At 37.2% G+C, this 144,179-nt stretch overlaps 3 protein-coding genes across 5 annotated transcripts; 2 read left to right on the top strand and 1 right to left on the bottom strand.

Annotated features, from left to right (window-relative positions):
* Positions 1–5,529: 5,529 nt before the first annotated feature.
* Positions 5,530–46,845, top strand: SNW1 (SNW domain containing 1). The gene is made up of 14 exons (XM_074235627.1): positions 5,530–5,656; positions 11,196–11,349; positions 16,361–16,522; positions 27,303–27,398; positions 27,862–27,968; positions 30,760–30,864; positions 30,977–31,046; positions 32,181–32,246; positions 34,232–34,348; positions 36,140–36,281; positions 37,518–37,614; positions 44,044–44,161; positions 45,828–45,991; positions 46,074–46,845. The coding sequence occupies exons 1-14, from the start codon at positions 5,643–5,645 to the stop codon at positions 46,270–46,272; spliced, it is 1,611 nt and encodes a 536-aa protein (XP_074091728.1). The 5' UTR covers positions 5,530–5,642; the 3' UTR covers positions 46,273–46,845.
* Positions 46,824–51,444, bottom strand: SLIRP (SRA stem-loop interacting RNA binding protein). Of its 3 annotated transcripts, none has more exons than XM_074235629.1 (4): positions 50,951–51,444; positions 48,601–48,659; positions 47,380–47,487; positions 46,824–46,944 (listed from the first exon to the last, which is right to left on the bottom strand). In XM_074235629.1, exons 1-4 carry the CDS (start codon positions 51,036–51,038, stop codon positions 46,900–46,902), a joined length of 300 nt encoding a protein of 99 aa, XP_074091730.1. In that variant the 5' UTR covers positions 51,039–51,444; the 3' UTR covers positions 46,824–46,899. The 3 variants fall into 3 exon arrangements, 1 of the variants encoding a protein (XP_074091730.1); XR_012478192.1 differs by lacking the exons at positions 46,824–46,944; positions 50,951–51,444 and adding exons at positions 49,723–49,945; positions 50,529–50,937 and having other exon boundaries at positions 47,474–47,487; XR_012478191.1 differs by lacking the exons at positions 46,824–46,944; positions 47,380–47,487; positions 50,951–51,444 and adding exons at positions 49,723–49,945; positions 50,529–50,937 and having other exon boundaries at positions 48,600–48,659.
* Positions 51,033–110,115, top strand: LOC141522295 (nucleic acid dioxygenase ALKBH1-like). Its single transcript, XM_074235628.1, has 6 exons — positions 51,033–51,328; positions 65,034–65,142; positions 71,704–71,866; positions 101,098–101,188; positions 107,904–108,097; positions 109,058–110,115. The coding sequence occupies exons 1-6, from the start codon at positions 51,167–51,169 to the stop codon at positions 109,470–109,472; spliced, it is 1,134 nt and encodes a 377-aa protein (XP_074091729.1). The 5' UTR covers positions 51,033–51,166; the 3' UTR covers positions 109,473–110,115.
* The last annotated feature ends 34,064 nt before the right edge of the window (positions 110,116–144,179 follow it).

Genomic DNA, 144,179 nt, shown 5'->3' on the forward strand with positions numbered 1-144,179 from the left:
CACACAGACACAACTCTTTTGTATCAAATTTACCATGGTGAGATTGATACCCTCAACATGTACCAGATCTCAGAATATAGAAACATTTTCCCACCTCTCCAGGCCAGTAGAGAGATGTGAAAATGTCCCATTGATGTTTAAATACACATGTACACACATATACTTATATTTTTTTAATGTATCAATTAAGAACAGTTAAAAATTACTTTTAGAATCAATCAGAATTTCTTTTTTTTCTTTTTCTTTTTTCTTTTTTTAGTTTTTGCTAGGCAATAGGGTTAAGTGGCTTGCCCAAGGCCACACAGCTAGGTAATTATTAAGTGTCTGAGGCCAAATTTGAACTCAGGTACTCCTGGGTCGGTGCTCTATCCACTGCACCATCTAGCCATTCGCCAATCAGAATTTCTTGAGAAACCTCATGTAGTCATTAAGATTTTGAAATAGCCAACCAATAGTTAAAAATTGAATGCATTCTTAAGTAACTTTATAAAGTTCAAATCCAGTTACTCTATTACAGAGATATTATTTATTAGAACAGCCTTAAAATGAAAAGATGAAGTCTGAATTTCCTAGTCCCACCTTTTTTTTCCCTCTCAACTAATTGACCAGGAGGCTTCCCAATAAATCTGCCCATTTCCCTTCCCCCTCCCAAGGTGGGACATCAGCCCAGCTATTGTATTTAGGGAATGGGACTTGGAAGTGAAAACATGGTCATTGCCCATTCCCCCCCCCCCCCCCCAACCAGGAAGAAGGCATGGGGATCCCTGTTTTCTAAAAAAAGTTTTTTTGGAGGGTCTTACCCTTTCTGCAGAAAAGCATGCATTCTATCTGAGACATTGGTTTGAGTATGTTCTAAAAAGGAAGATTTTCCTTCTCCCTCTCCCCTCCCACTGCAGAGGGTAGGGGCCACAGAGAATGAGAGAGAGCATTTGAAAGAGAAAGAGAAAAAAAAGAGTACCACCCAAAGATAATTTCCAGGAGCTCAACTGTTTTTCTTTTGTCAAATCCATTTCCTTCCAAGGGGTAAGCACACAGCTTGGGGAGGAGTGTTGGTACCATATTTTCCTCCATATTTTAATTCTCCATCAAATTATAGGTAGGTAAATATGTCAATTGGACGTATGCCAAACATCCTTCTTAACAACTCTCATTCCACAGTGGGATATAAACCAAACAGGCCTCAGAACTGCCATTTCTCCAGTCAGTCTGAAAACAGGGTAGGTCCACACTAGGCCCACTGAGAATACCATATGGGATCAGCTTAGCTGGCTCCCCACAAAACTCAACCTTTTTCCATTTTTCCTGAAAAAGGGAAACACAGAAAGAGGGCTAAAGTTCCAATAATTTTCCTACTTTCCTAAAAATCTAGGATCTAAGAAAAAAGGGGGCTCTTGCTTCTCACCTATGGATCTTGATCCAATTTCCCAGTCTGGGCAGAGTCTCCTAGCAGACTTGCTATTTATGTAGCCGCTTACTACTTGAGTTCAGTTCTGACTATGAGGAAGCATTATTCAGACTTGGGAAAGCAAGGGTGGAAATAAAACAAAAAATTATTAAAAAGATTACAAGAGATAGGAAAGAAAGGGAGAGGGGGAGGGGAATAGAAAGATAAAAAGAACAGCCAAGCAGTGGAACACAGGTTAGTAGAAAAGACTGGCCCTGAGCTCTGGTCCAACCCAGGGTTTATGTCTTGCCTCTCATCCAGAGGACAAAAGGTGAACTCCCTTCCCCTCTATTGGACCCGGAATTAGGTAGAGGGCAAAGCCTAAGGAGATAAGGATACAAATTTTACATTAAACAATGAATCAATGGTACATCAAGAATGGAGATCTCCACCCAATTTGAGCAGCCTTTAAGATTACAAATTGTTTCTGTTACAATCATAATTTTCTACTTCTAGTCAAGTTACATCTCAAGAGTAGGTCATTGTCAATTTACATCTCCATCCAGTTTTCTGTTACATTCACAATTCTCCTCATCTTTCCCCTGCGTCAAAATAGCAGAGGAAAAAAAGTAGTTCTAAAAACATATCCCAATAACCCAAGGCTCACTCTTCCACAAGTACACACAGCTTTCATAGGAAAAGTATTCTTAACCTCGAAGAGAAACCTGGGTATGGGAGGGATGAGATCAGTTGGAGACAAACTTTGTAAACCTTTTTTTTTTTGTTTAGATTTTTGCAAGGCAAAAGGGGTTAAGTGGCTTGCCCAAGGCCACACAGTTATTAAGTGTCTTGAGACCAGATTTGAAACCAGGTACTCCTGACTCCAAAGCCGGTGCTTTTTCCACTATGCCACCTAGCTGCCCCTAATCTTTTGTTTTCATTGTAAAGGGAATCTTCCTTCTTCCTTTATCATCTACTTTAGGCCACATCTGAGGGCCTTACCTTCAACCTTATTTTGATTGCATTGTTTTCTGGTGGGGCAGCCAAGGAACACAGGCCCTGGAAACATCCAAGACCCAAAACAGACCTCTCCCCCAAAGGAAAAAAAATCTCCAATGAGGGAGTTGGGTCATTCCCAGGTCACAACCCCCTTCCATGGACTTTAGGAGAGAATTTAAGGAGATCCAAGGGGGGACGCTGGTCCGTTTTATTTTCCAGTCCCCTCCTGAACCCTGGATAGCTAGCCTGGCCAATTCAATCAGCAATTCATGTTGTCTTCTCTTTAAACTCTTTTTTTTAGCTTTTCTATCACTTTCTTAATATGCTGTAACTTCCTTTAATACATCTCTATTTTCTTTCCAAAACATGCATTCCTGAGTCTGAGTCACGACTCATTGCAGGGCAGAACCAAACCCAAGAAACAAATCAGCAGCAACAGTAATGCATATTTGCTAAATACATGATTGGCTAACTCACAACTCCTCATACTTCAGGGTCTAGAATTTCTTCCCCTCTCTCATACCTCATGCAGGTAATCCTGCAGTTCACAACTGGGTGTGGCATCTATACAGAATGGGTTACTTCTCTAAGAGGTCACCCTCTCTGATGTAAAAACTTTCCCTGCCATCAACTGCTACCATTATGATGAATGTTCCTGCCAGCACACCCAAACTTCTAGACCCTTCAAAGCTTCCCCAAGATCACCTCCAAGACTGGGGTACATCTTGAGTTGTTTCAGAATCATCTACTCAGGAAAGAAAACAAGGGGAAAAGGTAGCCAGAAAACCCAAGCACTAGTTATTTGAATCCCCCTGCATTAACTGGCCTTTGGGCATCATTTTCATGATGTTGGCCTGAAGAAAGGACTGTCCATTCCCAGTCTTCACTGGAAGTTTTGAAGTACATGATACCACCTGAAGAGTCCAAAAAAAAAAAAAGTGGAGCCTTTTCTTTTAATTACTTTAATGTTTTACCTCCCATGCCACTGTCACAGTGGGAGGACTATGGAATCACTCAGGACTTATTACATTGTACTCAAACACCAAGTTCTCCCAGAAATGGGCTACTCTGTGGATGGAGGCAAGTCCCAAAGTTTCCAAATGATTCAAAAGAATCAGAAAGGGCAAATTTGAGCATGTTCCTTCAATACACTATTCAATCCAAAAGGGAACTCATTATTTTTTGAACCAAGACCAAAACGTTTTTTAATATCATAGTTTCTGTTGAGGGTTCACTATCCTCTTTAAGTCACTCAGACTTGTGACTTACCCTAAACTTGGAAGCATCTTTGACACTTGATTATCTCTCACTCTGCTACCTCAAGCCAATAATTGGGTTTTCAAGTCTTGCTGATTCTGCCTCCATTATACATTCTCTGTCTTCAGTCAGCACCAGAGTTAAGTTCCTCATTAACTCTTGTCTGGACTCAATACTATCCTCCTAATTGGTCTCTCTCCTAATCTTTCCCCTAGCCAATACAAATTTTATAGGGTTGTCAACTCAATTGCTTGAGAAGCTCCAGTGCTTCCCTATTGTCTCTGGGATCAAATGCAAATTCTTCTGTTTGGCATTTAAAGTCCTTCTAGGTTTGGCTTCATTCAATATATCCAGTTTGATTTCATCTCAATATCCTGGCAGTAAAGTGGACCAATCAGCAGGAGTCTGGACCTGGAAGTAGGAAAAGCTGAGTTCAAATGCTGCCTCAGATACTTATATGTTGAATTACTCTGGGAAAGTCACTTAACCTGAGTTTTCTTATCTGAAAAATGTATGGATAGTAAGTACTTCCTTCATAGGGTTGTGGTAAGGATCAAATGAGTGATAATTGTAAAGTACTTTGTATACCTTGAAGTACTATAGAAATGTGTCTTTTGTGAATTTGTATAAACTGGCACCCATGCCTAGCTTATCTTTTCTTCTCATATACTCATATACTTCTCATATACTTCTTCTCATATACTTTTATACTCCATATACTCCATATACTTTTCCCCCTCTAGCAGAATGTACATTCCTTGAAGGCTTAGACTATTTCAGTTTAGCTTAGCATTTAGTACAGTTGATTTTTGTCTTTAATCTATTGATATTAATAGGTCTTTCTTGAAAACTCTAGCCCCATGTTGATCCCTTGCTACTGTGAACTCTCATTTAATAGATATTATTATTAGAAAAAAACACAAGTTGACTCTTCCTGGTTACCACTATTAGTGTAAAGTCCTTATAGTCAGGAGCAAAAGTTCATTAGGGCCCAGAGAGTTCCTTGATAACAAGGAATTGGTTCTTTTCTGTCTGAAGTGAGCAATTTCTGCCACAGTGGGTTCTGAATAAATAAATGCTCATTGACTTATGGTTTTACTATAGATATGGTACTGTCCTGGGAGCTGAAGTATGTTATTTTTGAAGGGTATCTAACAGTTCCACCTGTATGAAAATATCTCCCAAGACCTGTAATAGCTCCTTCAATTGTATTATGAAAGATAAATATTTCAGGGTGGCTAAGTGGATAGAGCACCCGCCTTGGAGTCAGGAGGACCTGAGCTCAAATGCGGCCTCAGACACTCAATAATTACCTAGCTGTGTGGCCTTGGGCAAGCCACTTAACCCCCATTGCCTTGCAAAAACTTTAAAAAAAAAAGATAAATATTTCTTTCATTCAAAAAAGTAGCATTTTTATAGCCCTTTAAGGTTCATAAAGCTTTTTATAAATATTATTACATTTCTCACAATAAGCTTGAAGTGTAGATGCTATAATTACTTCCCCTGTACAGATGAGGAAATTGAGGCAGAAAGGAGTTAACTGACTTGCCCAAGATCACAAAGCTCGTGTGGGCGTCCAGAGGACGAATCTGAACTTGCATCTCTCCTGATGCCAGGTCCAATAAGGAGTCACCCATATTCCTCTAAAACAAATTCCACCAGCAGACCAAAATTCTTGTCAAAGGTTGCCAAGAAGTATTCAAAAACCAAAGTGCTCAGCCTGGTTGAGGGCAGGCCGGTGACGTCACACGGGGTGAGTGACATCATGGCCTACGCTCAACGGAAGCGTTAATGAGAAAGGCGTCAGCTCCGGCTCCATTCGCCCGCGGTTTCTCTCCGGCTCCGCCCCCGCCCCGCCCTGCGGTCCAGGAGCACTACAAATCCCAGGAAACCCTGCGCCGACGGCGCCTGCGCGCGACTCTCTTTTCGCTCCACCCTTTTCAGTTGCCTAAGAAGCCCCGCCCAGGCCGGCTGCCGGGAGCGCTGGAAGCGGCGGAAGAAGATGGCGCTGACCAGGTGGGTTGTGGGCCGGGGGGTCGAGGCTGAGTGGGGCGACGCTGCTTTGCTACGGAAGAGGTTCAGCTCGCTTTTGCTTTTTCCGTGGCTCGGCTCCCACGCCGCGGGAGGGTCCCGGGCTGGGGGCGTAGCGACACTCCCGCACAGAGCTGTGGGCCGGCACTTCCCGTTAGAGGCGGAGACGACCAGGCCGCCCCGAAGCCGGGGCCTTTCCTGAACAGCTGCCCCAAGTCGTCGCTGTCGAGAGCCGCGTGCCTCGCCCGTCCCCGCCCCGAAGCCGGCCCTGGACTCTTTCTAGGCTCCGGGGAAGAGGCGGTGAAGGGCCTTGGAGGGGGAAGATGGGGAGGAAGGGAGCCTCGGAGCCCCGGACGGCTTTACTTGGTCGAACTGGGGGAGGTGAATGTGGCTTCTCGGGGGGCCAGTTCCCCCCTCCCCCCCGTAAACTCTTATTCTCCCTCCCCGTTGTCTTGGAAACTAGTATGGAGGCGGCCCTGGGTTTCCAGTGAAGGATCTCTAGAGCATACAACAAAGTAAACATAATTTAATTCTTCCCTGAATTCCCGTCCCTCCTGGTTTCTAATAGAACAATAGTGTTCCATGACATACATATACCAAAGTTTACTAAGCCATTCCCCAACTGAAGGACATTCACTTAATTTTCCAATCCTTTGCCATCACAAACAGGGCTGCTATGAATATTTAAATATTTAAATACCTGTTCCTGGAACAGGTATTTAAGTGGGGGAAAAACTTTGATTAAAAAAAATAACAAAAACAAGAAAAGTGGCAACTATATTAGTGACCGGAAAGTCAGTCAAATAATAAATTATTAATCACTTACTCTGTGCCAGGCACATGAAAATACAAATAGAAGCGGTGTACAGATGAGGAAATTGGGGCAGAAGTTAAATGACTTGTCCATGATTACAAAGCTTGTGTGGGAGTCCGAGGACGAATTTGAATCTTAAAATTTAATGTCATTATTATCTTTCAATTATTCCCTTTTTCTACTTTTCTTACTTAGCTCATTTAGGAATTTGTCCTTCTGGGGAGATCATAGCAATGAATCTTGGAAAAAACAAGAATTGAGCAAGTATTATTACATGCTTAGTTTAGCACCATGGTGTGTGGTATATACAGAAGGGAGATTGAGAAACTCTGGCCAACAAACATCAATCTATTGTCAACATGCAGACATATAAAGCAACTAAAACTGGTTTGTAATGCTGACTTTTTGTAGGGTGGGAGTGAGAAAGTCAAAGGAGTTAAAAACTGAAAAGTTACGTAAGGAAAGGCTTCACTGAGAAACGGCTTGAGCTAGATCTTGTGGGAAGGGTAGTTTATATAAATACATAAACATAGGCATACACACTCATATACATACATACAATGGACTGGTAGTAATAGCAACGCTAGCTTAAAGATAGGCTGGTGAGTCTTCTGTTTTCATTAAATTAGATCTTGCTAACTTTATGAAGGCTGTAAAGTTTAAATCTTTAAAGTCAAAAATAATTTTCCTGTATATATTGGTTTGTTTCTTTCTTCCATCTTTTAAGCATTCTTCTTCTGGACCATTTCCTTGTTCATTGGCACTTTCCAAAGGGTGAAACATTCACCACCCCCATAGAACTTCTTTTTGATAGCTTCATTAGAAACTTTTTTCTTTTTTTTTAAAGATTTTATTTTGAGTTTTATAGTTTTCCCTCCCCCCTAGTTTTTTTTCTTTATAAAGATTTTATCAATTTTGAGTTTCACAATTTTTCCCCCATTCTTGCCCCCCCCAAGGCAGTCAGTTAGTCTTTACGTTGTTTGCATGGTATACATTGATCTCAGTTAAATGTGATAAGAGAGAACTCATATCCTTAAGGAAGAAAAATAAAGTATAAGAGATAGCAAGATTACATAATAAGATAACTTTTTTTTCCTAAATTGAAGGTAAAAGTCTTTGGTCTTTGTTCAGACTCTACAGTTCTTTCTTTGGATACAGATGGTATTCTCCATTGCAGACAGACCCCAATTTTTTTTTTTAATTTTTAAAGATTTTATTTGAGTTTTACAGTTTTTCTCCCAATCTTACTTCCCTCCCCCCCACAGAAAGCAGTCTGTCAGTCTTATTTTGTTTCCATGTTGTACATTGATCCAAATTGAGTGTGATGAGAGAGGAATCACATCCTTAAGGAAGAAACAAAAAGTATAAGAGATAACAAGATCAGATAATAAGATATGTTTTTTTTTCCCTAAATTAAAGGAAATAATCCTTGAACTTCGTTCAAACTCCACAGCTCCTTATCTGGATACAGATGGTATTCTCTATTGCAGACAGCCCCAAATTGTCCCTGGTTGTTGCACTGATGGAACGAGCAAGTCCATCAGGGTTGAACATCATTCCCATGCTGCTGTTAGGGTGTACAATGTTCTCTTGGTTCTGCTCATCTCACTCAGCATCAGTTTACACAAATCCCTCCAGTCTTCCCTGAATTCCCATTCCCTCCTGGTTTTTAATAGAACAGTGGTGTTCCATGGCATACATATACCACAGTTTGCTAAGCCATTCCCCAATTGAAGAACATTTACTTGATTTCCAATTCTTTGCCACCACAAACAGGGCTGCTATGAACATTTTTGTACAGGTGATGTTTTTACCCTTTTTCATCTCTTCAGGGTACAGTAGTGGTATTGTTGAATCAAAGGGTATGCACATTTTTGTTGCCCTTTGGGCATAGTTCCAAATAGCTCTCCAGAAAAGTTGAATGAGTTCACAGCTCCACCAACAGTGTAATAGTGTCCCAGATTTCCCCACAACCCATCCAACAATGATCATTGTCCTTTCTGGTCATATTGGCCAGATTTGATTTGCATTTCTCTAATAATTAATGATTTAGAGCAATTTTTCATATGGCTATGGATTGCTTTGATCTCATCTGTAAATTGCCTTTGCATATCATTTGACCATTTGTCATTTGGGGAATGGCTTTTTTTTTAAATGTGACCCATTTCTCTGTATATTTTAGAAATGAGTCCTTTGTCAGAAATACTAGTTGTAAAAATTGTTTTCCAATTTACTACATTTCCTTTTTTTTTTTTGCAAGGCAAACGGGGTTAAGTGGCTTGCCCAAGGCCACATATCTAGGTAATTATTAAGTTTCTGAGACCAGATTTGAACCCAGGTACTCCTGACTCCAGGGCCGGTGCTTTATCCACTATGCCACCTAGCCCCCCCCCCCCCACTACATTTCTTTTGATCTTGGTTATAGTGGTATTATCTGTGCAAAAACTTTTTTAATTTTTTTCTCTTCTTTTATAAAGATTTTATTTATTTTGAGTTTTACAATTTTTCCTCTAATCTTACTTCCCTCCCTCCACTCCCCAGAGAAGGCAGTTTGCCAGTCTTTACATTGTTTCCATGGTATACGTTGATCCAAATTGAATGTGATGAGAGATAAATCATATTCTTAAGGAAGAAATAAGAGATAACAAGATTAGACAATAAGATATCAGGTTTTTTTTCCCTAAATTAAAGGTAACAGTCCTTGGTCTTTGTTCAAACTCCACAGTTCTTTCTCTGTATACAGATGGTATTCTCCACTGTAGACAGTGCCAAGTTGACCCTGATTGTTGCACTGATGGAATGAGCGAGTCCATCAAGGTTGATCATCACCCCCATGTTGCTGTTAGTGTGTACAGTGTTTTTCTGGTTCTACTCATCTCACTCAGCATCAGTTCATACAAATCCCTCCAGGCTTCTCTGAATTCCCATCCCTCCTGGTTTCTAATAGAACAGTAGTGGTCCGTGACATACATATACCACAGTTTGCTAAGCCATTCCCCAATTGAAGGACATTTACTTGATTTCCAGTTCTTTGCCACCACAAACAGGGCTGTTATGAACATTTTTGTCCAAGTGATGTTTTTACCTTTTTTCCTCATCTCTTCAGAGTATAGACCCAGTAGTGGTATTGCTGGATCAAAGGGTATGCACATTTTTGTTGCCCTTTGGGCATAGTTCCAAATAGCTCTCCAGAAAAGTTGAATGAGTTCACAGCTCCACCAACAGTGTAATAGTGTCCCAGATTTCCCCACAACCCATCCAACAATGATCATTGGCCTTTCTGGTCATATTGGCCAGTCTGAGAGGTGTGAGTGATACCTCAGAGAAGCTTTAATTTGCATTTCTCTAATAGGTAATGATTTAGAGCAATTTTTCATATGACTATGAATTGAAAAGCTTTTAATTTAATCAAAATTATCTAGTTTGTTTTTAATGATGTTCTCCATCTTTTTCTTGGTCTTAAGCTGCTTCCCTTTCCATAGATCTGACAGGTAAACTATTCCTTGATCTTCAAATTTGCTTATAATATTTTTTAATGTCTTAATTCTGTATCCATTTTGATCTTATCTTGGTATGTAGGGTGTGAGGTGTTGGTCTAATCTAAGTTTCTTCTATGCTAACTTCCAATTTTCCCAACAGTTTTTATTGGAGAGTTTTTTTTCTCCCACTAGCTGGACTCTTTGGGTTTATCAAACAGCAAATTACTATAATCATTTCCTGCTATTTCACCTAATCTATTCCACTGATCTACCACTATTTCATTAGAAATTTTTTGAGGAAGATTGACAAGTTCTTTTTGTCAAAGATAGAATTGCTTTTCTGATTCTAGTAGTGTGCTTAATTCTGTGATTAGCTTATCTTTTTATTCTTATTTGACCATTATATTGACTCTTTGTAATTAACCCTTTTGTATAGTGAATTTCGAAGATTCCAGTCTAGTGGCCTTTTTTTGCTTAGTAATTTCACATTTGCTATGATTGATACATTCAAAGATAGTCAAGAGAGAAAATTCAGGTTGACTTTACTTTTATTTCTTAAAAGTTAATAACTTCAGAATATCAGCCTTTTTGTTATTACTTAAGATTATATATGTTAATCTTGATTTGTTCAGTAGAAGAAAAGGATTCTTAAAAGTACATGCCCACTTTCTATCCCTTTCATTCCTTTAGGAATGAACTCTTCTGGTGGCTAGGTGGTGCAGTGGCCCTGGAGTCAGGAATACCTGGGTTCAAATCCGGTCTCAGACACTTAGCCATGTGGCCTTGGCCAAGCCACTTAATCTCATTTGCCTTGCAAAAAAAAAAAAAGGAATGAACTCTTCCACTTTTGACTTATCCTTTAGTAATGGTATGATTAAAAAAAAAGGGAACAAAAAGAAAGATCAGTAGTCTGGGGGCACTCATTTTCTGAATGATTGAGGGTTTTACACTCAGGTTACAAGAGTTTCAAAAACATAGTATTTTAGTAATTGTAGGGTATACAGTGACTATCCTTGTTCTAGAATTCATCTCATTTACTTTAGTCAAATATTCTTGATCCCATGAATGAGTCCATTATTACCTAGAATAAAGTGATGGTACTGGCTCTTTAGATCAGTGTAAACTCCCTTTTTTCATGAAATTAACAAGAAAAAATTTATTCTCAATATTGATTTGAATGGCGGTATTTTTATTTGTATTCTAACTTTTCTCCTTATCCTTGATTTTGTAGCTTTTTGCCTGCTCCAACTCAGCTTTCTCAGGACCAGCTTGAAGCTGAAGAAAGAGCAAGATCACAGAGATCCAGGCAGACTGCACTGGTCTCATCGAGAAGAGAACCTCCCCCTTATGGATATCGTAAAGGTTGGATACCTCGTTTGTTAGAGGTGAATATTAGTATTCATTTTGAATTTTTAAATTGCTTTACAATTTTTTTTTAAAGTACATCTAATTCTTCAGTATCTACTTCAATTCTATTTCTCAATGTAGTTCTCTAAAGTCTAATAGTAAACTATTAGTGTTTTATCCTTTGGGAAGGGCAAATAAACCGAAATTACTAAGAAGTAGAGTACTAAATACTAGAGAAAACAAACCAAATGAACAATTCCTAGAGAAATAATAGTGCTTTATACAAAAGTTATGAGCTTAATTCATAGAAGGTATCAATTCCATCACAGTTCCACAAATCTTTCTACATGCAAAAAATTTTTTAAAATTTGGGTAAGGTAAAAAAAGTAGTTCTGGAAGACAGCTGCAAGAAAAACTGGAGTTAGATTGTAAACTATTTCAGAGAGATAGGACATTAGAGCTAATCTAGTCCAATTTTTCTTGTAAAGATAAATTGGCGTACAGAGGGCATTGTCTAATGGAAGCATAGTCTGAGGTTCAGTTTTCTCTTCTGTAAATTGGGGGTGATAATATTTACACTATTTTATTATATGGAGAATACCATGTAAATTTTATAGTATTATTATTATTATATTGTCATTCAAGAATCTTTGACACGTCATTTCAAAAAGTTGAGTCCTTCCAGTGGAGTCAACCCCTTAAGGGCAACATTGTTTTTTATTTTGACTTTGTATATCACTAGTGCTTGGCAAAATTTCTTCAACATGGTAGGCACTTGATATATGCTTGCTGATCTGAGCTTCAGTTTTCTTATCTGTAAAATGTAGGTGATAATGTTTATACTTTTTTAATTATTAGATTGTGTGCTGAACACATAAATCTTAGTGTAAACATGAATTGTTATTCAGAAATCTCTGACATGTCATTCCAATGGAATATGCCCCTTAAGGGCAACATTGTTTTTTATTTTGTCTTTGTATCACTAGTACTTAATACAATATGCTTGTTGAAATGTTGCTGTCAATAACTCCCCATATTGTGCAGATTGCCTCCTCTTTCTGATTCAGTCTTTGAAAGCTAATTAATTTTCATTCAGAACACCTTGTGACCACTTTCTGGTGAAACTCTGATTGTCAGGTGATAGACTATTCTCAATTACTTTATCAATGCTTGAAGTTTTTCAGTTTTTTGCCATTAAAAAAAGAGCTGCTATAGATATTTTTGTATAGGTGGATTCTTTTATTCTTTGTTTGATCTCTTAGGAGTATAGACCTAGTAGTATAATCACTGTCAAAGGATATGTCTTGCTTAATTAATTTTGAGAAATAGTTCCAGATGATCTTTGCCCAATGAGTGAATCATTTCCAACTGTGCTCAATATATTTGTGTTTCCACAACTCCTCTAGTATGTCTTTTTCCATTTTTTGTCAGCTTTGCTAGTCCGATGTGTAGAATGAGTGTGGAGCTTCATACTTTAATTTGTATTCTGTAATTATAAATGTTCTGGAACCTTATATGGCGATTAATTAAAAGAAATGATTTTTTTCCCTCTGAAAACTGCCTGTTAATATCATTTGACCATTTAATTGGACCCCTTATTCTTATAAACTTGAAGTGGTTCCTTATATAACTTAGAAATGAAATATTTACCCCACTCCCACTACTTCTCTTCACTAATTTTAGCAACATTAGTCTGTTTTTTTTTTAAAAAAAACTTTTTAAAAATCATGTATAATAAGAATTTTCCATATTTGGTCCCTTGTTTGTTCATGAGTTCTTTTCCTATCCATAAATGTAAATAGTAATACTTGCTCTTGATTTGTTTATGATGTCAGTCTTTATTTCTAAATCATTTACCCATCTGGGGCATATCTTAGTTTTGGTGTGAGATCTTGCTGTGAGATACATACTTAGTATCTGCCAGACTGCTTTCTAGTTTCCCCAGGAGTTTTTGTTGAATAGTGAATTCTTAGCTTAGCCGGGTCTTTAGGTTTATCTAGCACTGGACTTCTTTAGCAAGTCCCATGTTATATAAAATCAGTGCAGCTTTCTTGCATTTCAGACTTTTTGAAGTAAAAAAACTTTTATTTAGTTTGAATTTTACAATTTTCTCCCTAATCTTGCTCCCTGCCCCCCAGGCAGTCTGTTAGTCTTTACATTGTTTCCAACGTATGCATTGATCTAAATTAAATGTGTTGAGAGGGAAATCATATCCTTAAGAAGAAAAAAAAATAAAATATAAGAGATAGCAAGATTACATAATAAGATAACTTTTTTTAAAATTAAAGATAATAGTCTTTGGTCTTTGTTCAAGCTCCACAATTCTTTCTCTGGGTACAGATGGTATTCTCCATCGCAGATACCTCAAAATTGTGCCTGATTGTTGCACTGATGGAATGAATTTTTAAAAATCTTATTTTAACAACCAAGATTTCATAAAGTTAGGTACAACAGAATAGGTTTTGAAAAGTCAAATTAAATTGGCCTTTTACCCGAAAATGCCATGGGCACTTTTCCACAATGATGAATGTTTGGGGAAAAAAATCTGGTTCTAGTTTTCAAAATAAAAGCTGTGATTATCTGGCAGGTTTAATGACCATATAATTCCACAGTCATAGTCCTGAATGTTGATTATAGTGAAAAAACACTTCTGAGTATTTGTCAAATTGTCAGCAAGAGTACAAGCAGTAGCTTTCTTGGGTATATTTTTAACTATTTTTGTCAAATTCAGGATGAAGTAGGTATTTCTTTTAGCATTCCTCAGTGTTTTCAAAATGTTAAAATTCTCTGTGGGAGTATTAGCATATAATTTAGAGAAGTCACTTATTCTGCATTTAAGTAAATTCTTTAAAAAAAAATTTATTGATGTTTCATGTTTTTACTTTTCCCAATTTATACTTCCTCTTTCCTCTTGAGAGTCATCCCTTATAATAGATAATACAATGAGAGAAAAAGTTTAGCAAAATTGACTGAAACATATCAACTAAGTTAGACATTATTGTTTGTCTATATAAGACTATACCCATAGTTTTAACTCTGCAAAGAAGGGAATAAATTATTTTATTCCCTCTTCAGAGCCAAGCTTGATTGTTTTTACAGCAATTTGTTTTATTGTTTTTGTTGTTTTTATTTTCTTTTCTGAAGTCATTTTATAAATTTTTCTTGCTTCTGCTTTGCTCTGCTTCATAAAAGATGTGCTTTTGAAAATTCATCATTATTCATTTTTGCATTCAACAGGTTTTTTTTAGTCTATTACCCAAAAGTAATTAGGAGGGAAAGAATGTAACATAGGTGAATTTATTAAGCACTTGATATGTGCTGGGCTGTGTTAAGAACTTTACAAATATCTCATTTAATCCCTCAACTCTGGGGAGTAGATGCTATTAATATCCCAATTTTACAGATGAGAAAACTAAGGCAGGCAGGGATTAACTGACTTGTTAGGAATCACACAGCTAGTAAGTATCTGATGCTAGATTTGAACTCAGTTCTTGGAGACTGTAGAATCAAATCACTTTAATCCACTACTCTAGGTGTTAGTTATCTTAAATTCAACATTTATTATATCCCTATCATGTTGTTGCTTTATAAATGTAGAAAAAACAATGGTGCCTCTTAAGGAGTTCACAATTTGGATTTAATAGGGGAAGATAGAGTGTATAAAATTAGAATATGGTGCTTTGAATAAAGTGGTGGTCAGTAATGATCTTGTTCTTAAAGACTTAAAAGCAAGTAATTCTAAATGGAAAAATTTTTAAGAATGAGCACAGTGTGGGACAGCTGAGTGGTGCAGTGGATAGAGCACTGACCCTGGAGTCAGGAGTTTTTGAGTTCAAATTCGGCCTAAGACAATAACTGAGTGACCTTGGGCAAGTCACTTAGCCCCATTGCCTTAAATTAAAAAAAAAGAATGAGCACAGTGACCAGTTAGAAATGTGACAGTCACAGCTTCTTCAGATTTAGGGAAATTTAACTGGGTTGGCTACAAGGTGATATTCTTTTTTGGCCATAGCAAATCTCAAATTTCCTGCGTTAAGAAGTAGTAAAGTTATAATCTATATAGTGAAAACAGTATGCAGATTGGTTAAATTACAGCCCCTTTAGGTATTGGAAGAAGAAGAATATGGTAAATGTGTAGGAGAAGTCAGAATAGCAAGAGAGATTTTAAGAAGGGAAGGATCAGGGGCAGCTAGGTGGTGCAGTGGATAAAGCACCAGCCCTGGAGTCAGGAGTACCTGGGTTCAAATCCAGTCTCAGACACTTAATAATGGCCTAGCTGTGTGGCCTTGGGCAAGCCACTTAACCCCATTTGACTTGCAAAAACCTAAGGAAAAAAGGGGGGGGGGGGAAGGATCCCTGAGTAAATCAGGGAAAATTTCATAGACCTTGAAGGACAGGAAGGATTTAAACAGGATGTGATACCATTTAGGGTGAGTAAGTTACTTCAGTCCAGAAGCAAATTCATAGAATCGGGTCAGTGCAGGACAAGATCTGGGAATAATGGGTAGTCTACTCTGGATGGAATATAAAATGTGGAGAAGGGGGGGTAGTATAAAATAAAATTGGAAAGATATTAAGAAATTTTTGCCTTTGTCATGGCCTTGGAGCAATTCATAGTAATTGCTCATTTTTGGCTTTTCAGTCATTTTAACCATTACTGTGTTGTTTCTTAGACTAAAAATGCTGTCTGTCCTTTAAAATTAAAGTGCTCGATGTATAAGACTATTTACTTAATGATATACTGTTACATTTTAATCTATAAAAGGATCCTTAAATCTTCATTGGAAAGCTTCATTTATCTTGTTTTTGCTTTTGTCTCTTTTTTTTTTTAACAGCTTTTCTGGAATATTATAATTTAGCAAGTGATATTATTTTCACATGGCAGCTGATTTGTGGCAAATTTATTATGGAAAATACTGTGTACCTTGGTCTCCCAGCATTGTTCTGAAAACCTGCTAAGTTTCTTAGCTCTCCACATTTATCCTAAATTTGGGAATCATAATGAATATTCTTGTTTTTCCCCCCCCTACCTTTTTTTTTGCTGTACAGGATTTTGGAGATGGAGGTGCCTTTCCAGAAATACATGTGGCCCAATATCCATTGGATATGGGAAGAAAAAAGAAAATGTCCAATGCATTGGCCATTCAGGTGGATGCAGAGGGAAAAATTAAATATGATGCCATTGCTCGACAGGGACAGTCAAAGGACAAGGTAATCCAGTATTTTCATAAATAATCTTACACAATCTCAGAGTTGGACATGACCATAGAGTCCAATTGATGTTTGAACAAGAATCTAACAAGTAACCCTGCAGTCTCCATGAATAACCTCAAGTGATGATGGTAGGAGGGGTTTGGAAAATGAGAAAATATTAACTAGACATGCTCTTGCCATATGATTTTTTTAATCTATGATTTTTTTTAAAAGCAGAAATGTAACATGTTACTTTCATCCCATTTATACAGTTTGGAGGCAATTGAAGAAAGATCAATTTGTAGCAATCTTTTTTGTATTGAAGTTCAATGATAAAAATGAAGAAAAGTTTTGGGTTAATTTTTTTTAGGTTTTTTTTTTTTTAGCAAGGCAAATGGAATTAAGTGACTTGCCCAAGGCCACACAACTAGGTAATTATTAAGTGTCTGAGGCCAGATTTGAATTCAGGTACTCCTGACTCCAGGTCTGGCGCTCTATCCACTGTGCCACCTAGCTGTCTCCTTGGGTTAGCTTTTTGATATATTAATAATTCAGATTTCCAGGACAGACATATCAAGTTGTCCTTCGCTAGTTCATTTGGGTAGAGTTATTAAAGCTTCCAGGCATTTGCCATGGAATCATGGAATCAGGAAAGAAGACCTATTGCAAAAATTAATCACTCCCAGTTTAGCTGATAAATTCAATTTTAAGCCTAATCTAACCTTTTCCATGTATGCAGATGAGAAATGATTGCTTAAAAGCTGTAAGTCATGGCAGAATAACTTAACACCTTCTTAATTGTTGAATGTAGTATTGGCATCAGTTAGAGAAGTAACTCTCTGCCATAAACTTGACCTGTTTTTCAAAATAACAGGCATCTTTCTCTTCCTGCACACTTGCCACAATATCTCTATTGCTCCTTCTGTGCAGTTGCATACTTTAAGATTTAATGTTGCTGTTGCTACCCTGAGTTGAGGATAAGTAGCTCCAGCTTCAAGTATCACTCCCACTCTTGAGATGGTAATTGTGCTGCCATATCCTTTTTCTAGTGGGGAGAAACAGCAAATTGGGCAATAAAATATAATAATTTTGGTTGAACTGTTAGTAGACTTTTATTCTATTAAGGTTAAGGTTATTCTATTAAGGTTAAAATATAAATACTTGAATTTCTAGAGACTATTTCAAAACTGTATTCTAACTATTTCTTAGGTTAGTGATCCTTTTTGTTTTTAAAATAGAATTGTTGTGAAACATCCTTATTTCTTGGATTTTAATAATGTAGACCAAATCATGAGCTGTAATTAAATTATGATAACAAGATTCACATGGCAGTATCAAAGACTTTGGTCAGATCTACAAATGTTGTATACAGTCTTCTGTTCTGTTCCTGGCATTTTTCCTGGAGTTGTTGGGCAGGAAACAAACATAATATCAACAATTCCTGGATCCTTTCTGAAATCGCAGTGGCCCTCAGGGAGGTGATCATCTTTTAGGTGAAGGATCAGCCTATTGAGAAGGATCTGGCAAGAATCTTAGCAGCAGTGACTAAAAGAAATACCCTGTGACTGTCTCAGGACAATCTATTCCCTTTATTGTTATAGAGGTGGACAGTAGAAGTATCCTTGAATACTTGGGGGATTACCTCTTGGGGGATTACCTGGAAAATTTCATTCAACTTTTGAATGAGCCATGGACCCCCCCACTTCCCACCTTGTATAGAGCTCAGCTTAAAAGGAATCAGCACCAAGTGCTTTGCCCCCCTTGAAAGGAACCTAATGGCATTCAAGACCTTTTCTTCAGTTAGAACTTCAGCTAGGGACTGATTGTTGGTGGAAGAGTTTGTTGGGGCATGCATGATCTTCAATAATGGATAAGAACTAGCCAAAAGATTCACATGCTTAAACTTTAAGTCAAGTTTTAATTTTGGCTACATTGCCACTCATTTAAAGAAGTGTCACATAACTTATTACAGCTCATAATTGTTTAGAGCAAATGGAGTAATAGTAAAGAATGCTGGAGTAAAATCTGCTACTTTATTAAATTTGCTTAATCTTGGAAGAGATTACAATTAGACTACCACGAATATAAAAGATAATAAAACTTTATAATTATCAGTCTCAAGATATAAAACATATCATTTTATGTGGATAAATATGTCACTAAAAGGTTTTTCCCTTTAAGCTTTAATAAAACTTTATCATCTCTGATCTAAGAAACCCAAGGAAATCCTTTGAGAGAGTAGTGATTTATTCATAATGGTTAATTAACCTCTGAGTATTGTAGTACTTAAAGCTACTTTATGTGTATGTATGTGTGTGTGTATACATCATAACTATTAACAAATTTGAAAGAATTAGAATATAGTAAAATACATTAAAATATACAAAATCTAATACTTTATTCAGGATTTTTTGATACCTTGGGACCATCATTTTGAAAATCATTTTTTGTAAAATAGGAATAATAATAAAGTAAATAAGGTGAATTTTTATTTTTTAAACTTTTCTGGTTATATGGATTATGGGTAGATGGAAGATTACTGTGCATAGATACTAAGGAGTCTCATTGTGTTGTTTAGAACACTAGTTATTCTCCCTATTCTAGACACTACAAATCAAGGCACTATAGAGGGTACTGATTTAGAAGTACTCGATAATTTTCAGTGAAATATAAAGTATGAAAGAATAAGAATAGAAGATGTTAATACTCCAGTCTTAGATTGAAGTTTTATTCCAGATGAAATTTAAGCCTGCTGGTGAGTGAGTGCCTCCCTCAAGTTTCTCTCCACTCCTGTGTAATTGTGCTGCCCCTCCTCCATTCAGTAAACTCCAATAGATTTTTATTGCCTCCAGGACCAAATAGAAAATGCTCTGTTTGGTAGTATTCAAAGCCCTTCATAACCTAGTCTTGTTCTATTTCCTAGCATGTACTTCTTGATCCAGTGATGCTGATCTTCTAATTCCATGAATGAGATATTCCATTTCTTAGTTCTGAGCATTTTCTCTGTCTTCTCTGTTCTGATTACTCACTTCCCTGACTTTCTTTAAGTTCCCTTCTATGGGAAACCTTCATTCTAGTGCCTTCCCTCTTGATTTTTTCCCTATTTTTTTCTGTATATAACTTTATGTAGGTTTGTTTTCATGTTGTCTCCTCCATTTGATCCTTGAAGGCAAGTACTGTCTTTTTGTCTCTTTTTGTATCCCTAGTCTTTAGCACAGGATCTGACACATGGTAGGTGCTTTAATAAATGTTGATCGATTACTTCAATCTGCAGTCCCTTCCAAAAGGAGAATGCCAGAAACATTAAGAAGAATGTCTCTTCATATGGTATAAATGATCATTCATATAATTTCCTTGTTGTTATATACAGAATCCAGAAAGAAAAACTTACTGGTGCAAATCATTTTAGAACTTTTAACAGTTTTGCTTCAGTGATGAATCTCAAAATGAAATTCTTTTGTGTTTTTTCTTCTGAAATTATCAAAGCCTAGGAAATGTGATATCTTTTAGTAACTGATTGTACAGTATTCCAGAAAACAGTGCAATGTATTTCCAGAGAAAATATTTGTCTTATCTGAAGTGACCCTGAGTAAATGTTTATGTCATTACTTTTTTGTTGTTTAATCTAACAAACTTGATGTCCAGTTAAACTTGAAGATGTAGTTTTACCCCATTTGTGATAAAATACTAGATTTAATCACTGTTGACATCTGATCCTTTGCCAGTTTTCACATAATAAATATCTGTTTAGCAATAATGAGTTATGGATTTATCTTCTTCTCAGAGCTCATTTGTACCCTTGGCATCTTATAAGGGTATATTGTATTGTTCAGATACCTCCCTGGCTCTCTGTCTTCTGGATTTTCTGAGCTCTCTAGCACATTTGATACTTTAAAAGTAAAATTTTGAGTTTTTCTGCCATAATAGAATTCTATTCTACAACCACTTTCACTTAGCTTTGTAAGAATCTTATTGATGCTTGCTTAAGGGATTATTGACTTTAGAAATACCAGAATAAGAGTTATAAATGACTTTTGTATGCTAAATTAGTATAGAGGCTTCAGTTAAATTTGGGGTTAGACACAGTTACTAAGAGCCCTTAGAATTTTTTCCCTTCAGTGATTGCTGCTTAAAAATACTAAACTCTAAATGGTTCTTAATGTTTTCTAGGTGGGTGTTATATGTATACTATTTGGTGATAAAGTACTTTCTTGCTTAACAGGATAGTCAAGCAGCTAGGTTTTTGGGGGTGTTTTTTTAGTTTCTTTTTTTTTTTTGCAAGGCAATGGGGTTAAGTGGCTTGCCCAAGGCCACGCAGCTAGGTAATTATTAAGTGTTTGAAGCTAGATTTGAACTCAGGTACTCCTGACTCCATGGCTGGTGCTCTATCTACTGTGCCACCTAGCCACCCCTGAATTCTGAGTTTTTACAATAGTAGTTTGGGTTATACCATTCTTCCCACCTTAAATTGGTCCTTTTGTCATTGGGGAAATGAAGAACTAGAAATAAGGTCTGACCATGAAACAGTAGGAAACTGATTTGTTTAGGGATTCTTTGCCTCATACCATATTCCAACTAAGTTAACCTGTCTAGATTTCAAATTATTTCATCTGTCATTTATATAGTGTACATATACATAATATTGTCATTTATACAGTGTTTGTATACATAATTTTGTATAACCTAAAGGTGCCTTAAGGGCAGTAACTTTGACTTTCTATTTATATATTCCCAGTGTGTTTTCCTCATAGTAAGAGCTTAATAAATGTGTTTCCATTCCTTCATATTTTCCTTTAGCATGGATCAGCTATATATAAAACAGTAAATTCATGTAGGTCTGGTATTTGATATAGCATCAGTTAATGTCTACAAGTCAGTCTTTATCCTGTAGTAAGCCTAGGTAATTAAAAAATTGTGTTATAAAAGCAACACTAAATTAGAAGAATAAAACTGAAACTGTGGTATGCAATTAAGACAACTTGAGTTTGATTTAACTAAACAGATGGATGCCAAATGGAAAATGACTAGATGAACAGATATCAGTACTGACTGTCACTAGTTCCGAAGAAAATTCATCCAGTGGAAATCATTCATTATAGCAAAGAAACCAAGAAAGCCTGAAAGTTCCCTTATTCAACATATACCTCATCATCTTAAATGGAGGGAGATGTTAGTTAATGAAAGCGCTGGTTTGTCAGGTAAATTCATCTATATTATCTTACTGGAAAACATTGTAGAAAATCATGAGCCAGTATCACTTCAAAACAAGAAGAAGCAGTGGAGGGGGAACAATTGAATAGAAGAAAACTTTGCAAGAAACCCAGTTCAGCAGAAAGTCATCCAGAGAACATCAAAGTATGAGACTGGAAGGAAGATTTTAAAAACTTCAAACTGAAAAAATCTGTAAAAGATTTTTTTACTTTAATTTTGATTTTTCTAATTGCACGTAAAGATAGTTTTCAGCATTTATCTTTTTGTAAGCCTCTGAGTTCACTTTTTTCTACCACTCTCCCTTCCCCCTCCTCTATCACAGGGAGTAATCTGATAAAAGGTTGTACACGTACTTTTCATTTTTAACATATTTCCATATTAGTTATGCTCGGAAAGAGGAATTAAAACTAAAGGTGAAAAACACTTGAAAAAGAGAAGAAACAAAATAAGTTTTAAAAAGTGAAGATAGTATGCATTGCTTTACATTCAGAACTCCGTAGTTTTTTCCTCTGGATGTGAATGGCATTTTTCTTTTTTCTTTTTTTTAACATCAGACAAATGATTTATTTACCAAGGCTCTCAATAGCCAAAGACCCAGAACCTTGGTTTCTCCAAAGCTAATATACAATGGAGGGAATAAAAAAAGCAGGATTATAGGGATTGAGAAACCTGTTTTCTTTTTTTTTTTTTTTTTGGCAGTAAACTAAGTTTATTTTTATTTATTTTTTTAATTAAAGATTTTATTTATTTTGAGTTTTACAATTTTCCCCCCAATCTTACTTCCCTCTTCCCCCACAGAAAGCAATTTGTCAGTCTTTACATTGTTTCCATGTTGTACATCCAAATTAAGTGTGATGAGAGAGAAATCATATCCTTAAGGAAGAAACATAAAGTATAAGAGATAACAAGATCAGACAATAAGATAGCAGGGTTTTTTTCCTAAATTAAAGGGAATAGTCCTTGAACTTTGTTCAAATTCCATGGTTCTTTATCTGGATACAGATGGTATTCTCCATTGCAGACAGCCCCAAATTGTCCCTGATTGTTGCACTGATGAAGTGAGCAAGTGAATGGCATTTTTCATCACAGGTTTTTTAGTATTTTCCTTGATCCCTGAGCTGCTGAGAAAAGCTAAATCTATCATAGCTGATCATCTCAAAATGTTGCTATTAATGTGTACAGTGTTCTCCTGGTTCTGCTCACTTCACTTATCATTAGTTCATACAAGTTTTGCCAGGCTTTTCTGAAGTCCCAACTGCTCATGATTTCTTAATTTGTAAAGATTTTTACACCAAATTCTTCTACTTCAGTGACAGTGGAACCATATTTTTCAGTCCTGTCTATGCTATATAAGGAAGTAGGAAATTGTCCTGAAGGAATCCAAGTAAGGGAGTTGCACTAGCCCCAAGTGTATGTAAAGGGAGGTATGTGCTAGAGTAAGAGACTTAACCTCAGGAAGGTATCAAAACCTTGCAAAAAAATTGAGACTTTATTATTATTTAATATCAGTATTTCTGACATGCCAATTTTCTTACATCTACAACACCCTTATGAGAATAATTTCTACATGCATCAAGGGCATCCTTAGGAATGCTTGAGAAACAAACACAACTCAGCCTTTTGCAAATGAAATCTAAGACACTACATCTTTTTTAATTTTAATACATTTCTCAATTACATAAAGAAATTTTAACATTTATATTTTAACATTTTGAATTCCAAATTTTCTCCCATCCTTCCTCCTATCTCCTATCATTGAGAAGGAAAGCAATTTGGTAAAGATTATCTTTGCATGGTATCAGTTCATGTAGTCTTTCCAGCTTTTCTAAAAAAAATACTGCTCATCATTTCTTATAGCTCAATAGTATACTATCACAGTCATATTCTACAATTTGTTTGGCCATTCTCCAGTGAGCATACCCTCAGTTTTCAATTCTTTGCCAACCCAAATAGAGCTGCTGTACATATTTTTGTACATGTTGATCTGTTTTCTTTTCTCCTCTTTTTTTTAGTTTGATTTTTTTTTGCAAGTGGGGTTAAGTGACTTGTCCAAGACCACACAGGTGATTATTAAGTGTCTGAGGTCAGATTTGAACTCAGGTACTTCTGACTCCAGGGCCAGTGCTCTATCCATTGTGCCACCTAGCCACCCTTGTTTTTGCTTTTTTAAAGAATCTTTTTGAGATAAGGACCTAGTAGTGGTCTTAATGTGTTAAATGCAGTTTTTTTTAGCTCTTTGGGTATAGTTCCATATTGCTCTCCAGAATAATTAGATCTGTTTATGTTGTAGTGTCCCGATTTTCCTACATTCCCTGACATTTGTCATTTTTCTTTTCTGTCATAATAGTCCATTTGATAGATGAGGTTCAGAGTTGTTTTAATTTACATTTCTCTGATCAATCGTTTTAGAGCATTTTTTCCCCCTATAACGATAGGTAGCTTTGATTTCTTCATCTGAAAACTACCTGTTCATATCCTTTGACCGTTTATCAGTTGGGAAATGCCTTGGATTATTATAAATATGACTCAGTTCTCTATGTATTTGAGAGATACTGCCTTTGTCAAAGAAACTTGATATAATAAATTTCCCCCAGTTTTCTGCTTTCTTTCTAGTTGACTTTATTTTATACAAAATATTGCTTATTTAATATTATCAAAATTATCCATTTTAAATCCCATAATGCTGTTTCTTGTTTGGTAATAAATTCTTCCCTTATCCATAGGATCTGCCAGGTAAACTATTCTATGTTCTTGTAATTGGCTTATAGTATACCCTCCGTGTCTAAATCATATACTTATTTTGAGCTTATCTTTATAAGAGACCATATCTTTAGATTCATACAATTGACTTCCCTTCTCTGGACCTTAGCTTATCTTTGAAATGACAGATTTGGACTCAATGATCTCAAAAGGTCCCCTCTAGATCTAAAACTATTAAGTCACTGAAAATAGAATATTAATGGATTCAGAACATTGTTCTTATTGTGAAACTAAACAGATAAATATAGTATTCTAGTGAGGGCAGCTAGGTGTACAATGTTTAGAACACTGAACTTAAAAAAAGAAAGAATCATTTTCCTGAGTTCAAATCTAGCCTCAGATATTTACTAGCTGTGTAACCCTGGGCAATCCTGTTAACTTGTTCTTCATTTGTAAAATGAGATAGAGAAGGAAATGGCAAATCTCTCCAGTATCTTTGCTGAGAAAACCTTAAGAAGGAGCCATGAAGAGTCAGACATGATTGAAAAATGACTCAACAATGTGTTTGATGTTTTACCTGCACCGGGTATATAAATACAGACAAGCAAGACAATACCTGCCCCTTAAGATCCTTACATTTGAATGGAGGAAGACTATAAATTCAAAGTAGCTTGTGAGGAGGAAGAAAAAATCCAGAGGGGTATTTGCCATGAAGTGTAAAATAATATTCCTGGAGGATCCTACCTGAGTTATTCTGGGCAGAAAAAAATTTTAAAAGCATTGAATTTGACTCTCCTTCAAAAAGAAGTTTTCCAGGCATTTGTCAATCTTACATGAATCTTTGAATGACAAAGACATATTACGTTGCATATGAAGTAACTTTATGCAAGTTACTCATTCTTAATCTCAAGAAAGACAAAAAAGACATTCTCACCAATAGTGTTCACTGGAGAATATTGACTGCAGAGTCCAAATGGAAGGATTCCTTTTAGGTGATTTTTAGGCATCCATTTGTTCCTGTTGAAGATAGCCTTAAATCCTGGAGTATTAGAGGCTCCTAAATAATATCCTTACTTATTCAAAAGAGTTGGAGTCTTACTTTACATAGAGGAAAAAGCAGTGTAGGTTGAATGAAGGAAGCTTATTGAGGTTATGATATACAATTGGATAAAAAATATATGGAAGGGTGAGTAGCTAGGTGTTACAGTGAATAAAGCACGGACTTGGAGTCAGGAGAACCTCAGTTCAAATCCAATTTCAGACACTTGATAATTACTTGTTGTGTGACCTTGGGCAAGTCACCTAACCCCATTGTTCCCAAAAAACAATACTTAGAACTAATTCTGATGAAGGTAGGGTATGTCTTTGTGGTTGTACAATGAACTGGGCCCTCAGTAGAACAGAAGGAAGAAAGGGAATGGATTTCTTTAGGACCTATGTTCTTCTAATCACTCCAAGACTCATCTATATAACAAATATCTATGAGTTATGGAATACTGCTCCAAAGAATTAATGTTGATGATTAACAAAAGAAAACAAGACATAGTGGGTGTAAGTATGTTGCAGCCAGTGAAGAATTGCAAAGAAGCAACATAACAGATATCAAAGAGACTCATGAGTGCGAAAATGTGACTTATTTACAGAGGATGGAGAAAACTAATGGACAGTCCCCATGTTTGGGAAAAGGCATTTTGAGTTTGTTAGTAGAGCTTTTAAGATTTACAAAGACATGGGCACAGGATGAATTCTACATAGATGAATTATGGTCTCCATTTTTGGAAAGAAGGATATTGTCTTTAAACATTCTTAAGGAATTTCAAAAATTAATATTTTGATTAATAATAGAATATTAGTACAAATGCTTCATCTCAATATCATGGGTGTACATTTTCTTTATCATTTTCAAGCAGTTTCTGTAAAGTCATTTGGCCTACTATATTTGCTTTTTAAAAAGTGGTTGATGGATCCCTTACTTGTCAAAGCCTTGCATAATCCAGGCTAGGTTGAGACCTGATCAGTTGAGCTCAACTGACTGCAAACTTTGACATGAACTTTTTATGGCTTAAAACCATTCAAAACTCAGAAGATCACAAACAAGTCAGTTCCATCTATAGTGCTCCTTCAACTAAATCAGGAAATAATGTACATAAAAACAACAGCAGAGCCATATGCTTATGGTTTCACGTTGACCTAGATAGGGAGAAAAGACTTCCAGTGCAACTTCCATATCTCCCAGCTGTAGCCTGTATGCTCCAGGTTTCATGCCAGCTTTAGGTGAGAGAAGCTTCCCTCCCTGTGCCTTCATTCAGGTGCAGGGTGGCTGCTGATAGGAGACAAGAAAACAGGCAAAATTCTTTCTGCAATGAAATTTTGATAACTTCTAATAGTTAATACTTCATTTGTGATTTTCATTCCAAAGAAGATTCTTCTCTTTTTATATATGTAGAAAAGAAGTTACTTTAGAACTTCTTTATTTTGTCTTGGAGGGAATTGAATTTTGAAAATTATTTGCTGACTTGACTTAATATCTACTGAGCTTTATGATGAGTAATTATTGCTAAATGACCTGTTGGTTGTTACTAACAAAGGCAAGTGACATGTAAGGGGTTTCTTGACATTATTTATTTTGTAATCAACTTAAGTGATCTTGAAGAACTTCAATGCATGGAGTCAAGGGAAAGCTTCTAATTTTATTATCAGAAAGTAGTTTATAAAAATATTTTAAAATTTTCCTGTATATATATTTTTTTAAATCTTAGAAGCTGAATGAGTGTCCTGAATTTGCCTTTATACCAAAGATGACACATTCACTTCTAAAGTAATTTAATGAAGTTGCCTTCTTTGTTCTTTACTCTTTCTCACTCTGGTTATGTTTAACCCATTTTAGGTCATTTATAGCAAGTATACTGACCTGGTTCCTAAGGAAGTTATGAATGCAGATGATCCAGATCTGCAAAGACCTGATGAAGAAGCCATTAAAGAGGTACAAATTTATGTACATACTTATTATTATTGTTATTGTTATTATTTTAGAAAGATTTTATTTATTTTGAATTTTGCAATTTTCCCCCTAATCTTGCTTTCCCTCTCCCCACTCTCCACAGAAGGCAGTCTGTTAGTCTTTACATTATTTCCATGGTATTCATTGATCTAAGTTGAATGTGATGAGAGAGAAATCATATCCTTAAGGATGAAGCATAAAGTATAAGAGATAGCAAAATTGCATAATAAGATAATGGGTCTTTTTTTAAATTAAAGGTAATAGTCTTTGGTCTTTGTTCAAATTCCACAATTCTTTCTCTGGATGCAGATGGCATTCTCCATCGCAGATACCCCCAAATTGTGCCTGATTGTTGCACTGATGTAATGAGGCACATGCTTATTATTAAAAAGTTTTTAGACCTTGTTGATTTTCAAGCCATCTAAAACCATGGTTTTGATTTCAGATTACGGAAAAGACACGGGTAGCCCTAGAGAAATCTGTATCTCAGAAGGTTGCTGCTGCTATGCCAGTTCGAGCTGCAGATAAACTAGCTCCAGCTCAGTATATCAGGTATGAATCAAACTAATGATCTTCTCTCTTTAAATTTCAACATCATCCTCAGCATTATGAGTGATTTTATTTAGGATTTCTCTCAAGGAACTAGGTGTACTACTTAAGTCCAAAATGGAAAAAAAATTATTTGTGGTTAAGTGTCTTAAAGTTATTGACTCTTTTTGAATGCCATTTTAAAGTGATAGTAACTGCTATTTATTTGATAACATGTAGGATACTTTTCAAACTTTTTTTTGTTTAAGAACTTTATCTTGTGATATGGAAGTCGATCCAGATTTGTTATGTAGAAATTTTCTCTTGTTAAGTGTTGTGCTTAACCAGGTTTTTTTCTTGGCAGGATCAGAAATATAGATAACTTGAAAGAAAATTTAGAGTTAGCAAGAATACTGTTATTTAGTTTCTGAAAAGCTGAAGACTAATAATTGAATCTTTTTACTGGGAATCTTGTAGGATTTTTCCCTTTAAAATATAAAATAGTTTTTTTTAACTTGTTATTTATGAATTTAAGGACTGTGCTTTATTACCCTTTAACAAGAAATTGCTTGATTGAAGGTATGATAGAAAAATAAATGCAGTTTTTTTTTAAGATTTTATTTATTTTGAGTTTTACAATTTTTCCCCTAATCTTACTTCCCTCCTCCCACCCTCCAGAGAAGGCAATTTTCCACTCTTTACATTGTTTCCATGGTATATATTGATCCAAATTGAATGTGATGAGAAATTATATCCTTAAGGAAGAAACAAAGTATAAGAGATATCAAGATCAGACAATAAGATAGCAGTTTTTTTCCCCCCTAAATTAAAGGTAACAGTCCTTGGTCTTTGTTCAAACTCCACAGTTCTTTCTCTGGATACAGATGGTATTCTCCATTGCAGAGGGCCCCAAATTGTCCCTGATTATTGCATTGATGGAATAAGCAAGTCCATCAAAGTTGATCATCACCCACATGTTGCTGTTAAGGGTGTACAGTGTTTTTCTGGTTCTGCTCATCTCACTCAGCATCAGTTCATGCAAATCCCTCCAGGCTTCTCTGAATTCCCATTCCTCCTGGTTTCTAATAGAACAATAGTGTTCCATGACATACATATACCACAGTTTGCTAAGCCATTCCCCAAATGAAGGACATTTACTTGATTTCTAATTCTTTGCCACCACAAACAGGGCTGCTATGAACATTTTTGTCCAAGTGATTTTTTTACCCTTTTTCCTCATCTCTTCAGGGTATAGACCCAGTAGTGGTATTGCTGGATCAAAGGGTTATGCACATTTTTGTTGCCCACTTACAGTTGTTTTAACTTTGGGTTTCAGTTTAGTGCTCTTACTAATGTTGCCATAATCTAAACCTGAGGTTGGCATCTCAGTTTTCAACCTAGACTTATCATCTTCACTATTTTAACTCTATTCTTACAGCCATCACTGTTCAGGCCCTTATCACTTCTCTCTCTCTCTCTCTCTCTCTCTCTCTCTTCCATAAATAGTATTTTTTTAATTATATATGTAAAGATAATTTTCAACATTTTTTTATTTTTAGTTTTTGCAAGACAGTAGGATTAAGTGACTTGCCCAAGGTCACACAACTAGGTAATTATTATGTGTCTGAGACTGGTTTTGAACTCAGGTCCTCCTGACTTCAGGGTCGGTGCTTTATCCACTGTGCCACCTAGCTGCCCCCAACATTCATTTTTTTTAATCTTTTTTTTTTAAAGGTTTTTGCAAAGCAAATGGGGTTAAATGGCTTTCCCAAGGCCACACAGTTAGGTAATTATTAAGTGTCTGAGGCCGGATTTGAATTCAGGTACTCCTGACTCCAGGACCAGTGCTCTATCCACTGCACCACCTAGCCGCCCCTCAACATTCATTTTTTTTTTTGTTAGGTTTTTTGCAAGGCAAATGGGGTTAAGTGGCTTGCCCAAGGCCACACAGCTAGGTAATTATTAAGTGTCTGAGACCAGATTTGAACTCAGGTACTCCTGACTTCAGGGCTGGTGCTTTATCCACTGCGCCACCCAGCCGCCCCATCAACATTCATTTTTAATAAGATTTTGAGTTCCAAATTTTTTTCTCTCCCCTCACATTTCTCTTCCCCAAGATGGCTAGCAAATCTGATATATATAGGTCATTATTCCTTCTTTGCCTATTTGACTCATCTGGGTCTACACAGATGCCAAAATAATCTTTACCAAAAAAGAGGTCTTAATCATGTCACCCTTCTCAGTAAACTTTGTTGCATCCAGGGTGAGATATAAGACTTTTTTTTTAAACCCTTAAATTTTTAATTTTCCTGGTTCTTTCTACATGTCTACAGTCTTCTTATACTCACTTCTCTTTGTGCTTTCTGGTCCAGAATTAGCCTACTTGGTATTCCTCTCACACTTCCATCTCTTGTTTTTGTATCTTTGCCCTGGCTGTCCTTCATGCCTGGAATGCTCTCCTTCCTTCCCTGTTAGAATCTCAGGCTTCCTTTTAAGTTGTATCTGAGATCCCACCTTCTGCAGAAGGTTTCTCCTATCTTTTTCTTAGCTAGTTACCTTCATCTTTGTATGTATGTATACATGTTTTCCCTTAATGGAATGTAAGCTCCTTAGGGGAAGGGGACTGATTTTTCCCTTTCTTTGTATATCCATCTCCTAGCATAGTGCTAATTATAATAATAATTGATTATTTTTACTGTTAATATAATTTGCATTCTAACACCAATGTGAGAAATTAAAAATTACTGCAGTAAAGACTCATTTCACTGTTGAAAACTGAGCTAGTTACATGTTTAGTTTCAATGACATTCTTCAGGTACACACCATCTCAGCAAGGAGTAGCTTTCAATTCTGGAGCTAAACAAAGAGTTATTCGAATGGTGGAAATGCAGAAAGATCCAATGGAGCCTCCAAGATTCAAGTAAGAAGTGCTTAATTTGAGGGGATAAACTATTAGACCTATGCTCTGTCCATTCTGAAAGAGAATTTATAGGAGAGATATTCATTGATTATACTTTTGTTTCATCTCTTAGAATTAATAAGAAAATTCCTCGTGGGCCTCCTTCTCCTCCTGCACCTGTCATGCATTCTCCTAGCCGAAAGGTACTAGTTATTTACATTCTTAGGTGTTTACTCATGATCTGTAGCTATGAAACTCGAAGAGGTAACATCCCAGATTCTTTATTTCTTCCTGTATAAAACAGAAAATAGAAAGTATTTACCTTCACTAATGATGCCTCAAAAGGGCCTGAGGACATCCCTCTATATCATAGTAGACAGATCCTAAATTATGGTCATAACAGTGACCCCGAATCATCAATAAACATGGTTGTTCTCTAAGAAATCAGGAAAATATATGATAGGTTTGAGAAAGATTTCTAGCTTGATATTGAAAATTATTGTTTAAAATGGATTGGATAACTTAGCTATCTTGAAAATTCAGCTATCTGGAAGGATTAAATCCTGGTGGGTTCTATATTATAGCTGAGGTTTAATTTTATTTACTTTATTTACTCTTCTGAAAGGATGGGTTTGAATATGAAAGAAATCATGCCCTGCTACAACCTTTTATTATTAATAATACTTGAGTTATATTGCTGAAAAAATTTTTTGAATTCTTTTCTGTGTTTTGGGAGTTTTTCCTTTTGTTTAAATTTTTCCTCAAAATAGTTGTGAGACCACAGTATATCATGCTTACTAAAATAGGTTTTATAGTTACCTTTAAAAAAAGTATTGTTTTTTTTTTGATATCCCATTCATTTCTCTGCAAGCCTTCTCATGTAATAAATATTTAAAAAGAAAAGGAAATAAATCAACATATCTTTTCAACTGTCTTGAGTTGTATTCCACATCTATGATGTTCTACCTGTGCAATGCAAAAAGGGATTTTCATTTTCCCAATTATTTCTTAGGTCCAACCTTGGTATTATATAAGAATGTTACTTTAGTTTTTTGCAGGCAATGAAGATTAAATGACTTGCCTTAGATCACACAGCTAATAAATATCCAGTGTCTGAGACCACATTTGAACTCAGCTTCTCCTGACTCCAGGGCTGGTGTTCTATCCACTGAGTCACCTAGCTGCCCCAACTTATTACAAAAATCACATATACCCACTGGAATTGTTTATCAAGAAAGCTGTCTTTGAAGAGAAAATTATATGCAGATTTTTAGCTAAACTTTAAATCTAAAAATGTCTTAAACTTGTTTTTTTTTTTTACTTTTTCCCCATCTCAGATGACCGTGAAAGAGCAGCAAGAGTGGAAAATTCCACCTTGTATTTCAAACTGGAAAAATGCAAAGGTAATTAAGCTGTCATAAAATCAGTTTCTTAATATTATATCCTACTGTGGAACTTCATGAAAGAATTTCAGCCTGAATAGCATTAGTTTAAATCTGAAGAACTCACTTAGCTGACTATTTTCAGAATGGAACACACAATTTCTACAGTTTGATTTTTTTTTAAACGTGTAATGGAAATGTCAAGTTATCAGACTAAGAACATCATATACGATATATTAGCCAATTTTTCAGAGTAAAAGCACACAGAAGAAGGTTTTTGAAAATTAATTATTAGATCCAAAAAGATCTTGTGTTGAGATTAGAATCAGATAACAGTTTTTGTTTTTGTTTTTCTTTCAAAAGAAATCAGGATAAAGATACTGTATAGGACAGAGTGGCATATTTCTTTGGATATAGTAAATGTCTGTATTTTCTCATGAACTTTTATTATTTGTTCATGCTCATACATCCTAGACTTGACAAAACACTTTGTGCCCTATATATGTTCACTAATTGCAGAGCTCCCCAGGGTCATAAGAAAGACTAAGAAAGTTATGTTATTATTTGTAATTATTATTTTCCTAAAATCAAATTTCATAGTTTTATTAAGCTTTATAAGCTGTAAAAGACCTCTAAAAACTTTAGGTTGGGGAAAAATATTTCCTTGACTGCATATTTGTTACAGGAGGTTTTCCTTTTCTTTTTCCATGGGAAATGGAAGATGAAAAGGAGAGAAAATAGATATTCATTTTTAATTTTAAAAAATAGTAAAATTTTCTAGAATTTACTAATCAGTGACATAGACATTAATGGAAAAAAATAAGACTGCTCAACTCTCTCTCAGGACAAACAGAATCATTTGCTTTATGTCTGTTTTTCAGTTCACAATGAAATTTCATTTGGGAAAGTAGTAACATGAATAAATTTGTTAGTCTTTCTTATGACCCGAAGGAACTCGTGACAATTAGTGAATATATATATAATGGTAAATAAATATGTTAGCAATACATATGTGCATGTTTTATATATCTGTGTGTGTGTGTGTGTGTGTGTGTGTGTGTGTGTGTGTGGCATAAATTGCTTCGTAAAGTCTAGAACGTATTAGCATGAACAAATCATAGCACTAATGAGACAATATGACCATTTAATATTCCCAGTGAAATATGCCACTCTGGCCTATGTAGTACATATATACACTGTTAGCCTGTTTTCATTTCTTTTGAATAGTTTGAGGTCTATAATATGGAAAAATAAATCCAATCCAAGTTATATGCAATTTAAATTATATTTAAGTTGAAATGAGATACAAATTTGAAAATACTTCATTTTAAATTATCTAGTTATCCTTGGCTATAAGAAATTGCTACGTAGCATAACAAGATTTTTGTTTTTTAATTGGATCACTTTATCTCACCCAGGCTAGAAATGCAGTGTCACTCAGACTCAGTCCCACTACTGATCAGCTTCAGGAGCTTTGAGCAGCTGCAATGCCAAGCTAAGTTGCTCTGTCTCTTCATAACAGCTTTGTTGGTCTCCTGCTCCCAGGACTTCCCATATTGGTGCCAAAATTTTGTATGGACATTCAGTTGTCTTAGTCACTTATCAGGCTCAAGTGATCTATTACTCCCTTTAGTGGTTGCAGGCATGTACCATCATGTACCATCATGCCTGGCATGATAAATACTGCTGGATAATGGCGCTTCTTCAGATGAAGGAACAGCTATTTTGTCCCTTGATTTTAATATTATTACCAGAATACTGGAGTAATTTTATAGAAATAGTGAGATTAGGCTAAGGTACATAGTACTTACCAAGAGTCAGGTGCTCTTTGGAGAAATAAATTCTAAAACATTTAAAATACTAAATATTAGAAACTTCTGTAAGACATGATTATAAGAATGCAGAAAAATGGATTGTACTCATAGAATGTTAAGAAATTTACATTTATTTTAAAAGATCACAAAAAAGTCTCTCCTATTATAATAAGTGCTTTTCTTTCCTACCAGGGCTATACTATTCCATTAGACAAACGTCTGGCTGCTGATGGGAGAGGACTGCAGACAGTCCATATAAATGAAAACTTTGCCAAACTTGCTGAAGCTCTCTATATTGCTGATAGAAAGGTTTGCCTCTTAGCTTCATTTTCTTTTCTCTGGTCCTGGTATTTCTGATTTTGCAACTTCATAACTAAATTCAGGAAAGCTGAATACTTAGTAAGACAGTCTAGGAATCAGTGGTATCCTTCTGCCATCATATTTCTCTCCTTAATACTTTTCAAACTTGGTGCTTAGACACTGTCTCTCAGCATAGCAAAAGAAATTGAGATACTAATTTAACTCTATACTTTGAAAAAATTGTCAACCTGTATTCTACCTTTTCACCTGTTTTACTCAATTTAACTATCATAAGATCTTAAATTTCTGGGATTTTTTTTTAATTAATTTGTTTAGAGCCATAGCTTTGTTGTGAATTAGAAGTAATGTTATCTTTTGGTTATTGTTGTTTTGTCTTTATCTTTGGCCTATTTTATTTATTTATTTTGCAAGGCAGTTGGATTAAGTGACTTGCCCAAGGTCACACAACTAAGCAAGTATTAAGTGTCTGAGACAAAATTTGAACTCAGGTCCTCCTAACTCCAGGGCCAATGTTCTATTTATTGTGCCACCCAGCTGCCGCCCTCTCCTATATTTCTTTTAGGTTTTTTGTTTTTGTTTTTGTTTTTTGCAAGGCAAATGGGGTTAAGTGATTTGCCCAAGGCCACACAGCTAGGTAATTATTAAGTGTCTGAGACCAGATTTGAACCCAGGTACTCCTGACTCCAGGGCCAGTGCTTTATCCACTACACCACCTAGATGCCCCTTGTCTCCTATATTTCTTGATGAAATTTTTAAGATTGCATATTTTCCTCTTGAAGTACTTTTAAGAAAGCAAGGTACTTTTATACTACATAGTAGATATTTTATTTTACTTTTTGCATATTGTAATTAAGTTGACTACTTAGGAACTGTAGTTTCTGAGTGCCATGAAAATAAATTAAGGAAAATTTCTTATCAATATAAATTCCAGAAAGAAATAATTGCTATTTAATTGTCCCCTATTTTACAAAATGAAAAAAGAGGATCACAAAGGTGAAGTTATTTTATCTAAGGTCACACAGCCAGTAAACAACAAAGTAAGCCTCAAATCCAAGTCCTTTGACTCTGTTCTCTGAAGTATAGCATGGGTACAGTATTAAGAAAACAGCATCCCAGTAAGACTATTGAGAAGACAAGATGAGGGTTGTGTCCACATACAAATTTTCATAGATGTTAAGTAGTTCCCAGTCTATCACATTGTACCTTAATACAGAAATATAGCATATTTCTCATGGAATTTTAATTTCAGAGTATTATTGTAAAAATTCAAGGATAATATTGATTTGTTAGCATAAGTCATCTTGCTTGGTTTTATGGTGAGAGACTGAAGTAGGAATCTAAGTTTGCTAACTTCTTTTATGTTGGAATGTCTTCTAAGACTCAGTTTAGTTTGATGCAATGAATAGCCTGCTGAGATTGGAACCAAATGATCAAAATTTATAGGATCATAGATTTAGAATTTGGAGGAACTTTAGAGATGATTGTGTCCATCTCTTTCATTTTGGAAATGAGGTAACTGAGGCTGAAAGAAATTGACTTAGTAGCTCAAGGTCATCCAGTAAGTGTCTAAAACCAGGATTTGAACAAGGCTGAATTTACACTCTGCACCACTGAGCTGATATTGGGAAAGTCATATAACTAATAAAGGCTTTAATGTCTTCATGCTAAAAATGATATTGGATTAGATAGACCTCTATGATATCTTCCAGCTGTGTGGGTATTCTCATTAACAATAAATTGTAATCATTTGCACTGTTTAATATATGATTTGACCAATAGGCTCGTGAGGCAGTGGAAATGCGGGCTCAAGTGGAGAGAAAGATGGCCCAAAAGGAAAAGGAGAAACATGAGGAGAAACTTCGAGAAATGGCCCAGAAAGCTCGGGAGAGAAGAGCTGGAATCAAGACCCATGTAGAAAAAGGTTTGTCAAACTCATGTGCAGTGGAAGGGTGTGTGGCAGAATTGAGATGTTTGTTTTCACATCTATTACTAAAAGTATTATTTAAGAAGTTTTTTGCCTTTATTATACTACTTTAGTATCTCAAGGATTTGTGATCATATTTTTCCAGGTTTTTCTTCTATCAGTACAGATGGTAATCATTTCACATTCTCTCATCATGTGTAGTTTGTGACAGTGTTCTTCTTTAGTTGATCCATCCAACATTTCCTCTCCTAGGTTTTTTTTTTAAATTGAATGAGTGCCCATATAAACAAAGCCAATAGAATTCATATAATTATCTCAAAAGATGCTGAAAAAGCTTTTGACACAATACAGTACTTTTTTCTATTAAAAACACTAGAAAACATAGGAATAAATGGAGTTTTCCTTAAAATGCTAAGTATCAATCTAAATTTTTAGGAAATATTATCTATAATGGGAGTAAGAAGCTTTCCCAATAAGATCAGGAGTGAAGCAAGGATACCCATTATCATCAGTTACTCAATATTGTACTAAAATGGCAACTATAGCAATAAGAGAAGAAAAAGAAATTGAAGGAATTAGAAGGGGCATTGAAGAAACAAAACTATCACTTTTTGCAGATGACATGATGGTATGCTTAGAGAATACTAGAAAATTAACTCAAAAACTTCTTGACATAATTAACCACTTTAGCAAGTTGCAGGATATTTAAAGAAATGTGTGGATACAAGTTAGAATACTAAGGTTGTTCATCTCTTATTCCTTTACTAAACTTTGTTTTCTCATTTATGCCCACCTTGTTTTGCCATTTTACATTTCCTTGGTGATATCTCTTGTGCTACTTCTTGAATTAGTCATCATTTGTAAAAGTATTGGAATTTGTTGTTTCCACCATTGTCCTTTGGGTCTTCTTTACATTTTTAAATTTTCATAGCAGGGCTAAACCTCTCATCAATCACTTACTAAAGGCAGTTGTGAAGGCAAATGTTTTTTTAAAATCGCACTATTTTTCAAATATAAAAATGTTAGTGTAACCTAATTCATTCATGAATTATGTTTATTCTCTATCTAGACACTAGTTTTGGTATATCATTGTTCTTAGTATTTAAAGTGAATTTATTTTTATCTGGGTTAATACAGGGTTAACCTGGGGGCTAATAGAATTCTCACCTAAAGTAGGCATTTTTTTGAATGTTACTGGGTACCTTAGAGTAATGAAATAGCTTCTCTCTACAGAGGATGGGGAGGCTCGGGAACGAGATGAAATAAGACATGATAGACGCAAAGAGAGACAACATGACAGGAATCTTTCCAGAGCAGCTCCTGATAAGAGGTAAGTCTGTAAAAACAAAAACAATTAAAATTGGTGTGATATACAGGTTTGTTTTTTGTTTTTGTTTTTAGATTTTTCAAGGCAATGGGGTTAAGTGGCTTGCCCAAGGCCACAAGGCTAGGTAATTATTAAGTGTCTGAGGTCGGATTTGAACCCAGGTACTGCTGACTCCAAGACCAATGTTCTATTCACTGCGCCACCTAGCTGCCCCAGATATAGAGGTTTGAATGCATAAATAATGACACCACATTTTTCAACAATACTTTAGATTTTCGATTCATTTTCACATAATCTTATTTGATCTCTGTATATGGGAACATATCATCCTTACAAATACATGCGCGCGCGCATACACACACACACACACACACACACACACACACACACACACACGAAGACTGATTCCAGCTCCCTTCAGCAGAGTAATCCAAGGCTGAACTTTCAAGGTGTCTCTTTTTTTATTTGATTTATTTATTTTCCTCCATTTGTACATGCATATTTCCATTTCCCTCCACCCTTCTTTCCCACCCTACTGCCCCTCAGCAGGGAACAGTCAGGTTAGCATTTAACATATGTATTTTGTTAAACAGATTTACAAATTAGTAATTTTTGGCATGACGAATTAGGATTAAAGGAAAGTGATACATAAGAAATCATCTTTATAATGTGTTCATCAGATTCAGAAGGGTTGTTTTTTGTTTCTGTGTGTTTTGTTTTTCTTCCTTTGGTTGGGGATAAAATGGTCCATAATCAGTCAAATACAGTTGTCCTAGCTCTGGATTGTCAAGAGGAGCTGCTTCCATCAAGGTTGTTCATTTCATAATGTTGATGTGTACATTATTCTCCTAGTTCTGCTCCCTTTGCTCAGCATCATTCCATGCTTCTCTAGAGTCTGACCATTTATGATTTTTTTAATTTATTTTTTATTCTCATTTTGTACAAATTTTTTTTTACATTAATAAAATATTCTTGTTTACAAGTAAACAAAATACCCCTCCCCACCATGAATATAGATAGACTTGCTTGGGCTAAAAAAGTAAAGGGGAGAGAAAAAAAATTAAAATTAAAAAAAAAATAATAGTAATCATTGTAGGTATGGCCAGGTGGCACAATGGACTAAGCACCAGCCCTGGAGCCATGAGCACCTGAGCCCACATCCAGCCCCATAGACCCAACAATCATCCAGCCACGTGACATGCAAGCCACCCGATCCCCACTGCCCTGCAAAAGCCAAAAAGAAGAAAAAAAGAGACCCAAAATAAAATAAAATAGTAATAATAGTAGGGGTGACTGGGTGGCAGACAGAGCATTGGCCTTTGAGCCAAGAGCACTCAGGTCCAAATCTGGCCCCAGACACTCAAAGATAACCCTGCTATATGACCCCAGGCAGGCCACCCAGCCCCACTTGCCCTGCACCCTCCCCCAAATAATACTAACAGAAAATGTGCTTCAGTCTTTGTTCCAACACCAACAACTCTGTCACGGGTAGATCACATTCTTTATGATAAGTCCATCACCAAAGTTACTTCCATATTTTTCCAACATTGCCATTGCTGATCACAACTCCCTCCTTTCTTATTTCTCCACTACTGTGTACTATATTTTCTCTCTCCTTTCACTCTGACTCTGCTTTAGGGTCGCTGAGTGGCGCAGCAGACAGATCCCTGGTCCTGGGGCCAAGAAGCCCTGAGCCCCCATACCACCCCTTAGGCCCAGAATCCACCTGGCCCTATGGTCCTGGGCAGGCCTTCCAATCCCAGCCCCTTGCAAGAAGTAAAAAAGAAAATGTATTATATCTGACCACTCTCTCCCCACCCCTCCATCCTCTCCTCCTTTATTCACATCCCCACCCCTTCCCCCTGCTCCCCCCCTCCTTCTTACTCCAGATGTCTATACCCCATTGAATATATTTGCTGTTTCCTCTCCTAGACATCTCTGATAAGAGCAAAGGTTCCCTCATTCCCCCTTGCCTCTCCCCTTCCATATCATTGCAATAGCTCATTGTAATAAAATCTTATTATGTGAAATATCTTGGCCTATTCCCCCTCTCCTTTTTTATTCTCCCATTCCATTTCCCTTTTTTTCTGTTGACTCCATTTTTACACCATATTTTATCTTCAAATTCAGCTTTCTCCTGTGCTTCAACTATAAAAGCTCCCTCTACCTGCTCTATTAACTGATATGGTTCATATGAATATTATCAGTATCATTTTTCTATACATGCAGTTCATCCTCATTAAGTCCCTCATATTTCCCCCCTCTCCTCCAATCTCCATGCTTCACCTGAGTCCTGTATCTGAAGATCAAACCTTCTGTTCAGCTCTGGCCATTCCAAAAGGAACCTTTGAAATTCCCCTGGTTCATTGAAAGTCCATCTTTTTCCCTGGAAGAGGACATTCAGCCTTGCTGGGTAGTTCATTCTTGGCTGCATTCTAAGCTCTTTTGCCTTCTGGTATATTGTATTCCAAGCCCTATGAGCTTCCAGTGTAGTTGCTGCTAAGTCCTGTGTGATCCTGACTGCAGCTCCATGATATTTGAACTGTGTCCTTCTGGCTGCTTGTAATATTTTCTCTTTGACTTGGGAGTTCTGGAACTTGGCTATAATATTCCTAGGGGTTTTTTTTTGGGATCTCTTTCTCTGGGGGATCGGTGGATTCTCTCCATTTCTATTTTGCCCTCTGCTTCTAGAATATCAGGGCAATTTTCCTGTAGTAATTCTTTGAAAATGATGTCAAGGCTCTTTTCCTGATCATGACTTTCAGGTATTCCAATAATTTTCAAATTATCTTTCCTAAGTCTGTTTTCCATATCAGTTGTTTTTTCAATGAGATATTTCACATTTTCTTCTAATTTTTCATTTTTTTGGTTTTGAAGTATTGATTCCTTATTTCTGGTAAATTCATCAATCTCCCTGAGTTCTATATTATTTGTCTGAAGGATTTGTTCTCCTCAGAGAATTTTCTTATCTCTTTTTCCATCTGGCCCATTTTGCTTTTTAAAGCATTCTTCTCCTCAATAACTTTTTGAACTAATCCATTTGACCTAAGCTGGTTTTTAGCATGCTATTTTCTTCATCATTTTTTTGGATTTCCTTGACCTAAGCTGCTGGCTTCATTTTCATGTTTTTCCTGCATCTCTCTCATTTCTTTTCCCAGTTTTTCTTCCAACTCCCTCATTTGATTTTCAAAGTCTTTTTTGAGCTCTGTAATAGCCTGAGCCCAATTTCTGTTTTTCTTGGAGTCTTTAGATGCAGGAGCTTGTGCTTCCTCATCTTCAGACTGAGTATTTTGATCCTTCTTGGGATCATTTGCAAAATATTTTTCAATAGTCTTCCTTTTGTTTCTCTGCTTGCTCATTTTCCCAGCCTGGGCCTGGTTTTGGGGTGCTTCCTGAGCTTTTGGGGTACTCCCACAAGGGTCTCAGTGTGTGAGGCTCTGTCCTCCCTCCTGGTCTGTGAATGACCATATGCACCCCCCCTCTCTGCCACGGGGCCGAGGTAGGGGCCCCTGCTGTTCTATGGGGGGCCTAGAATGCGATCAGGATCTGAATGTGGTCAGAGCCCCAGAGTCCTGTTCCAGAGGCAGAGGACAGAAGAACTCTGCAGTCTCTCTTCACTCCCCTCCCTCAGCTCAATGGGCTCTTGCCCTGGAGGCTCCTGCTTAAGGGCTCTGCCTGCTTCTGTTTCCTGGATCAGGGCTGGGGAAAGACCAAGCTGCTGCCTGTGTGCCCTGAGGGCTGGGCTCCACGTGCTGCTCTGGCAGAGGTCCCCCCGCTGTTCCCCCACTTTGTGCCCGGTGCTCCCTGGGGTGCAGCTCAGGGGACTCCCCTGCTGCTTTGAGCCCTGGCTCCCAGCGCCCTGGGGCTGCCTCAGGGAGGCTGAAGTTCTTTCCCTCTGGGGGGCCACCCCTCCTGCAGGCCGACCCTCCAACCCCGACCCCGGGGAGCAGAGCCTTTCTGCTCTTTTCCAGGTTACCTTGAGTAGGAGAACTGCCTCACTGGTTCCCTTTGTGGGTTCTGTCTCTCGAAGAGTCCTTAGTTTATGAGTTTTTATCAGAGAGCTCCCTTCATGTCGTCATCTTGGCCCCGCCCCCATTTATGATTTCTTATAGAACAATAATATTTCATAGTATTCATCTACCATAACTTGTTAGCCATACCCCTATTGATGGGCATCCCCTCAATTTCCGAATCTTGGCCACTACCAAAAGAACTGTTATGAATATTTTGGAACATGGAGTTTTCCCATTTTTTTACAGTTTCTTCTCGATATAGACCTCGAATTGAAATTGATTTATTAAAAGGTATGAACAGTTTTATTGCTCTTTGGACATAAAGGTTGGATCTGTTCATAAGTCCACCAGCAGTCAGAAAGGTTGGATCCATTCACAACTCCACCAGCAATGCATCAGTGTCCCAATCTTCCCACAACTATCCAACATTGATCATCTTCCCTTTTTCTCATCTGGGCTAATCAAATAGATTTTCAAGGGTCTCTTTACATGGCTAAAATGATGAAGGAGCCAGTCATGGGATTTGAGGTTGAAGAAGTGGAAAGTTTTTCTTTTTTGTTTATTAAGGCAACAGGGTTAAGTAACTTGCCCAACATCACACAACTAGGCAGTTATTAAGTATCTGAAGCTGTATTTGAAGTCAGATCCTCCTAACTCTACGGCCTGTGCTCTATGACACTGTGCCACCTAACTCCCCCCCCCCTTTTTTTTTAATTAAGAATTTGAAGTTTAAGGAGCTTGAGGGAAAATTAATATGGAAGTTGAATTCCCCTTCTAAAAGTGCTGGAGAGAGATAGTGATCTAGGGTGCTGAACTGAGAAAAAAAGGAATGGGGGAAACTAATACATAGATTGTGAAGGCACAATCAGAATAACATGATTGAGCAGTTTCTGTATTAAACAGTTGAAACTTAGAATATGCTATTCTAGAGGGCAGAGGAGCTAGGATTATAGCCAAGAATCTCTACCAAGTTAAATTGAGTATAATCCTTTAGATAAGAGATAAAAACAATGGAAAAGGACACACACACACACACACAGTATTTATAGCAGCTCTTTTTGGGGTGGTAGAGAATTGGAAATTGAGGGGGTATCCAATGTGATTGTGATGGAGTACTATTGTGCTTTAATTAATGATGAGCAGGGGCGGCTAGGTGGTGTAGTGGATAAAGCACTGGCCTTGGAGTCAGGAGTACCTGGGTTCAAATGTGGTCTCAGACACTTAATAATTACCTAGCTGTGTGGCCTTGGGCAAGCCACTTTAACCCCATTTGCCTTGCAAAAAAAAAAAAACTAAAAAAAAATGATGAGCAGAGAGAATGCTCTCAGAAAAACCTGGAAAGACTTAGATGAGTTGATACAAAGTGAAATGAATAGAACTGTACATTGTAAACAGTAATAGTAATATTGTATAATGAACAACTATGAATGACTTAGAATGAAAAATGCCATTTACCTTCAAAGAAAACTGATGGAATTCATATCAAAGCATACTTTTTTAAAAAAACTTTGTTTTGGTTTCTTTGATTTGTGTTTTCATACATAACATGACCAACATGGAAATATTTTGTATGACTGCACATAGACATTAAATTGCTTGTCTTTTCAGTGGGGGGAGTTGGGAACAGACTGGAAGAGAGAATTTGGAACTCAAATTTAGAAAAAAAGAATGTTAGAAATTGTTTTTATATGTAATTGGGAAAAATAAAATAATTAAAAGAATCTTTTACATCTTAGAAGGTAATGTGACTGTAGAAGGTAACACAGACTGTAGTCTGAGTTAAACTCTGAAAATAGTATTGTGAATTAAATGGAAGCTAATAAGCACTCAGTCACTGTAAGCTCATTTAAAAAAAAAATTTAGTTCTGAGGTCCAGTGAAAATTACTGAGGTCTGAATTACCAAGTTTTCATTAAGCTCTAAACTTAAAACAATACTAAGTAATTCAATCACTGGCATTTTTCCCCCTAATATTCTGATAAGGAGTTTAATAGTTTGGGTCACATTAAAGAACTAAGTTGAACTTCTTGAAATTCAAATTGTAAACCAAATTTGCACTATTTGTTCTAAAGCAGCCTTAGGTTTCCACCACAAGAATATAGACTGAATTTTACAGTAATTGAGTCCCAGTGTGTACTACAGGCTCATTATTTGCATATTAAAGAATTACATTTCAGACTACTAATCTCTTGGCAATCCTTTGAGTTATCAAGATCAAATTGTAAAACCATACCTCCCTCTAATGATCATGTATCTAAATTGCTCTAATGTTTGCCAGATGATTATGTAATTTCAGAGAATGTGTTCACAAGGCATGAACATTCATTAGTAACTGATTGTTCTTAAGATCAAATATTCAATTTATGTATATAATAAATGTTTATGAATCAAGTGTATTGACTGGTAACATTTTAATGCAGGTCAAAACTACAGAGAAACGAGAATCGAGATATCAGTGAAGTCATTGCTCTTGGTGTGCCCAATCCTCGAACTTCTAATGAAGTTCAGTATGACCAGAGGCTATTCAACCAGACTAAGGTATTTAAGTTTGAGGAGGGAAAAAAGTTTAGTTTCCCTAGCAGAGCATCATGTGCTTCCACACACACAATTGTGTGTGTGTGTGTGTGTGTGTGTGTGTGTGTGTGTGTGATATTTGTAATAGCTACTAGATTAGTCTGTAGGTTCTGTTGACATCACAAATTGCAATGTGGCATGCAATGATGGACGAATTGTATTGGTCTCTTCTTTAATAAATGATTGGGTAGAGTGTAAGACATAAGAACGGGAGAGCAAAAATGAAATGCACTAGTTACTTTTGTGTTTTGTTTTGTTTTTTTTGCACTAGTTACTTTTGAAGACCCAGCCCCTGATTTTCTGTTTCTTAAATGAAGATAAGTCTTCAAAAGTGTATTCTGTAGTATTTTCTCAAAAATGCTGTTAGCTTGTTAGTACATTTTTATTTTTACAGTGAGGGGGTTAAATGACTTGCCCAAGGTCACATAGCTAAGTAATTTGAAGTGTCTGAGGCTGCATTTGAACTCAGGTCCTCGTGACTCCAGGGCCAGTGCTCTGTCCACTGTGCCACCTAGCCCCTTGTTAATACATTTTAACATGCAAGGTTAGAATTAGGACTAAGCAAGCACAGGATTGAGAGGCAGTCTTGTGCACTGGAGAGGATATGAGACCTGCATTGGGGGAGGAAAGGAGGGAGAATCTATGTTCAGCTACCATCTCTGGCACTTAAATGTTTGGGCATGAATTTATCAGTTTCTCTATGCCCCATTTTCCTCATTTTTAACTCAGTAATCAAAAATCCCTTCTACGTCAAATTTAGTTGACATTGATAACTGTTATAATTGTTTATTTTCCAGATTAAAGCTTGCTTCCTAAATTAGCACTGAAAATTAAAACTCATTTCTTTAGATGATAGATCTTTTCTTCAAATGTATTCCATTCTTCCTTGCCTTATTACCTCAAATATTTGTAGGTTAGAGGATTCAGAGCTGCTAAAGGAATTTTGGAAATCAGCATAACTGCCTCACTTTACAATTTAGAAAACAAAGGCTTATAGCAAAGTAATAGCTTAGGGCCAGACCTTCCAAATACAGTGCTCTTTCTTACATTACACTGTATCAAGTTAATCTTTTTTTTGATAATTCAAGGTTTATCATATGAACAAGAGCTATTAAGAAAGTGATTTTTCCTTGAGTTATATCATCTTGAATTACTGTATTTCAAAAATAGGTTGATCCATGGTGGATCTCAAAGTAACCTCAGACATCTATTAATCTTCATTTCATAGATGAGGAACTAAGGCCTGAGATTAAAAGAGTTGAACAGAATAATGGAGTATCAGGCAGAATTTGAACCAAGGACTCCAGTCCACTTAACTTTACTGCTTAATTCATCTCTTCCTTTTTGTAGCTCTTCTCAGGAATTACATCATACTGCTATCAAAAGGTCTGTTTTCCAGGTTCTAGTTTATTGTTTTTAATTACTGTTGACTTGGGAACTTAAATTGTTGAGTAATCTTATCTTACAAACAACCCTAAATTCTGGGCAAAGGACCTGAGAGAATTCACTGGGATCTATTTTCCTAAAAGCCTTTGTACTTGGATTTGTACCAGGGATATACCTATTGAATTAAACTTTTCTAGATGGCTACACAAATTATTCTGAAGTCTTATCATTCATTCTTTCACAGGGTATGGACAGTGGTTTTGCTGGTGGAGAAGATGAAATTTATAATGTTTATGATCAACCATGGAGAAGTGGCAAAGACATGGCTCAAAACATCTACAGACCCAGTAAAAATCTGGACAAAGACATGTATGGGGATGATCTAGAGGCCCGAATAAAGACTAACAGGTAGCAAAAAGCTGGTATTTAAAATGGATATTATAATAGTAAAAAATGATGACAACTTATGGAACATTTGATTCTGTCCTAGGTTTGTTCCTGATAAGGAGTTCTCTGGCTCAGATCGTAGACAGCGAGGCCGAGAAGGACCAGTTCAATTTGAGGAAGATCCCTTTGGTCTGGACAAATTTTTGGAAGAAGCTAAACAGCATGGCGGGTCTAAAAGACCCTCTGATAGCAGCCGCCCCAAGGAACATGAACATGAAGGCAAGAAGAGGAGGAAGGAGTGAGTAGGGTAGCCTGTCAAAAGAGAATGAACTATTATCCTTAACTCTGATGACAGTGGTCATTGGGGAATTATATGTAAATGGTCAGGATGAAAACCAAATCTGGGATTGCAGATCCCACTGCTTTTTATTACTGGGACTAGGGGAAAGGGAAGTATACTTTAAACTAGTCTGTTTATTTTTAAAGATTTGGGGGGTGTGGGGGTATGAGCTATATTCTCATTGTAAGGCTTTTGCTTCCCCCTCTCAGCTCACCTTTCCCCATTCCATTAGCATTGACAGAAGCTCCATACTACCCAGTATACCAAATTAAGACTATTGTATCTTTAGTGAATATTAGTTTGGGGAGATTAACATTTCACAGTAGAACTGTCCCTATATGTAATGTTTATCACCAACCATGCTGAATAGTTGGGGGAAGTCTTCACATAACGGAGCTGTCCACTGCTTGTTGAATGTTTACCCCTACTCTGTGTGTGTGTGTGTATGTGTGTATGTGTCCAGTTTTAAAATGGAATGGGAGAGTCAGCTTCTGTGTGGTGCAATTGTTTCAAATAAACATTTAGATAAACTTTTTATAGCATTACATTTTTATTTCACTTTTCATCAACAATCAGATAAATTATTCTTCTACTCCATCTCTTGATGTCTGTTTCTTTGCCGCTGAACATGGACCTGAAAAAAGATGCAGATGTAAATAAGGAAAGTATGCTTAAGTTGAAATAACTTTTTCCCATTAATACTCTACCCCCTCTAAGGAATGCTAGAAAAAGCAAAACGATAATTGTATTGTTCTTGTGCTGCTCTAGAATAAAGTTCAAATAAGGTATTGCAGCCAACAATTATCTAGTCTTCCTCAGTGTTTTCCCAATCAAAGTCTCTGAAGCTTTTCTAAAGACATTAGTGTGAAAACTAGGTGGAAATTTATGCTGTGAGCTTAAGGTGTTGAATATACAAACCTATATCCAGTTAATGAGTGAAAAGGAGCTCTTCATTCCTTTATTAAAATCTATGTATGCTGGTTTCATATTCCTACCATTATTTTCTAGAGAAGGAAGAGATCTAGTTTCTGTATCATTACCATTTAAAACAAAATAGAAGTCATCTTACTTTGACTCCATCAATGAAATGATTTTCTTGTTGTAAAGTTCTTTGAAGTTCTTCTTCTGAAGAAAATCCAACCCAACAAAAACCTTTATGAAAGCCTGTTTCTTTTTCCTAAAAAGGTAAAGTAAAAAAGTGTATTTTGTGAGTTTAAATTTAATATTGTATAATCTGATATACCTAAAATTGGCTGATTAGACCAACACCAAATTCTTATCCTATGCTAGCAACTAAAGGGTCCAGGATTCTCTGGTATGTATACTATACTTGATTGAGCTGTCTGTCAGATTCAGAATTTTCTTTGATTCTAGTTAGCTTACAACTTTGAGAAGTTCTAAACTCAAGCCACACTTAAAATCTTGTTTTTGTTTTTTAGATTTTTGCAAGGCAATGGGGTTAAGTGGCTTGCCAAGGCCATACAGCTAGGTCATTATTAAGTGTTTGAGGCCAGATTTGAACTCAGGTACTCCTGACTCCAGGGCCAGTGTTCTATCCACTGTGCCACCTAGCCACCCCCACACTTAAAATCTTGATCACAAAGATAAATTCTCTCCATATTAGTAACTCTTAATAACTAAACTTTGGAATTTTGACTAGTAACACAACTGTGTTTATGCAGATATTTATAGTAAAAACATTAGTATATCATTTATTTGACCTTTATTTGTTATCCACATCTGATTTACGCTAGCCATTTTGCATTTAAAGGAACTCACTACCTCCTACATCAAGAAAGGGCTCTCCTGACCATCTAGGTCATAACCCATGGAGCACCTTGAAATGGAGAAACTGCTATCTTCATGCCCTGCTATACAAACTCTGCTGGTACATAGGATAGATAGGTCTCAATCTCTTAAGGTCCTTTCAGTTTTTAAAACTGTAATCCTATAAGTACAAAAGTAATATAATGTCATCTCAAACTCTAGAATGAGTATTTGAGGCCAAGAAAGGCAGTATGATCAACCCAGGTAAAATTTCCTTGTGCCTTCTTTAAAAAAGTTTCAGACCTTGTAACCTAGGAGACTCCTAGGATTTGAGTGGAATAACAAGTTTATCCTGATTTGAGGGCTCTATAAGGGGAAAATGAAGTAGTAGGAAATCAATATTTAATTGATTTCAATATACTGCTGCATATCTTCAACTTTTTAAGTGGCTCATAATTTTACTTGTTTTTATCGGTGATCTTTTTGTAGTTAAATCCCTCTTTCTGACACAGTTGATACTCACAAATGGTAGGAAACATCTTCGTATGGTACCAAATTGACTGAAGTATTCTTTGACCTCATCTGTGGAAAAGAAAAAAGTAAACAGGTCATTCAATCATTTTTGGATTATTTTCATCATAATTTTAAAATGGGAAAGAATTTTTTTTTTAGGTTTTTTTGCAGGACAAATGGGGTTAAGTGGCTTGCCCAAGGCCACACAGCTAGGTAATTATTAAGTGTCTGAGATCAGATTTGAACCCAGGTCCTCCTGACTCCAAAGGTCGGTGTTTTATCCACTATGCCACCTAGCTGCCCCATTGGGAAAGAATTTTAACCACAACCTTACCCAGGCAGGGGTTCAGATTTTCTTATGACAAAGCTATTTTTCATCATCTTGAAAGTCTTGATGGCCCCCCTACAACACTGACATAACAAGAAAATCCAGTAGCCCAACAGTTGGGTTCTATTCTGTGGCAAATTATCTAAGAGGTGTAGTTATACATAGTAGTACAAATACGTATGTATCCCTGTCATTGAAAATTCTTGAAGGCTCTTACCCCAACTTTCTTAGCTTTATCTGAAAATCTTCCTTCTCCCTGCCCCCTTTTTCTTTACTTCATGTTCTTGTTTTCTAATGAAAATACTGACCCTACCATTTCAGGCTACATCTGGAATATTCTTATTTAGTTAGGAGTACTAATTTGAAGGATGTAAGTGAACTGGAGAATGTCCAGGGGATGATAACCAAGATGTGAATATTCTTAACCACATCAGTCACAACACCTTGAAATGGGGAGACTAGAAGAAAAGTTTAAGCTATGGAGGCAGAGTTTAAGTATTATGTGAGAAAAAAATTAAAACTATTCACAAGTAGAGTAGGCTGTGTCCATTACTACTGGATGATCATTTGTTAGGAATGCTATGGGGGGGGGGGAGATCCCTATAAGAATAGAGGTTGCAGTAACAAAAACCTCAGTACCTTCCAACTCAAGATTCTATGATTCCACAATAACACTTCCTAAAATTTTAGGCATACTTTAAGGCTTTGCTCAATTCTATCAGTTCCATAAATCATTCCCCTGATCTGCCTCTTCTTCTGCAAGTAGTTGGCAATATTTTTATAGATAAGGATTACACAATTTACCTTCAACAATCTGAGATTTTGTTCAGGTAGATGATGGTAACAAGATTGGTACTGTGTCTTGAGGAAGAGTCAGAAAACCTTTGAATTCTGATTCTATAACTCAGTACTTGACTATGGACGAGTCACAATGTTATTTTTCTTTTTTATAAAGAACTCTGGACAAATATCTCCAAGGTCCGCATTTTTCTGCTCTGTGTACGTGGAATTGCATCCTACTTGGTGTCTAATTTTAGAATTTTGAAATAAAGTAAAAATAAAAAGCATTACAACACAGCTGTGTTCTTTCCATTTTCCAAAAAAAAAAATTGAAATAAAGTAAAAATAAAAAGCATTACAACACAGCTGTGTTCTTTCCATTTTCCCAACAAAACCAACTCCTATTAAAAGTGCCAAGTCTGAGGTCAAGAAGATCAAGGGAAAATCTGGCCAGAGACCATCCAAGACCGTGACCAAGTCACCGAACCTGATTGCCTCAGTTTTCTTAGTTGTAAATTGGGGGCTGTTATCCCAAACACCTAAGCCGGTAGGGTGCTTCCGAGGATCAAATGAAGCATTAGGAAAACTCCCGGCACAAGGCCTGGCCCACGGTAAGCTATCATCGTTAGTGGTAAAAATCCGTTTGTTTCTGGTTCTGGGAAGTGTGAGGTAAAAAGTTTTAATTTCTCAAACAGCGGTCGGAGTGTGAATGTCTGCCAGTCCCTAAACTTGGAGTCAAAAAAGCAACAAAACCCCAAACACCCGCATCCTTATGTCCGCTAACAGCCTCTACAGGAAAGTGTTCCCTTCAACTGATTAGAAAATCAAACCCGTCGGAGGCCGCAGCCCGCTGCCCGCTGCCCGCTGCCCGCAGCCGTCCTCGGCAGGACCCTCGGGCCGCGCACCCTCTGCCCCCCCCAGGCCGCGGCTCCGGCCGGGCGTCTGCGGATCCTCGCCGCGACGGGTCGCTAGGGGGCGCCGGGGGAGCGCGCGGGACCCGGGACCCGGGAGCCGGAGCCTCCGCTCCGCACCGGCGCATTCCAGCCCCGTGACTCGGCCCGGCTCAGGCTGCCCGCCTCAGTTTCCCCCCCTGTAGAACGGCAGCACTAACCTCCCCGGGGCCGGAACGTCTGCACGGAGCGCGGCAGACGCCAAAGCTCCGCGTGAGCGCCAGCGAGCGGAGACATCACGTGGGGCCGGAAGGGATACCCCCCGCCATGCCCCGGGGGGCCCCATCCCTCCAGCTACTCACTGGCGGCTGCCGTCCAGGGAATGCGGTTGACAAAAACCGTGGCCAAATGCCGCACCGCGGGCGAGCGCAGAGAGGTCTCGGCCGCCATGGGGAAAGCCGGCACCTCGCAGATCCGGGAACCCGAGGACACCTCTAACAGCGCGCCAAGGTGAGGAAGTGAGCGTTCCGGAAGTAGTGGTGCCGTGTCCTTCCGGGTCAGGAGCCCTCTGGGAAGTGATGGGAACGATGGGAAAGATGGCGGCCCTGGTCGCCGAGCCCGGGGAAGACGCTTTTCGGAAACTCTTCCGTTTCTACCGGCAGAGCCGTCCCGGGACCGCCGACCTGGGAGGAGTGATCGACTTCGGTCAGCCTTCCCCCGCGCGGGGTACCGGCCACAAGGTACGGAGACAAAGGGGACGGGGTTGCCATCCTTTTCCCCCGCCTCGGTTGGCCGGCTTTGACTCTCGCGCTCGCCCGCCGGCCGTCCCCAGCCCACGGCCGGGCAGGGAGGCTGGAAGGCACAGGCCTACGGAACCGTGCTGCGCCGGCGCCGGCGCTCCTCTCCCGGTGGGCAGCTTGCAGTCCCTTCGCGGCAATTCCTCGGCTGCTTCCGGGCACGTGCGCGTTCCCCCGCGCAACTTCCGGTCAGTAATAAGCGGCTTTGTCCGGGGCCCTGCAGCGCGGGGGAGGAGGGGAAGGCGATGAGGCAGAGAATGAAAACGAAATTAAAAACGCATCTCCGCCGCCCGTGGCCGCTGCGCAGAGTGGAGGGGAGGCGTCCCGGACGGCAGCCCAGAAGGGCCTCCCACAGCCCAACCCTCTCCTGGCACGGCCGCGGTCCGGGAGGTGGGAACCGCTGGTGATGCGTGGAAGAACTGCCGTCTGAACCCACAGCTTATGGCCGGGTCCAGGGCTCTTCTCACTTGGCCTTCTCCTTTGACATTTGTTTATTTTAAAACTAGATCTCCCTATCCAGAGCACTGTATTGAGTCTTTGCCATTTGAAGGGATTCCAGCCCAGTGTTGATTAACTGGTCAGCCCAGGAGCTTTGGCCTCTGTTCTCAGACCTGGGCCAGTTATCCCCTTCTTAGGCAGATTGGTTCATCCGGCTCCCCCTTCCTCTTCCACAGAACTCGCTATATTAATACTGAACCCAGTGCTGAATGTCTTTTGGAACTCACCAATTTAAGAAATCCGCCAGCCTAAGCTGAGGTTGGAGTTACAAGTCTGGCCTGCCTTTCTGATTTGTCTTACCATCGCCCCCCGGAATCATGGAGCTGGGGTCCTTATCTGCAAAAGGCCATTCAGTTCACCTAAAATGAACTTTACCAATTTTCTTGTCTGACTAGTTAAATGGAAAAACTGTCCTAACAAAAAGTTCCAATGGGGTCACTGGCCCACTCAATAAACTCTAATGACTTTTTGTTGATTCTAGGATAGCTTTTTTAGGGTTTTTTTTCTTTGCAAGGCAAATGGGGTTAAGTGGCTTGCCCAAGGCCACACAGCTAGGTAATTATTAAGTGTCTGAGACCGGATTTGAACCCAGGTACTCCTGACTCCAGGTCGGGTGCTCTATCTACTGCACCACCTAGCCATACTCAACATATACATGATTTCAAACATTCTATAGCCATTTGAGGCACAGGTAGCATTTTTGCAAGTTAGGTTTTGGTTGGAGCCTATTTCTAGATCATAGTTATCTTTAATTATACATTAACCTTTTGACTAGCTAGAACTCAGCTGTCCAGAGATCTAGCCAAGAATGAAAGATTAAGCTTCACAGTAGGTGTCACAGAAATTTATATGCCAAATCTTATATGCTTTAAACTCTTTTGTCAATGTTGTTTTTGTGTTATCAGTTCATTTTATTTTTTTAATTTAAAATTTTTGTTTCCATTTCCAAATCTCTCCCTTCTTTCAGCCTCTTCCCCACCCTTGAGAAGGCATAAATGATACATATAAAGTTATATAAAGCATTTTCACATTACAGTTTTTTAAATTTTAAATTTTTTGTGCAATTTGCAAAGGATTTTTAATAGATTAATATAATGTAAAGAACAGTGGACTTAGATGATTTACATCTAGGTAAAGGTGTGTGTGTGTGTGTGTGTGTGTAAAGTGTCTATATAAACAGGTAAATCTATTAACCAGTCTTAGCTTTATTTTTCTCATCTCTCTAAAATGGAGAAAATGCTTATACTATCTACCTTACAGATTTATTTTATGTTTCAAAAAATCACTCTATCATCCTAAGCTTTTATTATTACATTGTGGGTTTTCTTGACAAAGACACTGGAGTAGTTTGCCATTTCCTTCAGCTTATTTTACAGATGAGGAAACTGATGTTAACAGGGTTAAGTGACTTGCCTAGGTCGCCTAGCTAGTAAGTGTCTGATGCCAGATTTGAACTCATCCTCCTGACGCCAGACTTAGCACTCTGTCCACTCTCTACCTTGCTGCCCATTCAATATAATCCCTACCCAATTAAAAGCAATAAAACTGATTTAAGGAGAGGAATTATTTTATTGAAACTTACTGAAAGCAAGTGACAACCTGACAACCGAATGACATAGAAACCACAAAGCAGTAATAATTTAATAAATCCAGCAGTCCAGGGCCATTAAGTATATGATCAAACAGTCCTTACACATTTCATTTTTTGACCTGAATCCTATTCTGTACACATAGTAATATCTATCAAAAGAGTATCTTGGGGCGACTGGGTGGCGCAGTGGATAAAGCACTGGCTCTGGAGTCAGGAGTACCTGGGTTCAAATCCGGTCTCAGACACTTGATAATTACCTAATTACCTAGCTGTGTGGCCTTGGGCAAATCACTTAACCCCATTTGCCTTGCAAAATCCTAAAAAAAAAAGAGTATCTTGGTGGGGACAGAGCCAAGATGGCGACAGGAGAAGAACCTCTCTTAGGTGCTCTCTCTCAAAACTTAAAGGACTCTAACTAAATTTTCGAGAGACAGAACCCACAGAGGGATCCAGTGAGGCAGTTCTCCAGCCTAAGGTAACCTGGAAAATAGTGGAAAGGTTCCACTCCATGGGGTTAGAGGGGCAGCCTGCCAGAGTGAAGGAACTTCAACCTCCCAGAGGCAGCCCCAAGGCACCTGGGAGCTGCGGCTCATGGCAGAGGGGGAAGTTTCCTGACCTACACCCCAAGGAGCACTGGGAACAACTTGGGAGATCAGTGTGAGGGGGGAGGGGGCTCTACCAGAGTAAGCCCATGAAACCCAGCCCTCAGGGCACTCAGTGAGCAGCATGGCCACACTAGCCCAGATCCAGGAACCCGAAGCAGGTGGAGCTGGTAAGCAGGAGCCTCCAGGCAACTGAGTCTTGAGTACTCAGCTTAGGTAGGGGAGTGGAGAGAGACTTCCAAGGTCTGTCCTCTGTACCTGGAACAGGACTCTGGGGCTCTGACCACATTCAGATCCTGATCAAAGTCTAGACCCCCCCCCCCCCATGCAACAGTAGGGCCCCCCCCCACCTCAGACACATGGCAGAGGGGTGCACTACTTGTGGTCATTCACAGCCCAGGAGGGAAGACAGAGCTTCACACACCGAGATCCTTGTGGGGGGGGGTGTCCCAATAATACTCAGAAGCTCAGGAAGCACCCCAAGACCAGGTACAGGCTGGGGAGAGTAAACAGAGAAAGAAAATGGAACACCATTGAGAAATATATTATCTGTGATCCCAAAAAAGGATCAAAATACTCAATCTGAAGATTAGCAAGTACAAGCTGCTGCATCTAAAGACTCCAAGAAAAACAGAAATTGGGTTCAGATTATAATACAGCTCAAAAAAGATTTTGATAATCAAGTGAGGGAGATAGAAGAAAAATTGGGAAAAGAAGTGAGAGAGATGCAGGAAAAACATGAAAAAGAAGTCAGCAGCTTAGGGAGATCCAAAAAAATGCTGAAGAAGATAGCATATTAAAAACCATCTTAGGTCAAATGGATAAAACAATTCAAAAAGTTAAAAAAGAATGCTTTAAAAACCAGAATTGGCCAGATGGAAAAAGAGATAAGAAAGCTCTCTGAGGAAAATAAATCCTTCAGATCTAGAATGGAGCTGAAGGAAGCTGCTGACTTTATGAGAAGTCAGGACACAATATTTCTAAACCAAAAGAATGAAAAATTAGAAGAGAATGTGAAACCTCTCATTGAAAAAAACAATTGATATGGAAAACAGATTCAGGAAAGACAATTTAATAATTCTTGGGATACCTGAAAGTCTTGATCAGGAGAAGAGCCTTGACATTTTTAAAGAATTCCTACAGTAAAATTGCCCAGATATCCTAGAAGCAGAGGGAAAAATGGAAATTGAGAAAATCCCCCTATCTCCTCTGGAAAGAAATCCAAAAAAAAAAACAACCCTCACGAATATTATAGCCAAGTTCCAGAACTCCCAAGTCAAAGAGAAAATATTACAAGCAGCCAGAAGGACACAGTTCAAATATCATGGAGCTGCAGTCAAGATCACACAGGACTTAGCAGCAACTACATTAAAGGCTTGTAAGGCTTGGTATATTATATTCCAGAAGACAAAAGAGGTTGGAATGCAAACGAAAATCAACTACCCAGCAAAACTGAATGTCCACTTCCAGGGAAAAAGATGGACTTTCAGTGAACCAGGGGAATTTTAAATGTTCCTGTTAAAATGGCCAGAGCTGAACGGAAGGTTGGATCTTCAAATATAGGACTCAGGTGAAGCATAGAGAGTGGAGGAGAAGGGGAAAAATATGAGGGACTCAATGATGATGAACTACATGTGTTTCTGTATAGAAAAATGATACTGATAATACTCATATGAACTTTCTCATTTAATAGAGCAGATAGAAGGAGCTTTTAGATGAAGCACAGGAAAAAAAGCTGAATTTGAAGATATAATGTGGTATAAAAATGGAGTCAATAGATAAAAGGAAAATATAATGGGAGAAAGAAAAAGAAAAATAGGATAAGATATTTCATATAATAAGATTTTCCTTTATTACAACGAGCTATTGCAATGATGTGGCGGGGGGGAGGCAAGGGGGAATGAGGGAATTTTTGCTTTCATCAGAGGTGGCTAGGAGAAGAAACACCATATATACTCAACAGGGTATAGACATCTAGAGTAAGAAGGAGAGAAGGGGGACAGGGGAAGGTGCAGGATATGAGTGATGGAGGAGAGGATGGACCATGGGGGGAGAGTGATCAGATATTACACATTTTCTTTTTTACTTCTTGCAAGCGACTGGGATTGGATGGTCTGTCCGGGGCCACAGGGCCAGGTGGTTGCTGGGCCTTAGGGGTGGTATGTGGGCTCGGGGCCTCTTGGCCCCAGGGCCAGTGATCAGTCTGCTGCACCACTCAGCTACCCTACAAAACATTTAAGAAGAGGGACAGAGTGAGAGAGAAAATATAGTGTATGGTAGTGGGGAAGTACGAATGGAAAGAGTTGCGATCAGCAATGGCAACAGTAGAAAAATATGGAAGTAGCTTTTGTGATGGACTTTTCCTAAAGAACATGATCCACCTGCGACAGAGCTGGTGGTGTCAGAACACAGACTGAAGCATTTTTTATTATTATTGTTGTTGTTGTTGTTATTATTATTATTATTATTATTATTATTTGGGGAGGAGGGTTTGCTCAGCAGATGGGGTTGGGTGACTTGCCTGGGACCACACAGCTGGGTGATTGTTGGCTGTCTGAGGCTAGATTTGGACCCGGGTGCCCCTGACTCCAGGGCTGGTGCTCTGTCCACTGCACCACCTGGCTGCCCCTATCATCATCATCATCATCATCATCATTATCATTATCATTTTATTTTGTTTTGGGGTTTTTTTGGTTTTTGTAGGGTAATGGGGTTGGGGTGGCTTGCCCAGGGTCGCCCAGCTAGGTGATTGTTGGGTGCTCGGGGCCGGATTTAAGCTTGGGTGCTCCTGACTCTAGGGCCAGTGCTCCTTCCATTGTGCCACCTAGCTGCCCCTATTATTATTTTATTTTAATTTTTTCCTCTTTCCTTTATTACTCATGAGTCTATATTTTAGGGGGAGGGGTATTATGTTTACTCTTAAACAAGAATATTTTAGTAATGTATAAAAAATCATTTGTACAAAAATAAATATAAAAATTGAAAAAAAGAGCATCTTGCTTTGTTTCATCCTTTAATGCCTTCAGAATTATGTTGTTTCTAGCATGGACCTCCTCTTTGGATGCATAAAATAAAACTAGGTGCTGTTCTCATTTTCTTCTTCATTATCATTTCTACTCTTTGAGAACTGATGTTGGTGTCAAAGCGTGGTGGCTCTGCTGTGATAGTGAGAAGTTTGTTTTAGAAATCCTGGCAGAGCCAAGATGCCAGAGTGAAGACAGGAAATCCCAGAAGCTCTCCCCCATACTTTTCCAAATGCCTTTAAATTATTACTCTTGAACGAAATTCTAGAGTCACAGAACCCACAAAAAGACTTGAGTGAAATATTTTTCCGCCTCATGACAACTTTGAAGATCCACAGAAAGGGTCTGTTCCTCTGGGGTTAGAAAGGGTCACAGTGTAGCCCAGACTGTGTGGCTCCAGTCATTCAGGACTAGTCTGCAGGGCACCTGAATCCTTGGGGGTGATTGGGTCCATGGCAGTAGGGGGTGAGAGGACAGTGCAAGAGAGGTTTCCATATCTCTCAGTCCAGGGATTGCCAAGGACAACTTGGAAAGTCAGCGGGAAAACTCTGCTGCACCAGAGTGAATGCATAACCCAGGCCAGTGCAAGTCTCAGCACAGTCCAGGCTGAGGAACCAGAAGCAGTTCTTGTGGAGCCACTCAGCAGCTGCTTCTAGAATGCTCAGCCCAAGGATGGTAAGGGGGGTTAGAGAAGACTGCAGAGATCTCCTGGCAGTCTCTGGGCCAGATTTCTGTCGCCTTGCCTCATACTCAGATCCAGGTCACAGTCTGGAGCCCCATACTACTCTAGTGGACGAGGGACCCTCACAGTTTCCAGGGCAGAGGGAGTGCCTGAGTCATCCACAAACCAGAGCACAGACCAGGAGAGCAATCAGAGCCTCTCATAAGACCTTGAAGAAATTGAGGCTCATGGTGGTGAGCCTGAAAGTAGCTGCAAAGCCCCTTAGAAGCTTGGGAAAGTGCATCCTCTGTCTTGGAAGCAGAGCCCCACCTTAACAAAAAGTTTAAATCAAGTTATTGATTTTACAAAAGAAGAAAAAGAATTGGATCATAGATAATTACTTCAGTCCCATGGAGGATCAAAATACAGACTCAGAAGATGACAAAATCAAAGCTTCTGTTTCCAAAGCATCCAAGAAAAATAGGAAATCATCTCAGGTTATGGCAGAGCTCAAAAAATATTTTGAAAATCTAGTAAGAAAGGTAGAGGAAAAATTGGGAATAGAAATGAGAGCATTGTGAAAAAAAATGAAATTCAAGTTAGCAGCTTGGTGAAGGAGACAAAAAAAATACTGAAAAAAGTAACATTATAAAACCAGTTTAGGTCAAATGAAAAAAAATTCCAAAAGGTCACAGGGCAGAAGAAAGCCTTAAAAAAAGCAGAATTGGCCAGATGGAAAAGGAGATAAAAAGAAAAAACAAACAAACTGAAGAAAATAATTCTTTCAGATGTAGAATGGAGCTAAGGGAAGCTAATGACTTTGTGAGAAATGAAGAAACAATAGAACAAAATCTAAAGAATGAAAAACTGGAAGAAAATGTGAAATATGTCATTGGAAAAACAACTGACTTAGAAAACAGATCCAGAGGGGATATTTTAAAAATTATTGGGCTACCTGAAAGTCATGACCAGGAAAAGAACCTGGACTTCATTTTTCAAGAAATTCTCCAGGAGAATTGCCCCAATATCCTAGAAGCAGAGGATAAAATAGACATTGAGGGAATCCACTGATCACCTCCTGAAAAAGATCCCAAAATAAAAACTTACAGGAATATTATGGCCATATTCCCAAACTCCCAAATCAAGGAGAAAAATATTACAAGCAGCTAGAAAGAAACAATTCAAATATTGTAGAGCTACAGTCAGGATTACACAGGATTTAGTGTCTACATTAAAGGCTTGTAGGGCTTGGAATATGATATTCTGGAAATCAAAAGAGTTTGGATTCCAACCAAGAATCAACTACCCAGCAAAACTTAACATCCTCTTTCAGGGAAAAAGATGGACATTCATTGAAATAGGGGATTTTCTATGGAAGTAACTTTTGTGATGGACTTATCATAAAGAATGTGATCCACCCGCAACAGAGTTGGTGGTATTGGAACACAGACTGAAGCACATTTTTTGTTGTTATTATTTGGGGGGGGTTCAGGGCAAATGGGGCTGTGTGGCCTGCCTGGCGCTGCATAGCAGGGTGATTGTTTCTGAGGCCAGATTTGGACCCAGGTGCCCCTGGCTCAAGGGCCAGTGCTCTGTCCATCACCCAGCCACCCCTACTATTATTATTTTATTTTAGGTCTTTTTTTTTTCTTCTTTTGGTTTTTGCAGGGCAGTGGGGTGGAAGTGGCTTGCATGTCACCCAGCTGGGTGATTGTTGAGTGTACGGGGCCAGATATGGGCTCGAGTGCTGCTGGCTCCAGGGCTGGTGCTCCGTCCACTGCGCCACCTGGCCATACCTACAATTATTACTATTTTTTTATTTTAATTTTTTTCTCTCCCCTTTACTTTATCGCTCTCTTTGGGGGAGGGGGTATTTTGTTTACTCTTAAACAAGAATATTTTATTAATGTATAAAAATTATTTGTACAAAATGAGAATAAATAAATATTAAAGAAAAAAAAAGAAATAGGGGATTTTCCTGTTGAAACAACTAGAACTAAATAGAAAATTTGATTTCCAAGTACAGGTCTCAGGTGAAAGAAACATAGAGAGAGGGTGGACAGGAAGGGCAAATTATAGGGATTTGATGATGTTGAAATTCTTGTATTCCTGTATGGGAAGATACTGATACCTCACTTGAATCTTCTCACATATTAAGGATGTTAGAAGGCACATATATAGACAAGGGAGCTGCATGTGAAGATATAATATAAAGATTGAGTTAATAGGTGAGGAAAGAATGTTCTGGGAGAAAGGGAAAGGAGAGGTAGAGTGGGCTAAGATATTTCACATAAAAGAGGCAAAAAAATGCTTTTGAAATGAAGTGAAGGGGGGGAAGTGAGAGGGAATGATTGAGTCTTCATGCTCATTGAAGTGACTCAGAGAGGAAATAACATACACACTCAAGAGCATTGAATAGAAATCTGTCTTACCCTAAAGGAAAAAACAAGAGGAAAAGGATGGGAGAAAGGTGAGAGGGAGGGATGTAGATGATAGAAGAGAGGGAAAATCATGGGAGAAGGTAGTTAGATACAACACAATTTTGAGGAGGAACAGGGTGAAAGGAGAAAGAATAGAATAAATGGGTGTGGGGAGGAATAGGAAGAAGGGAAATATAGCCATAGAGACTGTGGGGGAAAAAATATTGAAGCAAATTCTGATGAACAGAGCTGATATTATCTGAATATGGAAGCCCCCCTTTTTTCCTCTCACTTTTATTTTTCTTGAGATTTCTCTATTTTTGGGGGGGGGATTGTTTACTTTTACAACAAGACTTGTAATAATATGAAAAAAATTAATTAAAAAGAAAACAACCAAAAAAGAAATCCTGATATCATTTTCAATTTTCATGTTTGTTTTCCTTTGTTGTATTTTTAAATGCTAGCTTGTTTGAGCTCTGGCCATGTTTGTTATAAATTTGTTTTTCTCTTCACTACTTTCTCTTTTATGAGGTGATATTTATAATGTTCCATCACATCCATAAGATTTTCTAAATCAGAGATGTCAAAACATTACAATTTGCTCACATCACATCTATTTGTGGCCCAAATCAGATTAAAATGTTTTCATAAATATTTAACAAATAAATATATTTAACAAAATCAATAAAAATCCATCAAAATATACTTGATTTTAAGAATACACAAGAGAACAATACAAACAAGAACTTAACATCACCCATAACCATGATAATGTGGTTACTGATCTCTAGATCATCTTGGAAGACAAATGGGCCTTTGGAAGCATTGCCTACAATAAGACCAGTGGAGGTGATGAAATTCCAACTGAGTTATTTAAAATCCTAAAGATGATACTATCAAAGGGCTGCACTCAATATGCCAGCAAATTTAGAAAAACAAATGATGCCTACTGAATTGGAAAAAAGCTCAATTTATGTTCCAGAAGCAATGCTATTAATCAAATTAGTGAATAATTACATTCATTTCACAGCAAGGTTTTCAGAGAGGCAGTGGAACTAAAGACCAAATTACCAAAATTTACTGGATTATGGAGAAAATAAGGGGAAAAACATCTACTTCTGTTTCTCCACATACACTAAGACCTTTATATGGATCACAACATCTTACTTGTCTCTTGAAGAACCTGTATGCAGGTTAAAAGACAACAAGTAGAACCAAACATGGAACAACTGATTGGTTTAAACTGGGAAAGGAGAATGACGAATAAATCATGTGAAATGCCAGGTTGGATGAATCAAAAGCCAGAATTAAGGCTTCTAAGAGAAATATCAACAATCTAGATATGCAGATGATACTACTTTGATGACAAAAAATAAATTAAGAAGCTTCTTGATGAGTGTAAAAGTTGACTTGAAAATTAGCATTAAAAAAAAAACTAAGATCTGTGACTTGGGTCAGACTTATGCCAGGGATGGCAGAGTGAGAGGATGACATTAGTGTCCAGGCTGCTTTCCTGGGTGCTGTGCAGAGTCCTGTGATTCTTGGACTGCTCCAATCAGAAAGTCTCAGATCGTGTTCAAAAAAGCCCTAGAGGTTTATGATCTAATTCCAGCCATCTGGGACTCAGAGAAGCCCAATACTTTAGAAGAACTGGAAGTAGTTACAGAAATTTGCATGGAAGTTAAGGAGATACATAAAGATGATTTTCTAATTATTATCATATTCAATTCATAGTACCTCGTGGTTCTCTGGCTACTCTTTTGGACTTTGTTTTTTTATTAAAACTTCAGAGGTATTTACCTTTCAAACAAGTTGGAAATCTACATTTTTGAAGGAACTCATTCCATAGAAGAAGGTATAACTAAGCCTGATTAACAGCTTTTTTGAAAGTCACCAGATTGTAATTATCTTATACATTTGTTTAACTCTTTCTTAAATAGAATGCCCTTTTGTTTATTACTTGAATAATTTGTACCTCCAAGCACTTTTAAAAAGATCATTTCCCAAACAAGATTTAGTTATAATGTGGCACCTATTATGTTAATGTATGTAACATTCTCAAGTTTGTGATTAGATAAAAGAATATTTTCTAGTTACTATGGATAAAACACATGCCTTTTTTCAGATGCTCATTCTGACCTCACTATTCACTGATAAATCAGCAGTCGCTACTGTGTGCACAGAAATCATTCTCTGTAAAAATAGAAATAAAATTAAAATGATTCTTATTAAAAAAAAACACTTGGCAACCGATCCCAACACTTTCTGGCATATAGAAGGAGATGAAACTGAAGCAGTATCAGATTTTATTTTCTTGGGCTCAAATATCACTGCAGATGATGATTGCATTCATGAAATTAAAAGTTGCTTGCTCCTTAGAAGGAAAACTATGACAGTTCTGGACAATATACTAAACAACAGAGATGTAACCTGGTTTTTCTAGTAGCAGTGTATGGCTGTGAGAATTGGACTATAAGGAAAGCTAAGCAAGCACTACAGAATTTATGCTTTTAAATTGTGCTGCTGGAGAAGACTTTGAGAGTTCCTTGGACAAATAAGGCAAGACTTAAAGAAATTAATTCAGGTTGTTCATTGGAAGATCAAATATTGAAGCTTAAATGCTTAATGAGAAGACAAGACTCATTGGAAAAGATACTAATATTGAAAAAAAATTGAAGGCAAAATGAAAAGGGATCAGTAGAGGTTGAGATGTTTAGATAGTGTCATAGAAACATTAAACATGAGCCTTGATAGACTTCTGCATCAGTAGAGAGAGTATCAGATCCTTGATGTTTTAAGCATTATTTTAAAGTCATTTAGAATAGTGATATAAACTCAAATAGAACCAGAAGTCACCAAAATGTTCAAAAGGATCCCTATAGGTCACATAATGACTGAAAATCACACATTAATACTTGTTCTCAGTCATTCAGTCATGTTCAACTCTTCATAACAACATGAATCAAAGCACACAAGATCCTTCTATTCTCTACTATCTTTTGAAGTCTATCAAGGCTCAATATGTACATAGTTGCCAAAATGATTTTCTTTAAGTACAAATCTTACTCATTAAAACTCTGGTGGCTTTCTGTTGCCCCTCAGGTGAAACATAAACTCCTGATGTATTCAAAGTTCTTAACTATGTGTTCCCATCTTCTTTACAGCTTCATCACCTGTTATTTCCTTTCCGGAACTGCTTTTGTCACTCCATTTCCCCTCTTGTATGCTTTTAAACTGATTGTTGCACTTAACTGGAATGCTGTCCCTCATCGCAACCTGGACATAATCATTTTTTTCTTCAAGACAGCTCATGTTTACCTTCTACACAAAGCCTTTTCTGATCCTGATGCCCCAAACCCCAATTGTTTTTGTCATCCTTAACTATATTCATTCTTACATATATTTATATGTGAAAGTGATTATCAATGGTGGAATATAAACCTCTTGTATTTCTATCCCCAGTGCTTCATATAGTAAGTACTTAAACTTAATTGATTGGTTGATAAACCCTGGGTCATTGCCATTAAATAAAATACATTAGTAGAGGATTAATGAGGCTATTGAGGCTCAGAGCAGTCAGCTTAAAATAATTTGCCCATGACTACGCATCTGTTAAGTCTAGGAACTGGTATTTGGACATTGAGTCAGAATTCCCCAGGTGTTCTTTCCAACACCTTTCCTTTCTGTAACATGTTCTCATTATTATTTCAATCTCTTTGGAAATAATTGGACTTGTTTACACAACAATAAATCTAGTTTTATACAATATAGCTGTTACAGTATTCAAAAACCTTAGATTTCTTAATCTGTTTAATGAACTATATATAGAAGTTATGCATCATTTCATCAAGAAGTACAGTAATATTGGGGCAACTAGGTGGTGCAGTGGATAGAGCATTGACTCTGGAGTCAGGAGTAGCTGAGTTCAAATTCGACCTAGCTGTGTGACCTTGGGCAAGTCACTTAACCCCACTGCCTTGCACCTCCCCCTGAAAAAAAGAAGTATAATAAATATCATGGATAAATAATTTAAAATGAGGGAAAATATTCTGAACTTTTACTTAAACCTTATTCAGAGGACAGCAAGGACTGTGCTTCCCTTTGAGCTCAGAAAACTATATTGGAACATATTTCTGTGTAATTAAAGTATTCTCCCTTCATCTTTCTTTTCACTGAAGCACATCTATTCCTGAGAATTTTGTTGTCTGAAAATCGTTGTATTTGACATGTGCTGTATGAGATTAGTCCGTGAACAACCATGCTCAAAAAGTAAAAATATATGGTTATGTGAAATGCCACCAAAGCATTATGGAAATCTGTTGAGTATCACTTACCTAAATATTCTGAAGTACTTTCACTCAGTATTTTATTAATTGCCTTTCAGTAAGAAGGAAGAAATCACAGGGGCAAAGTGCCAGTTAAAAACACTCCAAGAATTCAAAATTATCTTTTCCCATAGAGTAACAAAGAATTTCTCCTAACTACTTATATGTTGGTATAACCAAAAGACCCCTAGAATTTGATTCACAAGGATCTAGGTTCTCCCCAGCACTAGCTATATTACCTCAAAGAAGTCATTTCCTATTTCAAAGCCTTAGGCGCCACACTTATAAAATAAGGGTGATAATGTGCCTGTCCTCCCTGACCCACTTCCCCAATGTTCTTGTGTTGGACAGAAGAAATAATGTATATGACAGTACTTTTTAGTCATAAAACATTATTTAAATGGAAGTCTTTTTATAAAGTTCATTTGTTTCAGAAGCATCATCTTTGAGGTCACATGAATAAGTTATTTTCCAAAATGTCATTTTCAGTATTTTTTGGCAATCTGACTTATGTTGCCTTCCTGCCAGGTATTCAGGTCTCCATTAAGTGTGTCCTCGGTCAGTGAGCAAGATGCCTGTAGAGCAGGACTTCAGCCAGTCAGCAAATGGAAAGCCTATGGCTTAGAAGGTTATCCAGGTAAGCTCCTCCTGCTCTAGATTAGGTGCAGTCAGTGAGGAATCAGTTAATGATAGAGATAGCCTAAAATTCTACCTTTGATTTCTTTGATAGGTACTGTACTTATGATTTCATTGATCTAGGGATCTACTGGAAGACTCCACTAATGCAGGTTGACGCCTTCTCTGAAACTAATTGTCTTAAAGACATTGGGTCTAAAATATATTGGTCAAAATATTTATTAGAAATTAGAATCCCTGGCTCACCTACCCTATCTAAAATTATATTATAAAGCATCAGTCATGAAAACTGTTTGGTATTGGCTAAGAAATAGAGTGGTGGACCAGTGGAATAGACTAGGTGTAAAAGCAGGAGATGATTATAGTAATCTGCTGTTTGATAAACCCAAAGAGTCTGGCCATTGGTATAAAAACTCCGTCTATGATAAAAATTGCTGGGAAAATTGGAAGTTAATATGGAAGAAACTTAGATATAGACCAGCACCTAACACCCTTTACCAAGATAAGATCCAAATGGTTACAGGACATAGACCTAAAAAACAATACTATAAGCAAATTAGGAGATCAAGGACTAGTCTACCTATCAGATCTATGGAAAGGGGAACAGTTTATGACTAAGGAAGAGTTGGAGAATATCACTAAAAACCAATTAGATGATTTCGATTACATTAAATTAAAAGGCTTTTGCACAGATAAAACCAATGTAACCAAGATCAAAAGAAATGTAGTAAGTTGGGAAACAATCTTTACAACTAATAATTCTGACAAAGGACTCATTTCTAAAATATACAGAGAACTGAGTCATATTTATAAAACAAAAAGCCATTCCCCAATTGACAAATGGCCAAAGGATATATATGCAAAGGTAATTTACAGATGAGGAGATCAAAGTAATCCATAGCCATATGAAAAAATGCTCTAAATCATTAATTATTAGAGAAATGCAAATTAAAGCTTCTCTGAGGTACCACCTCACACCTCTCAGATTGGCCAGTATGACCAGGAAGGATAAAGATCATTGTTGGAAGGGATGTGGGAAATCTGGGACACTATTACACTGTTGGTGGAGCTGTGAACTCATCCAACCCTTCTGGAGAGCTATTTGGAACTATGCCCAAAGGGCAACAAAAATGTGCATACCCTTTGACCTAGCAATACCACTACTGGATCTATACCCTGAAGAGATGAGGAAAAAGGGTAAAAACATTACTTGTACAAAAATACTTATAGCAGCCCTGTTTGTGGCGTCAAAGAATTGTAAATCCAGTAAATGTCCTTCAATTGGGGAATGGCTTAGCAAACTGTGGTATATGTATGTCATGGAACACTATTGTTCTATTAGAAACCAGGAGGGATGGGATTTCAGGGAAACCTAGAGGAATTTGCATGAACTGATGCTGAGTGAGATGAGCAGAACCAGAAAAACACTGTACACCCTAACAGCAACATGGGAGTGATGTTCAACCTTGAAGGACTTGCTCATTCCATCAGTGCAGCAATCAGGAACAATTTTGGGCTGTCTGCAAAGGAGAGTACCATCTGTATCCAGATAAGGAGCAGTGGAGTTTGAACAAAGTGCAAGGACTATTCCCTTTAATTTAGAAAAAAATACCAGATAGCTTATTGTCTGATCTTGTTACCTCTTAGACTTCTCTTCTCTTTAAGGATATGATTTCTCTCTCATCACACCCAATTTGGAACAAGGTACAATATGGAAACAAAGTAAAGACTGACAGATTGCTTTCTGTGGGGGGAGGGGAGCAAGATTGGGGGAAAATGTAAAACTCAATATCTTTAATAAAAATAAATTTAAAAAAAAGAATCCCAGGCTCATATGCCAGGGAATATTTGCCAAAGGAAAGACAGATATCCATAATAAGTGCTTTTATGCTAGATATTTACCATCATTTCAAACTTCTGACTCTTCTCCCATAGTCACCTTCATCCTTCTGGCTGTAGAGACCCTATAGAAAGTATAATGTTATTATTTCCTTCCATCACAAATTCTGCTTATTTTCTACCATCCTTTTTTTTTCATATCCTTTAGATTTCAATGGCAGTTTAAAATAGTTGATTATGTTAGATATAAAGAGTTGAACAAAAAATTACAATATCTTAAGGCAGCAGTCCTAATGCACTGGGTAGAGTCTAGAATTCTGAATTCTAATCCTACCTGATTTCTTTTCTATAGATTACAAGTAGAAAAACTAAGGTTATAGATTAAAAAATAGAAAAATGAATAAAATGAGTAAAAAAATGAAAATAGCACCATTGGCTATCTTCCACAGTAATTAGTCCCCCATGTACATTAATGATTTTAACTTATTTGGGAGAAATTGCCTATCCCATTTTAAAAAGAAATAGAATTAATTTAGATATAACACAATTGAATCTATCTTTTTATAAGTTGTCCAAAATTGGAAAGTAGTTATATTTTTAAAAGCTAGTTATATCTTGTATAAAATAAAGAATATGGATAAGTCTGTTTGTTTTGTCTGAGGTTGGATTTTTTTAGTTTTATGTAAAGCAACACAGATCTCCTTATTGAGGTCCTTGACTATTCAAGAGATTTCATTTGAAAATGGTCAAAATATTGAAAAGGCAGCTTTCTAAGGGAAAAATCCAAGCTTTTAATGATGTATGGGAAAAAAAGCTCTGAATTATAATTAGAGAACTGCAAATTAAAGCAACTCTGAAGTTCCATCTTAAAAAATGTGTTAAATAAAGTTGATAGAAAATGACAAATAATTGAGTTACAGTAGAACTATCAATCCAGTGATTCTGGAAAGGAATTTGAAACTGTCTCAAAAGTTATTAAGGAGCAGTTAGGTGGTGCAGTGGCTAGAGCACTGGTTCTGGAGTCAAGAGGACCTGAGTTCAAATCCAGCCTTAGAGAAAAGTACCTGGCCATGTGACCTTGGGCAAGTCACTTAACCCTACTGCCTTGCAAAAAAAATATCTGTAATGATAACTCATGTGTGTGTGTGTGTGTGTGTGTGTGTATACATACATAATATATATATGTGTATATATATATAATTTTTATTATTTTCTATTTCTGATGCTAACAATACCTTAGTTTTGGGTTAACTGAAGTAAAAGAATCTATGACCTATCTCAGTATACTTCATGTATCCACATATAGAACTATCCTTTAATTTTTATTCTAACTCTTTATATTAGTACTCTTGAAACTCTGCTTTTGCTTCTTTGTAAAGTCTATAACCCTTTTGCTCAGTACTAACAGTTACATTTTATTTACTGCTTGCTAGGTTGTTTTTTGTGCTGTTGGTGCTTGCTAGATTGTTTTTTGTGCTGTTGGTGGTTCTGGCATTCCTTAAATATTTAAAATTGTTCTTATAAAATTTCTTTTGTCTTTCTCATTATAGTAATAAGCCCTTTTATATTCACCAGCTTATATAAATTTTACATATTCATTTCAACAGCTTGACTGGTAGATCATTAAGCATTGTGCTGCCTATATAGTAGAATTATGAAATAGTTTTCATTTCTATGGTCTTGGTGAAAATCTCTGGTTCCATGTACTTTTCCTTAATATTAATGATACCCAACTGTGTTGGACATTTGACTTCTAGTCAAGAGTGCTGTGCTGATTGCAGAGTAATTAATCTGTGATCTCTTTCTTGTCATTTTGTGTGAACATTTTAAGATTAGATATAAATATAAGTAAACTCCTAAATGACTGTCATGAAAACTATTGCTATTAAAAGATATTTTATGAGATATAGAAGCATAATGTTAAACTGTCTTCTAGTAATTTCCAGAGATATTTTAAAGTCTAGTATTGGATGGGAGGTTGGCCTAAATGTTCTCTATAAAAGACTAATTTTTATATCCCTTTGGAGGAATATTCTTTTTCAACAAATTCAGATAACATTTATTGCATCAACTATGTGCAAGGCACTGTTTTAGGAGCAGAAATGAAACAGCCATTGCCTTAGAGAATGTAGAGTATCTTTGGAGAGGGAGGAGGAGATAGGACCTTGAAATCAGCTCCAGTATCTTGTAGGCAAAGATACAACTGGATGAATGGCAGGTGGACCAGGAGAAGTGGAAGATTTGTTGAAAAGAGAATTCTTGAACTGAGCCTTGAAGAAAGATAGTGGATTCTAAGAGATAGAGAAAAAGAGAATGGACTTCAGGAATGGAGGACATTAGTCTTTGAAAATGCACAAAAGCAAGAAATAGAGTCGGGTTCAGGAAATTGTTAGTCAACCATTTTGGAACATGAAGTGTGCCTATGAAAGAAGTCTGAAAAAATAGGTTGGAACCATATTGTGGAGAACCTTAAATGCAAAGATAAGGAATTTGTACTTCACTCTAAAAGTAGTAGGGAACCTCTTTGAAGTTTCAGCAAAGTGACTTAAGAATTATTTTGGCAACTATATAAAAAATGGAATAGAAATAAGAGAAACTAGAAATAGATGGACTACTAATAAGGCTATTAAGGTTGCTTAGATGAGAAGAGATAAAAATTTTTACTTGGGTGGTGCCTGTGTGGTTTGAGAAAAAAGAGATAAATGTGAAAAATGTAGAGTTAAAATTGACAAGAATTGACAGCTAGTTGGGAGACAACCTTCTTTAGGAGATGATGGAGGAGGAAGGGTCAAGGATGTCCCACAAAGTACAAACCTAGGATAATGGAAAATGGTACTCTCAACTGAAATATGACATTTTAATGAAGCTCAGTTTTAAGGGTGAAGATATATTTTATTTTATTTTTAACATCTTGAGTTGGAAATATTGAAAAGGATGTCTTTAGGAGATTTTTTATTTTGTATTTCCTTATTTTTGCCTTCTGAGGGTAGGGTAAGGAGGGTAAGATAATTAGGCAAGAATGTGAAAAGAAAGTTCACAAGCCGTTTATGCAATTATCACGTTTTACAGATTATAAATAAACCAGGGAATCCAAATTATGGTCATTAGCCAGTGAGCACAGGAGAAAGTAAGGGAGAAAAGGGAATCTGAGTTAGAAGACTCCATTCTTTTCTAGAATGAGGCTCCTGCCCTAAAAAAAGAATTCATCAGTCAAGTTAAGTTTGGAGAACTTTATTTAACTAGGAGTTTAGGTTAGAAAACTCAGTTCTACCATTCTAGTCTACAGCTAGATCAATTTCTTTATGCATATTTTTAATTACCTTGCCCTACAGTATTATTATTATTTTAGAATTTGTATATTCATTTTTCCATCACTTTCACACCATGAATCCTTAAAATCTTGAGTGGATAGCAAAGAAAGTAGATGCTGGAATCAGGTATCTAGTTATGACCACATCAGAAGGATGGGAGACACAGGGATGCAGATCTTAGAATCTACAGGAAATGGGCAAGGGCAAGGTCCTATGAAGGTCAGGAGGTATGCTGCTCAGATTAGAAATATAGTAAAGAGGAGAGGCTAAGAAAGTGGTGAAAGGAAGAAGCCCCTGAGACCAACACAAAAGACCTTGAAATCAGCTCCAGGCAGAAGCTGGAAGGCTTAATCTGATCAATATGGTCTAAGTTGTAGGGCTGTGGTCTAATGCTAAAATTCTGATACTTGTACCTCAAGAACAAAATGAATAGATTAAAACAGATTCAATTTGTTAGACCTGTTTTCATTTCATTAGTAGTCAAACAGAGAGTTTCTATCTTCTTACTTAATGATCCTGTGATACTATAAGAACTTATGATTCTATGACTATGATTCCATTCATAGAATCATAAGTTTTTATGGTATCATAGGATCATAAGTAAATTGATTTAAGGTTAGAAGGAACATCAAAAATCATTTAGTCCAAACTTCTTATTTTAGGAATGAGAAAACTGAATCTAGAGTGGCAAAGTAGTTTGTATGTAACCATAGAAGTAGGTTGCAGGACACATTTGAGCTGAGGTCCTTTGATCCCAAATTCAGTACTCTTTCTATTATACCAGGACACAAGTGTTCATGTTATTCTCCATACTTGTGCTTTATCTAGGGTTCTTAACTAGGACTCCATGAACTTGTTATTTAAAAGGTTTATGATCATTGTGATTCAATATAATTGGTTTCCTTCATAATCCTTTGATTTATATGAATTTAAAAACATTCTGAGATGGTAAACAAATTTAACCAATAGCCAAAAGAATCCATGACACACAAAAAGGTTAAGAATTCCTGTGTGCTATCAACTTTCTCTGCCTAGAAGAAATGAAATGAGAAATTAAGGTGTGAATGTACCTAAAAATTTAAAATTATCAAACTAAAAAGAGGACTAGTGATAGTTTCTTTTTGAAAACTTTCTGGGCTATAAATGGACAAACTGAAATAAAAATGATTATTTTGGTTGATTTGATATTTAATGTCATGAAATATAACCCTTGTGAATAACCCCAAAAGTTAGATCTAAAAGAATTCCTTGCTATCCAAGCTTAGTTTTCTGCTCATGAGACATGATGACTTTAACTGGTGTAAAGAACTTTTTCAGGATTGTTTATGGAGGCTGTTAAGAGAAAGAAATTGTCAAAGCAAGCAAGCAGCTAATGATGGAATTTTCTTTATTTTCTCTTCTTTTTTGTACAGGATTCATTTTTATCCCAAACCCCTTCCTCCCAGGTTATCAGCGTCATTGGGTAAGGCAGTGCCTTAAACTTTACCCCCGGAAACCCAGTGTCTGTAATCTGGACAAGCACATGGTTGCAGAAGAGACCCGGGATATGTGGGGACAAAGCCAGGAGCTCCTGAGGTAAGGCTTAATTTCACAGTAACTTGTAAATACTCTCAGTTTCAAATCTTTGAGGGATTGCCTCCTTTGTTTCACAAATAACACTATAGCAAAGAGGATTGATACATTTAATTTCTTATCTTACCTCCTGATTTTAAGCAAGTACTCCAGTATTTTTTTTTCCCCAAAATGCATTTGCTCAGGAGCCTTTGTTTTAGATATCATTTTAGGGAGAACAGCAATAATCATGGAAAAACAGTTCTTTGCCATTACAATTCTTTTTTTTTTTTAAAGATTTTATTTATTTTGAGTTTTACAATTTTTCCACTGATCTTACTTTCCTCCCCCCCCCACAGAAGGCAATTTGTCAGTCTTTACATTGTTTCCATGGTATACATTGATCCAAATTGAATGTGATGAGAAGAAAGAAACAAAGTATAAGAGATAGCAAGATCAGACAATAAGATATCCGGTTTGTTTGTTTTTTTTCTAAATTAAAGCTAACAGTCCTTGGTCTTTGTTCAAACTCCATAGTTCTTTCTCTGAATACAGATGGTATTCTCCATTGCAGAGTCCCAAATTGTCCCTGATTGTTGCACTGATGGAATGAGCAAGTCCATCAAGGTTGATCATCACCCCCATGTTGCTGTTAGGGGTATGCATTGTTTTTCTGGTTCTGCTCATCTCACTCAGCATCAGTTCATGCATATCCCTCCAGGCTTCCCTGAATTCCCATCCCTCCTGGTTTCTAATAGAACAGTAGTGTTCCATGACATACATATACCACAGTTTGCTAAGCCATTCCCCAGTTGAAGGATATTTACTTGATTTCCAATTCTTTGCCACCACAAACCAGGCTGCTATGAATATTTTTGTACAAGTGATGTTTTTACCCTTTTTCCTCATATCTTCAGGGTATAGACCCAGTAGTGGTATTGCTGGATCAAAGCGTATGCACATTTTTGTTGCCCTTTGAGAGTAGTTCCAAATTTCTCTCCAGAAAGTTTGGATGAGTTCACAGCTCCACCAACAGCCATTGTAATTCTTGCATTAGTTTACTTACCCCTTCAGGAGACAAGCTGCAAGCTAACTAGGGCCAAATCCTTTTAAAAAGAGAGAGAGAAGAACAAAATTAGTTTTGGTGTGATTCTCTATATATACCTTATTTCACTCATATGACTGCCAAGACCTCTTCTGTCTGGATTCTTGCAACAGCTTCAGAATTGTATTCTGCTCTTTCCCTTCTCATACTCTTATTGATTGGCCATAATGACCATAGTCTTCTTGAAGTTGGGCTGACCATATCATTGCCTTACTTCAGTGCCTATCTTGTCTCTAGGATAAAATTCAAACTCTTCTACAGTATGTTTGAAGTTCTTCACATCTGACTGTCTAGCCAGTCTTTCCAAACTTATTTTTCATTACTTCCATTCATGTACTTTTCAGTCAGTCAAATTGGTCTACATCCTGTTTCTGCCTTCCCTCACCTCGCCCCTCCACCCCTGTCCAGATTCCCAGTTTAGCCCTTCAACTATCAACTTTCACATTTTTACAATTTTTTTTTTTATTTTGGCAAGGCAGTGCAGTTAAGTGACTTGCACAAGGTCACATAACTAGGTAACTATTAAGTGTCTGAGATCAGATTTAAATTCAGGTCCTCCTGACTCCAGGGCCAATGCTATATGCACTGTGTGACCTAGCTGTCCCTATAATTATCTTTACTCCCATATCTTTTCCCCATATCTGTAATGCAGTAGTTCCTCTCTCTTGCTTTTTAAATTCCTAATTTCCTTTAAGAGTCAGCTCATGGGCCACCTCTTCTAGGAAGCTTTCCTGATCCCCCTTAAATGAACTCTCTTTGTGCCTGTCTGTCTGTAAACTTACCTATTTACAAGTATATTCTTCCCTCAGTAGAATGAAGAACTTTGAGGAAAAGTACTATTATTCTTTTTGTCTTTGAACCTCTAGCCCCATTGCTTTATGTAGAGTTAATAAATGATAAATGCTTGTTGGTTTGTATTGGAATACTACTTTTTTGACTTTCTTGCTGTCTTAATTGCATATTTAAATCCTTGGTGTCTTCTTTTTTGCTAATATAAATGTTTGAGATAAATTTTCCTCCTAGATCTGAATTATTTTAAATTTTAAAATTTTTTATTAATGCTATCATTTTTACATTACAGTCATTTCCAGAACCTTTCTTTCCATTCTAAACAGTGATATTGCTTTTGGATCCATTTTTTAACCAGTATAACTTATTTATTGTCACTCATATCACTAGAGCTAGTGTTCTACTCAGTTTCACATAAGGGGAGAGGAGCATGTTTAGAGTGCTTTACAGGAAGAAGAGTGGGACAGACTTGAGAGTCTATGGTTAACATTGGAGTGGCAGGTGGATACCATGAGTGGGGATTTGCCATATCTGCTGATAGAACCAATAGTCTTCTATAGCTGCAAATGTTTCCATAAGAATTCTGAAGTAAGAAGAACACAACAAAAGAAGTAAGGAGTCAGTAGTTAAACTATATGCTATTATTTTTTTCTGTCAAGATTACCATGGGAACATTTCTCTCCTTTGCTTATTATTTTACCTTCTTTGGTGTATTTTCCTTGTTTCAAGATAGGAAACTAGTTCTAGATTTAGCTAAAGCTATTTACTGAACTATCCTGGCAGAAGGCAGAAATTTAGTGAAAGACTGAACTTCTTACAGAAGAGATAAGGGTGAGTTTTGTTGGGGGGGAGAAGAAAGTGAGAGAGAAAATTCAGAAAATTCAAAAATAAAATGAAATTGAATTTTTCAAAAAAGGGAGGAAAAAACAGAAGAAAAAACCATTGTTGTATATGGTGAATAAAATCTATTGTCAGGAGAGGAGAAATACTCTGCCCTTGTTTATTCAGCTCCTGTTTTGAGAGTAAAGAGCTCATTTTATCAATTGTGTTTTTTCCAAACCTGGCAAATTGGCGAATTATTATAATGTATTATAATGTATATAAAATCATTTAGTTTTGTGGAAGTCTAGATAATCTTTTTTTTCCTGGGGAAAAGGAAGATTTCTACAATTGTGTTAAGTATGGCGTTGACCTTGATACATCTAGATGATAATGAATCTAGTTAAAGAAGATAATATTCAGAGTTCAAAGTTCTTTCATAAAATAACAGAAGTGGGTTAGAAACAGCTTTCTTTTTCCATATCCAGAATGAGTAAGGTGATTGACCTCACAATATCCTTTTTAATATAAAGAGAGGAAAGCCCCAAGAACTTTTTTTTTGTTTGTTTTTGGGTTTTTTTTAGGTTTTTGCAAGGCAAATAGGATTAAGTGGCTTGCCCAAGGCCACACAGCTAGGTAATTATTAAGTGTCTGAGACTGGATTTGAACCCAGGTACTCCTGACTCCAGGGCCTGTGCTTTATCCACTGCACCACCTAACTGCCCCACCCCAAGCACTTTTATGAAGTACCTAGCATATTAGAAAGCATATCAAAAGTCTCTGTGGGCATATTCACCATAGAAGAGGAAACTGACCCTTGGATCCATTATCCTCAAGATAAGTGCCTAGAGGAGAATGTCAAGTGTTGGGCAATGACAGTTCTTCTGGATGATCTTGATAACTTAAATTCCTGTTGATTTGAAAATATTGTCTTTTGAATAATGGAATAGAGATTTAAAACTCTTAGGTTGCTAGTTTGTTGCCAGTGCATTTCTTTTCTTTAATAGTATTTTCCCCAATTGCATAGGTAATTTTCAGCATTCACTTTTATAAGAATTTGAGTTCCAAATTCCTTCTCCTTCCTTCCTCTCCCCACTGATGAAAATGGAAGGTAATTTGATATAAGTTGTACATGTGCCATCATATAAAACATATTTCTGTGTCACAATTGTGAAAGAAGAAACAGATTAAAAGGAAAAAAACACAAAGTGAAAAAAATATGCTTTGATCTGTATTCAGACTCCATCAGTTCTTTGTCTGGATGTGGATAACATTTTCTCTCTTGACTTCTTTGTACTTATCTCAGATTATCATGTTGCCAAGAACTAAATCATTCATGGCTGATCATCACACAGTGTTGCTAGCACTGTGTACAGTGTTCTCCTGGTTCTGCTCATTTCACTCTCCCTTCAATTTATATAAGTTTTTCTAGGTTTCTCTGAAATCTGCCTGTTTATCATTTCTTATTGCACAATAATATTCTATCTCATTCACATACCACAGTTTGTTCAGTCATTCCCCAGCTGATGGGCATCCCCTCAGTTTCCAATTTTATACCATCACAGAAAGCCCTTTGTATATACCCCTGAACATGTAGGTCTTTTCCCTTTTTTTATGATCCATCTGGAAAACAAACCTAGTAGTGGTATTGCCATATCAAAGGGTATACATAGTTTGGTTGCCCTTTAGGCAGATTGTTCTCCAGAATGATTGGATCAGTTTACAATTCTACCAAAAGTTCATTAATGTCCCAATTTTCTTATATCTTCTCCAACATTTATCATTTTCCTTTTCTTATCATATTAGCCCATTTGATAGGTATGAAGTGGTACCTAAGAGTTCTTTTAATTTCCATTTCTCTAATCAAAATCTATTTTTTTTTTAAGGGTTTGGGGTTTTTTTTTTTTGCAAGCAGTGGTGTTAAGTGGCTTGCTCAAGGCCACTCAGCTAGGTAATTATTAAGTGTCTGAGGTGGATTTGAGCTCAGGTACTCCTGATTCCAGGGCCAGTGCACTATCCACTGCACCACCTAGCCACCCCAGAGCACTTCTTTAGTTTTAATTTCTTCATCTGAAAACTGCCTATTCATTTCCTTTTACTATTAATCAATTGGAGAATGGCTTGTAGTCTCATAAATTTGACACAGTTCTCTGTATGTTTGAGAAATGAGGCCTTTATCAGAAACATTTGTTGTAAAGATTGTTTCTCATGCTTGCTGCTTTCCTTCTAATCTTGGTTGCATTGGGTTTGTTTATTCAAAAACTTTATTTTGATACAATCAAAATTATCTATTTTATTTTTCATAGTGCTTATAACTTACTTAACTTTTAAGATTATACTACTTGGTGCATATATGTTTCTTTAGTATTGATATTGCTTCATTATCTATGGTACCTTTTAGCAAGAGATAGTTTTCCATACTTATCTCTCTCTTAAATAAGTCTATTTTTGTTTTTACTTACTCTGAGATTAAGATTGCTACTCCTGCTTTTTTTTTATTATGTCAGCTGAATCACAATAGCTTCTCATCCAGTCCCTTACCTTTACTCCATGTCTGTCTCTCTGTTTCAAGCATGTTTCTTGTAAACAACATATTGTAGGATTCTGGTTTTTGATCCACTTTGCTATCTACTTTAATTTTATAGGGGCAGCTAGGTGGCGTAGTGGATAAAGCACCAGCCTTGGAATGAGGAGTACCTGGGTTCAAATCTGGTCTCAGACACTTAATAATTACCTAGCTGTGTGGCCTTGGGTAAGCCACTTAACCCCATTTGCCTTGCAAAAACCTAAAAAAAAAAAATTTATGGGAGGGTTCATCCCATTTACATTCACAGTTATGATTATTAATGGTGTATTTTCCTCCATCCTATCTTTTCCTCTTATCCTCTCCTCTCACCAGTGTTTTGCTTCTTTCTACCATACCCCTTAATCTGCATTCCCTTCTGTCATCACTTCTTCTTTATTTAATCTTCCATCTTTTCCTGTTCTATTTACCAGGCAAGCAAGATAGATTTCTGTATTCAACTAATTGTATATATTATTCACTCTTTGATCCAATACTGTTGAAAGTAAGGTTTGGACAGTTCTCATCACCCTTCCTCCCACCTTCCCCGCCACTGTAATAGATATTTTGCACTATCTCTTCTTGTGAAATGATTTATGCCATTCTATTTCTTCCTTACTTCTGTATTCAGTGTACTTCTCTTTCTCATCCCTTAATTATTTTTTTATCATTTCCTCAAATTCACCTTATACCCTCTAACTATGTAAATTTCTTCTGGCTGTACTTTTAGTGATACAATTTTTTTGTAGTGGGATTCAGCTGATTCACACTATTTCAGCAGAACCAATACCTAATTTTACATTAAGTTCAGCAAATTGGTTGTTAAAATGGCACTTGTGATCAGGGTACTTTCTCAGATGGGCACCTGGGCACTGCCCAATATGTAATTTACATTCCTTACTCTGTTTTAACATTCATCTGTACAATAGCATTTTCTGAGTGCCCATAGTATTGTTCATTCTGTCCAAGGTGAAAAAATTGATAGAACTATACTTGTTATATTTGTTTATTTCTTAAAACTCATTATTCTTTTGATGAAATGCTGGATTTTAATTCCCTCACTTTGGTTTCTTCAGTAAACAATATATAACATAAAGAGAAGAAGTACCAAATAACCAGGTGATAACAAGCTGTCATTTCTTTCTGCTTTGTGTTACTCCCCAAATTCCCCCAAGATATTATGAGTACACTGGTGTTCCCTTGAACAGTGAAATCAATAGGAAGCTAGGACACAATGAACCAATAGAAATAAAGATTTCAAGGGTTATCTTATTGTCCATTTCAGAAACCATGGAAGTAGATGAAAAAAAGATTAGAGTAGGTCAAATTAGTTTTGGTTCTGTGCTTATATGGCTGCTTTTGCTTCATAAGGGTATCTTTGCTTACTGTGAGTAATATATTATAATCTAGTTTTGTGTACTTCTTATATTGTTCTTATTTGAGCATGAAATAATAAGCCACCTTTAGGTATATCTTTTTGTATACTTAAAACGGTCATTAGGGAAGAGAATCGGTTATTAATTTATTTGAATCTCATCACTGATTACAAGAATCATCTTTCTATATAGGGATGTACTGTTTGGCTTTATTGAATCTCTTTTGTTTTCTTTTCCTTTTTTAACTGTTTATTCTTTCCTTGGGCCTTAATATTGGAGAACAAATGTTTGATTTAATTCTGATCTTGTCCTTGTGAAAACTTCTCTTTCATGAATGATCATCTTTTCCCTTGATGTATCATGCCTAATTTCACCAAATATGTGATTGTTGATTATAGTTCTATCTCCTTTGCCTTCCAGAATATCATGTTTCATATCTTCTGATCTTTTAATGTTGCAGCTTCTCGGTGTTTGGATTGTTTCATTCTGGTCCCTTGTTTGTCACTATTTTTCCTTGAAGTTTTTATTTGGTTTATCTCTTTCCTGAGGGGATCAGTGGATTCTTTCAATGCCTATTTTGCACTCTGGTTTCAAAATATCAAAGTAATTTTCCTTGGTGATTTTCTGAAAGGTGATGTCCAGGTTATTCTTTTGCTTATAACTTTCAGGTAATTCAGTGATTCTGATATTGTCTCTCCTGGAACTATTTTCCAGGTCGCTTGTTTTTCTCATGAGGTATTTTATATTTTCTTTTATTTTTTTTTCATTCTTTTAATTTTTTGATTGATTCTTGATGTTTCATAGTCATAAACTTTCACTTGCTCAATTCTATCTTTTTGTGCTTTATTTATTCTCATTATGTACAAATGATGTTTTTTATACATTGCTAAAATATTCTTGTTTAAGAGTAAACATAACCCCCCCCCAAAAAAATATAGACCCACATGGGTGATAAAGTAAAGGGGAGAAAAAATTAAAAGAAAAGAAAAATAATAATAGTAATTGTAGGTATTGCCAGGTGGTGCAGTGGATGGAGTACCGGCCCTGGAGCCAGGAGCACCCGAGCCCAAATGTGGCCCCAAGACACCCAACAATCACTGAACTGAGTGACCCCATGCAGAGCACCCCAACCTCATTGCCCTGCAAAAACCAAAAAAGTAAAAAAGACCAAAAATAAAATAGCAATAATAATAGGGGCAGCCAGGTGGTGGACAGAGCATTGGCCCTTGGGCCAGGAGCATTTGGGTCCAAATCCAGCCTCAGACACCCAACAATCACCCAGCTGTGTGGCCCCTGGCAGGCCACCCAGCCCGCAAACTCCTCCCCAAAAAATAGTAATAAAATTGTGCTTCAGTCTGTGTTCCAACACCACCACCTCTGTCACAGGTGGATCACATTCTTTATGATAAGTCCATCACAAAAGTTACTTCCATATTTTTCTACCGTTGCCATTGCTGATCGCCACTCCCTCCCTTCGTACTTCTCCACTACCATGTACTATATTTTCTCTCTCCTTTCACGCTGACTCTTCTATAGGGTAGCTCAGTGATACAGCAGACAGATCCACAGCCCTGGGGCCAAGAGGCCCCGAACCCCCATACCACCCCTTAGGCCCAGCATCCACCTGGCCCTATGGTCCTGGACAGGCCATCTAATCCCAGCCACTTGCAAGAAGTAAAAAAGAAAATGTGCTATAGTGGACCACTCTCCCCCATGGTCCATCCTCTCCTCCATCACTCACATCCCCCCCCTTCACCCTGTCCCCCTTCTCTCCTTCTTACTCCAGATGTCTGTACCTCCTTGAGTATATATGGTGTTTCCTCTCCTAGCCACCTCTGATGAAAGCAAAAATTCCCTCATTCCCCCTTGCCTTCCCCCTTCCATATCATTGCAATAGCTCATTGTAATAAAGAAAAATCTTATTATATAAAATGTCTTAGCCTATTCCTCCTCTCCTTTTTCTTTCACCCATTACATTTCCTTTTTATCTATTGACTCCATTTTTATACCGCATTATATCTTCAAATTCAGCTTTTGCCTGTCCTTCATATATAAAAGCTCCTTCTACCTGCTCTATTAAATGAGAAGGTTCATATGAGTATTATCAGTATCATTTTTCTACACAAGAATACATGTAGTTCATCATCATTGAGTCCCTCATATTTTCCCCTTCTCCTCCACTCTCTATGCTTCACCTGAGTCCTATATTTGAAGTTCCAACCTTCTGTTCGGCTCTGGCCATTCCAACAGGAACATTTGAAATTCCCCTGGTTCATTGAAAGTCCATCTTTTTCCCTGGAAGAGGACATTCAATTTTTTTTGTTTTTTTTTATTTAAATTTATTTTTATTAAAGATATTTTTTTTCATTTTATTTATTTATTTAATTTGTTTTTTTGTTCTCATTTTCTACAAATGTTTTTTTACATTAATAAGATATTCTTGTTTACAAGTAAACAAAATACCCCTCCCCCCATGAATATAGATAGACTTGCTTGAGCGAAAAAAGTAAAGGGGAGAGAAAAAAATTAAAATTAAAAAAAATAATAGTAATAATTGTAGGTATGGCCAGGTGGCGCAATGGAAGAAGCACCAGCCCTGGAGCCATATCCAGCCTCCTAAACCCAGTAATCACCCAGCCATGTGACATGCAAGCCACCCAATCCCCACTGCCCTGCAAAAACCAAAAAGAAGAAAAAAAAGACCCAAAATAAAATAAAATAGTAATAATAGTAGGGGTGGCTGGGTGGCAGACAGAGCATTGGCCCTTGAGCCAGGAGCACCTGGGTTCGAATCCAGCGCCAGACACCCAAAGATCACCCTGCAATGTGGCCCCAGGCAGGCCACCCAGCCCCACTTGCCCTGCACCCTCCCCCAAATAATAATAACAAAAGATGTGCTTCAGTCTTTGTTCCAACACCATCAACTCTGTTGTGGGTGAATCACATTCTTTATGATAAGTCCATCACAAAAGTTACTACCCTATTTTTCCAAGGTTGCCATTGCTGATCACAACTCCCTCCTTTCTTATTTCTCCACTACCATGTACTATATTTTCTCTCTCCTTTCACTCTGACTCTGCTGTAGGGTTGCTGAGTGGCGCAGCAGACAGATACCTGGTCCTGGGGCCAAGAAGCCCTGAGCCCCCATACCACCCCTTAGGCCCAGAATCCACCCGGCCCTATGGTCCTGGGCAGGCCATCCAATCCCAGCCCCTTGCAAGAAGTAAAAAAGAAAATGTGTTATATCTGACCACTCTCCCCCCATGGTCCATCCTCTCCTCCTTTATTCATATCCCCTCCCCTTCCCCCTGCTCCCCCCTCCTTCTTACTCCAGTTGTCTATACCCCATTGAGTATATTTGCTGTTTCCTCTCCTAGCCATCTCTGATGAGAGCAAAGGTTCCCTCATTCCCCCTTGCCTCCCCCCTTCCATATCATTGCAATAGCTCATGGTAATAAAAAAAATCTTATTATGTGAAATATCTTGCACTATTCCCCCTCTCCTTTTTCTTTCTCCCATTCCATTTCCCTTTTTTTCTGTTGACTCCATTTTTACACCCTATTTTATCTTCGAATTCAGCTTTCTCCTGTGCTTCAACTATAAAAGCTCACTCTACCTGCTCTATTAACTGAGATGGTTCATATGAATATTATCAGTATCATTTTTCTATACATGCAGTTCATCCTCATTAAGTCCCTCATATTTCCCCCCTCTCCTCCAATCTCCATGCTTCACCTGAGTCCTGTATCTGAAGATCAAACCTTCTGTTCAGCTCTGGCCATTCCAAAAGGAACCTTTGAAATTCCCCTGGTTCATTGAAAGTCCATCTTTTTCCCTGGGAGAGGACATTCAGCCTTACTGGGTAGTTCATTCTTGGCTGCATTCTAAGCTCTTTTGCCTTCCGGTATATTGTATTCCAAGCCCTACAAGCTTCCAATGTAGCTGCTGCTAAGTCCTGTGTGATCCTGACTGCAGCTCCATGATATTTGAACTGTGTCCTTCTGGCTGCTTGTAATATTTTCTCTTTGACTTGGGAGTTCTGGAACTTGGCTATAATATTCCTGGGGGTTGGTTTTTTGGGATCTCTTTCTCTGGGGGATCGGTGGATTCTCTCCATTTCTATTTTGCCCTCTGCTTCTAGAATATCAGGGCAGTTTTCCTGTAGTAATTCTTTGAAAATGATGTCAAGGCTCTTTTCCTGATCATGACTTTCAGGTATTCCAATAATTTTCAAATTACCTTTCCTAAGTCTGTTTTCCATATCAGTTGTTTTTTCAATGAGATATTTCACATTTTCTTCTAATTTTTCATTTTTTTGGTTTTGAAGTATTGATTCCTGATTTCTGGTAAATTCATCAGTCTCCCTGAATTCTATTCTTTGTCTGGAGGATTTGTTCTCCTCAGAGAGTTTTTTTATCTCTTTTTCCATCTGGCCAATTTTGCTTTTTAAAGCAGTCTTCTCCTCAATAACTTTTTGAACTGTTTTATCCATTTGACCTAAGCTGGTTTTTAGCATGCTATTTTCTTCAGCATTTTTTTGGATTTCCTTGACTAAGCTGCTGACTTCATTTTCATGTTTTTCCTGCATCTCTCCTTTCTTTTCCCAGTTTTTCTTCCAACTCCCTCATTTGATTTTCAAAGTCTTTTTTGAGCTCTGTCATAGCCTGAGTCCAATTTCTGTTTTTCTTGGAGTCTTTAGATGCAGGAGCTTGTGCTTCCTCATCTTCAGACTGAGTATTTTGATCCTTCTTGGGCTCATTTGCAAAATATTTCTCAATGGTCTTCCTCTTGTTTCTTTGTTCATTTTCCCAGCCTAAGCCTGTTTTTTGGGGTGCTTCCTGAGCTTTTGGGACACTCCCACAAGGGTCTCAGTGTTTGAGGTTCTGTCCTCCTTCCTGTTCTGTGAATGACGATAAGCGTCCCCCTCTGCCACGGGGCCGAGGTGGGAGGGGCCCTGTTCTTCTATGGGGGGCCCTAGACTGTGATCAGGATCTGAATGTGTTCAGAGCCCCAGAGTCCTATTCCAGGGGCAGAGGACAGAAGAACTCTGCAGTCTCTCTTCACTCCCCTCCCTCAGCTCAGTGGGCTCATGCCCTGGAGGCTCCTGCTTACTGGCTCCGGCTGCTTCTGTTTCCTGGATCAGGGCTGGGGAAAGACCAAGCTGCTGGCTGTGTGCCCTGAGGGCTGGGCTCCATGTGCTCCCTCTGGCAGAGGTCCCCCACTGTTCCCCCACTTTGTGCCCGGTGCTCCTTGGGGTGCAGTTCAGGAGACTCCCCCGCTGCTGTGAGCTGAGACTCCCAGCGCCCTGGGGCTGCCTCCAGGAGGCTGAAGTTCTTTGGCTCTGGCGGGCCACCCCTCTGGTGGGCGGCCCCTCCGACCCCAGGGAGCAGAGCCTTTCTGCTCTTTTCCAGGTTACCTTGAGTAGGAGAACTGCCTCACTGGGTCCCTTTGTGGGTTCTGTCTCTCGAAAGTTTAGTTAGAGTCCTTAGTTTATGAGTTTTTATCAGAGAGCTCCTAAGACTCTATCCCTTCATGTCACCATGTTGGCTCCACCCCCCTAAAGATATTATTTGAGTTTTACATTTTCCCCCAATCTTGCTTTCCCCCCCCCCCCACAGAGAGCACTCTGTCAGTCTTTATTTTATATCTATGTTGTACCTTAATCCAAATTGGGTGTGATGAGAGAGAAATCATATCCTTAAAGAGAAGTCTAAGAGGTAACAAGATCAGACAATAAGCTATCTGTTTTTTTTTTCTAAATTAAAGGGAATAGTCCTTGCATTTTGTTCAAACTCCACAGCTCCTTATCTGGATATAGATGGTCCTCTCCTTTGCAGACAGCCCAAAATTGTTCCCGATTGTTGCCCTGATGGAATGAGCAAGTCCTTCAAGGTTGAACATCATTCCCATGTTGCTGTTAGGGTGTACAGTGTTTTTCTGGTTCTGCTCATCTCACTTAGCATCAGTTCATGCAAATCCCTCTAGGTTTCCCTGAAATCCCATCCCTCCTGGTTTCTAATAGAACAATAGTGTTCCATTACATAAATATCACAGTTTGCTAAGCCATTCCCCCAATTGAAGGACATTTACTGGATTTACAATTCTTTGCCACCACAAACAGGGCTTCTATAAATATTTTTGTACAAGTAATGTTTTTATCCATTTTCCTCATCTCTTCAGGGTATAGACCCAGTAGTGGTATTGCTGGGTCAAAGGATATGCACATTTTTGTTGCCCTTTGGTCATAGTTCCAAATAGCTCTCCAGAAGGGTTGGATGAGTTCACAGCTCCACTAACAGTGTAGTAGTGTCCCGGATTTCCCACATCCCTTCCAACAATGATCATTATCCTTCCTGGTCATACTGGCCAATCTGAGAGTTGTGAGGTGGTAGCTCAGAGAAGCTTTAATTTGCATTTCTCTAATAATTAATGATTTAGAGCATTTTTTCATATGGCTATAGATTACTGTGGTCTCCTCATCTGTAAATTGCCTTTGCATATCCTTTAACCATTTGTCAATTGGGGAATGGCTTTTTGTTTTAAAAATATGACTCAGTTCTCTGTATATTTTAGAAATGAGTCCTTTGTCAGAATCATTAGTTGTAAAGATTGTTTCCCAATTTACTACATTTCTTTTGATCTTGGTTACATTGGTTTTATCTGTGCAAAAACTTTTTAGGTTAATGTAATCGAAATCATCTAATTGGATTTTGGTGATGTTCTCCAACTCTTCCTTAGTCATAAACTGTTCCCCTTTCCATAGATCTGACAGGTAGACTAGTCCTTGATCTTCTAATTTGCTTATAGTATTGTTTTTTATATCTGTGTCCTGTAACCATTTGGATCTTATCTTGGTAAAGGGTGTGAGGTGTTGGTCTAATCTAAGTTTCTTCCATACTAACTTCCAATTTTCCCAGCAGTTTTTATCAAAGAGGGAGTTTTTATCCCAATGGCCAGACTCTTTGGGTTTATCAAACAGCAGATTACTATAATCATCTCCTGCTTTTACACCTAGTCTATTCCACTGGTCCACCACTCTATTTCTTTAGCCAATATCCAAACAGTTTTGATGACTGATGCTTTATAATATAATTTTAGTTCGGGTAGGGCTAAGCCACCTTCTTTTGTACTTTTTTTCATTAAGCTTCTGGCAATTCTTGACTTTTTATTTCTCCATATGAATTTACTTACAATTTTTTCTAACTCGTTAAAGTAATTTTTTGGAATTTTGTTTGGTAGGGCACTAAACAGATCATTTAGCTTTGGTAGAATTGTCATTTTTGTTATATTAGCTCTACCTATCCATGAGCAGTTGATATTTGCCCAGTTATTTAAATCTAATTTAATTTGTGTGAGAAGTGTTTTATAATTGTTTTCAAAAAGATTGTGAGTTTGTCTTGGCAAATAAACTCCCAAATATTTTATATTGTCTGAGGTTACTTTGAATGGGATTCCTCTTTCTAGCTCTTCCTGCTGTTTCTTGCTAGACATATTTAGAAAAGTTGAGGATTTATGAGGGTTTATGTTATAACCTGCAACTTTGATAAAATTGCTAATTGTTTCCAGCAGTTTTTTTAGATGATTTCTTGGGATTCTCTAGGTAGACCATCATGTTATCTGTGAAGAGTGAGAGTTTTGTCTCTTCCTTCCCAGTTCTAATTCCCTTAATTTCTTTTTCTTCTCTAATTGCTGCTGCTAACATTTCTAATACAATATTAAATAGTAGTGGTGATAATGGGCATCCTTGTTTCACCCCTGATCTTATTGGGAATGCCTCTAGCCTCTCCCCATTGAATATAATGCTTGTTGATGGTTTCAGATAGATAATGCCAATTATTTTAAGGAATAGTCCATTTATTCCTACACTCTCTAGTGTTTTTAATAGGAATGGATGCTGTATTTTGTCAAAAGCTTTTTCAGTATCTATTGATATGATCATATGATTTCTGATAGGTTTCTTGTTGATATAATTGAGTATGCTAACAGTTTTCCTAATATTGAACCAACCCTGCATTCCTGGAATCAATCCTACTTGATCATAATGTATTATCCTAGTCATGACTTGTAATCGTTTTGCTAAGATTTTATTTAGGATTTTTGCATCTATATTCATCAGGGAGATAGGTCTATAATTGTCTTTCTCTGTTTTAACTCTTCCTGGTTTAGGTAACAGTACCATATTGGTTTCGTAGAAAGAGTTAGGCAGAGTTCCATCTCTCCCTATTTTTCCAAATAATTTATATAGGATTGGAACCAATTGTTCCTTTAAATGTTTGGTAGAATTCACTTGTGAATCCATCAGGCCCTGGAGGGTTTTTTTTTAGGGAGTTCAGTAATGGCTTGTTGAATTTCTTTTTCTGAGATAGTGTTGTTTAGATATTTAATCTCTTTTTCATTTAACCTGGGCAACTTATATTTTTGTAAATATTCATCCATTTCACTTAAATTATCAAATTTATTGGCATAGAGTTGGGCAAAATAATTTCAAATTATTACTTTAATTTCCTCATCATTGGTGGTGAGTTCACCTTTTTCATTTATGATACTAGCAATTTGGTTTTCTTCTTTTTTTTAATCAAATTGACCAGAGGTTTATCAATTTTATTGGTTTTTTCATAATACCAACTTTTGGTTTCATTTATTAATTCAATAGTTTTTTTTTGCTTTCAGTTTTATTAATTTCTCCTTTAATTTTTAGAATTTCTAATTTGGTACTTAATTGGAGATTTTTGATTTGTTCTTTCTCTAATTTTTTTAGTTGCATGTTTAGTTCATTGATTTCCTCTTTCTCCAATTTATTCATATAAGCATTTAGAGCTATAATATATCCCCTGAGAGTCGCTTTGAATGAATCCCATAGGTTTTGGTATGTTGTTTCATTATTATCATTATCTAGGATAAAATGGTTAATTCTTTCTATAATTTGTTTTTTGGTCCACTCATTTTTTAAGATGAGGTTATTCAGTTTCCAATTTGTTCTGGATCTATATCTCCTTGGCCCAGTATTGCATATGACTTTTATTGCATTGTGATCTGAGAAAGATGTATTCACTATTTCTGCCTTTCTGCAGTTGATCATTAGGTTTTTATGTCCTAGTACATGGTCAATTTTTGTATAAGTTCCATGTACTGCAGAGAAAAAGGTATATTCCTTCCTATCTCCATTCAGTTTCCTCCACAAGTCTACCATATTTAATTTTTCTAACAATCTATTTACCTCCCTAATTTCTTTCTTGTTTGTTTTATGATTCAATTTATCTCAATCTGATAGCATGAGGTTGAGGTCTCCCACTAGTAGAGTTTTGCTGTCTATGTCTTCCTGTAATTCTTTCAGCTTCTCCTCTAAGAATCTGGGTGCTGTCCCATTGGGTGCATATATATTCAATATTGAAATGACTTTATTGTCTATAGTACCTTTTAGGAGGATAAAGTTTCCTTCCTTATCTTTTTTAACGCTATTTATTTTTGCTGCTGCTTTGTCTGAGATATGCTACCCCTGCTTTTTTTACTTCAACTGAAGCAAAATATATTTTGCTCCAACCTTTTACCTTTACTCTGTATGTATCTCTCTGCTTCAAATGAGTTTCTTGTAAGCAGCATATTGTAGGATTCTCGTTTTTAATCCACTCTGCTATTTGCTTACATTTTAAGGGAGAGTTCATCCCATTCACATTTAAAGTTATGATTACTAATTTTTTATTGCCCTCTGTGCTATCTTCCCTCTGTTTGTATTTTTTCCCCTTTCCCCCTTTATCCGTATTCCCCAGTATTTTGTTTCTGAATACCATCCCCTTCAGTGTTATTGCCCTCCTATGTCACACCCTCCCCTTTCTTTCCCCTTTCCCTTTTTCCCTTTTCCCTTCCCTTCCTTTTGTTATTTCCCCCACTCCCCTTCCCTTTCTCCGTCCCCTTCTCCCCTTTTCCCCTTTTAATACTTAAAAGGTTAGATGTTTTATAAGTTAACTGAGTATGTGTAGGTTGACTTTTAGCCAAGTCTGATGAGAAGAAGATTCAGGTGTTTCTCCTCTGCTCCCTTCTTCCCCACTGTTACCATATGTTTTTTTGTACCTCTTAGTGTAATGAGATTTACCCCCATTCTATCCCCTCCCTCCTCCCGTCTCTTTCCTGTCCCCCTTTTTAGGATGGTAGTGTTGGTTTTTTTTTAGATCCTTCTGTCTAAGTCGTAGAAAATTCTGAGTGTCTGTCCCTTCTAGTTCTGTACATTCTGTCGAATAGAGTCAAAATTCCTGACAGTTATTAGAGTCTTTCTCCCAAGTGGGGTTAAAGCCAGTTACATCCCATTAGATAGTAGTCTCATGGATAGGTCCTGAATGTCCATCATTTCTGGCTGGGTGTATTCTCTCTGTTAGAGTTACATTTCTCAAAGTTTATGGGAATCTTTTTTTTATTTTTACCCCTTGCTGGGGTTTAGCCAATTTCAGCTTACTGGATTGCATTTTTTTTCCTTTTACTGCCCCCCCCCTTTTTTTTTACTTTTCATGTGTCTCTTGAACCTCCTGTTTGATATCCAAATTTTCTGTTTAGCTCTGGTCTTTTCATCAGAAATTTTTGGAATTTTTCCATTTCGTTAAATGTCCATCTTTTTCCCCTGGAAGAGAAGGCTCAGCTTTGCAGGAAAATAGATTCTTGGCTGCATTCCAAGCTCCCATGCTCTTCAAAATATCTCTTTCCAGGCCCTTCAATCCCTTAAAGTTGATGCAGCCAGTTCCTGCATGTTCCTTAATGTGGCTTCTTGATATTTAAATTGTTTCTTTCTGGCTGCTTGTAGGATTTTCTCTTGTATCTGATAGAGGACATTCAGTTTTGCTGGGTAGTTCATTCTTGGTTGCATTCTAAGCTCTTTTGCCTTCTGGAATATTCTAAGCCCTACGAGCTTTTAATGTAGTCGCTGCTAAGTCCTGTTTGATCCTGACTGCAGCTGCATGGTATTTTTACTGTGTCCTTCTGGCTGCTTGTAATATTTTCTCTTTGACTTGGGAGTTCTGGAATTTGGCTACAATATTCTTAGGGGTTGGTTTTTTGGGATCTCTTTCTCAGGGGGATCGGTGGATTCTCTCAATTTCTATTTTGCCCTCTGCTTCTAGGATATCAGGGAATTATCTTTTCTAAATCTGTTTTCCATATCAGTTGTTTTTTCATTGAGATGTTTCACATTTTCTTCTAACTTTTCATTCTTTTGGTTTTGAAGTATTGTGTCCCGATTTCTCATAAAATCAGTAATCTCCCTCAGTTCTATTCTTTGTCTGAAGTATTTGTTTTCCTCAGGGAGCTTTCTTTTCTCTTTTTCCATCTGGCCAATTCTGCTTATTAAAGCATTCTTCTCTTCAATAACTTTTTGAACTGTTTTATCCATTTGACTTATGCTGGTTTTTAGCATGTTATTTTCTTCAGCATTTTTTTGGATTTCCTTGACTAAGCTGCTGACTTCATTTTCATGTTTGTTCTGCATCTCTCTCATTTCTTTTCCCAATTTTTCCTCTGTCTTTCTCACTTGTTTTTCAAAGTCTTTTTTGAGCTGTATCATAGCCTGAGCCCAATTTCTGTTTTTCTTGGAGTCTTTAGATGGAGCTTGGACTTCCTCATCTTCAGATTGAGTGTTTTGATCCTTCTTGGGATCACAGGCAAAGTATTTGTCAATGGTGTTCCTCTTTTTTCTCTGCTTACTCATTTCTCTAGCCTGTGCCTGGTTTTGGGGTGCTTCCTGAGCTTTTGAGTGTGTGAGGTTCTGTCTTACCCCCTGGTATGTGAATGACCATAAGCACACTCCCCTGCAATCAGGATCTGATTGTGGTCAGAGCCTTAGAGTCCTGTTCCTTGGACAGAGGACAGAGTTCATCATTCTCTCTCCACCTCCCTCCCTAGGCTCAGGGCTCATGCCCTGGGGGCTCCTGCTTATAGGCTTCTGCTTCCCTTTCCTGGATCTGGGCTACCACAGCTAAGCTGCTCGCTGTGTGCCCTGAGGGCTGGGCTTCCCGTGCTCACTCTGGCAGAGGTCCCCCCACTGGTCCCCTAAGTTGTGCCTGGTGCTCCCCAGGCTGTAGGTCAGGAAACTCCCCCACTTCTGTGACCCGTGGCTCCCCAGCACCCTGGGGCTGCCTCTGGCAAACTGAAGTTCCTTTGCTCTGTAGCTCTGGCGCACTGCCCCTCTGACCCATGTGGTCGAGCCTTTCCACTCTTTTCCAAGTTATCTTGGGTTGCAGAACTGCCTCACTGGATCCCTCTGTGGATTCTGTCTCTCGAAAATTTAGAGTCCTTAGCTTATGACTTTTGATCCAGAGCACCTAAGAGACAAACCTCTCCTGTGGCTATCTTGGCTCTGCCCCCCCCCCCCCCCCATTCTATCTTCTAAGGAGTTGTTTTCCTCTATTAGCTTTTCTATTTGGCCAAATCTGCTTTTTAAAGAATTGTTTTCTTCTCTTGAGATTGAATATTTTTTTTTTCCATTTGACCAATTGCACATTTTTAAGCAGTTGTTTTCTTTTTCCCAGCTGTTGACTCTTTTTTTTCTTAATTTTCATGCATTACTCTCATTTTCTTTCTGAATTTTTAAGCTCCTTTTGAGCTCTTTTTTATGGACTTGAGACCCCTTTTACTTTTTCTTTAGAGTTTTGCTCATAAGTGTTTGGACTCAGGTTTTCTGAGTTTGTCTTGATCTTTCCTATCACCATAATAACTTTATGTAGTCATCTTTTTTTTTGTTTGTTTTTGACTCATCTTTTTTGACTTTTTCTCTTACTTTTAAATTGAATTCTGGTAGATGGGGCATTCTCAGGCTTCTTGTGCCAGGGACTGCAGGGCTTAGCTTATTGAGACCCACAGAGAACCCCTCCTATCTAGTACTGTGCTGAGGGGATGGATTGGGGAATGCCTGTGGCTCCTAGAGGCAGTTTATTGGGTGCCAAGCCAGGTCTAGTGCTTGTGTCTAGATATGTTGATTGGGGGGGTGCGGGGAGAGACACATTGAAGCTTGCATTGATTTGGCAGCTGCCTGTTTGCTGAAATAGTGGAGGTCTGGCCAGGTAGGTTCTGGTTCTCAAAACTGGAATCGACCTGGGCCCCCTGGCTGTACTGAGGCACAAGTGACCCTGTTGTTGGAATTTGCCTACTCTACCACACTATGGCACTGGATCTACCACTGGTTTGCTGAGGTGGGATTTGCTGCTGACTTGATGGTGGGGTACTTCCTTTCCTGGACTGCACTCCCCTTTTACCTGAGTGAGACTGTTGATCTTACAAGTTTCTTGGGCTCAAAGATTGTTTCATCCAGGTTTGTTTGTTTTTTAACTGATTCTGCTGTTCCAGGATTTGTTTGGGGTCATCATTCAGGAAAATCTGGTTTCGAGCTCAGTGCATTTCTAAACCAATCTAATAAGAATGTGAAAGGCATTATGCTGGGATTGAGGATGCAGAGAGAAAAACAATAAATAGTAAAACTTTGTAGTCTACTAATTGGATACAACATAGAGAGATAAAGATATACAATGTGATCTCAGGAGGGCTAGAACACTTCATAGCATAGCAAGGGGTGAGGGAGTAGAGCTAGCTGTCTGGAGTGGTTTCCCATAGGAGAGGGAAGATGAGAATTCTAAGAGGTAGAGGGGAAAGAGAAATACACAGCAAACATTGGACATAGTCTCTGGTTAGTCACAGAGACAGAAAATGAAATGCCAGGTTTGAACAACAGCAAGTATGAAGGGGAATAATGTGAAATAGGCCTAGATATGTTAGATTGGAGCCAGATTATAAAGAACTTTAAATTTCAAGATTAGAAATTTGTATTTTTTCCTGGAGGCAAAAAAGAGCCACCAAAGAATAGAAATCCCCCCCGCCAAATAGATCCTAGGGACTTGCACAAGCTAAGTGATTCTACATACATTATAATAATTACCAAATTTTCCAGCTTTGGGTAACAAAACTGATAAAATGAGCTCTTAACTCTCAAAACAGGTGCAAAACAGTTGCAGAACATGTGTTTTCTCTCTCCTGTGATAGTTTTGCCCAATACTTTTCATTCACCATATAGAGCAATGATTTTCTAAATCTTTTTTTCTCTCTCTCTCTCTTAAACATTTACATCCTTTAAGGCTCTTGTGCCCCCTCCTATGGGAAACCACTCCAGACAGTCAGCCTTCATCCTATTTTTTTTTCCTTTTAAAAAAGGTTTACAGTTAGACTTTTCTTTTAGGAAATTATTCTACTATTTTTATGGATTAGAGACAGTAAATACCAAAAACTGGTCCAGTTTTGCAATATCCTTGGTCAGAAGTGATGAAGGTCATGTGAGTATAGACAAGGGAAATATATACTTAGAGGAGAGATCCACAGGCTCCCCATTTGTGGGAAGTCTTCTTATATGTCTGATGGTACTAGACTCAGATTCTAGAGACTAGACTCAAAGGGGGACTTCAGAGATCATCTAATCTAAACACTCTAAAGCAGGGCTGTACAAAATACAAAATACAGCCTGCAGTGTAATTTTTATGCAGCCCTCCTGAGGATTTTAATTTTTTTTTCTTTTTTTTAAAGTTATTTTTTTGCAAGGCAAATGGGTTTAAGTGGCTTGCCCAAGGCCACACAGCTGGGTAATTATTATTATTTTTTTTAGGTTTTTGCAAGGGCAAATGGGGTTAAGTGGCTTGCCCAAGACCACACAGCTGGGTAATTATTAAGTGTCTGAGGCTGGACCTGAACTCAGGTACTCCTCACTCCAGGGCTGGTGCTCTATCCACTGAGCCACCTAGCCACCCCAGTTTTAATTTTCACAAGTGAAAAAATAAAATAATAATTTGCATTTGGTTGATTTAAATCTATCATAATAATATACTCACTCTGTTGTCTTTAAATTAAAATTTAATGATTAATATACTTATAACTCAAGATTATACAGAACAAACCTGAAAATCTGGATGGAGAAGACCCTTCAAATGTGTATTAGATTTTTTAATTCCATCACTAATAAATAATTTCATTGATATTAATTTTTTTGGTGTTTTTAAGCAGTATTTACAAGTGGAACATATCTCATGGAATTTTCAAACAATCTGTGGGATGCATTCCATCTGTATGATGCGTATTAGTCAGTATGCACCTACCTTTTTACTGTTATGTTGTTGCTTTGTTGCTTTATGTTTCTTTCACACTTTGCCTGTCATATTTTTTAAAAATTTTATTTATGTAAGGCAGGGGTTAAGAATGACTTACACATAACTAGGCAATTATTAAGTGTCTTGAGGCCAGATTTGAACTCAGGTACTGCTGACTCTAGGGCCAGTGCTCTATCTACTGCACCACCTTGCTGCCCTCGCTTGTCATATTGATGACACGTGTGCCCTCACTTTCTAAGGAGTTAAAAGTACCATGACTTTTTGTAGCAATTGCTAAACCTAAGGTAAGATTACAAATTAACTATTATATTAATGTACTGTATTTTTATTCTGGGTGCATCCCTCAAATAGTTAATGCCACCCTAAGGTAGACTAAGGGTAGATATTCCTGCTCTAAAGCATGAATCCCATCTACAGTAGTCATCCAAAATAGTCAGGCATCCAACCTCTAGCAAGATCTGAGAGGCCCTCAGATTTTTAAAGCTCAAGTGGTCAGTCCCTACCTTCCCCAGCCTACATTCTTCCACTCCCCTGTGCTGACATCTTACTGGAACCAACCTGTAAGCATGAAAATACTATAACTTCAAAGTTTAATATACTTTAATTTCCTATGAGTCTCAGTGCTTATGTGAGCTTTCTAGACCCTTAGGTCCTGTAATCTTCCTTTGTACATTCTCTGGAAGACTAAGGTATATTAGCCAGGCAGCAGTAACTCCTTGGAGTTCCTTAAGAACTAATGTTTTCTTTTAACTTTCACAACTGAGGAAGCAATGATTTAAACAGTTGCTATTTTAATGCCAAAAAAATATGAAGACAAACTAAAAATGGAGTCAAGAAATGACCTGACAGAAGAAACAAATTCTTGTGCCTAAAAAACTGAGTTTTTCCTCCACCCAGAAGCAAAAATTTTCCCCCACAGAACAGTTTCCTCTATTAAACTTCTTCCTAATGTTGTTTATTTTGATTTTTTTTTATTTTGATTGTCATTCGTGTTTTTGAAAGCAGAGGGCCTTCCTTCATATATCTCTGATAATGGCCTGGTATCCAAGAGAGAATTAATCAAAAATAACTAAAACTGAGAGCCAAAACACAATGAATAAATGAACAAATAATTAAAATAAATGGTTCTCAATGGAAGTGCTAGAAACCATTAATAACATTTGAATTGTTCCAAGTCACAGAGAGGGGAGAGAAATGCATATTGAAACAGTGCTGAGGTTTTATCTTACTCAGAAAATCTAAAGATAAAAGTTGGAAAAAAGCAATTTTGTAAGGGCTTCAGTAAGACAGACCCACTGATGCACACTTGCTAGAATTATTAGTAGATCTAACAGTTCTGGAAAGCGGACTGGAATTAGGTTTTTAAAAAATATCTTAAATGTCCACACTGACCCAAAGATCTCGCTTTTAAGTGTTTAACCCCAAGGAATTTAAAGATAGAAAGATTCCATATAAACAAAATATTCTTAGGAGCTCTTTGAATAATGGAAATAATGAATGATAAATGAATATAATGGAATATTCTACCATAAAAAACAATGACAAAGAAGAGCTCATTAGAAATGTGGGAAGACTCCCTGAACAGATAAAAAGTGAAATAAAGATATTCTGGAAAATAATATATATAACTACAACAGTATGAGTGGAAAGAATAATAAAATTAAACTGAATGTGGAACAAGTCTGGTGGAAGAGTTGAGAAAATGTCCTTCCCTTCTCTCACTGCAGATATGGGGAACTGAGTGTGGATTCTTAAATACATTCAAAAACAATCTCTGTTGGTTTTTGTTGTTGTTGTTTTTTGTTTTTTTTAGTTTTTTCAAGGCAATGGGGTTAAGTGACTTGCCCAAGGCCACACGGCTCAGTAATTATTAAGTGTCTGAGGCCGAATTTGAACTCAGGTACTCCTGACTCCAAAGCCAGTGCTCTATCCACTGTGCCACCTAGTTGCCCCTCTCTGTTGGTTTTGATGAACTGCCTTTTTTTTCTGTTTTTGTTACAAGAGACAACTCAGGGGCTGGGGAGGTAGGAAAATTTTCTATCAATAAAAGGCATCAATAAAAATACATTTTAAAAAATAAAGGGCCTTTTAAGCACCCACACATCTTTACCAGTTTAGCATCATCCTGATTATCAATACCTGTATATTCTGATCTTAAATTCCAGCATAATTTATTTTGTTAAATTTTTCCCTTCCTTGAAAAATCATAACTTGTTATATGTGAAATTACTATCCTCTTTTAAATGATCTTAGTTTCTATCTAGAAATATAGTCAAGAAGTCTTAAAAGAGAAAAAGAAAAAATCAACTCTATAAGACATCTTTTGTCTCTCTGGAACCACAGTTGTAAATCATTATTAAACAAAAAAAATCTACTTACTATAGCGTACCTTGTAGATTCTAAAGTTATTTTGTATCTAAATAAAGATTTTTAAAGATCTTGGCAAAACTGCACTTGTTTAGCTGAGGTCTGAGTTAGAGGTATTCTAAAACAGTGTGTCCTTCAGTTCTCCAGAAGAGGGCACCAGCAAATCCTTTTTTTTGCTATCTCCTATATTTTGAACCTGCAGTAATCCTGATTTAACTTAACTGCTATAATTTAATATACTGCAACTTATATCACATTTTTTTAAGTTTAGTCATTAAATAATAGTTGCTTTCTATAGAATATAGATTGCATTCTGTAGTTATTTATGTCATAACCATACTTGTCAAGTAGGTTCAGTTAGTATCTCAGAACCAGCAGATCTTTTTTCCCCAAATGTCATCTGTTGATTTTTTCATATTGATAAAAACTGTATTTGTCAGCATACCTGTTTTAGGTTTTACATGTGTGTATACACATGGGCATCTATCCTGGAATGGCTATTTTATGAGCTAAGGAATATCTCTTTAATTCTTGAATCTATCAAGTTCTACTTACTTTATTGAATGTAAGCACTCAAGAAATGTTTTATCTTTATTTATCTTTTTCCTATTCCCATACCCATCATTTATCTCAATCCTATCTATCGTAAACCTTGAGGAGGTCTTCCATCATGAAGTCTTCTCAGATGACTCAACTTTCTGGTAGAGTATGGGTTTTTGTCCTCTGTCTTCTTTTTACACAGGCCCCAGTTGGGAGTGGCATCTCTGAACCTGAGAGGTAGAAATTCTGTTTCAGACTTCTTGCCAGGCCCCTTCATGGTAGCCTACCTAAGGGCCACCCCTGGAGTGGTAAAAGCTGCAAAGTAGACTGCAAAGGGCCTTGGCTCTTTATTCTGATATAGCCAAAGTGCAGCTGGTCCTGGCTCCTGAGAGAGCTCTGGAGGCTTTCTAGACTCTGGTCTCAGGTCTCTAGGAAGGGTATCTCCCTGTGTAAGTGACCTGTGGGGGCTGGCCCTATCCCAGCTAGGGTCATAAAGTATCAGACACAACAGAAAATGACTGATCAACAGCATTTGGTTCTCTTAAGAGTGTTAGAGAGGTGGGCATAGGAGGAAGGGGAGGAGATGCATCTAGTACTGTGTATTGAGCCAGTACTTAGCACAGTGCTTGGCGAATGTTGTTTTTCAGACATGTCCAACCAGGGATCATAACTCACCAGACCTTCTTTTCTCCACTATCTGAAGGTAGTTGTTCAACTTCATGTTCATTGTTTGCTGACACTATCCATTTCATTCTCTACCACTCCCCTTTCCTTTTGTCTTCAATCTTTTCCAGTTAGTCCTATCTTCTCATTATGTGACCAAAGTATTTAAAGCTTCAACTTCAGAAGTATTTTTATACTTTTACCTTTAAAGTTAAAATAGTTTATAAGTATTTGACCTTCTAGTGAATAGCCAGGATTAATTTCTTTAAATCTTGACTGATTTAATCTTTTGCTGTCCAGGGGATTCTCAGAAGTCTTTTCCAGCACCACAATTCAAAAGCATCAATTGTGCAATATTTAATTTTCCTTGGAATCACAATCATATATTGCTACTGAAAGAACCATAGCTTTGTATCTTTGTTGATAAGGAGATAATCTTTGCTGTTTAGTATACTGTCCAAATTTGCATAGCTTTCCTTTCAAAGAGAAAGCATCTTCTTAATTTCATGACTACAATCACCATCTACAGTGATCTTTAAACCCAAGAATATAAAATCTGACACTGCTTCCATTTTTTCTTTTTTAATTTTCCATGAAGTGATGGGACCTCTTGCCAGAATCATAGTTTTTTTTTGGATGTCAAGTTTCTAGCCAATTTTTTACATTCTTTCAACCTTTGCTTCTATCTTAATTAAACTTTTTTTTTTAGGTTTTTGCAAGGCAAATGGGGTTAAGTGGCTTGCCCAAGGCCACACAGCTAGGCAATTATTAAGTGTCTGAGGCTGGATTTGAACTCAGGTTCTCCTGACTCCAGGGCCAGTGCTCTATCCACTGCGCCACCTAGCCGCCCCTAACCTTTGCTTCTAAATTCTTCACTTTCTGCTATCAAAGTGGTATCATTTGCATTTATGAGGTTGTTATTTCTCCTAGGAACTTTAATCCTGAATTTTGATTTGTCTAGCCTGGCATTTCACATTATATATTTTGAATATGACTTAAATAAATAGACAGTATACAGCCTTATCATTCTCCTTTACCAAACTTAAACCAATCAGCTGTTCCAGATTCGTGATCCATGGTTCTAATTGTTGTCTCTTAACCTGCATGTAGATTCCTCAGGAGACAAGTAAGATGGCTTGGTATTTCCATCTCTTTGAGGATTTCCCACATTTTTTTGTGATCTGCACAGTCAAAACTGTTAATGTAGTCAGTGAGGCAGAAATAGATGTTTTTCTGGAACCCCCTTGCTTTCTTAATTATGCAGGCATTTTGGTCTCTAGTTCCTCTGCCTTTCTGAAAACCAGCCTGCTTAAGGTAATTCTTGATTCACATATTACTGAAGCCTAGCTTGTAGAATCTTAAGCATAACCTTGCTCATGTGTGAAATGAACACAATTATTCAGTGATTTAGACATTTCCTGAAATTGCCTTTTTTTAGCATTGAAACTTAAATATCTTTTCCACTTCAGTTTTCCAAAATTTACTGGCACATTTAGTGTAGCATTTTTAATAGCATCATCTTTTAGGATTTTAAATAACTCAGCTGCCATTTCAACACCTCTACTAGCCTTATTATTAGCATTACTTTCCAAGGTCCATTTAACTTCATTTTCCAGGATGTCTGGCTCTAGATCAATAACTGTACTATTCTGATTATAGATGATGTTAAGCTTTCTCTTGAATATTTCTTCTGTATGTTCTTGCCGACTCAAATCTCTTCTACTTCTATTGTCTCTACCATTTTTGTCTTTTATGCCCATTTTTGCATGAAATACTCCCTTGATATTTCTGATTTTCTTTATTCTTCTATTTCTTTGCATTACCTTTTATCATTATATATTTTATTTAGTTCACTTATCATTATCTCACTTCCTTGCTGTTTTCTAGACTTCTATATTCAGTTGGATACATTTTTCCCCCTTTCTCCTTTACCTTTCACTTTCCTTCTTTTCTCAGCTTCTCATAGAACTTCATCAGACAGCCTTTTTGCTTGCTTACTCTTTATCTTTTAAAAAAGTATTAATTAATTTTTCCAATTATATTTAAAAAGATAATTTCCAGTATTCATTTTTGTAAAGTTTTCTCCCTGACACCTTCCCACTCCCTGCCCCAAGAAAGCAGGTAATTAAGTTGCTCTTTGGAATGTTTTGTGTTGCTGCTTCCTATATAGTATTGTGAACTTCTTCTGTCCATAGTTCTTTAGGCACTCTCTCTGATAGATCCAATCCTTAAATCTATTCATCACTTCCACTTCATATTCATTAGTAGTTTTATATAAATTATAGCTATTTGTCTGATGTTTTCCCTACTTTTTAAAAATTCTGAATTTTATATAATAAGAAGCTAATGATAGGAACCAGAGTGTGCTCCAGGCCTTGTTTTAACTAACTGTATAACCCTTCTCTACCTTTGACTACAAAGTAATCAGTCTGATTTTAATATTGACCATCTGGTGATATCTATATGTTGAGTTGGTTTTTCATTTGTTGAAAAAGAGTGTTTACTATGAACAGCAAATGATCTTGACAAAATTCTTTATCAGTTTCTGTCTTGCTTTATTTTATACTCCAAAGCCAAACTTGGTTGTTATTTCTATCATTTTTTGATTTCCTCTCTTAGCTATCCAACTCCCATGTTGAATGTGATATCTTCTTTTCCCTTTTTTGGTTATTTCTAGATGTAGTTAAATCTTCATAAAATTGATCAACTTTGGCTTCTTTAGTATCAATTATTGAAGCAAGCCTTGTATTGCTGTGATGTTGAGTTGTTTGCCTTGTATTCAAACATATCATTCGGACCTCTTTGAGATGACAGTACTGATTTTCTCACTTTTGCTTGACTCTGAGAGTTACTCCATTTCTTCTAAGGAATTTTTTTTTAGGTTTTTTAAAAGGCAATGGCGTTAGGTGGCTTGCCCAAGGCCACACAGCTAGGTAATTATTAAGTGCCTGAGGCCGTATTTGAACTCAGGTACTCCTGACTCCAGGGCCGGTGTTCTATCCACTGTGCCACCTAGCCGCCCCTTCTAAGGAACTCTTGCCCACAGTAATATGTATAATGAATACCTGAATTAAATTTACCCATTTACATCCATTTAAGTTTATTAACGTTTAATCTTTCTATCTCCTATATGATCACAATCAGCTTACCTTGGTTCATAGATCTTATATACTTGGCACACAGTAGGCACTTAAGAAATGTGTATTAGTTGATTTATGTATTTAGAGATTTGACAAACCAGACAAGCCTCTAATGAAGGTATAACTCTACCCTTAGATTTGGCTAGACAAGATACAATTGTAGAAAAACTACCTTCCTGTTTTACAGAAATCTCTTGTGGTGTGAAAGAGAAAATGTCAGAAACCAAATTTAATAGAATAAAGTTTTAATAATTGTCTTAAGTCTCAATTGCCCAAGCTATGATATTCAGGGCAAAAAGAGAAACATGGTAAATCAGCTATTTTTTTTAAACTACATAATGTATTTTGCCAACATTATTTATTTGTGATAACTGTGATTAATTTATACCTTTCTATTAACAAAACTGAAATGGAGATATTATCTTAACCAAGTTTTAATTTATCCACAGTACTTTTAGTTCTTGTTGGATAACTGTAATTATACTCTACGATGTTTTATCTTTATGGGGTTGTTTTCTTCTTTAAGAGCGAGCTCTTTCAACAAAGAAATTTAAAACAAAAGTTTGGTATCAGAAATAGTAAGAAACAGTTTCAGCTACTTCACTGTCATTGTGGTATTAATCACTTAATTTTATCTGTTTGTTCCCCCTTCTGCTACGATGGTTAACAATACTTAACACTATACAATAACTACATTCATATCAGATCAATGGAACTGCAACTGCAACTTAAAGTTCATGAACTCTTTTTTGTCACCAATCTTTTTAGAAATAAAGATGTGAATAAAAAGAGACCACGAAGTTTGTTAGAAAAACTACGTTGGGTGACCCTGGGCTACCATTACAACTGGGACAATAAGGTATTCAAAGAAATTTTTTTCCCCCAATCTTTTCTCATTTCATGCTTCTCTGGTGTAAGTGATTGAATCTCCTTAGTATACCTGACTTATCAGATTTTATAGTGGACCTTTTTTATTTATTACCTCTTAATATCTCAAAGTTCTTCAAGGAGAAGTAAATTAGTATATCAGGAGAAAGTCGTTATCCTTTACTTATAACTTGTCTTTTTCAGAAGTTTTCAGAGCTTCTTCTGCTATGTCTATTTCTTGGATTTTACTTCTCTACTTTTTCAAGAGCAGTATTTTAATAATTAAGTGCCTACTATATACAATTAGATTTTTAAAAAAATACTTCTTGGCCTCAGGGAGTCTCTCATCTAATAGGAAAAATAAAACATGTACACAGATAATTGTGATATGAGTTGGAATATAATAAGGATTAAAAATGTTCTGGACAAAATGATATAAGAAATTTGAGATACAAAAGACCATTTTTTAGTTATGAATAAAATCAAAGAAAACTTCATGAAGGGCTTAGATTTGTGCATGGTATTGAAAGAAGAGAATTCTCAATAGACAGATCTGGAGAAATTGCATTTCATGCATGGGGATAGCTGCATGAATTCATAGAGGTAGGAAAGGGGAAGATTAAGAATGGGAAATAACTGGTAATACAGTTCAACAAGAATATAGAGTACATGAAAGAGGATACAGTTTAACTTTTAGTGCCAGAACGTATTATATTGAAAAATTCATGTTTTCTGCAAGTTTTATTTGTTATTGAGTTGTTTGGGATTCATTTATAGGGTAGTTAGGAAGAAACGAACATGAACTCCATCTATAATTGATCTCTTGTGAAATTTGTATTTTGGCCCAAATTTAGCACAAAGTATCCAGCACTGGCACAAGAGGGAAAAAAATTTTATTGTCTAAATAGTTAAAGATAGCTTAGAGAGATAGGTTGGAATTGGTTGGTGGATGATGGTCCTAAAATACCATGTTAAGAAGTTTGTATTTGATTTTGTGGAGGGGAATCACTGAAAGTTGTTAATCAGTTAGATCCTTGGTCCTTTTGGCTGCTAGATGAAGGATGACTAAAAGAGAAACCAATGATGACTCTACTACATTACTGGTGAGAGATGATAAGAATTTGAATGAAAATGTTAATATATTTGAAGAAAAGGAAATATAGGCATGAAATATAGAATTGATAGGATTTGGTAACTGATTAGATGTGGGAGCAAAGAACAGGGTACAGTCAAAGGCAACTGAGATATCAATCCTGAGGAACTGGGGAAAAGATGGTAATACTAACAGAAATAGGGAATATGGGAGGCAAGGTGGGTTTAGGTGGGAAATTATGAGTTCAGTTTTAAATATGTTGAGTTTGAAGTATCAATAGAATGTCCAAAAATAAATTCCAAAAAGTAACTGGAAATATGGCACAAGAGAAATTTGAGCTTTATGTGTAGTTTTAGGGGTCATCTGAATAGAAATGATAGTTGAACCTACACAACTGAATAAGATTACAAGGGATGGCATATAGCAGGAGCAATAAGGAAGAACCTTTTGACATACATTTACTTTAAGAGTTTAGAAAAGGAAGAGAAACCAATAAAAGGAATTATTAGAAATTGAGAAAAGTAGGACTAGACTAGCAAGAGGTCATATAGACAGATTTATTCTCAGTAAAGTAGGAGTTAAGACCATTTTTGAAGGATGTTGGACTTTGAGGAAAGCGGATGAGAACAGTGAGTATTGGATTGTCATCATTGTTATTTAGTATTCATTGAGCATTTGCAATTTGTATTTTTAATGGCTATACCATCTACCATGAGACTGTGCAGTTGAAGGCTGTGCCAAGACTCGAGAACTGGCCTTGAGCCTTCTGGGCACCTGCCTTCCAATAGACCTTTGCTATCCACAGATAACCTCTCTGGCCTCATTCCTCATCTATCTGTTGGCACTCACTGAGACTTGATTATCTCCAGATGGCAGTGCATCCCTAGACATCCTTTTCAGTGCTTGCTAGACTGTTTCACACCCCTTCACCCACTGTTCTCCATGGGTTAGATTAATTTAGAATATTCTCAAGTTTGAAAAAGTTAAAATACTCCTTGCTTCCTATTACCCCTTTTGTACTGTCCTATTGCTGTCGATCAGAAATCTCTTCTCCTTTTAGAATCACACAATCTTAATTTATCCCACAGTCCAAATCCTAGTGACCATTATATCCAGTCCCCAGGACATTTCCCTCCTTTCTTAAGGAATTCACTGCTTCACTTACAGTCTCCCTCTCCACCTCTAACTCCTGTTCTTATACAAGGGAACTTCCAACTTATATATGTTTATGTATCCTCAAATGCCCCAATTTCCCAGTTACTTAATCTATTCAATTCCTGTGACCTATTCCTCAACTCTACGCACAAGAATGATCATACATACCCTTGATCTAGCTATCACCCACAAGTATTGTACTTTATGTTAAGAATTCTGAAATTCAGGGGCGGCTAGGTGGTGTAGTGGATAGAGCCACCGGCCTTGGGGTCAAGAGTACCTGGGTTCAAATCCGGTCTCGGACACTTAATAATTGCCTAGCTGTGTGGCCTTAGGCAAGCCACTTAACCCCATTTGCCTTGCAAAAAACCTAAAAAAACCAAAACAAACAAAAAAAAAGAATTCTGAAATTCTTTTATCCTATCACTTTTCATCTCTCCCTATCCCTTGCTTCTTCTAAACCTATTCTTCCTCACCATAACTTTCAGTTCATCCATTCCCTATTACTTTCCCAGACCATTACTTCTTCTTTGACTAGTTTTGACCTTTCTATAAATACTATCATCTATTCTTGAATCATTTAGTACCTTGTCATACCTTGCTAAACCTCAACTGTCTTCCTTTTGATTCTACTCAAGCTGCTGAATAGACCTGAAAGAAATCATAAAACCACTGTAACTGAGCCCACTTATAAATTCATGTTATCTAACCTCAGCTGGGCAAGGCAATCTTTCTATTTTCCCTAATTAATTTTCCATTCTGTTCTTCATAACAGCTGTTCCAAACCTTTCCTTTTCTTCTCAAGCCTCTCATTCTCACCCCCCATAACCCATTGTCTCATCTTAGGATCTTATATGCCAACAAAAAATCGAGAATATTTGACTTTTGCCCTTCTCATATCAAATTCCTCTGACATCATCCTCCACTGTTCCCTCGCACCAGTCACTGATGAAAAAGCAGCCTTTCTCCTTGCTAAGATCAATACTACTCCACATAGTCTTGATTTCACCCCTTCCCATCTTCAGCATATTGCCTCCACTATAGTTCCCATCTTTCCAATTTTCAATTTCTCCCTATGTATTGATTTCTTTCCTCCCCAATCATCTGCAAATTTGTCCAAGTCTCCCCATCTTAAGAAATAAATCATCTTCCATGGACTCAGTCATTCACTGTATGTGCATGACTCCCAGATCTGTATATACAGCCCTAGTCTCTCTCTTGAGCTACAGTCTTGCATCATCAATTACTGATTGGATATTTCAAACTGTATGTCCCATAGGCAACTCAAACTCACCTTGTCCAAAAGAGAATTAATTATTTTTCCCTCTTTTTTTACATGCTGAACATATTTCCATATTAGCCATGTTGCAAAACAAGACACAAACAAAATAAAAAGTAAAAAGGTATACTTCAATCTGCATTCAGAGTTTATCTGTTATCTCTCAGGAGGTGGGTAGCATTATACAATATGGATCCTTTGGAATTGTCTTGGGACATTTATTGTCTTGATAATGACTGATTAGAATAGCCAAATCTTTCACAGTTGGTTACTCTTATGATATCGCTATTACAATGCACAATGTTCTCCTGTTTATGCTCACTTCACTTTGCATAAATTCATATAAATGTTCTCAGTTTTCTCTGAACTCACTCTAGTACAATAGTATTCTTTAAGTCCTATGCAACTTGTTCATCCATTCCCCAATTAAAGGGAATCCCCTCAATTTCCAACACTTTCTGTCATCTGAAAAAGAGCTACTTTATTATTTTTTGTACATGTAAGTCCTTTCCCTTTGATCTCTTTGGGATACAGACCTAGTAGTGGTATTGCTGAGTCAATGGGGAAGGTTGCCTCTTCATTTTTTTGACCATTTATCAACTGGAAAATGGTGTATTTTGTATATTTGAATCAGTTCCCTATTTATTTAAGAAGTAAGGCCTTTATCAGAGAAACCTGCTGGAAAAAAAATTTCCAACTTTACTGTTTTCCTTCAAATTTTGACTGCATGAGTTTTTTTTGGTGCAAAAGGTTTTTTTTTTTATATTGTGTAATCAGAATTATCCATTTTGTATCCTGTGATGTTCTTTATTTCTTGTTTGTTCATAAACTTTTCCCTTTTCCATAGATCTAATCAGTACTTTTTTTAATACTCCTCTAATTTACTTATGCTATTAATCTTTATTCTTTTGACTTTATCTTGATAATCTTTCTCTTTTTACCTACACCATTTGCTCTCAAAGAGAGTACTATCCTCCCAGATACTTAGAATCCTCAGTCCCTTATATTCCCCCCACATGGCCATTCTATTGGCAGTCTTGTCATATTGAACAGCACAGCATCTCTTGGCCAAGTCCCCTTCTGTGCACTCAAAAAACCTCTACCCTGGTGCAGATCTGTATAATCACATGTCTGAACAAGGGCAGGAAGGAACCTTCTCCAGATTTAGATTTCTCCCCATTCTTCACCATCCTCTACACTATAGCTCAAATAGGAAATATTCTAAGAACAGAGTAAAGGAAGAGGATTATAGAGTATAGCTACAGACCCTTTTTTGGGGGGGGGGCACTCTTTTTTTCCACCAACTAGTATTTCTGTGAAACTCATTAGTCTCAGATTGTTTTAGTTAATCCAGATTCTTTTTCTACATTCATCAAATGCTCTGTGGTGTACCAGGCACCATTTAGAAAATATCAAACATGCAGCCCTTCTTCGCAGAGATTTTAACTACTTAGAAGATACAACATAGTTGGAAGAGGAACCTCATAATTTTCTTTTTAGTTGAAGATCAAAGTTCTGGAAATTTGCATTCATTAAGCAATAAGAAAAGGAATTAACAAGAGACTATGGAGTGGACAGAAGAATGAAAAGAATAAGACAGCACAATGGTAAAAGTTCAGATTGGGTTAGAAGAACCAAACTGATGAGAGTTATTCTAGCAGAGGTATCATATACAGCAGTGCCTGCACCAATGAGGAGCTTATTAAAGGATTGTAATCTTCTAAATCCCTATGTGGTCTCACCTGATTCAACATCTTTTAAAAAGGACCAAGGAGAAAAAGTTGATTTTTCTTAGGCAAGAATTTTTCTTCAAATATTATGAGTAAGGAGAGAAAGGCTTGACTGAAATGTTTCCCTGTTGAAACATCTTAAATCAGAGACTAAACAAAACAACTTTTTCCATTCATTCTCTCTCCTGGGAAAAAGGGCAAAATCTAGTTTAATGGAAAGAGTGATGGTTGTGGAGTAAAAAGTGCTATATTCAAATCCTGTCTCTGCTACTTATTATTATCAGAGTAACCTTGGACTAATCATCTCACCAACCCAAACTTCAGCTTATTCATCCTTTAAAAATGATAATAATAGAATAATAATCATATTTTTTATCTCACAGGATAAGGATCAAATGGCAATGCCTTATGCTGCTATGTAAATGACAGTCATTACTAGATCAAGTTTGACAAATTATAGAACAGTTTAGAAAAGCATCTTCTTGAGCTACCAGTAAATTTAAAAGAAAAGATAAAAAAATCATTAAAGTTTTTTTACCTCCTTTGAGAACCATGTGCCATTATCTTGTTATTGGCCTAAATAAATACATTCAGGCCAGGGCTGTTAACTAAGCTGACAGCAGCCTGGTAATAGATACTTGGGAGTGGTAAAAAATCTGAGATAAAAACAGGCTTCCTCATCATATTTGGAATTGGCTAGGAAAGAGTGGTGACAGGGAAGGAGTACCTGACCAAGACAACAATCTCTCAGGAACCTATCGACATATTGCAGAGCAAACTATATTTGATGAAATTTTCATTAAAACTACAGCATTGGCAGATTCCTGAATTGTCAAGTCACAAAGATCGTACGCTAAGAGAGGACGTGATGGAAACCTAGATTTTAAGAAAAAAGGATATGAGGAATAGTTGTTGCTGGAAGTGGTGTCTTGCTTAGTGGTATCAATTCAAGGGAAAAAAAATACTTAAAGGTATCTTCCCCTGTAATAATAATCCAGTAACCAGAATGCAGTAGACTTTGAGCTGTTGCTTGTAAGCTTGCTGCCCAGTCAAATATTTTTCTGCAGTTTCACATCTTTTATCACAGGCTGAGGAACCAAAAACTAAAAAAATTATGGTTTTTATTGAGAGACAGGGTAAACAACTTGATATTTTACATTTGAATTATTTTGTTGTGTTTTTTTAACAAGTTATGTTATTACATTATGTAATTCTCACAACTTTGTGAGGTTAGATATGTCAAGTAATATTCTCACTTAATATATAGTTGAGTTACTTATATACATGGGGGTTATTTTCAAAGTACTTTCTTCTTAGCCGTCTGTTGAACCATTTTGACATGCAAAAATATTATTACTAGCATAGATTGCTTTACAATGCTAACTGATCAAATGCAACAATTTACCTTTTTTTTTTCTTTTTTTTTCCCTTCCTTCTATTTCTATTAAAGACATATTCAGCTGATCACCACACACCTTTCCCCCCAGACTTGGCTTACCTCTCAAAACAAGTGGCTGCTGCATGTGGATTTCAGGACTTCCAAGCTGAGGCTGGAATCCTCAATTACTATCGATTAGATTCCACACTTGGGATCCATGTTGACAGATCAGAACTAGATCACACCAAGCCTCTCCTATCCTTTAGGTAATCATTTTGAAGGAGGAAGTTTGTGATTATTTTTTGTCTCAAACATATTTAAGCTAAGCATCAAGGTTGTTAAAAAGTATTTAATGTTTAATTTATAACATCTGGAGTTCCAGGTTTAAGTGAAATGAATTTCTCTCAGGCTTTGTGGGAGGGATGACCACTGAACAGTTAGTAAATTCTCTAAAAACTGCATTAGGACTGATTCTTGTGCCTGAGATATAATTACAGGGTTCTCTGGAAAGTAACAGGCTGCTGCTATCTTAGTGTCCCTAAAAATTAGGTTTAATTTGTGTAAAGCAGTTATTTTTCCACTTACTATGATAAGTAAAATGATATTGGTGTGGCCTTTTCTTTAGCTTATGGAGACTGCACCCTCTCTGTGAAGAATGTCATCATCCATAGCCAGTCTTTCTGAACTTAAACAGACCAGTCCTCAGACAACAGAGATTTGTCCAGATAGTTCATTATGTATAAATGCTGAAATAGAACTTAAAATATAAATGCTTGGATCTTAAACCTCATTAATTATGCTGAAAATGAAAAAAACAAAAATAATAAAATATTTGAATGATCTGTATTAAAATACTTAAACACCAAAAAACAGCAAATAAAATAATAATTCAGTCATTTTTAAATTTATAATTTAATAATTTTTCAATGTGTTGATTTTTATTGTGATATTGATAGAATTTGGTGCATTCCAAGGTTATCAAAAATGCTGACCTAGATCAGTTTATGGCCTATATTGTATCCCAAGTTTTGATTTCCCCTATTAAGAGGCTTTAAGCCAGTAAGACAGGATGTTGACTAAGTTTGTGGAGTTGGAGCAAAAAAAGTGCTGAATTTAAATTAGGGAATGATCTTTATTGAGGTAAATTGCAGTTGCATAGCTAATTAGAAATAGCTTTGCCACCTATAGCCAGAATTCATTATTGCTTTTACTATACTTTTTTATAGCTTTGGACAGTCTGCCATCTTTCTTCTGGGCGGCCTCAAAAGAGATGAAGTCCCTACAGCCATGTTTATGCATAGTGGTGACATCATGGTAATGTCAGGATTCAGCCGTCTGTTGAACCATGCTGTCCCACGAGTCCTCCCAAATTTTGATGGGACAAGCCTGCCTCGTTGCCTGGAGATATCACTCCCAGATAACCTACCTACAGGTTCAGTTGTAGAACCCTGTTCTGTGGAGGACTGGCAAGTGTGTGCCAACTATCTGCAGACAGCTCGGGTTAACATGACTGTACGGCAAGTGCTGGCCACTGGCCAAGATTGGAAGGACAAAGAAATTGAGACCACAAGTGAAAATTCTTGCCACTTTGATGATAAAAGTAATGAAGCAAAGCGACCCAGGATGAACCCTAACAGTTGAGATTTGGTCAACTCAAACACTCGCATCCTATAATCAACTGTCACAATTTGAGCTGTGTGAACCTTTCACTAGAAAAAAAACAAGAAACAGAGACCAATTTAGAAAAGATTACACAAGGACTTTGAAAAACTTTATGAAGAGCTCACTTGTTCTTAATCCATAAGATTTACACAATACACATTTTTTACAAACTCATAAACTCAGTCTCAACCTGACTTTCCACAGTTATCCATGGAGATAGAAAGCATTCAGAAAAACAGGTTTTCCTTCATGGCTGGTTCTCTTCGATTATTGCTGCTGCTGATAACATAGATAAACTTTTATTTTGGAACTTTTATATGCCACAGACTTAAATGAATATTGATTGTTGGAGAGTGATTCACCCACTCTATCTGGGAATCCCTGAAAGTAATCTGACCCTGTACCATGCTTCATCCCAGATTATGCCTTGATATTCCCTTCCATCTCTGCACTCCTGTTCTGGGTTTTCAAAGGAAAATAACACTCACACACACACCAAACCATGAAAATGTAAATCGTATTCCCCCCAAAAAGAAATTAATCAGTAGCTGTATTCTTTAACCCAAGAGGTAAAAATATTTAATCCAAGTAAGATTTTTTTCAAAACAAATTTTTTTTAGAACTCCCAACTCTTCTTTATTAGTCTATTAAATGCAGTTTTAATTGTTGTAATGAAATTCAAAGTCCAAGGGGGTATTCTGTCACTGTTTTCTCCATTAATAAACTGTTTTAAATTAAAGATTACTATCTTGAAGAGTGTGTGTCTGGGAAATTTTTTTTCTTTATAGCTATTTTTTGTGTTCATGCTACTAGAGCCCTCTGGCTGCTTTATGGCAACACCTTCTTGCCTTATTGCTAATACATTGAGTTCTCTTTGTGACTCTCTCATATGGGAGGGAATATCACTTGATATCCTGCAGTGACTAGATTCTTGTCTGTTAAGACACAGCTTGGGAAATGCTCAAGGCACTGGCTTTTATCTTTACTCCCACATATGCAACTCACTATGACCTCAGTCAAATTACTTCATCTCTGTGCCTGCCTTCTTTCATTTATGAAAAGTGAATATTTGCTACCATTGTTGTAAGGGCATGGTAATAGGAAAATTTTGTTGGGGAGTTTTTTCCTGTTGTAGTAATGGCTTTTGGTGTATTCCAAGAGTTATCAAAAAAAATGTTATCGGCCAGCTTATGGTCCATGTGCTAAATTTGGGCAACACCTAATAAAAGACTTTAAGCCAGTAGGGCAGTTTGTAGACATAGTTTGTGGAGTTGTTGGGGTGCTAAATTTAAATTAGGAAATGATTCAAATGAAGGGAAATTACAATGGCATAATTATTACTAATCCTTAATAGAATTGTAGTCATATTTTTGATATAGCAAGGGAGATATCCCAACCTATTTATTTGTGCAAAAGACTATCAAACATCTGGTATTTGAAATATATTATTTGCATTTAAGATTCACTTAAGAGGGGCAGCTAGGTGGCGTAGTGGATAAAGCACTGGCCCTGGAGTCAGGAGTACCTGGGTTCAAATCCAGTCTCAGACACTTAATAATTACCTAGCTGTGTGGCCTTGGGCAAGCCACTTAACCCCATTTGCCTTGCAAAAAAAAAATCCTAAAAACAAAAGATTCACTTAAGTTACTAATGTCAAATGATGCTTTCCTGATTTCTAAGAAATAATTGAGGAATAGGCAGCTAGGTGACGAAGTGGATAGCACCGATCCTGAAGTTAGGGGGCCTGAGTTCAAATTTGGCCTCGGTCACTTATTACCTAGCTGTGTGACCTTGGGCAAGTCACTTAATCCCACTGCCTTGTAAAAAGAAAAAAAAAGAATAATTGAGGAATAACAGCATAATCAATTTTTGGAAGTATGAATAAGGAAGTTGTGATATCAGAAGAGAAAAAAATGTAGTGGATGATTTTTGACAATTGACATCAAAACCCCCAGGAATTTAGACTTACTTTTTTTCTCACTCTAATAAGTATTTTCCCTTTTTTGGATATGTATAGCTATACAACTACAGATGAGACTTAGCTCTAATATGGAATAAGTTATCTGCAGGGTTTGCAAAGTGTGATAACATTCAATTCTTCTAACAGTACAAATCTCGCAGGGTTGTTGTGAGGATCTGGAATCTAGACTTAAACCTTAAACGAAGGAGAAAGTTTAGTTTTCCTTTTCATGGAGGACCTGGTTGTATCATAGGAAAGTTATAATTCTATTAGAGGAAGGTCCTGAAACATGTCAACTCATCCAGGATTTGTGTGGTATCTGGAGGGACAATATACATTGAAGTCTCTAACAGGCATATATTATGATTCACCATATTCAACACAGACAAGTTACCTACCTCTGGAGTTCCCTGAATCCATCTCTTGCCAGAAAGGTTCACTGCCAAGAGGAATTCATTCATTACTCTATACTAATAACCTCAACAGATTGTCTTGCTTGTCCTCCATTTCTATCCTCTTAGTCACACAACAAGGTAACTTTCCTTATAAGATTTCTGGGAATTGGATGAGAAGATGGATTACCAAACTGGATAGAGGCTCAGCAAAATGACTTACCACTCAGTAATTTCTCATTTTCTCTATTCCTTTTGCAATAAGATAAGAGCTGTCCTCATCCTCTTTCTTCCACTTAATCTTAAAAAAAAAAACCCTGTTTATTAGAGTAAGAAAAAATAAAAGTCTAAAACCCTGGATGGACTTGGCTGAGACAAATTAGAATGGTAATGAGGCAGAAAGGAGCCCTAGAGATGCTTATTGATTTTAATATGATGGAATTGGTGGCATGGGGACTGAAAGAGAATGTGATACTGCATTGCTTTCTTTTACAAAGGTTATAATGGGGAAAAAAAACCATGAAATCATAGTGTCTAGATCCTGATTTTGGGATGGAATTGTATTTGGTTCAGTTAACTCAATCCAATAAACATTTGTTATGCACATTCTATATGTTAGGCCCTAGAGATACAAAGATTTTTTTTTTATATATACCCACACAACTATAAATATATATGTTGAAGTTTTTCCTTACATCAAATTATTAAGCATTATGTTCAAGGACCAGAGATGGAAAACTATTCCTATTTACAGGGAACTTATATTCTACTTGAGAAATGGAAGGTATTGACAAAAACCAACAGTTCTGAGGTGGGAGAGATCCTTTAACAAGATCAGGAAGCATTTTGAAGGAAGGCAAGAATTTGAAGAAGGAGGAGCAGTCCATTTTAGTCATGAGGGCACCCTGTATAAAGGCACACAGAAGATGGAATGCTAAACATGAACTTGGTAGATATGATGTACAATATATTATAATGATATGATATACAGTATATTACATTGATATGATATACAATGTATTTTTTTTGTTTTATTTTTAGGCTTTTTGCAAGGCAAATGGAGTTAGGTGGCTTGCCCAAATCCACACAGCTAGGTAATTGTTAAATGTCTGAGACCGGATTTGAACCCAGGTACCCCTGACTCCAGGGCCGGTGCTTTATCCACTATACCTCCTAGCCGCCCCTGATATACAATGTATTGCCTTATATAACAAACTTGTTCAACAGTGGGTGCTGAAGTGAATGAAGGATAATTATATAAAGTCTGATAGGTTTCAGACAAAGATATTTAGAGGCTATGGTGAAAAATTTGGGGAGGCATTGGGAAGCCCCTGAAGCAGGTGATTTCATGATCCACCCTACTTGTGTCTTAGATAATTTTGGCCCCTGTGGCACTGGGAATAAGAGAGGCAAGAGATTGAAAATAGGGATGCCAATTAGGAGACTATTATAATTGTCTGGGCAAGAAAATTGATACAAAACCCCAACAGACATTCCTCAACAGATAAGTGGTCAAAGTACATAAAATTCTCAAAAGAATTACAAACTGGGGTGGCTAAGTGGCGTGGATAAAGCACCGGCCCTGGAGTCAGGGGTACCTGGGTTCAAATCTGGTCTCAGACATTTAATAATTACCTAGCTGTGTGGCCTTGGGCAAGCCACTTAACCCCATTTACCTTGCAAAAAAAAAAACTAAAAAAAATTACAAATTAATCATATAAAAATTAGCCAAACTGCTAATAAAAGATATACAAATTAAAACAACTTTAAGGTTTGATACTTAATGTCATGCAAATTGGCAAAGATGACAATAGATGGATATTAAAAGGGTTGTGAGAAGAGAGCCACACTGGTAGAGGAGTTTCACTAAGAAAAGTAACTAAACTATCCATATTGCTTGATACAATAATTCCATAAGGAAGTTTTAAAAAATCCAGTATATGCAAAAACTGCAATTTCTATAATAGCAATCAGAAGCAAAATCAATACCTTATTAATTGATAACTAAAAAAACTATTATAATATGTGTTCATGGAATATTGTATTACTGTGAAGTTCAGAAAAACATGGAAAGATTTGTATGAATTTGTATTAATAGGTAGAACCAAAATAATCATGAATAGAACAATGAAAAGGAAAAAAATCACTTAAAGGAAGTCAAAAGCTTGGCAACCAAAAAAAAAATCTTTGAAAGCCTTGAAGAAAAGATCATGAAGCATAATTTTTATATGTTTATAAAATCTGTTTTTCTCTCTAGTTTTCTAAGCCAAGCTGATTTATGTGAGAATGAATAAGAATGAAGTTCTAGGAATGTGAGAGGACTAATGGAAGGGGTAAGGGGGAGGAAGGGCATTTATGAAAACATCCAATATGTGCCAGTACTTTACAAATTTCATGAGATCCTCATTAGATCCTCACAACAACCCTGGGAGCTTAGTACTGTTAGAAGAATTGAATGTATTAAGAATATTTATAAGGAAATGTCTTACTCCTTAAATAATTATATTTAAAAAGTTGGGTAATTGAATATACAAATTTAAGTATTTCTTATTTTCTGAATGTTTCATGATGTGTTTAGCCTAACCCAACTTAATGTAAATAGTTTAATATTTAATAAGACTTCATTGATTCAGAGTAAATGGGGCTCTTCTAGGTTTGCAAAGTGTGATAAGATTCCAAATGTGCAGTTTTATTACTTGAGGGAGAAGATCATTTTATTATTTCAAATTGTTAGATAGTGAATGGAATGCATTTTCATTCCAGTGGAATGATACCTTGAGAAAGTGATTGTGCTCAGGATCTGAGGGTGTTTTGGCTGAAACTCCCAGGATCACTGAGTACAATCTTGTAAACCCTTGGATCTGGGCCACTTTTGTGTGAGCATTATAAAGGTCTCACTTGAGAAAGTGGCTTTGGCAGTCCATCCCTTCATAGAGGACACTTTGCTGAGGGGACTTTCCCAATTGAGACCCTGGAGGCTGTATTGAGATTCAACTTTCCCTGACAGCCAAATTTCCAGGTGTTGAAACCATCTAGGTCAGGTTACTCTTCTTTCCTTTATCTCTTACCCTTCCTTTCCTTTATCTATGCTGATGTTTTCCTTTATATATGCATATTAATCATTAAATTCTCCTTTAAAAACTTAAAACAGAGTGAACATGTCATTATAGGGACAGATCCAAGTCAACCAAATTAAAAATTTGCCTTACTTTTTACAGGAGGATAGTAATGGAATATACCTGGCATTAAGAAATAAAGTGACTTGTTCATGGAACAGTCAGGAAACCACTTTGGTTCAGTTTGAGAGGAGAAATTATAAAATAAAGACAAAAATAATATGTTTAGTAGTCCAGATAAGAGGTAATGAGGACAGAGGAAAGCTGAGCCAAGATGGCAAATTAGAGGCAACTCAGCTGAATTCTCTCAGCATTCTCCTCTAAACAACTTTAAAATAATGCTTCAAATCAACTTTTGGAGTGGCAAAGCCAACAAAAACAGGGTGAGACATTTTTCCAGCCTAAAAATACTTAGAAGGTCATCAAAAGTTGAAATGCTAGTTTGGGAGCATGCTAGAGCCATGATATGTGATAGCAGCAACAGTTTTAATAGCCCTCAGTCCAGAGCAGTAAGGGGGTCAACCCACTGGTCAGAAAAATATTGCAGGGGACCTCTGGTAGCTCTGGGTATAGCTGGCACTGATTGGCAACTTTTTTTGCTTAGATGCAATTCTGGGACACAGTTCCAGGATGGAGAGGACAATAGAGGTCAGTCTCAAGAAAACAGAAGCTCTGGTTGAAGTTCCAAGGCAAAGAAAACCCTAGAGCCTCTGACTGCAGGGTCCAGGGACCCTTCCTGTGTAAAAACCAGAATGTAAACCAGAAAAGCAGTAAGCATACCATCTTGGAAATTTGCAGACAATCCTCTTCTCATCCAAAATTAACTCTGGAAACAGCAGCATGAAAAAAACCTTAAAACTTAGGAGAATGTCTCTTCACCACTAGGTAAGTAGAGTCCAACTTCAACATTAAGTTCAAAGTTAAAAAATGGACTGGAAAAATGACCAAATAACAACAGAAAAAAAGAATTTGACCATAAAAAAACTACTAGAGAGACCAGAAAGATCAAGAAATAAAATTAGAAGAACACAATGTGAAAACAGCTACAAAGAAAAACATTAACTGGACTTAAATCCAATAAGAATTCCTAGAAGAGTTAAAGAAAAAAAGTGGTAGTGAAAAAAATGGAAAAGAAACGAGAGTGAAGCAAGGAAGTAGTGAAAAGAGAATTAACAGCTTGATGTAAAGCCTATATTACAATGCTTTCTGTCAGGGGGGAGAAGGAAAGGAAGGGAGGGAGGGAGAAAAATGTAAAAAAAAAAGATTGTTGAAAAACTATCATTACATGTAGTTGGAAAAATAACTAAAGAAATTAAAATTAACAGCTTGGCAAAAAAAAATGAAGAAAAACATCTGCAAACAGAATTGTCTTAATAGTAAAAGAAGCACAAAAATTCACTGAATAAAAGAACTCCTTTAAAAGCAAAATAGAATGTGGTGGCTAGGTTGCACAGTGGATAGAGCACCGGCCCTGGAGTCAGGAATACCTCAGTTCAAAAACAGCCTCAGACATACTAGCTGTGTAGCCTTGGACAAGCCACTTAACCCCATTGCCTTGCAAAAACCTAAAAAAAAAAAATTAGGACTGGTCAAAGAGAAGCTAATGACTTCATGCAACAACAAGAAACAATAAAACAAAGTTAATAGAATGGAAAAAAAGAGAAGAAAATACAAAATATCTAATCAGAAAAACAATTGACCTACAAAATAGATCAGGTAGAGATAATTTAGAAATTATTTGACTTCCTGAAAGTCATGATCAAAGAAGAGTCTAAATATCATATTTCAAGAAAGTATCAAGGAAAACTCATGCTATCTTAGCCACAGAGGTTAAAACAGAAATTGAAAGAATTCACTTGATGGTCTCCTTTCTCAAAAATATAAGGAACTGAGTCAAATTTATTAAAAAAAAGTCATCCCCCAATTAATAGTCAAAGGAAATAAACAGGCAGTTTTCAAAAGAAGAAATCAAAGCTATCTATGCATATAAAAAAAGTTCTAAATCACTGTGATCAAAGAAATGAAAATTAAAACTACTGAGGTATCTCACACCTATATCATTGGTTAATATGACAGAAAAAAATGACAAATATTGGCAAAGATGTGGGGCAATTAGAACAATAATACTCTTTTAGAGGAGTTGTAGACTGATCCACTCATTCTGGAGAACAATTTGGAACTCTGCCCAAAAACTATGCCTACCTTCTGAATTGGCATACATATAAAACTATGCATACCTTCTGAATTGGCAATTGCACTACTAAGTCTGTATCCCAAAGAAATTTTTTTTAAAAAGGACCTTTTTGTTCAAAAAATATTTGCACCAACTCTTTTTGTGGTGACAAATGATTGGAAATATCCATCAAGGCGTTCATTAATTGGGAAATGACTGAGCAAGTTGTAGTATGTGATTGTGATGTTAAGTGTGTTGTAGTATATGATTGTGCTATAAGAAATGACAAGCAGGATGCTTTCAGAAAAACTTGGAAAGACTTATATGAACTGATACAAAGTGAATTGAGCAGAACTAGAACATTATACACAGTGTCAACTATACTGTATAATGATCAGCTGTAAATAACAGCTATTCTGATCAATACAGTGATTCAAGACTTATGAAAGCTCTAGAGAAAGACCAATGGAGTCTGAATGTATATCAAAGCACACTTTTTTTTAAGTTTTTGCAAGGCAATGGGGTTAAGTGGCTTGCCCAAGGCCACACAGCTAGGTAATTATTAAGTGTCTGAGGCCAGACATGAACTCAGGTACTCCTGACTCCAGGGCCAGTGCTCTATCCACTGCGCCACCTAGCTGTCCCTAAACTTCATTTTTCCTTGGGATTTTTTGGTATGTATTTTCATTAGCAACATGGTTGTTAATATGCTTTGTATGACTTCACATGTATAAATGATGCTATATGTTTGCTATCTCATTGGGTGAGGTAGAGGTGGTAAGGAGGGAGGGGATTTAAAACTGAATTTAAAAAAAAGAATATTTAGGGGGCAGCTAGGTGGTGCAGTGGATAGAGCACTGGCCCTGGAGTCAGGAGGATCTATGTTCAAATCCGGCCTCAGACACTTAATAATTGCCTAGCTGTGTGGCCTTTGACAAGCCACTTAACCCCATTGCCTTGCAAAAACCAAAAAAAAAAAAAAAACCCTACCAAAAAAAGAATATTTAAAACTTGTTCACATATAATTGAGAAATATTTAATGAAATAAATAAAAATATATGGGGTGGAGGGAGAGAAGGTGATGAGGAAAGAACCACAGTAATGACCATGTGAATAGAAAGAAGGGGATAAATGGAAAGTATGTTTTGGAGGCAATCAACCAAGGCTGAGTAACTTTGAATTCACAACAAGACTGAGTAACTAATTGAATTTAAGCAATCAACAAGCATGAAAGTACTACCATGATTTGGGGGTCAAGAGAGAGAAAAGAGTCCAGAACGACTCCCAGGTTATAAAAACTAGGTGACTAAAACCTTGGTGATACACTCATTAGAACTTGGAAGATGTGAATAAAGAGGGTTTTTATATGGAAAGATAATGACCATTTTGGCATGCTATGGAGACATCCAGGTGGAGGTATCCAGCAGGCAATTGATGATGTGAGGTAGAGGATATGATTTGGGAGTCATCTGTGTAGATAATTGAATCCATGGGAGCTGATGAAATAAGGAAGAGAAAAAGAAAACTATAAGAAAATATAAAAGAATTGGGGGTAGGGGGATGCCATTGGATGGTGTGGGAGGTGAGTGATGATCCTGCAGGGGATGCTGAGAAAGAGCAATCTGGAGGAAAACCAGGACAAAGGAGGACTTTGAGAAATGGGATGAGGATGGAGGAGGGCGTACATGCATAAGAAAAGGGTGATCCACATGTCAAAGGCTGCTTGAGGATTTGAGCTGAGGCTGTCAGAATAGGGATTAAATGATTTTCCATGACCCTAGAGTAGTCTGTCATGTGACATCAGTCAGATGTCAGATCACAAAGTATTGAGAAGAAATGAAATGAATAAGGTGTTGGTCTGGTAGTGAAAAGGGCATGATCTTCAAAAGAAAAAGATCTGATCTTTGGGAGCCCCAGAGCATGGTCTATATCAGGAAGATACACACAAATTGTAATGGTCTATCTTGACTCCAAGAGAAAATATGAAAGGTACTCCCTTCCTTCCTAGGGGTGCAGAATGTTGGGTATGCTTCAGATTCTGTGTTAATTTTTTTTAACAAGCCAAAAAGGGGGTAGATATGTGTGGATGTAGGTGGGATGTAATCTGGAAATGGGTATCAGCAACTAAATGAGCATTTTCTCTTTTCCACTCTTCCCTCTGCATATTATTGATACTGTTTTTGTTTTTAAATCATACCTTCACTCAAATCCAAACCATGTGCTTGTCATGGCATCACCCCCCCTGATGTCATGATCTTCTTCAAAAATGAAGTATTAGGGGAGGAGCCAAGATGGTGACAGGAGAAGATCTCTTAGGTGCTCTCTCTCCAATATCTCCAAACTTATAAAATCAGGATTCTAACTAAATTTTCAAGAGACAGAACCCATAGAGGGATCCAGTGAGGCAATTCTCCAGCCCAAAATAACCTGGAAAATAGCAGAAAGGCTCCATTCCACAGGGTTAGAGGGGCAGCCCTCCAGAGGGAAGGAGCTTCAGCCTCCTGGAGGGAGCCCCAGGGCACTGGGAGCCATGGCTCACAGCAGCGGGGGCAGTTTCCTGAGCTACACCCAGGGGAGCACCAGGCACAACTTGGGGGATCAGCAGGGGGAGCTCTGCCAGAGCGAGCAGCATGAAGCCCAGCCCTCAGGGCACTCAGCAAACAGCATGGCCACAGTAGCCCAGATCCAGGAACATGAATCAGGTGGAGCTGGTAAGCAGGAGCCCCCAGGTGTGAGTGCTAAAGCTAGGGGAGTGGAGAGAGACTGCTGAGGTCTGTCCTCTGTCCCTGGAACAGGACTCTGGAACTCTGACCACATTCAGATCCTGATCACAGTCTAGGCCCCCCCATAGAACAGCAGGCCCCCCCCACCTCAGCCCCTTGGCAGAGGGGGGCGCTTATGGTCATTCACAGACCAGGAGGGAGGACAGAGCCTCACACACTGAGACCCTTGTGGGAGTGTCCCAAAAACTCAAGAAACACCCCAAACCAGGCCCAGGCTGGGAAAATGAGCAAGCAGAGAAACAAAAAGACTATTGAGAAATATTTTGCAAATGAGCCCAAGAAGGATCAAAATACTCAGTCTGAAGATGAGGAAGCACAAGCTCCTGCATCTAAAGACTCCAAGAAAAACAGAAATTGGGCTCAGGCTATGACAGAGCTCAAAAAAGACTTTGAAAATCAAATGAGGGAGTTGGAAGAAAAACTGGGAAAAGAAAGGAGAGAGATGCAGGAAAAACATGAAAATGAAGTCAGAAGCTTAGTCAAGGAAATCCAAAAAAATGCTGAAGAAAATAGCATGCTAAAAACCAGCTTAGGTCAAATGGATAAAACAGTTCAAAAAGTTATTGAGGAGAAGAATGCTTTAAAAAGCAAAATTGGCCAGATAGAAAAAGAGATAAGAAAACTCTCTGAGGAGAATAAATCCTTCAGACAAAGAATAGAATTCAGGGAGATTGATGAATTTAACAGAAATCAGGAATCAATACTTCAAAACAAAAAAATGAAAAATTAGAAGAAAATGTGAAATATCTCATTGAAAAAACAACTGATATGGAAAATAGACTTAGGAAAGATAATTTAAAAATTATTGGAATACCTGAAAGTCATGATCAGGAAAAGAGCCTTGACATCATTTTCAAAGAATTACTACAGGAAAATTGCCCTGATATTCTAGAAGCAGAGGAAAAAATAGAAATGGAGAGAATCCACCGATCCCCCAGAGAAAGAGATCCCAAAAAACAACCCCTAGGAATATTATAGCCAAGTTCCAGAACTCCCAAACCAAAGAGAAAATATTACAAGCAGACAGAAGGACACAGTTCAAATATCATGGAGCTGCAGTCAGGATCACACAGGACTTAGCAGCAGCTACATTGGAAGCTTGTAGGGCTCAGAATACAATATACTGGAAGGCAAGAGAGCTTAGAATGCAGCCAAGAATGAACTACCCAGCAAGGCTGAATGTCCTCTTCCAGGGAAAAAGATGGACTTTCAATGAACCAGGGGAATTTCAAAGGTTCCTTTTGGAATGGGCAGAGCTGAACAGAAGGTTTGATCTTCAGATACAGGACTCAGGTGAAGCATGGAGATTGGAGGAGAGGGGGGAAATATGAGGGACTTAATGAGGATGAACTGCATGTATTCCTGCATAGAAAAATGACACTGATAATACTCATATGAACCTTCTCAGTTAATAGAGCAGGTAGAGAGAGCTTTTATAGTTGAAGCACAGGAGAAAGCTGAATTCGAAGAAAAAATATGATGTAAAAATGGAGTCAATAGAAAAAAAGGAAAATGGAATGGGAGAAAGAAAAAGGAGAGGGGGAATAGTCCAAGATATTTCACATAAGATTTTTTTTATTACAATGAGCTATTGCAATGATATGGAAGGGGGGAGGCAAGGGGGAATGAGGGAAACTTTGCTCTCATCAGAGATGGCTAGGAGAGGAAACAGCAAATATACTCAATGGAGTATAGACACCTGGAATAAGAAGGAGGGGAGAGCAGGGGGAAGGGGTGGGGATGTGAATAAAGGAGGAGAGGATGGACCATGTGGGGAGAGTGGCCAGATATAACACATTTTCTTTCTTACTTCTTGCAAGAGGCTGGGATTGGAAGGCCTGCCCAGGACCATAGGGCCAGGTGGATTCTGGGCCTAAGGGGTGGTATGGGGGCTCAGGGCTTCTTGGCCCCAGGACCAGGGATCTGTCTGCTGCGCCACTCAGCAACCCTTCAGCAGAGTCATAGTGAAAGGAGAGAGAAAATAGAGTACATGGTAGTGGAGAAATAAGAAAGGAGGGAGTTGCAATCAGCAATGGCAACAGTGGAAAAATATGGAAATAACTTTTGTGATGGACTTATCATAAAGAATGAGATACACCCATGACAGAGGTGTTGGTGTTGGAACAAAGACTCAAGCACATTTTTTGTTATTATTATTTGGGGGAGGGTGCAGGGCAAGTGGGGCTGGATGGCCTACCTGGGGCCACATAGCGGGGTGATCTTTGGTTGTCTGGGGCTGGATTTGGACCCAGGTGCTCCTGGCTCAAGGGCCAATGCTCTGTCTGCCCCCCAGCCACCCCTACTATTATTACTATTTTATTTTATTTTGGGTCTTTTTTTCTTTCTTTTTTTTTCTTGGTTTTTGCAGGGCAGTGGGGATTGGGTGGCTTGCATGTCACATGGCTGGGTGATTGTTGGGTTTACGAGGCTGGATATGGACTTGGGTGCTCGTGGCTCCAGGGCTGGTGTTTCATCCATTGCGCCACCTGGCCATACCTACAATTATTACTATTATTATTTTTTTATTTTAATTTTTTTTATCTCCCCTTTACTTTTTTAGCTCAAACAAGTCTATCTATATTCATGGGGGAGGAGGGGTATTTTGTTTACTTGTAAACAAGAATATTTTATTAATGTAAAAAAAATTTGTACAAAATGAGAATAAAATAAATTAAAAGGAAAAAGAGGAACACCATTGAGAAATACTTTGTCTATGATCCCAAGAAAGATCAAAATATTCAATCTGATGATGAGGAAGTACAAGCTCCTGCATCCAAAGACTCAAAGAAAAAAAAACAGAAATTGGGCTCAGTCTATGACAGAACTCAAAAAAAGACTTTGAAAATCAAGTGAAGGAGATAGAAGAAAAATTGGGAAAAGAAATGAGAGAAATGCAGGAAAAACATGAAAAAGGAGTCAGCAGCTTAGTCAAGGAGATCCAAAAAAATGCTGAAGAAAATAACATGTTAAAAACTAGCATAGGTCAAATAGATAAAACAGTTCAAAAAGTTATTGAGGAGAAGAATGCTTTAAAAAGCAGAATTGGGGGCAGTTAGGTTGCGCAGTGGATAGAGCACTGGCCCCAGAGTCAGGAGTACCTGGGTTCAGCTCTGGCCTCAGACACTTAATAATTACCTAGCTGTGTGGCCTTGGGCAAGCCACTTAACCCCACTGCCTCACAAAAAACGTAAAAAAAAAATTCTGATTTGAATCAGACACTGACTATATGACTACAGAAAAGTAATTTAGGTGGTGACTAGGTGGTGCAGTGGATAGAGCACCAGCCCTGGTGTCAGGAGTACCTGAGTTCAAATCTGACCTCAGACACTTAATAATTACCTAGTTGTGTGGCCTTGGGCAAGCCACTTAACACCATTGCCTCGCGAAATACATAAATAAATAAATAATAATAATAATAATAATAATAATAATAATAATAAAGCAGAATTGGCCAGATGGAAAAAAGAAATAAGAAAGCTCTCTGAGGAAAACAAATCCTTCAGATGTAGAATGGAACTGAGGGAGGCTGCTGATCTTACAAGTAATCAAGGTACAATACTTCAAAACCAAAAGAATGAAAAATTAGAAGAAAATGTGAAACATCTCATTGAAAAAACAACTGATCTGGAAAACAGATTCAGGAAAGATAATTTAAAAATTATTGGAATACCTGAAAGTCATGAACAGGAAAAGAGCCTTGGCATCATTTTCAAAGTTACTACAGGAAAACTGCCCTGATATCCTAAAAGCAGAGGGAAAAATAGAAATTGAGAGAATCCATTGATCTCCCCGAGAAAGCAATCCAAAAAAAGCCAGCCCCCAGGAATATTATAGCCAAGTTCCAGAACTCCCAAGTCAAAGAGAAAATATTACAAGCAGCCAGAAGAACACAATTCAAATATCGAGGAGCTGCAGTCAGAACCACACAGGACTTAGCAGCAACTATATTAAAAGCTTGTAGGGCTTGGAATATAATATTCCAGAAGACAAAAGAGCTTGGAAAGAGCAGCTGAGAATGAACTACCCAGCAAAACTGAATATCCTCTTCTTGGGAAAAAGATAGACTTTCAATGAACCAGGGGAATTTCATATGTTCCTGTTGGAATGGCCAAAGCTGAATTTGATCTTCAAATACAGGACTCAGGTGAAGCATAGAGAGTGGAGGAAAAGGGGAAAATATGAGGGACTTAATGATGATGAACTACATATGTTCCTGTATAGAAAAATGACACTAATAATACTGATATGAACTTCTCATTTAATAGAGCAGGTAGAAGTGTTGTGTCATATGTATTCCAGGCTAAGAGCTGTGAAGGGTTAACACAGAAATAGTTATGTGCTTTAACAAGCAAGATATGCTTCAGAGCTTAGACAAGGGAGTAGCTGCATGTGTGAGCTAGGAGGTACATTCCCAGGCCCAGATAGATAGCGCATTCTGAGATAATTACCTTCTGCACTTTGTTTATCAAATCACTGTTTGGTTCTCAAAACAATCTTCTCTCTGTTTAGCAGAACACTGTTTAGTTCTCAAAACAATCACCTAAGACATACACAAGGTATGCATGTGAAAAAATGCTTGCTAAAACGCTTATGTAATTGGTTACGTAAATGTAGAGTATAAAAGTATGTATCCTATGATCAATAAACGAACCAGCTTATGCATCATATTGATGTCGGCCTGGGTCCCTCCTCCGGACTCGACATAGAAGGAGCTTTTATAGATGAAGCACAGGACAGAGCTGAATCTGAAGATATAATATGTAAAAATGGAGTCAATGGCTAAAAGGGAAATATAATGGGAGAAAGAAAAAGGAGAGGTGGAATAGGCTATAATAAGATATAATAAGATTTTTCTTTATTACAATGAGCTATTGCAATGATATGGAAGGGGGGAAGGCAAGGGGGAATGAGGGAAGCTTCGCTCTCATCAGAGGTGGCTAGGAGAGGAAACAGCATATATCCTCAATGGCGTATAGACATCTAGAGTAAGAAGGAGAGAAGGGGGACAGGGGAAAGGGGGGGATGTGAGTGATGGAGGAGAGGATGGACCATGGGGGAGAGTGGTCAGCTATAACACATTTTCTTTTTTACTTCTTGCAAGGGGCTGGGATTGGATGGCCTGTCCGGGACCATAGGGCTGGGTGGATGCTGGGCCTAAGGGGTAGTATGTAGGTTCGGGGCCTCTTGGCCCTAGGGCTGGGGATCTGTCTGCTGTGCCACTCAGCTACCCTACAACACATTTAAGAAGAGGGACAGAGTGAAAGGAGAGAGAAAATATAGTATATGGTAGTAGGGAAGTAGGAATAGAGGGAGTTACGATTAGCAATGGCAACGGTGGAAAAATATGTTAGTAGTAGCTTTTGTGATGGACTTATCATAAAGAATGTGATCCACCTATGACAGAGCTGGAGGTGTTGGAACATAAACTGAAGCACATTTTTCATATTATTATTATTATATTATTATTATTATTTTGGGGGGGGGTTGCAGGGCAAATGGGGCTGGGTGGCTTGCCTAAGGGCCGCACAGCTGGGTGATTGTTGTGTGAGGCCAGATTTGGACCTGGCTCCTGGCTCCAGGGCTGTTGCTCTGTCTGCTACGCCACCTGGCTGCCCCTACTACTACTACTATTATTATTATTTTTTATATTTGGGGTCTTTTTTTTTTTGGTAGTTTTTGCAGGGCAGTGGAGTTGGGGTGGCTTTCCAGGGGTCACACAGCTGGGTGATTGTTGGGTGTCTGGGGCCGGATTTGGGCTCAGGTGCACCTGGCTCCAGGGCTGGTGCTCTGTCCACTGTGTCACCTGGCTGAACCTATTATTATTATTATTATTATTATTATTATTATTATTTCTCTTTCCTTTACTTTATTGCTCATGCAGGTTTTCTTGGGGGGAAGGGGGTATTATGTTTACTCTTAAACAAGAATATTTTAGTAATATATAAAAATCATTTGTACAAAAATAAGAATAAATTAATTAGTTAATTTAGAAAAATAAAGGATTAAAAAAATCACCCACATATTTAGCCACACAATTTGCTGGAATTCAGTTGTTTTAATACTCTTTTTGACCCCATTTGTGATTTTCTTGGCAAAGATACTAGAGTGACTTTTATATTTCCTTATGCAACTCATTTCACAGATGAGGAAATTGAGGCAAGCAAGGTTAATTGATTTGCCAAAGCTCACACCTCTAGGAACTAAGACCCGATTTGAATTCATGAAAATGAGTCTTCCTGACTCCAGATCCACTGTGCATCCTAACTATTCTTAAACCACAGATTTGACCATGTCACACTCCTCTGCTATTTCATTCAATATTCCCTATTGCTTCTGGTATAAAATTCCATCTCCCCTGTTTTGCAGGTATAGTCCTTCACATTCTGGATTCCCACCTGTATTTCCAAATAACTTCATATTACACCCTCCTCGTGAACTCACTTATTTTAGTCATACAAATCTATTTGTTACTTCTTGTTGGCATTCCATTTCCTATCTTTGAGTCTTTGAAGACTTTGCTCTTCTCCAGTCTCTGTGATGCCCCCTTTTCTCACCTCTACCTTATTTAGTTCCTAGCTATACTCAAGGCTTCAATCAAGTGCTGCCTCTTTCAGAAGGCCTTTCCTGTAAATCTCTTAATTGTTAGAGGGTCCTCCTCCCACCTCTGACAGTGTGAGGAAAAATCACTTACCTTTTATGCTCTAGGCCAGAAGTTCTCTTTTTGGCTTCAGGACTCCTTTATAATCTGGAAATTTATTGCTGAAGAACTTTTTGTTTATATGACTTGTGTCTAGTGAAATTTCCTATAGTAGAAATTAAAATATCTTAATATTATTAGAAAAAGTTTTGTCCTCATGGTTTCCCTCCCCCCAGACACACTTTGAGGATGCTTGCTGTACACAAAACTGAGTTTCAGATGAGATGACCTGCTGTGGTACAAGGAATTTTCACACCTGAATATTTCCTATAAGTAGCACATTAGTGTTTGCAAATTACTTTACAAAAATTTCTCATTTGATCCTCACAACTATCCTGAAAGGTAGGTGTTATTATTATACCAGTTTTACAACTGAGGAAACTGAAGCAAACAGAAGTAAACACATAGATCCCTGGTTTATGCCTTTTTAATTGTAGCAATCAGAAGGTTCTCAAAAGGTCATTGCAAGCTTCAAGAGATCTTTTGAGATTTTAGTAAAAGAATGAGATTTTATTGAAGGAGAACCTTTAGAGTTTCATTTTGTTCTACTTAATTGATTTTTTTTAGGTTTTTTGCAAGGCAAATGGGGTTAAGTGGCTTGCCCAAGGCCACACAGCTAGGTAATTATTAAGTGTCCGAGACAGGATTTGAACCCAGGTACTCCTGACTCCAAGGCCGGTGCTTTATCCACTATGCCACCTAGCCGCCCCTACTTCACTAATTTTTAAAATTCAATTATATGCCCAGTCATGTAGCTATTAAGAGTCTGAAGTTGGATACAAATTCAGTTCTTTCTGACTGTGCTCCAACACTATCCATTCTCTCTGATGGATCATCTCTGCTTCTGAAGTCACAGATCCAGGTTCTATCTCTTATTTTTGAATATATCACTTAACCACTGTTTGCCTCAGTTTATTCATCTGTTAAATAAAGATAATAGTACTCTGCCTCCCAGAATTTTTATGAGAATAAAGTCAGATAGATGGATGGATGGATGGATGGATGGATGGATGGATGGACGAATAGAAACATATTTGCTTTTCTGGTTACCTGTTTCTTTCCCCAGCAGAATGAAGGCAGGGTCTGTTTTCATTTTTTGTTTTTGTTTTTTTTGCATAACCAGCACCTAGCATTCTATCTGGCAGGGGGGAGCATAGTGGGTGCTTTAATAAATGATTATTGACTGAATGACACATATTAGGCACTTAGGAAATGCTTTTGTCTTTAATGAAGTAAGTTCAAATGGCTCATATCAACAAGAAAGTCTCATTTCTTTCTCCCTTATGAAAATACTATATCTTGGCCTCAGCTACTGAATTAACCTGAATACTGAGTATAATCGAAAGGAAAAACACTGCTCCCTCCCATGAGATCCATTTCTATGCTCCCCTAGTGACTTCTCGGGTAAATCTCAACAAAGTTAATAGGGCCCTAAAAGTTAATGTTGTTTTTGTTACCCCTATGGGGACTCCTAAAATATGCATGCACATCTGATGTTTTTATAGATGGTTTGTGGAAAGTATTTCCCCAAGCATTTCCTAGACTGACAGTATCTTTGCCAGTTCAGTGTTGCCAGATTTATTTTGGCTCAGTTGTTGTATCCCCAAAGGTATGGACCCCTAAGTATTAGTGGCGTAGTGGGGGATTCATTTGCTTTCACAGAGAGATATACTTTTTCTCTCTGCTATGCTTTATCTCTTTCTGTTTAACATCAGCTTTTTGAGGTAATTAAGCATTTATGTAGAGTAACTGGATGCAAGGAGCTATACTAAATGAGATTTTTCAGATTTTTGATTCTAGAGACTGGAGAACTATATGGTATAGTGGAGTGAGCCCTGATTTGGGGCAAGAGCATCTAGGATCAGATCTTTTTTTAAATTTATTTTTATTAAAGATATTATTTGAGATTTACAATTTCCCCCCAATCTTACTTCCCTCCCCCCACCCCCTACACGGAAAGCACTCTGTCAGTCTTTACTTTGTTTCCATGTTGTACCTTGATCGAAATTGGGTGTGATGAGAGAGAAATCATATCCTTAAAGAAGAGATAAGAAGTCTAAGAGGTAACAATATCAGACAATAAGATATCTGGTTTTTTCCTAAATTAAAGGGAATAGTCCTTGAACTTTGTTCAAACTCCACAGCTCCTTATATGGATACAGATGGCACTCTCCTTTGCAGACAGCCCAAAATTGCTCCCAGTTGTTGCACTGATTGAATGAGCGAGTCCTTCAAAGTTGAACATCTCTCCCATGCTGCTGTTAGGGTATACAGTGTTTTTCTGGATCTGCTCATCTCACTCTGCATCAGTTCATGCAAATCCCTCCAGGCTTCCCTGAATTCCCATGGTCCCTCCTGGGAACAATAGTGTCCCATGACATACATATACCACAGTTTGCTAAACCATTCCCCAAGTGAAGGACATTTACTTGATTTCCAGTTCTTTGCCACCACAAACAGGGCTGCTATAAATATTTTTGTACAAGAATTGTTTTTACCCTTTTTCATCATCTCTTCAGGATATAGACCCAGTAGTGGTATTGTTGGGTCAAAGGGTATGCACATTTTTGTTGCCCTTTGGGCATAGTTAGGATCAGATCTTAAGTCTACCTCTCACTTGTTATGGGTCCTTAGACAAACTACTTTACTTTTCTAAGCTTTATTAGTTTTTTTAATCTATAAAATCAATCAGTCATTCAGAATTCATTAAATACTAGGTATATGCCAGACACCATACTGGGGAACTGAAGATTAAAAACCAAAAAGATGGGGATGAGGATTCTTTTATTATGTTCTTTAAAGGGCTGCAGTAAGAATTAAATGTGATTATTTTATGCAAAATGCTTTGGAAATCTCATCAGATATTTATAGTATTATTCTTACATCAAAACTAAAATGAGGATAAAGCACCGGCCCTGGAGTCAGGAGTACCTGGGTTTAAATCTGGTCTCAGACACTTAATAATTACCTAGCTGTGTGGCCTTGGGCAAGCCACTTAACCCCATTTGCCTTGCAAAAACCTAAAAAAAAAAACTAAAATGAATCTTGATTTCATCTCTTGACTATCTACTGATATAGTCCCAACTGCATTTTTTCATCCTGTTCAACTTTTCTATTTATTCTCAGAAATTCTTTACAGATAGTCTACACCACATGGAGGTCATCGTCTTTCTCCCTTGACACTGCAGGGATAACAAGGAAGAACACTGATTCTCCATTGGTTATCCTTCACTCTCATTATAAAATTGACTTACATCTTTTTTTTTAAGTTATGTATCTCTCTGACGATATTATTTCCACCTCTTCTATGCAGTTGTTTGCTTGTTTTCTAATTGGTTGTAATAGAATCAACCAACTAGCACAGTGATAGAGTACCAAGCCTCTTAGAAACTACTCAAATTCAGCCTCAGACTCTTTTTAGCTCAGTGATTCTGGGCAAGTCACTTAACCTCTCTTTGCCTCAATTTCTTCATTTGTAAAATGGGGTTGTTTTGAGGATCAAATGAGATTATAAACCCTTAACTCAGTCTGGCACATGCTATATATATATTAGCCATTATTATTATTATTATTATTATTAGGTTTCAATCTTTCACTCATTATGCATTTCTCCATCACCATATAGGCAACCCCATGATTTTGAATCTTGAATACTTATATTATTCGCTATAGTATCACTAGAACAAAACTTATGATATTGTTCTTATTGAAATGAGTATCAAATGTAAAAAGTACTTAATATAGTGGTGATACATAGTAGGTGTTACATAAATGCTCTTTTCCTCTTCTTTACTGGAATTCAACACTGATTGTTTTGTTTGGTGGAGAATAAATTCAAAGAGAAAAAAATCTGATAAAAATCTTGGTTGTAATAGTATTCCTTTCTATTTGATTTCCACATCTTGACCTTACTAAGATACACTATTTATTGGCAAAATAAAAAAAATTCTAAATAATAAATAAATGAATGGCTATTCCCTTCCCCTTCCCTCAATCATTCAGAAGCTTCTGCAGTGTTCCCTGGACTCGACTGCCATCATACAGTGTCATCCACAAACAGGAGAATTGGAAGATGTGACCCACTGGGGAAGCTCTGATGTGAACCTTGTGCTGGACATTCTTCACAATACAGGTAAACTCTTCTGGTAAACACATAGCTCCCTGATTTATGCCTCTTTTAATTGTAGCAATCAGAAGGTTCTAAAAGACGAGACCAAGGTGAGACAAAAATTTTAGTTTGAGATTTTAGTATAAGAACGAGAGATTTTGTTGAAGGAAAACCTTTAGAGTCGCATTTTGTTTTACTTAATTGATTTTTAAAATTCAACAAACAATAAGCACAGTTATATCTTGTATTCTCTGTTTCTTTCAGTCCAGTGTGTAATAAAGATGTGCTCTGCTGTAGAATAGCCTGCCAGCTCTCTTCCCTTAGTTCATTAAAGTTTTGTTACAGATGTATATCGATAATGGTCATAATGACTTTGTAGCTGACCCTACTTTTTGCTGTTTTATAAGGTAACTGCTCCTAAGCTACCATCCTGTTCCAAGACTTTTTGAATTTTTTTTATTATTATAAAATTGACAAGCACAAGTATATGTGTTTTTTTTTCTACATACAAAGAAAAACAGGAAAAATTTCTTTATGAAGCTACAAATCTCTGTGGACAGCTTTTTAAAAAGTATATTAAATTTAATTTTCAAGGCTAACTCACTTGTCTTTTTCTCCTCTGCATTTCTTTCTGCTGTTTTTCATATTTTTTTTAAAAAATGTTTGACTCTGGGGCAGCTAGGTGACGCAGTAGATAGAGCACTGACCCTGGAGTCAGGAGTACCGGAGTTCAAATTTGACCTCAGACACTTAATAATTACCTAGCTGTGTGACTTTGGGCAAGCCACTTAATCCCATTACCTTGCAAAAAACCTAAAAAAAAAAAAGTTTGACTCTCTTTTCTTACCTCTTTTGCCATTTCTATCAATCACTCTTTTCATTAAAATTCTTCTCCTCCCCACAAATGATAAAGACCGTCCTTTATAACAAATATATATAGTCAATCAAAATAAATCCAGATTATTGGTCATGTGTGAAATGTATCTCATTATGCACCTCTAGTCCATCATCTCTCTGTCAAGAGAGGTGAAACAATCAATCATAGTCTTTCGAAGCTATGATTTATTCATTTCATTGACCAGAATTCTTAAGTTTTTCAAAGTTCTTTTTCTTTGCAATGTTCTAGCCATATTAATTGTTCTCTTCTGCTCACTTCACTTGAAATTACTTCATAGAAGTCTTCCCAGGTTTTTCTGATTCCATGCCCTTATGTCATTTCTTGAACAAGAAATTCTATTATATTCCTGTTACATAATTTTTTATACCTTTCCTCATTGATGGACATCTTTGTCTCCAGTTCTTTACTTCAATGAGTATTGCTACAAATATTATTGTGCAGATATAGCCTTTCTCTTGTTCTTTGATCAGTTTGAGGATATGTGCCTAATAATTGCATCTCTCAATCTAAAGGTAGGCACAGTTTAATGATTTGGGAAATATAGTTCTAAATTATGATCCAGAATTCAAAGCACCACAACAGCATATTAGTGTGCCTGCCTTCTGATAATCTATCCAACAACTGTCATTTTCTTTTTTTTGTCATTTTTGCTAAACTGCTAGATATAGGAATAAACTTGTTTTTTAATTTTGCAAGTATTAGTGCTTTGGAGCAGTGGAGTCAAACTCAAATAGAAATGGGGGTAGGGAAGACACTAAACTGCACATAAGTATCCCTATGGGTGCTCATTAATTCAGAAAACCAAAACTATATTTTATCATAATTTTAATCTATTTTATTAAATATTTCCCCATTATATTTTAATCTGATTCATAATGTTGCAGGTTCACATGCGGCTGAAAACTCTGCTTTAGAGCATTTTTATAGTTGTTTATATTTTATACTTCTTATGAGAATTTCTTGTTTTTTTCTTTAGAGCATTTATTGAAGAATGACATCCTTATTATATTTAAATTAATTCCACATGTCTTAGATGTCTCTTTCTTGGAGAAATTTGCAATAAATATTTTTTCACTTAACTATTTCCCTTCTAGTTCTAGTTCTTGTTTATTTGTATACTTTTCAATTGCATTTAATCATAACTGTCTAGGTTGTCTCCAGCAATCCTTCTACCCATCATTTTCCCCTTATGTATAGATGTAAAAGGTATTTTTCCCTCTATGATTCTCTTATTTGTTTACAATCAACCTTTCATATACAGGACATGTGTTTATTTGGAGTTTATTATGGTTTATGCTTGAGGTTTTGTTTTAAACTTAATTTCTATTAGACAGTTTTTCTGTTTTATTGGAAGTTCATTCATGGCTTGATAAATTTCTGTCTCTGAGATCAATTTTTTTTAAAAATTCTCCATTTTAGAGGCAGCTAGATGGCGCAGTGGATAGCACTGGCCCTGGAGTCAGGAGTACCTGGGTTCAAATCCAGCCTCAGATACTTAATAATTACCTAGGTGTGTGGCCTTGGGCAAGCCACTTAACCCCACTGCCTCTCAAAAACTAAAAAAGAAAATAAAATTCTCCATTTCTTGTTCGAGTTACCTGTGTTTTTTATATTTCTATAATTATTCATCCATTTCATTGAAGTTTATCTATTTTGTTGTCATATAATTGGGCAAATTAATTTGTTCCTTTATTTTCTCTTAATTTTGTGGATTGTTTTTTCATCTTTGATAATGACATTTTGGTTTTATATATTATATATTATAAAATCAGATTAGCTAATGACATTTTTATTAGTTTTAAAAGCTAGCTTTAGTGTCAAGTCAGTGAACTTGTTTTCAGTTTTTTTCTTCTTTGATTTTTCAGAATTTATATTTTTGTGTTTGGAATTTTTTTTCCTTGTGGCTTTTTTTTAAATAGCATACAGAATTCATCAATCTGTTCTTTCTTTTTGTTGATGATTTTAGATATATAAATTCTTCGGATGTATCCCAGAAATTATCTCATATTGTTCTTTCATTGTCCTTTTCATTAATAAAATTATCTTTTCTTTCTATTATATGTTCTTTGACCCACCAGTTCTTTACTAAATTATTTAGTTTTCTAAATATGTTTGATTTCTGTTATTTTTTATTACATTGTGATCAGTAAAGGACTGTTAAATATTTATGCTTTTCTGCATTTATTTATGAAATTTTAGTGCCTTAGCACATAATTTTTATAAGATTACTATATATATATATATATTATTCCATTAACATTCAGAGATTTATCAGTGCTACTTTTTTGAAAATTATATTCACATTCATTTTTGTCTTTTTGTTAAATTTGTCTTTGAAAAAAAAATGAAAGAAGAAAGAGTATGAAAGGAAAACATTTAGGTTTCCTACTTTTATAGTTTTGATATTTCTCCCAATAATATAATTAAATTGCTTTTCCTTTTCTTAGGTACTGTATGTAATTTAATGCATATATGTTAAGTATTGCTATTGTTTCATTGTTTATGGTACCCTTAAAAATAATCTTGTTTCCCCTGATTAGTTTTTTTTAGGCTTTTTGCAAGGAAAATGGGGTTAAGTGACTTACCCAAGGCCACACAGCTAGGTAATTATTAAGTGTCTGAGGCTGGATTTGAACCCAGGTACTCCTGACTCCAGGGCTGGTACTCTATCTACTGTGCCACCTAGCCACCCCTTTCCCTGCTTATTTTTAAGTCACGTCTCTGTTTACTGTTGCTTTATTTTATTGCTACTTCTATTTTTAAAATTCTCCTGAAATGTAATTAATTCTGCTCCATTTTCTCATTTTAATTGTATTTCACTTTAAGTGTGCTTCTTATAAAAGACATTATTCTAACTGTTTCTAGTAAACAAAATTTTGTTAAATTTTTCTCCCTATTCCATTCTATCATCCTTTGTTTTATGGGAGAATTCATTCCATTCATATTCATGTTGTTGTTAATTGTTCGTTTTCCTCTATTATTTTTTCTTCCTTCCTAACCTTTACAGAGAAGTAGAGGGAAGTAGAGAAAGAATTTGATTAAGTGCAGCAATGGATAGAATGCTGGGTCTGAAGTGAGGAAGTCTCATCTTCCTCAGATTCTAAGGATCTATGTGACCCTATCACTTTACCCTGTTTGCCTCAGTTTTCTCATCTGTAAAATGAGCTGGAGACCCTTATCATCATGGGTTAAAAGATGGCAAGGTTATAATTCTGGGTGACTTTAATGCCAGAGTTGGCACAGACTATTGGACATGGCAGGGAGTCCTTGAAAAAAATATGGAGTCAGAAAAAGCAATGGTTACTTACTACTGAACACTTGGCTGTCTCACGACCTTCTCAACACCAACACTGTCTTCCATTTACCCAAATGCAATAAGATGGATGCACACTCGTAGCAAACATGGCATCTAATAGACTATGTAAAGAGAAGAGATAGATAGGATGTGAGAGAAATGAAGACAAAGTCGAGTACTAGACCAATCAGACATATCCCCTCTAAGCTAAACATTTGTATTGAGCAAAAGGAATGGTCCCAAGGTAAGACATCTACCAGAAGATTTAATGTCTAAAGATTAGAGTACACCTCTGAGTTTGAATAGTTCCTTGCTAACTTGGAGGAAAACTAAGCCATAGTGGAGCAGAAGTGGAGTGGGCAGCTACAATGTATAGCATACCACATTTACTCATCTAGGCCAGAACACTTACAGACATCAAGATTGCCTTGATGAAAATGATGAGGAAATTCAGAAGCTGCTAAATGAAAAATGAGAACTCCACAGGGTTTACTGGAAGGATAGTTCATCTATGTTCAAGAAGGTAGCATTTAACTCCAGCAAAAGTAAAGTGCAAGCGAAGCTTAGAAAGATGCTTAACTCAGTGAGATGCCAGATGAAACTCGAGTTTACAATGATGGTAACAATCCAGGGCATTTCTATGCTGACCCTAAGGCTAATAATGAACCCCAAAGATGGATGGTACATCCCAACCACTCAAGCTGATGAAGACACTTTGATTAATGGTAAGGACATGGTTCTGAGGAGACAGGCTGACTACATCCATAGTTCTCAATAGACTGTCTTCTTTCAGTGCTGAAGCCATTGACCATATACCTCAGGTTGAAGTCAATCCTTCTCTAGTCGAATTTCCATCTAAAAAGAGGTTTTTGAATGCCATGTGACAAAGCAGAGTTTTACAAGGCAGGGAGTTCACCACTCACAGAAGCTGGCTGAAATATTTTGGGTTATATGACATGAGGAGGTCATCACCCAAGAGCTCAAGGATGTCTTCATTGTCCATCTCTATAAAGGAAAAGGAAATAAATTACCCTATGACAATCATGAGTAGAGAGGTGGGGTGTGGGGTGGAGTGGAGGTGGGGTTCTCTCAGTCATTGCTGCAAGATTCTTGCCGGAGTCCTTCTTAACAGGCTGATCTTTTATCCTCTTGGAAGATGATCTCCTATTTGAGAAACTGTGTGGCTTCAGAAAGGGCCAAGGAACAGCTGATATGGTGTTTGCTGTCAAACAACTCCAGGAAAAATGCCAGGAGCAGAAGAGAGATCTGTACACATTTGTTGATTCTGGCAGTTATGAGGGTTTGTAAAAGTTCAAGGTAAAATTTAGTTGCCCTGAGAAGTTCATTAGTATTGTATGCCACTTGCAAAAAGGCATACTTGCATGGGTTCTGGATAATGGATGAGGATCTTATACTTTCCCAGTCACCAATGGAGTGAAGCAGTGCTGTGTGCTTGCTCCCATTCTTTTTAGCTTGATGTTTTCTATGATGTCAGGTGCCTTCAAGGATCAGTAAAGTGGCATAATGAATAGAACATGTGACTTGGAGTCAGAATGGAGCTGAGTTCAAATTTAACCTCAGATACTTATTACCTGTGTGACTCCAGGTAAGTCACTCAACCCTCTTTGCTTCAGTTCCTCATTCACAAAATGAGTTGGAGAAAGAAATGCTAAAACACTCCAGTGTCTTTGCCAAGAAAATCCCAAATGGGATGATGGGTAGTCTGAAACAATACAACAATAACAACAACAAACATGCAGAGGCCTTTAGCAAAAATGAAAACAGTATCAAGGTTACTACACTGACAGTAAATTATTTAACTAAAAGTAGGAAAGTTAGTGTGCACAGATGATTGTGTACTCATTGGAGCCTTTGAGGGTGAGATGCAACAGAGTATGAATCATTCTCTGTAACTTGTGCTAATTTTGGCCTGACAATTAACACCAAGAAAACATACATGGAACCACTGGTTACAGCAAATGGAAAAATTTTGGATTTGTTCATTTACTATGATATACCTTCCAGGGAAGTTCACATGGTTGATGAAGCTGATGCACACATTGCCAAATTGTTTAGGAGTCTCCTTCCCCCAAAAAATGTGAAACAGAAGAGGTATTAACCTACCAAACTGAAAGTCTGCAGAGAAGCTGTGCTGACTTCATTGTTGTATGTCTGAAACCTGGGCAATATAATAGCTCCATGCTGGGAAACAGAATTACTTCCATTTGAATTGTTTTAGGAAGATTCTGCAGATCACCTGGCAAGATAAGGTGTTAGACACTGAGATCCTTTCTTGAGCTGAATGGCCAAGCATTCAAACTCTGCTGCAAAGAGCAAAATCTCCATGGGCTGGCCATGTTATTCAAATACCAAATGTTCATTTGCCTAAAAGGGTATTTTAGAGTGAACTCACACAAGGCAAGTGCTCACATGTAGTTGGAAGAAGCAGTACAAGGACACTCTCAAGGTCCCTCTGAAAAACTCTGAAATCAATTGTGAGACATGGGAGATACTGGCACAGGACTACCCAACATGGTGTTCCTGTATCAAAAAAGGCATCATAGGGGCAGTTAGGTGGTGCAGTGGATAGAGCACTGGCCTTGGAGTCGAGTACCTGAGTTCAGATCCGACCTCAGACATTTAATAATTACCTAGCCGTGTGGCCTTGGGCAAGTCACTTAACCCAACTGCCTTGAAAAAAACTAAAAAAAAGGCATCATAATGCTCTCTGATGAGTTTTTAATGTTCAAAGCTTGTTTGAATAGGTCAGGTTGGAGTTGATTTAAATGCATTATATCCTCTTCTCATTAGTTTTTGTTTGGTATTGCTTTTGAGCTTTTCAATAACAATGACTCCAAATTGTCAACCAGTCATGTCCTAACTTAACACAGAATCAGTTTCAGTTTTTGTAAGTTACATGGTGCTTTCCATGTCTAACACTTCCTGACATTTCTCTGATAAAGGAAGAATTCTTTGGGATTTTTTTTGGGGGGGAAGGGTTTGTTTGGGGTTTTTTTTGGGGAAGGCAATGGAGTTAAGTGACTTGCCCAAGGTCACACATCTAGGTAATTATTAAGTGTCTGAGGTCAAATTTGAATTCAGGTCCTCCTGACTCCAGGGCTAGTGCTCTATTCACTGTGTCACCTAGCTGCCCCAAGGAAGAATTCTTGATATATGTGGCTGCTGTAGAGTGTTAAAACCTCTTTCATTTCCTAATTCCTTTCTTACCATCTTTTCCCATCTCTCCCCTTCAGTTCTTGCTTCAGTTGCCTAGTATTAAACTATATATTGACTGGATTAGGATTTTATTGAGTGCTTTTTAGCATTTCTCCATCTTTTCATCTTCTACAATAAACGGTGATGAAAAAGCCACAGTAGTCTTTTTGAAATTTTTTTATAAAGAGCACAGTAATTCTAGGTGACCAAGTGTCTCTTTAAAAAAAACATTTCTTTAAAAAAATAGATATTTCTTGTTTCTTTTGGACCTACAATAAAATAAACCCTTCCAACTCCTTAGGCTTCCTAGTTTCATTTATAGAAATAATGTCAATATTCATATGATTCACTGCTTTCAGTAGTATGTCACTTGCTTTAGATAGAACTTTTACATTTAGATTGTTATAGTTAAAATAATGTTTGTGAATAGACTGAAAATTGTGGTTCTTAGCACTTTCAATCCCCTTTTCCACCACTCTGCTGCCATCATTGTCAAAGTGGAAGGGGATTAACTAAGCCCATTTTATACTTTTCTTCATTTCATGATTTGCCTTAGCCACATGCCATGTTTAATCTAATTTGTCACCTAACGATCAGTTTACCAGTCGGAAACCTTTTCGTGCTTGGTCAGACTGAACATTAGAAAGCATATAATCTGATGCTGGAACTATACTAGATAATAATACAATGGCAAATTAATAACAATAATAACCAGAGCCATAACTAGCAATCTTTGCACTTAGGGAAATACATGCTATTCCCAGGGCGGGGATCATGAAAAACTCATTCAAAATAGTATTCTAGTCTTTGGAACCCCAAGAGGCCACTGTTAGAAGTCTAAAGGGAGTAGTGGGGAGCAGGGCCAAAGAAGAGCTCACCTTGTATTTGGCAGGCATTCTGATAACTTTCTTTTTAATTAATTCTTCTTGGTATTTAGGTGCTTTCTTCTATTGTTTTTGTCCTGCTGACAAGCTACATCTGTAACATCCTCTAAATCCAGTACCTTGTACACCATGACCTAGTTTTGGTTCTGTTAATAATAGTGAATACAGACTCTCCAGGCTTCTGCGGGAAGGGGTGGAAACAATATGTTATCTCTATTAAGTTTTTCTGTCTTTGAAGACAATGGCTCTATATCTGAACCATGAACTGTTTGTGCCTTAAAAAACTCTAAATATATAATTAAAGAGCTGACTAAGAATAAATTTAAATCATATATATCAAAGTTTATGTTAAGGCATCAAGTCCACAATTGCTACACTAGCTTTGTTGTTTTCTTTTTGGCTAAATGCTACTTGATCTCTGTTTGTCTTAGGTTGCCCATGAAGAGAGAGCCAATATGCATGCCATATTAATAGTGAGACAGAAGTATTCCAATACAACTTTACAATTAATCAGGTTAAGATATTGTTTTTCTTATTCTGGAAATTTTTTCATTTTTCATTCTTTGGAATTCTAAGCAGCATCATTTAGAAATGCACCATTTACCACAATAAGGAAATGGTTTATAAAGATACTCTTGATGTTGCCTGCCCAACTCAAACTCGACTTACCTTTTACTATATTGTACAATAATCCCACTCAGTTGTAAGGTGATCCTTATTAATCCCAAATCATTGGGAAAGAAAAGGTGCCAGAGACTAGGACATGCAAGCATGTGACTAAGGGAAAATTAATGACTTACATTTATCAGTGGATCAGTGGAGACTCAAGTCTCTCTGGAAAAAAAAAATAGAAAAGCTTCAGACTCCTCCAACTCACACCATTGTTTCTTCCCTTTGACACTCCCTTGGGGTTTGTTGAAGGGTTGTATATGGGGTCAGGCATCTGGTGCCTTGACAGTCCCATTGCCTTGAAGACTAAAGGCAATTGAGGTGCTTTCAGCCAGAAAAATATAATTTAAGGGCTTGGCATCTGGCTGGGAGCAGAGAGCTCTGTTGCCATGGCAATGACTCGCTTCATTTAACAGTAGCATATCCCTGAGTTTGGTCACATCCCTGTACAGATGCACACAACACCCTGTCATCCACTCTTTTCACTATACACGTGCACAGCCTCTGGCACAAATCATCCTGTAGAGGAGTTGATGAGACAAAACTCCATTCCCTGCCTCCTCTCTCTTCAACACAGGCCTCCACATGTCCCGAGACCCTGACAATTCTCACAACATGCATTTCACAACATCTCAACATGCTCAAATTCCAGATATATATACTCCCCAATGACATATGCTATCCCTCCAAAATTTAATAATAGGCCCATTTGGATGTCTGCTGGTATCATGGGTTTTTATAGAGGATTCAGAGCTGAGAGAGAGAGAGAAAACCCAGGAGACCCTATATGAGCATCCAACGTTTTAGCTCTTCTAGACCACATCACCCAACACAAACTTGTTAAGGGCTGCATATAGCATTTTGTATCGATATATGACTACAATGTAACCCATTATTACTAATGAGCCTAATTATAAAAGGTAATAATGCCTCATGAATGGGCTTTGAAGGTTGCATGTGGCCTGGAGGCTGCAGATTGAACATACCTGATAGCACAGCCTTCTACAGATAAAGAAACAGATGCCCAAAGAGCAGAACTGGGTTTCAACCACAAGATCTCTGATTCTAAGTCCTGTCTTCTGTGACCCATACACACTGCTTAGTTTTACACACTCCCATTTCCCTATACCTTTCAATTTCTATGTATCTTCCCTTGTAGGGTCAGACTCCCCAAGAAGGCTTTCTAGCTTTCATTCAGTGGTATATGAGAGTAATCATGGGATTGGAGGAAAGGGAGAAATGTTAGATTCATGAAGTTCTCAGATTCTGTCTCACCCTAATCCGGTCAGTAAGATAGATAAATCAGAGGAGGGGGAGAGCATTGAAAAGGTTTCATACTAGTGTGAAGTGATGAGGTTACAGAATGGGTTAGGGTGGTGGCAGGAGGAATATAGAAGAAAAAGTTACTGGGTTGTTTTTTTGTTTGTTTGTTTGTTTTTGTTTTTTGGTACACATAACTTTTTTCTTTTTCTTAGATTTTGCAAGGCAATGGGGTTAAGTGGCTTGCCCAAGGCCACATGGCTAGGTAATTATTAATAGTGTCTGAGGTCAAATTTGAACCCAACAAGTAACTTTTAATGAATGAAAAATTCATTTGATGTCTAGGAGGGATAGAATACAATTATTTCTTCAGATATATAATAATGAGGTATAGATTGAGGCATATTTTAAAAGAAAAAATCAACAGGTATGACATAGAAGATGAAGAAGGAAGAGTCAAAATAATTTCAGTATAATACTGGATAGAAAGAATGATGTAAGTTCTTTGAGTGTTGGGATTGTTTTGTTCTTGTGCTTGCACAAGTAATAAACACAGTGCCTGTCAGAAACTTAAATGGTTATTGAGTGATTAATTGACTGATTGGTTGCCAGAAACTCTGGATTTGGGAGGGATCCAGTTGACTGGAAAAGAATATGATGTGGGACGTGTTAAGACAGAATTGACCTTATCCTGAAGAAATCATGAAAAGGGGTAAAAACATCACCAGTACAAAAGTATTCATAGCAGCCCTGTTTGTGGTGGCAAAGAATTGGAAATGGAGGGGATGTCCATCAATTGGGGAATGTCTGAACAAATTGTGGTATATGTATGTCATGGAACACTACTGTTCTATTAGAAACCAGGAGGGATGGGATTTCAGAGAAGCCTGGAGGGATTTTTATGAACTGATACTAAGCGAGATGAGCAGAACCAGAAGAGCATTTTACATCCTAGTAGCAACATGGGGGTGATGATCAACCTTAATGGACTTGCTCATTCCATCAGTGCAATAATCAGGGATAATTTTAGGGGATCTGGTGATGGAGAATACCATCTGTGTCCAGAGAAAGAGCTGTGGAATTTAAACAAAGACCAAAGATTATTACCTTCAATTTTTAAAAAAAAGTTGTCTTATGTACTACATAATTATGCTATCTGTAATATTTTATTTTGTCCTCAGGGATATGTTTTTCTCTCAACACATTCAATTCTGATCAAATGCATAGCATGGAAACAATGTAAAGATGATCAGATTGCCTTCTGGGGGGGGAAGGGGAGAAGAAAGGGAGGGTGGGGGGGAAATTGTAAAATTCAAAATCTTACAATGATAGGTAGAAACTACTATTGATTATAATTGGAAAACAAATAAAATATTTACATAATAAAAAAGATGAAATTGACTTTAGACTGTCTAAATGGAGATGTTCTGTTAGCAGTTAGAAATATGGTACTGAAATGCAGGTAAGAAGTTAGAACCGAAGATGCAAACTTGGAAGATATCTCCACAGAGTTGATAGTTGAAGGACAATTTTATAGAGGGAAAGGCAGAGGACTGCAGATTAAAAATAGTACCTCAAAAGATACTCATTCATCCTCTTGGAGAGAGGTAGTACAATTGAACATCCTCCCAATCAAACTCTAACATGCTTAGGTACATTCATATGTCCCCATGTACCATACTCCTAGTCACAGAGCCAGGACTTATTTGAGCATAGAGACAGGCCCCACACACCCAGATACAGTCACCAAATATCACTACAACATTTCTCTTGCCCCAGAACTTTTGTATTTTCCCAACCATATCTCTGCTCCTAATTCTACCCACTCACTTGAAGATTAATTTATATTGATTTCTCTGCCTAGTTCTTATAAATGCCACCATCACATATTCCCCAAAATAGTAACTCAACCAGGAAGAATGAAAGATAGTCATTTCCTTTACTCTTCCCTGATCTTCAGTGTTCCCTTCCTTCTTCTTTAGGTTTCTTCACTGGAGGAAGGAACTTGCAGAAATGGAGAAAAAAAATTTATAGGCAAAGGAAATTTTTTGATAGGATTTAAAAATGAAACAGTAGACTTGAAGAACTATATTATGTGTTTATTTTAGGCAGAGGGTGAATTGTAAAAGGATAAAGAAGGATTGAGGGAGCCAATTTTTGAGAATATGGGGTCTCTGAAATTTCTGGGACTCTTCAAGGATTCAGGAGAGGCCCTATCTGCCTAGTTCATATTTCTTTGATACCTAGTGAACAAGGAAATCAAAGTGCACTCAGGAGATAGGCAAAGGCAAAGGATGGAGAGGAAGAAGGAGGCAGAGATGAGTAAGAATTCAAGGGAATCAGAACAGATGGAGTTGAGAAATTTGGACCTAAGAAGGTGGAAAGAGGCAAAGCTATCATTGAACTAATTCTAGTAGCAATTTTTCTTAATGAGGGGGTAAGGAGAAGGGAAGAGACCAGAAAAGAGATTGGAGTGTTCAAGACAAGACAGAATGACACCAATGATTAGTGATTTAGCACTCGTCAGAAAAAGCAAGTTAGGAAAGCAAGGCATGGAATTTTTTTTTATTATAAAGGAAGAAATAATAGGCTTTTTACTTGATTCATTTATAAGAAAAACATGATAAGTTTAATTTTAAAAGAGAAAAGAAAAATGTGAACAGCTCCTGAAAAAAAGAAGATATATATTCATTATTCTTCATTTACTAGAACAAGTACCAAAGGATTTAACTTGATTCTATTCCAGGCTCCCTAATACTATTTCCTGCATCCTTTAGCAAACTTCTAAACTATTTTTTTTGCTTTAAACATTCTTTCCATAAATAGGGATTTATACATTATTTAATATTTAATATTATACATTATTTAAGATTTTTTTGATGATCAAAAAGTAGTCAGATTTAACACTGCTATATACTTCAGACAAAAGGGCTGATCAGTTAGCAGATATAATCTTTAAAAAAATTCCCTTTCTTGACCCAATTAATCTGAAGCATCATCATTGTCATCATCAATAAGTATTCACTGAACCTAAAATATGTAGGTTACTCTGTGAGGAAATAGTCTCAAAAAAACACTTGGGCAGGGCAAATTAGAAGCCAGTGCATAGAACTAGCCAGAGAAAACCTAGTTATAATAATAGTATTTAGTTTTGGGTTTTTTTTTTTGTATTTGATTTTGTTTTGCAGGAAGTGAGAAGAAGGTCTGGGAATTGTGATTTCTTCAATCAATGCAG

Source organism: Macrotis lagotis, chromosome 4 (genome assembly GCF_037893015.1).
Source record: "Macrotis lagotis isolate mMagLag1 chromosome 4, bilby.v1.9.chrom.fasta, whole genome shotgun sequence".
NCBI lineage: Eukaryota > Metazoa > Chordata > Mammalia > Peramelemorphia > Peramelidae > Macrotis > Macrotis lagotis.

Coding starts and splice junctions, on each gene's coding strand:
- SNW1 (XM_074235627.1), top strand. Junction 44,162..45,827: donor GGCTATTCAACCAGACTAAG/GTATTTAAGTTT, acceptor ATTCTTTCACAG/GGTATGGACAGTGGTTTTGC. Junction 45,992..46,073: donor GCCCGAATAAAGACTAACAG/GTAGCAAAAAGC, acceptor ATTCTGTCCTAG/GTTTGTTCCTGATAAGGAGT.
- SLIRP (XM_074235629.1), bottom strand. CDS start 51,038: ATGGCGGCCGAGACCTCTCTGCGCTCGCCCGCGGTGCGGCATTTGGCC. Junction 48,660..50,950: donor TCCCTGGACGGCAGCCGCCA/GTGAGTAGCTGG, acceptor TCTTTTCCACAG/ATGAGGTCAAAGAATACTTC. Junction 47,488..48,600: donor GAAGATGTTTCCTACCATTT/GTGAGTATCAAC, acceptor TTACCTTTTTAG/GAAAAAGAAACAGGCTTTCA.
- LOC141522295 (XM_074235628.1), top strand. CDS start 51,167: ATGGGAACGATGGGAAAGATGGCGGCCCTGGTCGCCGAGCCCGGGGAA. Junction 71,867..101,097: donor CAAAGCCAGGAGCTCCTGAG/GTAAGGCTTAAT, acceptor CAATCTTTTTAG/AAATAAAGATGTGAATAAAA. Junction 101,189..107,903: donor ATTACAACTGGGACAATAAG/GTATTCAAAGAA, acceptor TTTCTATTAAAG/ACATATTCAGCTGATCACCA.